General features: G+C 37.3%; 4 protein-coding genes and 6 long non-coding RNA genes across 19 annotated transcripts in view; 6 read left to right on the top strand and 4 right to left on the bottom strand.

Moving 5' to 3' along the window:
* cped1 (cadherin-like and PC-esterase domain containing 1) overlaps positions 1–15,238 on the top strand; it is a 57,521-nt gene extending 42,283 nt beyond the window's left edge. For both annotated transcript variants that reach the window (XM_051891275.1, XM_051891274.1), the window contains exons 15-21: positions 3,832–3,949; positions 5,717–5,853; positions 9,969–10,189; positions 11,231–11,332; positions 11,531–11,618; positions 11,740–11,886; positions 13,664–15,238. In XM_051891275.1, coding sequence (XP_051747235.1) covers positions 3,832–3,949; positions 5,717–5,853; positions 9,969–10,189; positions 11,231–11,332; positions 11,531–11,618; positions 11,740–11,886; positions 13,664–13,903 — 1,053 coding nt within the window. In that variant the 3' untranslated portion in view covers positions 13,904–15,238. The remainder of the gene's footprint in view (positions 1–3,831; positions 3,950–5,716; positions 5,854–9,968; positions 10,190–11,230; positions 11,333–11,530; positions 11,619–11,739; positions 11,887–13,663) is intronic.
* Positions 15,239–15,375: 137 nt separating this feature from the next.
* wnt16 (wingless-type MMTV integration site family, member 16) lies at positions 15,376–26,274 on the top strand. The gene is made up of 4 exons (XM_051891276.1): positions 15,376–16,834; positions 16,998–17,224; positions 20,853–21,139; positions 24,437–26,274. Exons 1-4 carry the CDS (start codon positions 16,743–16,745, stop codon positions 24,899–24,901), a joined length of 1,071 nt encoding a protein of 356 aa, XP_051747236.1. The 5' UTR covers positions 15,376–16,742; the 3' UTR covers positions 24,902–26,274.
* Positions 26,275–31,096: 4,822 nt separating this feature from the next.
* Positions 31,097–87,333, top strand: stab2 (stabilin 2). Of its 4 annotated transcripts, XM_051890749.1 has the most exons (68): positions 31,097–31,262; positions 32,007–32,134; positions 32,394–32,500; positions 35,690–35,775; positions 35,851–35,917; positions 36,006–36,101; positions 36,359–36,481; positions 37,914–38,110; positions 38,220–38,350; positions 38,438–38,571; positions 40,176–40,258; positions 40,343–40,486; positions 40,715–40,858; positions 40,989–41,051; positions 41,398–41,514; positions 41,605–41,658; positions 41,751–41,831; positions 42,221–42,373; positions 43,868–43,927; positions 44,134–44,229; positions 44,344–44,430; positions 44,510–44,621; positions 44,713–44,890; positions 46,135–46,228; positions 46,306–46,464; positions 46,542–46,637; positions 46,734–46,829; positions 47,020–47,067; positions 47,695–47,831; positions 47,927–48,035; positions 48,151–48,228; positions 48,461–48,550; positions 48,643–48,750; positions 48,859–48,990; positions 49,078–49,206; positions 49,288–49,350; positions 49,873–49,968; positions 50,092–50,287; positions 50,371–50,466; positions 50,584–50,629; positions 52,117–52,196; positions 52,293–52,418; positions 52,573–52,649; positions 53,383–53,454; positions 53,745–53,864; positions 53,949–53,993; positions 54,074–54,154; positions 56,271–56,423; positions 56,497–56,637; positions 56,772–56,831; positions 57,016–57,192; positions 57,318–57,407; positions 57,499–57,645; positions 58,060–58,119; positions 58,937–59,060; positions 59,230–59,379; positions 59,462–59,566; positions 59,684–59,791; positions 59,874–60,067; positions 60,165–60,306; positions 61,388–61,521; positions 61,623–61,788; positions 61,878–61,984; positions 62,200–62,316; positions 63,168–63,317; positions 63,408–63,656; positions 63,919–64,032; positions 64,503–65,154. In XM_051890749.1, exons 1-68 carry the CDS (start codon positions 31,176–31,178, stop codon positions 64,560–64,562), a joined length of 7,650 nt encoding a protein of 2,549 aa, XP_051746709.1. In that variant the 5' UTR covers positions 31,097–31,175; the 3' UTR covers positions 64,563–65,154. The 4 variants fall into 4 exon arrangements, with proteins under 4 accessions (XP_051746709.1, XP_051746710.1, XP_051746711.1 ...); XM_051890750.1 differs by lacking the exons at positions 63,168–63,317; positions 63,408–63,656; positions 63,919–64,032; positions 64,503–65,154 and adding an exon at positions 87,009–87,333; XM_051890751.1 differs by lacking the exons at positions 61,388–61,521; positions 61,623–61,788; positions 61,878–61,984; ... (3 more) ...; positions 63,919–64,032; positions 64,503–65,154 and adding exons at positions 84,831–84,964; positions 85,219–85,335; positions 87,009–87,333.
* Positions 53,711–56,218, bottom strand: LOC127510754 (uncharacterized). The gene is made up of 4 exons (XR_007929735.1): positions 55,737–56,218; positions 55,558–55,632; positions 55,351–55,437; positions 53,711–53,855 (listed from the first exon to the last, which is right to left on the bottom strand). It is a non-coding gene; the product is annotated as an uncharacterized LOC127510754 (long non-coding RNA).
* LOC127510758 (uncharacterized) lies at positions 65,829–68,990 on the top strand. 2 transcript variants are annotated; one of them, XR_007929744.1, is made up of 5 exons: positions 65,829–65,901; positions 67,451–67,518; positions 67,721–67,803; positions 67,894–68,048; positions 68,598–68,990. It is a non-coding gene; the product is annotated as an uncharacterized LOC127510758 (long non-coding RNA). The 2 variants fall into 2 exon arrangements; XR_007929743.1 differs by lacking the exon at positions 68,598–68,990 and having other exon boundaries at positions 67,894–68,128.
* LOC127510756 (uncharacterized) lies at positions 69,075–79,544 on the top strand. 3 transcript variants are annotated; one of them, XR_007929737.1, is made up of 9 exons: positions 69,075–69,332; positions 71,618–71,752; positions 72,663–72,744; positions 77,703–77,822; positions 77,898–77,939; positions 78,047–78,119; positions 78,202–78,654; positions 79,253–79,325; positions 79,461–79,544. It is a non-coding gene; the product is annotated as an uncharacterized LOC127510756 (long non-coding RNA). The 3 variants fall into 3 exon arrangements; XR_007929739.1 differs by lacking the exon at positions 72,663–72,744; XR_007929738.1 differs by lacking the exons at positions 77,703–77,822; positions 77,898–77,939.
* Positions 75,547–77,694, bottom strand: LOC127510753 (uncharacterized). Its single transcript, XR_007929734.1, has 2 exons — positions 76,448–77,694; positions 75,547–76,295 (listed from the first exon to the last, which is right to left on the bottom strand). It is a non-coding gene; the product is annotated as an uncharacterized LOC127510753 (long non-coding RNA).
* A 913-nt stretch (positions 87,334–88,246) lies between the features above and the next one.
* Positions 88,247–112,194, top strand: LOC127510755 (uncharacterized). Its single transcript, XR_007929736.1, has 14 exons — positions 88,247–88,317; positions 89,853–89,920; positions 90,124–90,206; positions 90,297–90,451; positions 91,010–91,064; positions 91,225–91,289; positions 91,821–91,927; positions 95,102–95,236; positions 96,226–96,308; positions 98,464–98,559; positions 99,894–100,045; positions 104,586–104,702; positions 110,174–110,282; positions 110,410–112,194. It is a non-coding gene; the product is annotated as an uncharacterized LOC127510755 (long non-coding RNA).
* Positions 91,875–95,083, bottom strand: LOC127510757 (uncharacterized). 3 transcript variants are annotated; one of them, XR_007929742.1, is made up of 3 exons: positions 94,682–95,083; positions 92,227–92,464; positions 91,875–92,143 (listed from the first exon to the last, which is right to left on the bottom strand). It is a non-coding gene; the product is annotated as an uncharacterized LOC127510757 (long non-coding RNA). The 3 variants fall into 3 exon arrangements; XR_007929741.1 differs by having other exon boundaries at positions 94,716–95,082; XR_007929740.1 differs by having other exon boundaries at positions 94,848–95,081.
* On the bottom strand, positions 98,937–115,717 carry ppfibp1a (PPFIA binding protein 1a). The gene is made up of 25 exons (XM_051890753.1): positions 115,588–115,717; positions 110,180–110,261; positions 109,113–109,318; positions 107,967–108,056; positions 107,680–107,793; positions 107,441–107,551; positions 106,695–106,787; positions 106,154–106,271; positions 105,252–105,313; positions 104,902–104,986; positions 103,656–103,738; positions 103,240–103,331; positions 102,930–102,981; positions 102,394–102,553; positions 102,154–102,283; positions 101,928–102,059; positions 101,678–101,828; positions 101,437–101,545; positions 101,177–101,265; positions 100,602–100,721; positions 100,381–100,506; positions 100,121–100,309; positions 99,857–100,015; positions 99,640–99,705; positions 98,937–99,539 (listed from the first exon to the last, which is right to left on the bottom strand). The coding sequence occupies exons 2-25, from the start codon at positions 110,241–110,243 to the stop codon at positions 99,462–99,464; spliced, it is 2,679 nt and encodes an 892-aa protein (XP_051746713.1). The 5' UTR covers positions 110,244–110,261; positions 115,588–115,717; the 3' UTR covers positions 98,937–99,461.
* Between the last annotated feature and the right edge of the window lie 28,462 nt (positions 115,718–144,179).

The raw sequence follows: 144,179 nt of genomic DNA, 5'->3' as shown, positions 1-144,179 counted from the left end.
CCAGTTTAATTACACTTTCGTTTTTGCATTGATTAGTGTTGAAGAAAGCATGCCTCAAATGCATCAGCTTATCTGCCACTTCTAAGTCTCTTTGTTGGTTGGGCACTCTCACACTGACCTGTAATACAACATCTGTCGAATCAAGTTCCCATCTGACAAAATATCATGGTTATTTCACCTTATTTTCAGGCCAAGAGAGGAAAAGGTTATATTTGAGGAGAGCTTTTAAAAGTGTACACTGTCATTTTGATGTCATCTATGCTACTAATGAATAAAATGGCCCCAAAAAAGTCCCAAATTGTTAGATAAACAGTCTAACTTTATTTTATCTTTTTTTTTTCTGTCAAATTTTCATTTTGATTGCCAGTTGTTTTGCTCAATCCAATACAGAGCGACACTTGATCCTACTGGAATGGTTTTACATGTTTGATCCTCGGCAGAAAGCTGCTAATCTCCTGCTTGTAAATTTTTATGTCTTTCATTGCACTACAGCTGAGGGCTTTGTCTCCAATGGCGGCTTATTAAAACATCCCTCTTAAGTATGTGTCCTTCCTCTCAGAGGGCTTAAGACTCTCACTTGAAACAAACTTTTAAAGATACAAGCTAAGCAGAGGGTTCTTGTGGAATCTGAAAGGGTTTGTGAGAGCTGGTAGTAAGGCAGAGACTTGACCGTGTTGGCAGCTGAGAGTACGGTCTGATGTACGGCAATAATCCTGGCTTTTCTATCAGCGCGGCTTATTCACTTTGATCTGCGGAGATTACACTGCCGTTTCTGTTGGTCTCTGCACCCTGTAACCAACACGAATGGCTCAGACAAGCTTTCAGAGCTTAAAGGGATAGTTCACCCAAAAATGAAAATTCTCTCATTAATTGCTCACCCTCATGTCGTTCAAAACCTGTAAGACCTTTGTTAATCTTTGGAACACAAATTAAGATATTTTTGATGAAACCCCTCAGTAGACAGCAATTTAATTACCTCTTTCCAGGCCAAGAAAGGTAGAAAAGACATTGTTAAAATAGTCCATGAATGTAGTATTGGTGTGATGGTGTGATGCTGACTCAGGAGCCGGCCAATACTGAGCCAGAAAAAAATAATATAACATTACATAACATTAATGGGGCATTCACACCCGACGCGACTATTCGCGCGTAGTTGGACGCTTGAACATTTTGAGTTTACTCGCTTCATTCGCGCGTGAAATTCACTTCACAGCAGACGCGAATTCGTGTCATGAGAGGGGCTTCTGCCAGGCGGCTCCAGTCTCGTTTCTGCACACTTCCTCTGAATAAACACATCAACTCGTCAGCGGGAAAGTAGTTGTAAAATACGGCGAATAAGCTCAATTTGCTGGCTTTAGCTAGCTTGTAGTCTCAATATTTGTATATATATAGCTCAAATTGAGTAAAGAGCATTTTTTACAACTTACCAGATTGTCCGACTTCCTCATTCACTTTCTTCCAAGCAAGATCCTTTTTATTCCTGTTTCTATAAAAGTATGAAGATGTATCGTACAGCGACGATGATTTTGTCCTCCATTGTTGCTTCGGATTTCTGCCTCCTCTTGCTATGTCGTAATCACGTCACTTCTAGAGCAAGCTCCTGACGCGGTGCGAATTTTCGCCAAAGTTCAGATTTTTCAACTCGCACGATTTGCGCAAATCATGCGTTACGCGCGTCAAATGCCCGAAATGCTCAATTCGCGCCGCGTCATTCGCACCGCCTCATTCGTGCGAATCGCGCCGCAGGATATCTATTTGCATCTTTGCATTGACTTAACATGTAAATCACTCACGCTTAACGCTTCATTCGCATCTGGTGTGAACGCACCACAAGGTTGAACCACTGCAGTCACATGGACCATTTTAATGTCTTTAGTACCTTTCTGGGCCTGAAAAGTGATAATTAAATTGCTGTAAATAGCTTTCGGATTTCATCGAAAATATCTTAATTTGTGGTCCGAAGAAGAACGAAGGTCTTATGGGTTTCGAACGACATGAAGGTGAATATAATTAAAGGATTAGTTCATTTTAAAATAAAAATTACCCCAAGCTTTACTCATCCTCAAGCCATTCTAGGTGTATATGACTTTCTTCTTTCTGATGAACACATTCGGAGTTATATTAATAAATATCCTGACGCATCCAAGCTTTATAATGGCAGTGAACGGGGCCAACGGGTACGAAGCTCAAGAAAGTGCATCCATCCATCATAAACATATTCCGGGGGGTTAATAAAGGCCTTCTGAATGATGCATTTGTGCAAGAAAAATATCCATATTTAACAAGTTATTCGACTTACAAAGAAAGTGTAATGCCTTTCACAGTTCAAAACACTTACGCTACATCCTACGCCTTCCCTATTCAACTTATAAAAAAAAGCTTAACTGATGTGGATGGAGGCACTTTCTTCAGCTCATACTTGTTGGTGCCATTCACTGGCATTATAAAGCTTGGATGTGTCAGGATATTTATTAATATAACTCAGATTGTGTTCATCAGAAAGAAGAAAGTCATATACACCTAGGATGGCTTGAGGGTGAGTAAAGCTTGGTGTAATTTTCATTTTAAAATGAATAAATCCTTTAATGACAGAATTAAGAATTAACCCTTTAAATGTTCACACACTGAAAAAACATGCACACATGGCAAAATTGTATAGAATAATAAAACCACTAACCCTAAATCTGAAGTATAATTAGTGTCTATAAGATGAATGGTGCACACAAATTTTAATTCAAAGAGTTAGGACTCTCGAAGTATGAAATATCACCAAAGAGTTTCACAGAACCTGCAAAATGACTTAAGAGAATGAATAAATTCTGTGAAATTTCCTTTCATCAACTTTAAATCGTTCTCGTTTTTGTATATTCCCCAGTCCCTCATGTTCCTTTCATCCATACTGGTTTTGTGAAATCCTCATTAACCAGATGCTCTTGATTCATTATTCTCTGGTGATTTAAAGACAGAAGCCAAGCTCTGATCTGAGCTTGAAGAACCTGAGAGTACCTGACCTTGGACGAAACTCTTTATTCCATAATTTTCTTCTCCAAGGAATGGAAAAATGACAGATGAGAGAGATAAAATGAAGGGTTTTTGTTCTTTCATGTTTCTTTGCCCTCCGAATGTGAATTAATTACACGCATTTTCCTTTCCGGAGGGATGCTAACTTTTCGCCGGCTCCGATGCATAAAGCGCTAGGCAGTTTCCGCCAGGCTCAGATGAACCGTCTGATTTATGCTGGGCTGCTCAGAATCAAAAGCCCGCTCGTGTTTGCACGCACACACTGTGTGCAGGTACGAACAAGAAAATCCCTGTTAAGTTGTCTTGTGGCACTTTGTCGAGAACAGCGGCAGGAACTTGGGGAATGTTACGTGGCTTTGAGAAGCCCCTGTGCAAAGTGTTAAGGAAGGGGGCAAGCAAAAGAGTCAACGGAGAGCCGGTCTTCTGAAGTCGAGCCAGACCCGATGGCTCCCGTGAAGGACTTCAGGGGTCGGCGGAGTAGGCTCGCTGCTGTCATTTAGCCTGTTAGGTTTGTTTGACCCTTGACCCATAACAAGGGGCAAGGCCGCAGGGCAGGCGTCAGGCGGCGCGCCTGCTTTAATTTGTCCGTGAGGAACCTCGTGTATGCGGACACATGAAAGCGAAGGGGGAAAGCTAGGGTGAAGAAAGCTATGGAAACTTCACAACAGCTCAATCTTTATCCATCAAAGGGTGATTTTATTGTCTTGAATGCTTAAATTTTTAACACAAGAGTGCAACCAGCATCTCAGAATATCTTTCCAGACTCAAAACTCACCTGTTTCTCTTTCTTTTTCCACTGTATCTGAGCAGGACTGTGGCCTTGTGGTCAGACCAGATCAGCCCTGCGGTTTGGAGCCCATTCCAGGGTTGAGATCTTCAGGAGAGGCCCAGGTCTCACCTCGGCCTTGCCTCTCAGGAGATGAACCTGGTAGGTTTCTTCCAGGTTTTGATCATGGGCTTGTAGTAAAGTATCCGAAATTTGAATACGAAACTTGCTGTAAGATTTACAGTCCTGTTTTTTCATATAAGGTAACTCATAAAGTCAAACTGGTTGTTGCAGATTTTCTGTTTTGTGGACAGATGAAACATTTTCCACCTATTTTTCCTCTGGTGTGAATGACGATGTTGGCCCTAAAACCACATTTCAGTTGCAAAGTAGTTCATCATGTGTTTGGCTATATTAGCACAACGTTCACGGTTTATTAGCCGCTCCACTAGAGGATGGGAAAGGTTTGCTTGTGAACTCAGAGTTTGGTAATTTATGCGTCTGCTTTTACAGTGTGATAATGCACTGATTCATTGCCTGTTTTGAATCATTGCTCAATTATAAGGTTAGGGCCTCAATGCTGACTTTATGGGGGAAAATAATCACTTCATACAGGTTTGAGTGGTTGAGTGAGTTGTCCCTCTTCAGTGAGTGTATGTTCAGCTGCTAGGCCTTTTGGATTTAAAGCCATCAGGTTAGAGTTCAGAGGTTTCAGTCAGTGCTAAAAAGACTATCCTCAGCAGGGTAGTGCATCAAAGACAGCGGGGAACTACTTTAACTAACTGTTTGAGATAGAGTTATAAACTTTGTTTGTGTGTGTGAACCCATATAATTCGTATGGAAGCTTGTTTCCGCCACTAAATAAAAAAATTAAAAAGGTAATTGCGACTTTTTATCTCACAAAGTCAGAATTGCGAGATATAGTCACAATTCTGACTTTTTTCATGCAGTTGTGATTTTTTTTATCACACAATTCTGACTTTATGAAGCAATTATGACTTTTTTTCAGAATTGTGAGATATAAACTCGCAATTCTGACTTTTTTCTCACAATTCTGACTTTATATCATGCAATTCTGACTTAATTAACTTGCAATTGTGAGTTTATATATCGCAGTTCTGAGAACGGAAGTCAGAATTGTTGAATAAAAAGTCGCAATTACCTTTTTTATTTTTATTTCATGGTAGAAACAAGCTTTCATAAAGTCGAAATTCAGAAAAAAACGTCAGTCTTTTTCCCCTCACAATTGGACATAATAACATGCAACTGTGAGTTTATATGTCACAATTCAGAGAAAAAAAGTCAGAATTGCGAGATTTAAACTCACAATTTCTCACAATTCTGACTTTATATCATGCAATTCTGACTTTATATCATGCAATTGTGAGTTTATATCTCGCAATTCTGAGAAAGAAAGTCAGAATTGTTGGATAAAACTTACCTTTTTTATTTTTATTTCATGGCGGAAACAAGCTTCCATAAATTCGAGAATATGAAATGTTAAAGTTAATGTAAAATCACTTCACAAAGATGAAATTCATTTGCACACTTAATGGTATTGAAATTAAATCAAGGTGTATTTATCAAACAACACAGAATGCAGTGGTAATTTCCAAATAAACAACAATGAAATTCTTTGAACTAAATACATTTTATGGATAAAAGGTCCAACGAAAAAGAGAAATTAAAGAGAAAAATATGTGATGTATATAAAATGTACCTAGCACAATGAAGTAATCATGTCTAGCTGCAAAGTTTCCCAACTGATTCAGTGTTTTATGGTGAACTTTTGATATACAGCTGTAGAAGACTTCAAAACTTCACAGAGATTCCCTCCACTGTGAATCATGTGAACAGTGCAATCTGAGTAGATGTTGTCATAGAAATTTAGTACAGTGCACTATAAAGAATTTTTTACGTCTCTATCAGGTCGTTGGGTCGTCCCGTGCCTGAGCTGTTCAGATAACAGGACTTGTGATTGGAGAGAAGTTGCCTGGCAACCTGACAGCTGTTATCACCCCTTGCTGGATCAACCTCAGTTGCAAACTTGCATGATGGACCGGAAGGTGAGGAACCAGGAACCAAAAACAGCATATGACATAACACACATTTTTTCCATAGTAACTTTAACAAACATATTTCTGTGGAAACCATGATATGTTTTTTCAGGATTCTTTTTCAGGATGAATAGAAAGTTCAAAAGAACAGCTTTTATTTGAAATAGAAATCTTTTCTAACATTATAAATCATAAGTCATTTTTGATCAATTAATGATTTCTTAAAAAAAAAAAAAATAAAACTTACTGACCCTAAACTTTTGAACAGAAGTCTAACTGTCCAAATGTGCAACAATATTTTAATGACTCGTTAATGGAAGTTATAAAGAGTTACCAGTACTCAGTTTGAACTTCTCTGCAGTTGATGTTAAAATACATTTCACTGGTTCATCTGCAGCTGGCGGCTTTTCCATATGTGTGCATATACAGTACAGATGAATACATTAATGTGGAAGGCAGGCAGCTCAAATAGCATTGAAGTTCCAGTGGCAGCGAACAGCTGTTGATCAGAGATTAACAGCAGGTGCTGAGCTCACAGCAACCACATGATTCAATTACACTGCTGCTTTTATATATGCACATATAAGTATGCTGTTAATTCCTTTGGAAAGGAGAGAAAAGGATTCTGGAATAGAAAACCATACTCTCTTCTGTTTGCAGCTATATTCTATTTTTTTCTTTTTTTCTTTTTTTTTTTTTTTTACATTTTTTATCTTAATGTGATCTGCACACCTCCTGTGTTGTGGGTTGTTTTTAAATTATTGCCTAAAGCCCAGCAGGAGTTTTCAGAGCTGTGTGCCAAACCTACAGTCTGTTCCTGCTTCAAACACTCCCTCAGCGCTCATCTTCACAGCATGACTCTTTCCACCTTTTCTCGATTTAAGACTCACAAGATCAGATCTGACACAAACAAATGGCCACATTACACAAGGGCCCAAGCTCTCACTACAGACAAACCACAACCTTCTGACTGCGAGCCCATCCAACAGGAAAAGAGTGACTCTTAAGGAAAGATTGTTTCAAATAAAAGAGCTTTAGATTGTCAAGGTCTAGAGTTATACTCATGAATTTGTTTTATGTTCTACACCCCTGTGTGTCATTTGGAGTTCACAGTGTCATTTCAAATTGTATGCTGTTACTTTTCCTGTACAAAACACATTTTTAAAAAATAGTATTTATATTTAAACACACACACACAGTCTATATATATTATTTTTATGTATAATTTATTTTATTTACAGCCCCTGGACACTGTTCACACTGTCAGAAAAAAAGGTACAGTGCTTGTAACTGGGGCAGTACCCTAAGGTACAAAAGTGAAAAGGTACATCTTTGTACCTTCTTACCCCTAAATAGTGCATATTAGTACCTTAAAGGTGAATATTAGTACTTTAAAAGTACATATTAGTACCTTTTTACCTTTGTACCTTAGGGTACTGCCCCAGTGACAAGCACCATACCTTTTTTTGTGACAGTGTTGTTGTATGATTTTTTTTTTTTTTTAAATTCTTTTGTTTTCCACTGGAGGGGAAAAAAATACAGGTTTGGAACAACATGAGTGTATCTTCTGACTTCTTGCTGAAAGTATTAGTCCTTAATCTTGTGAGCATGTCTGCAGACCACAGTGTCAGCCAATGCCCGCTCCCTGAGATCTTGTGATTTAGCCTGGCATTCCTGCCAACTTCATTGCCAAAAGCGCACACACAGATGAACATCCAAGCTTATTAGACTTTTGTGAAGTACTTCATGGCGACTGTGATCTCAGCAGAGCATATTGTAAGTTTACCCTTATAATGACACAATTGTTAATTCATTTCCTCACATTGGTGTTGTCTGCAGTCTGGTGCTCACATGGGACCTTTTAAGTATTTAGAAGGTCATATTTATGTATTTATTTAGCATCCATTGTATAATATTTTGCTTTAGTTCCTTTTTTGACCTTCCTTTCAATGATTTGAAATCTTTGAATTGATAGGATTTATTCCAGTCTTATACTTTAAATATGCAGTATTCATTTTAAAATTTGCTTACTTATACTAGAAGCTTCCTGAAAAAATAAGTTAGTAGTATTTTGGACAAATGTGTTTTATATATGCTTACATGTGATAAAGAGACTAAAATCAGTGGTTTAGAAAAAGCTGTTTCCAGGGGCGGACTGGGGCAAAAAAGTGGCCCTGGACTTTCTTGCACAAAGTGGCCCATCATACCCGGTCCGCAACACACCTCACCATAAAACTCACCAGCTTATTATGCACAGAGCAATTTTTTACACAACTTTTTATAACATAAAAATATAAATGCTATTTATACAGAAAGATAAATGCTATTTTATTATTATTATTGAAATGCTTATCATTAACTTTAATGAATGACTGGCATACTTCTTTATGTCTTTCCTGATGCACATGGCAAATAGTAAATAATTTTGAAAAAAAAAATTCAAATCTCTTTTCAATACAGGGAAGTTTAATATCACTAAAGTTCAATACCTACCATTAAATCAGTCCATACATAATGCTCTAGTACGGACTTAGAATGTAGTGCAGAATGTGGACTGTTTTATGGTGCCTTTCTAGTGGCTATAGTGTTTGTCCTTTCAGGAGCTTGACAACTGTCATTTTATGGAATAGAGCTGCAATTGTGGAAAAGAGTGTAGAAATTCTATATTTATGAAAAATACAGCATATTAGAATGATTTCTGAAGGATCACGTGACTGAGGACTGGAGTAATTATGCTAAAAATTCAGCTTTGATCACAGGAATAAATTACATTTTACAATAAATCCACATAGAAAACAGCTATTTGACTGTATTTTTGATCAAATAAATTCCGCCTTCCTCTTTCAAAAACATTAAAGAAGTCTTATTTCAAACTTTTGATCGCCAGTCTGTAAAATAACTAATTAGAAAATTATATATTTCAGACACTTTCCTAACACGTGACATACTCATTGTGTGACGAATAACGTAAATGTCATTAAAATATAAAAAATCCAAAAAGGTTAGAAGTAGTTTGCATCCCTGGAAATGAATGTCCGTCGTTTAACTGTTTTTTTTTTTATTTTATTTAACAGCTGTATATTGTCTCGTGATGTTCGGCTGCTTATCTTACCTCAGCTCGAATTCTTCAAGTAATAAAAAGTGCCGTGCTGCTCGGTTTCTGTGGACAGTAAATCCTGCCTCCTTTGATTTGATTGGATATCTCAAACATTTTGACATTGATGAGTGCTTTTGGACAGACTGAGTGAGCACACTAAACAGATTAGAGTTTTTTGCCTCAAGTGGGCCGTGCCCGCGCGGACAATTCGTCTGGGCTGACGGAAGGATATAGACTACGTAAATTTACTATAATTCATTCTTCATATATATTTACGTTGCAATCAGTGGGCCGGCCCACATTGTCCAGCGGCCCACCGGGAAAACTCCTGGTACTCCCGATGACCAGTCCGCCCCTGGCTGTTTCATATTACGCAGCGTTGGATGTAATACATTACTAAGTAATTAATTACTGCACTGTAAAAAAATTATTGTTGGTTTAACTTAAAGTAAGTTACCTGGTTGCCTTAAAATTTTGAGTTCATTGAAATTAAGCATTTGAATTAATACAATGAAGGCGATTGATTTAATGAACAGAAACTCAAAATATTATGTTATCTGAACCACATTAATTATCTAAAGGCCCTTTCACACTGAGCGCGACGCGAAAAAGCAAGGCGAATCGCGGAAGAACGGACCCTGGTCAAGACGATATGGAATTTAGAAAAAAGTCATTAGTAATAGTAAGTAATGCAATTCTTTTTAGAGAGAGTAATTATTACAGTAATCTAATTACATGGTTAAAGATGTAATTAGTAGCAAGTAATTATTACTTTTTTAGAGTAACTTACCCAACACTGGGTGGACCGCTCTTGGAGGCGGCCATGTTGAGATCACGTGACCAGCAAAATAATAATTTGGTAACCTCGCTATTATGTTTTGGAAACCTTTTGAACCTTTTAAAACACATAAAGACAGACTTTTAAATGAAGGATTGTGTGTATTGTGCAGCCTAATTTTTGATCTGGGTTTAAGAAACCAGCCCAGGTCTTACAACATCTGACGTATACATGCATGTTTTCCCTCAGGTCCTGTTTATTGGAGACTCCACCAATCGAGGGATGATGTACTACCTGATGGAGAGGGTTAACACCACACTGGAGGACTGGGACAAGGCCCACGACACCATTGTCTACCACAACCTAAACCAGGGCCGAACTATCGTCAGCTACTCCTACTACCCACAATTCTGGCTGCCAAAGTCCCAGAGACCCACCTTCCAAAGAGCTCTGCAGCAGCTTCTAGAAAGGTCTGTGTGTGTATGTGCACGCCGGAGGATGTTTGTATCCAAGTGGCAGTGGATTACACCCATTAAGTTGTGAATGTGCGGGTTTGGTGTCTGTCTAAAGTGGCAAAGGCCTTGTTAACACACTAAATGACTTTGGCAGTGTGTTTGATGGTGGGATGTGGGCTGTATGTGGTTGGGAGGCTGTGTGTCAAATCAGAATATCTCAGCAGGGATGGTAACCACTGCTGGCTCAGCATGCTGTTGATCTCACACAGCTACTGATGTGGGCAGAAGGGTGGGATATGCAGCACAGATGCGATTTCGGGTTTGTGTTTGAGTGTGTTTTAGTGTGCATCTGTTAGGGACATATTTTGGGAGCTGCTTGAATGATCTGACACATTTTGTTTTTGCAAAATGAAATTAATAAGCAGAATTTCATTTTGTTTTAGTGGTAGAAAACGAAGTACATTACTAGGGGTGTAACAGTACATGAACGAATAGAGTCAATCACAGGCGAATCACACTCCAATCTAGAAGGGTGCCTCTGCGGTAATGCAATATTGTTTGCTAACCACCTCAACAGGAAAAAGCGCAGAAGAAGAAGAGATGATCTATGCATAGATATGTTTACGTGTAATCTGTCAACCAGTGTTTCAACCGCGGAAAGGCATCAATAAATCAGCTTGAGAGTAATATCTCACGTAGCATTACATTTACCTCAGGCAAGTCATTAAGTGTCCACAGCATGTTAGTTCACTAGAGAAATTAATGCTAGAGGGTAGCATTTCACTAAATATATTGACTATATTAGCTTATATATTAATTATATTTTATATAACTACTAATCCCCCCACCACCCCGCTGTACCAAACTCGTACCAAACGGTGACTTCAATACCGAGGTACGTACCGAACTGTCATGTTTGTGTACCATTACACCCCTAATATGCACATTTTTTGACTTGGAATTGTGGATCAGTTCTTGGCATGAACTTTTGATTATGTTTTCAGGATGTGGTGTTGATCTTTAACCTCTTCTTTGAAACCACTTCCACCGAGACAGGTCACAACCCCTGGAGAACTCACCTCAGACAGTGCTGGTCGCTGGAGGGGTGCAGTGGTTGAACCTGAACCATTTGAGGACCATTCAACAGGTTTTAAAGAGGTAAACATGTACCAAAACACCACACAAACCCAGCCTGTTTGTTATTAGCTTGACTTGACCACATTTTAATTAACAATGTTCCGATGGCCAATACTTTTCTTCCTTTTTAAGGTTGCTGGTTTTGCTTGGTGTGGTTTACTACCAGTCTGTCTGTGTGGCTTTGAATGTTTAACATCATATCTCTAACTTATCTCCAAGGGAGGGTCTTGAGAACATCATGGTGGTGGTGAAGTCTTTAGGGATGGGTTTCCATCTGCCTGTGGATGGTATTCGCTCCCTTCCACTGGTAAGAACCACTGGAGATCAAGAGATGTCCTTGGATCTGGTCTGTAGGCCAGATATTAATCTTTTTCACTTTATTTATTCATTCATTGACAGTCTTTATCATCTTCATTCATTGGTTCTAGAATGGAGTGCAAGAACTCTATAATGTGAACAAGAATATTCTGGAAAGTGCCAAGCATCTTGGATATGAGGTCATTGACACTCTCAGCATCACTATGGGTCGTTATAAGGAGTTCCTGCAGGGACGATGTGCCTGCCATTTCCATGAGGTAAAAGAAAAAATAGATATACACTACCATTCAAAAGTTTGGGGTAAAAATTAATATTTTTATAATGCAAGAACTCATTAAGAAAGGATACATTTATAATGTTACAAAAAAAAAATATTTAAAATAAATGCTGTTCTTTTGAACTTTCAATTTGTCTAGAATCTTCTTTTTTTTTTAAATCACAGTTTCCAGAAAAATTTAAATAGCAGTAGTTTTCAACATTGGTAATAATTTGAAATGTTTCTTGAGCACCAAATCAGCATATTAGAATGATTTCTGAAAGACACTGAAGACTGGAGTAATGTTATTACTTGTAAGTAAAAAATGCAATTATGCTGATTAAAGACCTACCTCGCATAGTCACTTGTATTAATTTAAAGCCAAAGAACATAACTTATTTTAATAACCATGTTATTGGGTAATAACCAGGGTCTCTGTAAATTTGTGTCTGTAATTGTATTATTATGGATGTAATTTACTGCACAGAAGTCGCATCTAATTGACTTTGTATTTTTTAGATCCACACATACATGTGTGCGAATGAAACAGTTCTACAAATCTCACTCCATTCATATACATGGATATAGATCCTGCTAGAAACACTCTTCCAGTCTTCCAGCCCCATAAATCTTTTAAAAGAGAAGCCATTCCTTTTTTATTTCACTCTAAATGTGATTTGCGGATCAGTTAATGAGTAATTAGAAATTAGGCGGGTTTTTATTAGACAATAAAGTGCAGGTTGGGAACAGATGTATTAGCTCACTTAGTCTGTGAAGTGGCGGTAGAAACGCCAAACCTGCTCACATATGGGACTGATATCACTGCAGAGCGGCCACATCTGACAACAGGCCAGCAGATTTAGACCAGACAGACTTAACGACATATAAAATCAGGGTCTTTCGCTTAAGTTTTAAAGGAGCTGTTGCTTGGTTTTTGATATATTTTTTGTTATTTAGTGCTTAGAGGAAACAAGTTCTTAACCATTAAGTATTTTGTAGAGCAGGGAGCTAATAAGAATTGGCCATTTAAAGAGGATATAAAACTAAAATGGGATAAAGACTAGTTTCCTAATTTAAAAAATGTGTCCCTTGTCAGAGAACAGAGCCACACACACTGATAGATGTATTTGCTTACATGATAAAGATCTCTCAATCCCAGTGTGTAGAGTGCAACAGTTGGGTTATGGAAGTAAAAACTCAATTTTTTCCATAGCAAAACTGATTTTTAACGATACCCTCTAAACCATTAAAGACAGACCTACTATGAGCTTCAAGGTTGTTAACTAATGGTATATGCTTCTGTTAAAGCCGTCAGTTCGCATTATTTCAACTAATTTTTAAAATAATCATGTTTAACAGCTACATTCATGGCGAAAAACTACATTACCCATGATGCTGTACAGAAAATTCCACCAATCAGAGAGTTGTGACAAGCAATTTTTTCTATATATATTCAACAACTTTAAATGAATAGTTTTATATTTCTCCATTTTTAATTTTATTGTTGTTCGCAGTGCTTCATCATCGGATTGTAGTTCTTTCCATCATTAAAGCCATTAAAGGATTAGTTTCATACTGGTTTGGTTCATGGCTTATAACACTTAAACGAAGACTTTTTAAAATCCCTATGGGAAAAATACTACGGCTACCAACGCTGCTAAAAAAAAGTGGGTGGGCACTGTAATATGGCATAGATCATCCATTAGCTCAGATGATTCTGAAGAAATCAAATTTGACCAAGAAATGTGTATTTGAGGATCATTTTACATTGTTTGCAGGTCTATAAGCTTCCATTTCCAACCGCTGCTTCCCAAAGGAATTTGAAAATCTTGAGACTTGGTGGAGAAAGTGGGAACCCAGCCAATGAGCAAATGGGGCCTCAACAGCACGAGGATCCATCGTCTCCACCTGACGTGTCCTACCACGTAAAGGGACCAGTGAACGTGGTGTACTCGGAGATCCTCCTCAGCCGGATATGTGTGAATAATGCCGTCAATGGGACCATTCGCCAACAGTGACAAAAAGACAATTAGCGGCTGGTGACGCTAACCTGTCTGTGTTTTTCAGGTGTGTGTATAATTAGCTGTGAATACATACATATGTGCTCAATGTGTTGAGAAAGGGCTAAACTGTGCACACCGTTTGGTCTGAATCTACCAAACCATATGCTGTATCAAAGTGGTAAACTGGAGGGCAAGTTAGGAAGGTGTCTGTTTGTGCATGTGTGTTTCTGTGTAGAGCGATCCAGATGGAAAAGGGGTGTGGAGGGTTCGATGAGACCCCCTGAAGCCCTGTCAAAATGACTTTGGCAGCTGCGGCTTAAGGGCAGGCAGTGGCTGCAGTGCGACGCTGATGAAAAAACTGTGAGACGGTCGTGCGGCCCCTTCAAACAGCCTTTCAAAAACTTTCCTACAACGCTCATGCAACATTCCCACAATGCTGCTACTGCTGAACCACGGGCTGAAATGCTCCCAATATGTTTTGGGAACGTTTTGCGGCTACTGTGGAGTGCCTTTGATGTCACCCTGCCTCACATTGTCACTTTTGAAGTCTAGCTTTACACCCCCTTTCCTTCACATGCCAGGTTCACAAGTATTTATGAAGTATTTTCTATGCCAAAGGTCTTATGATGTATATTGTATGTTATAGTATTACTGTATTATGTTCCTCACACATATTTCTACATTTATTTTTCTACCAGTGTTTTCCAGTGCCTTTAATAACAGTCCGTGTAAAATGCTATAAATGATGTTTACAAAAAAGAGGATATTTATATTGATGGTTTTGATGGTAAGAATTTTTATATTGTTGCTGGATTTACTCTAAATTGCTGGAATGCATGATGTTTCATTTGTCCATAATTTACGTTAAACAGGAAGTGGTTTGTGGAGAGAAAAATGAGCAGGATTTATTTGAAATATCCCATAAAACGTATCTTACCCCTAGTTACTTGAAGTAAAATGAACCCATGAATCCATGTGTTGAACTGTAAAGATTCCACAGCGTGTGATTTCTCTCTCATTGACATGTCAGAGTTTTAGGGTCAATTTATTACATATGTTTTGAATGTTTATGAAGGGCTGTGCCAAGGTATTTGTCTGGTTGTAGCCTATGCATGAAATGTACGATTCCAGCAATCAACATGAAATGGAACTTAACATCAAAAACAATTAAAAATGTATATTTTCATAATTTAAAACAAATTGGTTCTTGAATTTATCAAATATTTAACTTGATTCTGCCATTTAGGTCATATGTTAGCAGAAAAAATATTTGACATACTGTGTAATGTAGTCCATGCAAACAAAACTTTTGCTGAGAAGGAACCCTCTCTATTAAAATGTATTCAACAAGCCTTTATAGCATTATATTTATGACTATATAATTACATTTCTTTATCAACTTTTTACTTTAGACTGTAATGATTTTATTAATTATCTGAGGCAGATTTTCTCAACTTTTTTGTACCCCCATATAAGATTCAAGTACCTCTTAATCGACACCAAATATGAAATGTGTTGCTTTCGACTCATATACTGGATATCATTATGTCAATCAAAATCATTATTATAAAGTCGCTTATCAATAACTATGGATGAAAACAAAGTAGCACGTCGAAGTAGCAAATATATTCTGTGCGCACTTGCGTTTTCTTAATTGGAAAGTTTAATTAACGCTGTTGTTTAGTTATTTATGTAATCGAAATCTTTCAAAGTACCACAGGTTGGGAATCACTGCTTTAACGTTTCAATCGAAATTACATTAAATAACATTAATCTGTAATCTTTCCAATTCAGCCAAAATAAAGATAAGATAAATGTAAAAGTTTAATAATAATAAAAGCTAGATTATAAATTGGGTTGAGCACTTTTTTTTTTTCTTCAACTGACGCTGCTGGTAACCATAACAACAGTACGTTGTTCAAGCGCTGTCCGTTATGAGCATTTTCAGGCAGTATGTCAATAAAGAGAGATAAGTCGGTAACACTTTTATTATTGCTTATCACAAAAACGTTAGTATAAGTACAGTTACGTTTTTAAGAGTCTTTATCTGTGTTAATAGCGCCAAATTATAAACTGCGTTGCTGGTGAGTGGTGACAAACTAACAGATTGCGCCCGGAAAATACCTTTACACATTTACTAACAATCTGTTACACCTTTAAATTATTAATTTATTGAAGGTATTTCATAATAGTCGACGCTTTTGAAAGGCATTGTAGCTATAATTTGAACACTGTGGGCAGTTAAGTAACGTTAGTATTAAATTAAACATTTCTGCTTTTACATGGTTTTACTTTGTCTAAGCGTCAGGGTTTCTGTTATTCTGCCTTTTATTTTAACCTTGTTTTTAAAAAATATGTTAAATATGCTCAGTTAAATACTAAAGTCCTTTTTATCCTTAACACAGTCCTTTCAATCTCACAAAAAAACCCGAGTGTAGGCTACTTGATTCTCTCTGCCTATCAGTCGCGCTCGCTGTGTGCTCTCTCACCTAACTCCAAGCCAACATCGGGTTGTCCAATCAGTGTTGAGAACGGTCTTATCTTCTGAATATTAATGAATGTTTCCAACCAATCACGATGTGGGAGCGCTGCACATGAGAGTGTTTAGCTGCGCGTTTTCCAACAGCAGCATAAAACTGTTTGTGTCTATTTGAGTTCGCACTGATGGCGAAGGTGACTTGGTGGTGGTGGGACGTTTTAGTTCGTACATGCGACTTAATGGATACATAAAAGGAGCTTGTGAGTTTTAAAAGCGCCGTTTGTGGATTACATACGCTATATATTAGATGTAGTGGACCGGTATGAGTCGTCTTTGTCCTAACGTTCAGTTCGGGACTTGTTAAATGAAGTGGACATGGATAACACCGGTTGTGGAATACATGCAGTTTACCATTTATTCCTTATATGGCTCTCAGTTTGCCCTCTGTGCTCTCAGGGAAGTTGGATGTAAGTATATAAGTGCTATGTTGCTTTTGCTGTCAAATAATGTTTGAATAAAATGTTTGAAAATTGTCTCCTTTTCCTCGGGCCTGGTTATGGCATTTCAATCCAGGCCGACAGGAGAGGAGAACCGCTTCTGATCTTTGTGTCACACTGCTCCGCATCACAGGTGGTTGGGCATCACATCTGTAGGAGTGCCCGAGAAGTTGGGTTGCGCGCATTTGCCCCTGTCGCACAAGCAGAAGGAGCTGTGCGCGCGCAAACCGCACCTTCTACCGAGCGTTAAAGAGGGCGCGCGCCTGGGCATCACCGAGTGCCAAACGCAGTTCAAACACGAACGCTGGAACTGCTCGACCCGACGGGACCCGAAAGTGTTCGGCTACGAGCTCACCAGTGGTATGCAAGCAATGTGTCACATTTAAGTAGACTTAATTTGAATGTTCATGAACTTTTTTATTATTATTATTATTATGCAGTTCATTTTATTAATGCTATAGTTAATGGTATGTAGTTTGACCAGCACATCTAAAAAAGGCCTGCTACAGCTTATCTGGGCAGAGAGGAATTTTTAACATTAAAAAAGTGGCAATAAAAAAACATTACATTAATATAATAATTAATGTACATTAAAAAAGTTAGAAATAGTTGATTTAAACTGAGCAATGACTTTATTACTTATTACTTTGATGTGCAATATTAGTCTCTTAAAACAGGTTATTCGCCTTCAGATATATTAATGATAATATTATGTCTATAAAAGCAGAAAACAATCATTTAAATATATATTATGCACATATGTGGTTATTGGAAACTTCAACAAAAAATAATCAGCATCTTTACTGGTCATAAAAAACACGTTTCTGTAATATATAATGAGAGATCATCACTTTGTATTTGCTTAAAGCATCTGAATGTTTTTTTAATTGACTGTCAATCCTATTTTTTACCACTTAATGATTGATTTGAAATGCTGATTCATGTGTTGATCAGAGATTTGATTCTGGGAACAGCTGTGATGCACATCTGTTTTAGGTTAACTGTCTCTACACTAAATTTACTATGGTCTTCAGCTGGCCCTGAATTTAATGTGTACAGGATTAGAATGATTACAAAACATAGAGTCAACTTGATATGCTAGAATGTGTCTTTCGATTTTTGTGAATTCATTCCTAAGATTTACCCTACCCAAGTTTCTGTCCCAGAGTAGTTCAATTCCAAGCTCTATTCAAGGGTAAATTGAATCGGATGCTTTATACTCTACGTCTGAATTCCTGCAGCCACAACCAGGGTTTATAGGCATCTCACTATTATGTTTAGAAATATGCACTAAATTTACCATCACAAATGCATTTTTTTCTTTTGTCTGTTCTGTTCTATTCTACACTTGTAGGTCTATGTTTAGGTCATCTCTCTTGAAAGTAATAGGAAAATATTTTCTAGAGTAATTCAGACAAAATCTACTTTGCTATGTTAAAACATTATAAACCAAATTTCTTCAGAAATTAGTTATGTTATAAATATTATTGGTAACACTTTACAATAAGTTGACATTATTTAATGTATTAACTAACATGAGCTAACAATGAGCAATACATTTGTTACAGTATTTACTAATCTTTGTTAATAAAAATCCAGCTGTTCATTGTTTGTTTATGTAAGTGCATTAACTAATGTATTCATTATTGTTCATTATTATTTCATGTTAACTAATGAAACCTTAGTGTGTTAGCATTATTATTTTATGTAAGCAATTAAAAATGTGCCTTACAGGAACTGCATGCATAATTTTATGAATACATAACTAGCTTGCTCCCAATTAAAACTTAAGAGGCATAAAGTGATTTTTTTTTATTTTTTTTAAGATCTGAAATTAATTTAGATCTAAAATGATAAAGTTATTGCAAATAACCTTTAATCACAATACAAAACATCAGAGCCTTTACAAAACCAGTTCTTTTCAGTTCAGTAGGCTGTTCAGAATTAGGCAACACTTTATTATAGTTTCCTTGTTGCACATGTAGTTACTTTATTAATAACTGTAAATTAATGCTTAATTACATGCAACTAACCTAAAACCAAACCCTAATCCTAACATTAACCCTATAGTTGTTAATAAACATTAAAGGGTTAGTTCACCCAAAAATGAAAATAATGCCATTTATTACTCACCCTCTTGTCGTTCTACACCCGTAAGACCTTCGTTCATTTTCGGAACACAAATTAAGATGTTTTTGATGAAATCCTCAGTGAGGCCTCTATTGCCAGCAAGTTAATTTACACTTTCAGTGCCCAGAAAGGTACTAAAAACATATTTAAAACAGTTCATGTGAGTACAATGGTTCTACCTTAATATTATAAAGCGATGAGAATACTTTTTGTGCGGCAAAAAAACAAACAAAATAAGGACTTTTCAACTAGGCCTGTCGCGATAGTCGATATATCGACTTATCGCACGATATATGAACATGACCTTGATAATTTTTGGTGCAGCGATATATTGGCCATTATGTTTACACAAATATAAGTGTGCTGCCTCTGTCATCTCATCTGCTCTCCGAGGCGAAAGCGGGGCTCAGGCAGCTCCTTCATACACAGAGAAAAAATGCGCCATTCGAGTCGTTACAGTGTTTTCCTGACAACTACAGACAGTTTGGAAGAATAAGTGCAAATGCACTCAGGTATCGCAATTCACTGGTGCAAATATAAACATGACAGCGTGAAATGGTGCACGCTCACAGCTAGTTTCACACAGGACGCGGCAATCGCGAGTGTCTAGTTTGTTTCATAGGGAATGTGTTTTTGCATTCCACTGCACAGTTTTTCCATGGAAACGTGTTTGTTTGAGTGTTGCACTCGCGTCTTGACGTGGCACCTCGTGCATGACGTGGCACTAAAACGCAGATTAAATTCTCAAATTAAAAGAAATTTTTCAAACACGCCTTTAGAAAAACAGATACCTCAACAGGCCATATCTAACTGCTAAATCTGTCTTTGTTCATATGGACATCTGACAATAGTGTGCACCCTTACTTTACTGAGAAAATAAGGTCAGGGAAAAAACTGTAGATGGAAAATCTCCATATAATGTGCATTTGAAAGTGTTTTTTTCTACTTGTTATTTTGCAGTTTTTGTTAGCAAAGGTTTATTTATTATTTATTCAACATTATTATTTTTTTACGCTTCAATTCCAGTAGCCTAAATATAGTCTAAATATTCTTAAGAGTTAAGTTCATTGTCATTTGAAAGTGTGTAGGCCTACTTGCATTATTATGCTGTTATATTATGATTATGTATTCAGTGGCATAAAATGGTCTTAAAATGACAATAATATTGCATATCGCAATTCTTTCTGGGGCAATATATCGCACAACAAAAAGTAGTTAGGCCTATTTTCAACAATATCTAGTGATGGGCGATTTCAAAACACTGCTTCGAATCTTTTGTTTTGAATCCAAAGTCACGTGATTTCAGCAGTTTGACACGCGATCCGAACCACTGATTCAAAACAAAAGATTCAAAGCAGTGTTTTGAAAATATTAAGGTAGAACCACTGTACTCACATGAACTGTTTTAAATATATTTTTAGTACCTTTCTGGGCACTGAAAGTGTAAATTAACTTGCTGGCAATAGAGGCCTCGCTGAGCCATCGGATTTCATCAAAAATATCTTAATTTGTGTTCCGAAGGTGAACAAAGGTCTTACGGGTGTGGAACAACATGAGGGTGAGTAATTAATGACATAATTTTCATTTTTGGGTGAACTAACCCTTTAATTACACTCTAATAAGGACACCTTAAAATAAAGTGTTACCCAGAATTTTTATAACATCATCTGTTCTCACAATAATAATCTTCAGCCAAACATTTTTGCTCATTTATATAGTGGGATATCAAGTAACATTCCCAGACTCCTCTGCTCTGATACTGCTGCACTGCGTATCTTACATTCCCATATTTTTTGGTTGTTTCAACATTTGTAAGTACTTGTTTGACATCTTGCCTACATTTTTTTTTTTTTTTAAGGGACAAAAGAGACAGCATTTATCTACGCAGTAATGGCTGCCGGGCTGGTTCACGCAGTCACTCGCTCTTGCAGCGCAGGAAATATGACAGAGTGTTCGTGTGATACGAGCCTGTTGGGCACCGGTTCGCCAACAGAGGGCTGGCACTGGGGTGGGTGCTCTGATGACATCGCCTTCGGGACTTTGTTCAGCCGTCGCTTCATCGACAATACGGTAAAGAACACGTCAGCCCGTGGTGAGGACGCCCTGCTCACTATGAATCAGCATAACAGCGAGGCTGGGAGACAGGTGGGTGACACAGAACAAACCTTTCTGATGTGCATTGTTTACTAGTTAGAATTATGTTGAAAGAATGCACAACAATAGTGACTGCTCACTTATTTTTTTCCCTGAATAATCTCCATAGAGATTTCACAAAATACTTTAAACGGATAGTTCACACAAAAATGAAAATTCTGTCATCATTTACTCACCCTCAAGTTGTTCCAAACCTATATGAATTTCATTTCATTTTTGAAGAATGTCAGTAACCAAACAGTTGATGGGCCCCATTGACTTTCATAAAAAAAATTTCCCCTTTCTATGGAAGTAAATGGGGCGCCATCATCTTGTTTGGTTACCCTGATTCTTCAAAATATCTTCTTTTGTGTTCAGCAATAGAAAGAAAGAAATACAGGTTTGGAACATCTTGAGGATGAGAAAATGATGACAGTATTTTCATTTTTGGGTGAACTATCCCTTTAGTAAAGGCTTTAATAAGAAGTCAAGGACTTAAACCAACCAGCTCTGAGAAGAATTATAACATTCCAAACTTTATTTGTAACAAAAACGTATATTAAAATGTAACAAATAGACAAAGGTACAAGACTTTGTACTTAACGTCTTTTATGAAAGCATAAACTAAAATCCCAAGAAGTATTGGAAATGATGTAATCAGTTCACTATGCTTCATGGGAGTGGGGTCGTTGCTGAGATATTTGCCACAATTTCAGTTTCCATCAGGACTTCTTTGATCTCTTTTAATATTTTTAAGTTGAAATCAAACTGACTTGCAGCTTTTACAGATGCATCTGTCATTGCTTTGTCATTTTTCATAAAAAATTGTGGATTTTTAATTCCTTATTAAAAAAAAAAAAAAAAAAAATTACTTATTAATTAAAAATAGGATTTTTAATTCCTAATCGTGGTGGTTGCCCTTCATTGACATACCAGGAAAAAAATTCTTGACTTTCCATTCACATTTTGAGTGACATATGTCAAGTTGAAGCATCAATTTGCATGTGACTGTGCTTGCCTGCTTCAAAAAGACAGCAAAATAACTAGAGAGCTTTCTTAATTCAGTGCTATGTTTCCGTATATAGATGCTAATTCAATCTAATTGGAGAAAATATGAAATGTGTGACAGTGGAGAAAATGTCCACCCTGCCCTATTCACTCAGACAGCATTCTTGCAACATTCATAAAGCATTCAAGCTCTTGTCATCTTACGGCCTCGTTTATAAACACGTCTCATCTCTAAAATTGAATATTGGCAGTCCAACACAAGGTTTTCTCAATTACCCCAAGGTTTTAAGCAAGACGACAAACTTGCATACTGTCTGAACGTATTTACCATTTAAAATATGACAGTTTTCTCCAGCAAATGAATCTTTGACTTGTTCTATCTGACAATGGAAACCATTTCAAAACAACCAAATAAGAACAGAAATAGTAATGGGCTGCTTCAGCTCTGGCAATTTGTCGTTCAAATGAGTTACATCTCCCCACATGTTCTTGATTAATCTAAGAAGCTGATGATTTGCACCAAATTCCACAGCCTTGACTGAAGAACACTTGTAAGTGTTTGGAGACCCTAAACCACAGCTCTGGTTGGAAACCACTGAGGAACGTTTAAGTGAGACAAAATTCCCCTCAAGTTAGCGGAGGGCCCCCATAATCCTTCACCCAAACGAATGCTCCTATTTTATAAAAGTCGTCAGCTCACAAAATACTCCTTCCATTTACATGGTGCAGAACATGAAGGGAAGGAAGGACATAAAAGCTCAATCCGTAAAAATTATATAGCCCTTGGAAATGTGGTTTATAGTGAACCAGGGTTAACTCTCCCAGTGATTTACATTAGTTCCGTGTTTTTGCCTGAAGTCCAGGAAGTCTGTCAAAATAAATTGCAAAAAATGTTGGAATGTTGAAATTGAATCGGTTTACATGTCTGCATGCTTACATTGTCTACAAAAACAAGCTGCTCTCCTAATCTCGACATCTTTTGTCGATCAGATATATAAGTAAGCAAGTAAGTACATTTTATTTATATAGCACATAGCAGAGCTATCCAAAGTGCTGAGGAGAGTGAAGAAACATAAAATAAAAACAGAGTAGTGCCAAACAAGACAGACAATAAAACATTAGTATGATAATATTAAAATGCCAGGGAGTAGAGATATGTTTTTCATTTTTATTTAAAAATGGTAATGGAAGGTGCAAGGCGGATGTCCAGAGGCAGTTGGTTCCATAGACAGGGGGCGGCAATGGAAAAAAGCTCTACCTCCGTTAGTTTTTAGACGGGAATGAGGAATAGATAAAAGAGCCCTGTCTGAAGATCTTAAAAGTCTTGAAGATGACAGAGGAGTAAGAAGATCTTTAAGATAAAATGGAGCTTGATCATTAAGAGCTTTAAAAACAAGCAACAGAATTTTAAACTGAATTCTAAATTGGATCAGGAGCCAATGAATTGAAGCTAAAATTGGGGTGACATGATCATATTTCTTTGTACTGGTCAGCAGCCTTGCAGCTGCATTTTGTAACATCTGGAGGCATGCAAGAGATGACTGAGAAAGACCCAGATACATTGAGTAACAATAGTCTAAATTATTCTTAACAGAATTAATTTGTTTGGATTAACTTAAGTCCAGGATGATACCAAGGTTCCTAACCTGGGAGGAAACTGAGGGAAAATGTTTACCCAGCTCCTTAATGAGACTACTCCTTAATTTTTGGGGACCAAAAACAATTATTTCCGTTTTGACCTCATTAAGTTGGAGAAAGTTATTTGATAACCATTTCTTAGTGTCCCAAATGCATTCCAACAAAGATTGAATGGATTTGCCAGCTTTCAACTGCAGGTACAGCTGTGTATCAACGGCATGAAAATGAAATGAAACATTGTGCTTCTTAATAATATCCCCCAGTGGATGCATATATAATTTAAAAAGAAGCGGACCCAAAATAGAGCCCTGAGGTACTCCACTAATAATAGGAGCAGAAGATGAAAAGAACTTACCTGACTCTACAGAAAAAGACCTGTCTTAAGATATAAACTAAACCACCGTAAAGCCGTACCCTTGATACCGAATAAATGCTCTAAACACCAAATAAGAAAATGATGGTCTTTAGTATTAAAGGCAGCCGTAGGATCAATACGGCATTTTTACCGGCATCAACTGCAAGTAAAATGCCATTGAACACTTGGCATGGCAGACTCTGTGTTATGATGGGCAGGGAAACTAGATTGAAAGGGTTCTAATAACTCTATAAATCTAATTAATCTAATAATAACTATAACGCTCTCCGTATCCTATTCTTCTACAGGCAGTGGCTAAAACAATGTTGACAGACTGCCGCTGTCATGGCGTGTCGGGTTCGTGTGCGGTAAAGACGTGTTGGCGCACAATGGCCGCATTTGAGCGTGTGGGTGCCTATCTGAAGGAACGCTATGAGACCAGCGTTCAGGTGGTGGACCGTTCCAAGCGTAAGGTGCGACGTAAGGACAAAGACCAACGCCACATGCCTATCACCAAAGAGGAGTTAATATTCCTCAACAAATCGCCAAATTATTGCTTGGAGGACAGACGGTTGGGCGTGACTGGGACCAGGGGCCGCAGGTGTAACAGAACTTCAGCAGGGCCGGACGGCTGCAACCTGCTGTGCTGTGGGCGGGGCTACAACACGCATGTGGTACGACATGTAGAGCGCTGCGAGTGTAAGTTCGTCTGGTGCTGTTACGTTCGGTGTCGGCGCTGTGAGACGATGAATGACATGCACACTTGCAAGTAGAGCAACTACTTGGGGAGGGTTGGAAAGATCTCCTGAGACGAGACCTCATGAGAGGAAGTGGACCATACAAACAAGTATGTTGACAAAATATCCATGGCAACCAGCAATCCACAGCGGAAACCAGGGAGAAATGGTATAATCCCCTTTAACTACACATGCGTAACTCTTCCCATGGGCTTCAAATGGGAATCAAGCCATTTTGTATATAATGACTGTGGAATATAATTGGAGCATAAAGGGAATACTGAACTGCAGAGAAAAGTGTAAATAGATGTTTTTTTGGGTTTTTTTTTTTTTTTTTTTTTGGATTTATATTGAGGGCTCCTTCAGTTAAAGTATTAGTTCACTTCAGAATTCAAATTTCCTGAAATTTTTCTCACCCCCATGTCATCCAAGATGTTTATGTCTTTCTTTCTTCAGTCGAAAAGAAATTAAGGTTTTTGAGGAAAACATTCCAGGATTTTTCTCCATATAGTGGACTTTAGTGGCTAACAATGGGTTGGAGGTCCAAATTGCAGTTTCAATGCAGCTTCAAAGGGCTTTACATGATCCCAGATGAGGAATAAAGGTCATTTTCTAAAAAAAAAAAAAAAAAAATATATATATATATATAAATTATCAGGAAATTTGAATTCTGAAGTGAACTAATCCTTTAATGATGATGAATTATAATGGAAATTATGTAGATAATATGCCAAGATATTTTTGATATGTAGGTTCCAAATGAGAATCCCTTAAAAGATGTATTCTGCAATTTTAGCTTTGTTTTCTGCATTTAAATGTACATATTAAATTATGAACAATGGACATATGCGATTACGATTACACCTCGTTTTTGACTCTGAAAAACTTAATTAAAATGAGTTTTTTAGAGACCGTGAACATTCTTTTTGCTTGTGACTATTGATGTTTCTCTATCTGCTCCTTCCATCCTAAACAGATAAACACAAATAATTCCCAAAAGTGTAGATAACCGACTGCAGTTGCAGCTTTACCGATTTACAATTTTAATGAATATTTCAAATGACAAATCATGGTTGTTGACTTTCCAGTTCTTATTTCTTGTGAATGATGTTTGTGTCTCATTCGTTTCCTCTTAAGCTGTAATCCCACACACACATCTCTGAAAGAGTAGATGCTTTGCTAGAAGTAACAGAGTTGTGCCAAATACCATGGCTGCATTCTCTTAAAAGGCCCTTAAATGCTAATGCAAGTGGACCTTTTATGTAGCCACATTCCAAGCAACGGAACGGTGACAATTTACAGCAGCACACGCAGGATATATCAAAGATCTTCTGTCCAGTGACAGAAGGAAAAGTTCCTGTGAGTTCTTGCACATGCTGGCAAATCTATTAAAGTCATTGGAAAATCTCGCTCACGTTGCATTTCGTGATTTCACTCTGAATGCCTGCTTGTTCATTCTCATGTGGTTGTATTTACCGCTGAGTGGAAGTTGCATCAAGCTTTCTTAGAAACTTTTTTTTCTATCTGTGTAAAATCAATTCAGATTATTCTCTACAGTGACTCTCACAAAGACTCTCAACCCAATTCCATCCAATAAACGAATCCCTTTTGGAAATGTTGCCTTTTCTCACATATAGTATGTTCCCCTAGAATATCTTTCATGATCTCTGTAAAAAAATCTCTTCATTCTTCTATCCAAGAGAAAACACATGTTGTTCTCTGTAAGTTCTAGTTACGAATCTTGTCATCACTTTGGTTAATAATTGTTCGCTTTGTGGGCAACACGTTGACCAATCACAGACAGCATCTTGTAGCCCAAATCAAATCCATTGAAATCTTGCATTAATCACTTCAACTCTCCAGGTACATTTTCAGGAGCAGTGCTGAGACCTTCAGCCCTGGAAACTTGGTGGCAACCCATTCTGGAGAGGCGAAAGGAATCCACGTGTACGCATATGTTCTCTCTGACGTAGCTAACAACTCAGGTGGCTGCCAGACTTTCGCTTCTTTCACCCCCCTTTCTCTTTAGTATGTGTTTAATGGTTAAATCATGAGCAAAATGAGATTATTTGTCAAAATAAATCTTCTGTACTTCAATGTTGCCTTTTCAGGTTTTGTTCTGCCATTGCTAATGAGCTGAAACTGTTTCTTAATGTTCTGGAAGTGTAGTTTGGTGAGGACAAAGCAGCTCCACAACTGTTAAAACAAAGACAAATATTTCTGGAGATGAATTTCAGTAATAATTAAATGATATCCGTATACTTTAATATAATTATTCAGCCTTTTTTTACTTAGAGTTTGCTGAGCCCCAGAGGTTTTTGAGGCACGTCCATGCAATATTTTACATTCCTTTAATGTAAGATGAATAGAATTTTTTTCTGAAATTATTCAATTTTTCCGTCTGTGTGTGCTTTTGAGTCGAGACTGAAAGCATGACTGTGGGTGGTGCGACCACATGCACACACGCACAATATGTTTTGGATGCAAGTTTGATCCACGCTGGCCTGAGGAGACCGGGGTCATCGCTCTCTTCCTGATCATCGTTCATCTTTTGTTTCAGTATGTGAATGATCAGTTATGTCCATCCAAGCATAGCATTACATCCAAAGCCAAGAGTCACGCTTTTTTCACTGGCCCATTCCTGCACTCTCTATGAGTGGTGCCATGCTCTGTAAGCCTTCCCAGAAGTCTGTAGGGGCTCGTGGCTGTGTCTGGTCATGTTGGTTAAGGCCTGAGGGGTTTTGGATTGGCAGTACTGTTTTCCTGCCAATAACTGTTGCTTAAATGTTGACAATTCCCACAACAACTGCTGTAGTCAATGTTAAGATTCTACACACGTCCTTGCTCTGCCTTAATTCATTCTGTATGTTTTCTTTGTTTCTTTCTTTCTCACTATATCTCACCATACTGCTATGAAATGATTGTTTAAATCAATTCATTATACAGCCTTTCTGATGATATATGAAATGGGCTAACTTTTCTTGTCTTATATACGTATGGGGGGAATATGAACAGAATGGATGCATCCATCAGTGACATAATGGTATCTGCCTCCATCTGGTGGAGTCCCAGAGTCTTGCCAGAGAAGACCACAAGAGGGAGATGAACTCAAAACATTGACATGTAATCATTATTTCAGCACACACATTCTTAGAAAGTATATCTGTTATAATCAATTCAATTTAACTTTGTTTTGGATTTCTTTAGAATACCGTCTTAAATAGATAAAGCAAAAAGTTGATGAAAACATGCGAAACATGTAAAACAATTATAACGATAAATTTGTCTGTTTTTTTTTTTTTTTTTGGTTATTTTACAAATAAAGTAGCATAATGTGTTTAGTAAGCACATTCATGACGTTGCTCTATAGTTTTACATTAAAATTCTTGTAAAAAATGTTGCCTATTACACATGCTTATATTTTTTAAAGGAGGTAATTTAGTAACTGGCGATCCACAGTATTTTCACTTATTTTCATCACACGCAGATGGTGCTTCATGTTTTTTTCCAGCATCATTTACAAACTGCATAAGATGGTGCCTCCTGGGTATTTTAATTTTCCAAAATATTTTCAGACAGCAGCCGGATTTAAACTGCTTTCGTGTGGGGAAAGTGTCTACTTTTCTGGACCTTGAATGACGGTAATTACGTTGCTTTCTATGGGGGATAAAATAAAATAAAAAAAAAACCTCTTGGATTCTTCAAAAATATCTTAATTTGTGTTCCGAAGATGAACGAAGGTCTTACGGGTTTGGAACGACATGAATGTGAGTAATTCATGACAGAAATTTCATTTTTGGGTGAACTAATCCTTTAAGTTGAGTGAAAGAAGAGAACTAACTTAAGGGGCTGTTGAATGTTAAATATGATTGGTTGACAATTGTGCAATTATAAAAATATACACGTTAAAAATGTCCGCCTTAACATAGTAAAATATGTTCGTGCCTACATATGCTAAAGACACGTTCAAAACACGGCCAGAACGTGCATGGATCCTCTTATTAAAGAAAGTTGTTCAAAATTGCCGCCTTGACACAGACACAAATACGCGTTCTGTTTAAAGACCCCGTTCGCGTTACACAGGCCTATTCTAAGTGTGCCCATTTCCTCCTCAAACACAATTAGACACATTTTGCCACTTAAAACAACACAAGGAATTTGGAAACAACAACAAAATGGAGATCAGAAGGTACTTGCGTTGTACAAGGTTACGTATCATCTCTGTTATATAACCCAAATTTAGCTTTCTATCTTTCTAATAAACCTAGCATTGTGCACTCTCACTATTATTGTTGTTGGCTCGGTAACAAATTGCTTTTGTTCCACTATTGTAAGTAGCTTTGTAAGCGTCTTGGTCAAATATTTCTTTTAGTTAGTAGGCCTACATAAATTGTTACCATATTGTATAGCACATTGTGTTCTTGTGGTCGGGGTGTCAATTACAGTTTTAGGATAAAACCGTGTTAGATTTTTTACAGCTGGTTGGGAGTCCATTCTGGGCAGATTTCATAGAACCGTTTTAAATAGCTATTGGCTGGTACTAGACACAATTAAGTGGGTGTTCATGAAGGTTTTAATTTGTTTTCATAAGCAGGGAAAACAACAAAGCATGAATGCACAGCATTGTATGCACACTCATGATTATAAAACATACTAACCTCTCTATATCCAAATTTATGCATACACACACATGAAGGAATTCCTTACTATGAAAGTTCTGGAACTATGAAAGGAAAGTCATGATGCAGCAAGACATACAGGAAGTGTGTGTGTGTGTGTGACAGGGTATCTTTACCTGACCACTTGGCTTATTTATGAGTGAGGACATCCTGTGATTCTTCTGCCTTCAGCTCTATTTGTTCAGTACATATATACACACACATACACATCAGTTTCATTGCTTCTGGAAATCGACCAGCTTCTTCCCAGCCTTCTACTGTGTCAACTACTATTCAGCAAACATTTGTCGTTTTGTCTTCATAATCGTAAACGTGCCAAAATCATAACTTTTCTCTAGAGCTCTTCTTGCTGAGACCAAGATTTCATTGCCATGTTTCAAAAGTCATTTTCTTGATCAGCATTTTTGTCTGGTTTTCCAGTAAAAATATGTAGACATCTTTTAAATTGGATAGATGTATTCAAAATGAAATATGTGTAAGAAAACTATTTGGCTATTGGCTTTTTTCTCTTTTTTTATCATTAGCCTCACTAAATTTAGCTAGATTATGTTAGAAAAACAATATTCACTATTTAAAACAAACATTAACCATTGAAAATAAACATATATGTTATAATACATACAAAATGAACGTAAGAACCTTGTATGTATGTGCGTCTCTGTGCACCGATAACAGCGTGGCGTGCGATACCGAATTAAATCCTCTTTTGCCTCTTCTAGCGCTGGAATGGTTTTATATCTATTTAATGTGTAAACTAGCAAGACAAAACAGGTGCAAATGATAACCTTTCTCTCTATTGCGGTTAAACTTGCAATTGTTCCGCGAATCACATGCGTCCCGAACCGTGGGGCTTGGTCCGTACGGATCACGGATCAACAACGATCCGTTTAACCACTAATATATATATATATATATATATATATATATATATATATATATATATATATATATATATATATATTGGACACACACACACACACAACACACACAAAATGCAGTCTTAATATCCTATGCAATTTTACTTCACAGGCAAAGTTGCTTACTATAAATTAATATTATTGGTGAAATCTAATAATTTATAGGTAAATAAAAAAAAATACCAAAGAAATCCTCAAAAAACTGCATAAATATATTGAAAATATTTTATTATAATGAATTGATCTAAGATTTCTGGACCCAAAAAAGTGCAATTTTCATGCTTCAGGTCACACCCAGGAGAAAATGCTTTGTAACTTGGAAATGAGGAAAGTATGAAGGTTAAGAATGCGTATATAATTGTTCTGAAAAACAATGAAAAAAACAAAACAAAACAGAAATATGCTTTTTGCAGTGCACTTGTCATCTGAGCACAACATCATGTATAATCTTTCGTCTGTTTAATGTCTTTCTCTGGTGTACAGGTTAATGAAAGTGTAAAGGGTTTATGTGTAATGTGAAACGGATTTAGGTTTGTGTCCGAAATCTTAGGGGAAGGTGTCGCCCTCTGACTCTCATGTTGATGTGGTACAGGAAAGAGAGAGAGAGAGGAATTGTTGAAAAGGCAGAAGGCCAACTTGTGTGGCCACAGTCTGGTGAAGGACCTCAGAGAGCCAGAAAGAAAGAGTGAGAGAGAAATAGAAAGTATTATTGCCATGAAGTTTATCTTAAACTCAATCTGTGGAGGTTTGATCCTACTGCTGTGGACTGAGATCCTCTGGGAGACTGGTGCAACACCGCAGGTGAGATTCACACAAATATTCATGCAGCATGCATATAATATGGGTGTTCATATGTGACATTAGATTGCTTGTAAAAGTCTTAGTGCATTATAAAACATTTTTCAACAAATAGTTTTTAAAAATTAACACGTATTTTGAATAGGAAATTTGCAGTTAGTAGAGAGAGCAGTTTGTTTTGGTCTGCTTCCTGTTGAGCAATTTGTACTGATACATATTTCCAAGGTTAATCAGTAGAAATCTGTCTCAGTTGGGAATATCAGAGCTTGCTTTACTTCCGTTCACTGTTTACATACAGGCCTATATATACAAGGCAGTCTACAAGGATACTTTCTCTATATTTAGTAAGAGAATGTTTACATTTCTGTGGTTGCAGTTGAAAAATGTGGTTAATGTAGTGCTTGAAGATACGTGAATATAAGCAGTTCCTCAGTTTGAAATTCCCTGATTTGACATGTATCGTTTGACATGCCCCGTGGAATGCTGGGTAAAATAATCCTGAGAATGTCATTGGCCAGCTGTAAAGTCATGAACGAATCAGGTAAATCTCCTTGGAAAATCAGTGACAGGTGTTAAGATCCAGCGTGTTTTCCAACTTTATTGTTTTTTTGTTTTTTTTTAAAAACACACAATATGCCATATGAACATTTGCCTTTCTGTAAGAGTCAGCACTGAACACTCTCTTTTTTGCTGTGAAAACTAATACGCTATGTGTGTGTTTGTGTGTGTGTTGGTGTATGTGGTCAGAACCGTTGTGATCAGAACATCCAGGTGGTGACTAAAGGGAAGTGTCATTCCTGCTCGATAACGTTTTTGGTGAATTGTCCCAGTGGCTACACCAAGAAACCACCAGGGAAAAGCACAAATGACTGCAGGTACAGTATATATGTGTTTCAATCATGACAACTGTCGGAGTGAATTATTTAGCCAGCATTTATTGGCATGGGGTGTGGAATGTATATGCTTGATTTTTTATTCTTTACAATACCATACTTTGATATCAGACACAAAAAATGGCATTAACAGCTTTCATGACAAGACTAGGTGTTTCCCTTGTGCATAAACAAAAGGTTATGCTATATAGCATTAATACAGAGCCAATAATTGCACAGTAATCTCTCAATGTGTGTCTAGGTATGAAATCACATCTGGTTTGTCTGTTGCGGGCTGTTCGTATGAGTGCTACAAAGACACGGTGGAACCCCGGTGCTGTCCAGGTTACTGGGGCAATGACTGCATTGGTGAGTTTCAGGCCATTAAAGAAGAATTCTGTGGTTGTTTGTGTAGAACTGTGTTTGAAGTCTGTTCCACAGAAGACCTGTGACGTCAACAACCACTTAAACCAGATAAATGTGGCCCAAAAGCGAATGTTCTTATCTGATTATCTAACACATTTTAAATGGCATTTGGTATTTCCGTCATTCTGTGAGGGAAGATACACTGAGGGAATATTTTGATTGGAAGAGCTGGACAGGAACTTAATGTGACTGCAAATCTGAAACGCAAATAAGGGGAAGCGTGGCTTTTTTTTTTTTTTTTTTTTGGAAAAAGATGTGGAAAAACATAACTATAATATTATCATTCCCAGTTCAAAAAATCCTAAAGGAATGCTAATAGAATTTCTATAATTAATCATTTTTTTTTATGACGATTTTTTAGAATTCTGTCAAAACCAATCCCAAGAGATTGTAATGAGATAATATGACCATTAAAAGTGACCATCCTCTAAAAATAAAATATAAATCCTACTGGATAAACTGAACTTCCAGAAGACATAAACTAGGGAATAGGAATTTTTGTTTATCCAGCAGGATCTTATGTGACTCTTGAAGAATTCTTATTTTATCCCAATAAGATAGGATTGCTTCCTTTAGGATTGCTTCCAAATTATGATAGGAATTCTATTAGCATTCTTTTTGGAATTTTTGACTAGGGATATAAAACCTATATGCATGAATGTGACCTTCTACAGTTGTTGATATTTTGGAGGCACACTTTATCCATTTTTAACATTTTATGTGATTATGAGACCATGACGGTCTTGTTTCTCACAGTTGTTTTTCCTGTGGGAGCTGTACATTCATTACCTTTAAACTGTCATGTGACATATTATTGTGTGTCTTGTCACACACTATGAGAGGAAGTTTTGAGTCGCTGTGGAACAAGGGATTTGTGTACTTCCTTCCCTCTGAGAGGGATATGGCAGATCTGTGCCTCCGTACAGCTGGAATGTGCTGACCAACAGGCTGTGGAGGTCTCATTTCCAGTATTTCCTTTCCCTGTCAGCACTCACATAGATCCCACTATGAGTTCGCTGAGTCAAGCACTTAAGTTAACGTGTGTTGTCTTGGTTTCTTTGGTCTCTTATCAGCAGAACTTCCTGCATTGTTCTTTAAGAGTTAAATGATTTGACCTTTGCGTCTATAAGACGGGTCAGCATTATGTAAAGCTTAGTGAAGCATTATGAGAGGAAATGCATTTTTTTTTTTCCCTGTATCTGATTTCATATTTAACAAATCCAAAACTAGATTGCCCAACAATCTGAATAGCAGAAAGCAACATTTTTCTGGAGATTTATAGTCACTGTTTTGAACCTGTTTATTTGAAGATTGGATCTACCAACACAATCTCATGGCAATTCGTAACTATATTATGTTGGTATGAATTTGTACAATTTCATTTGTTCGTTTTCGTTTGATCTGCTTTCTCTTCAGTAGATTTAGGGTAGGACCTTTATGCTTATTTTATTTCTAAAATCATACATTGATTTCATACAAATTCATACAAAATCGTCACCTTGTAAAATAGTTACATTTTCCTGTGAGATTAGGTTGGATCCACCCACAATTTTCAAAATTTCTGTTAACAAATGGGACTTTTGTAAAGTGTTACCAATTTTTGTTCACAGTAAGTGCAGAAAATGTGAAGAATGTGCAGAAAGTGAGCCTGCTCATGAGTAACTGTCTGCATATGCTGGTTTTTATTTGTGGTTACACGTCTGTGCCCGGTGTGTCTATGTGTGTGTGATTTGCTGGGAAGGATCTGATCCGATGAAGGGATTTTGTCAGGATTATGTGGTCAAACTGACAATGGCGGGAAGGAAAAGAAGAGTGAGGGTCAGTGGAAGAGACGAGGGGCTGTTTGAAGAACAGAGGAACTCTGCTAACTCATATCCTCTCGCAGAGACCCTACCACCCCAAACCCACTGAGCCCAGATCAGTCCTAGAAAACAGAATGATCTCAGATCCGTCTCACTCAAACTGAACACAGAACAGTCATAGCACTGCAAGCAACTGTGAACACTGTGAACAACATTAACAAACAATGAACAATTGTATTTTTATTAACTAACATTAACTTAGGTTAATACTGCTGTAAAAATATACTTCTCATAGTTAGTTCATGTTAACTAATGTTAAAGGCACAATATGTAATTTTTCGCCGCTAGAGGTCGTTTATTCAAAACAGGCGTAGCTTGATGATGCCTTGATTTCGCAGAATTATGGGAGGTGTTGTCTTCATGTCTACAGCCAGTGGAAAAGAATCTGATGAGACTCGGGCAGAAATCCTATTCATGGATGAGCTAATGTATTAAAAATTTATTAACATTACGGTAGTATGAAGCAGGGTGTGGCTGAAAACTGTTGTAGCGGAACGAGGCCGCTTGAGAGATAACTAACGAGAGACATGCGCGACACACGACTCGAGCAGTCGAGCTTTTATTATGCCCCAGACGAGCGCTTCTGTTTTATCATATTAGATACATTTGTTTGTTGAAAGTTGTTGTAATGCTACTCTGTGCGTTCGGCTACTATGAGACACTTGTTGCACACCGCAGTAAGCTAGGTCGATATTAGGCATGGTAAAACATGGTACTTGCGGTAAATCAAGAAAACGAGTTACTTACTGTGTTGAGCTAAATAACAAGATTAGTATTCTGTCGATGAATGTATCCAAATAGTTGCTCACCTGTCTAATAAAACACATAATATATTAAAGCGTCTTTGGTGTTTCCATGGTTTCTACAAAATAAAACCTGAAATCGAGGGTAACGCGAGTATGATGTCATTGATATGGGACGCACGGTCCGTGTCCTGGTTAAAATTGCTTATTACGCTGTATTTAAAAATTCTGGGAAACATTTGGGATAATGTAAGTACACAAGTCAACAAAATGTATAACATTGTTCTAGTGGTTTTTGGATATTTTTCATTAAAAAAAATCTTACATATTGTGCCTTTAACAAATGAGACCTTTTTGACTTATTTCCATGCATTCCCTGGGAATCAAATACATGATCTATGAGTTGTTAATGCCATGCTCAACTGATCAATGTGTGATTGATATCTCCAAGTTGGCCATTTTATCTGATTGAGAGGTATCTTCACTTTAAACGTCATAATTAGAGTCATCATTTATTCTTCCAATAGAGTGTCCAGGATCAGCGTCGAACCCATGCAACAATAATGGAGTCTGCTCTGATGGTATAGGGGGCAATGGGACTTGCACATGCGCAGTAAGTTTCATTTCCTTTTCTTGCTTCGTCTGAATCAAGCACACTGTCATTGAGACTTTTTGGGTGTTTTTGCAGCCAGGGTTTAGAGGAACAGCTTGCGAGGAGTGTAAAGCGAATTTATATGGACCCATGTGCAATAATGGTAAGAAGCCTCTTTTATTCTGTAGAAGGATTAATTCACTTGGTTCTTGTTGGTGTTGAAACTGTGCTCTGACTGAAGTGTTATTCAGTGTGTAGCTGCAAGAATGGCTTATGTGACAGCGGCATGAAAGGCACAGGAGAATGCACATGTCTGTCTGGGTACACTGGCATAGAGTGCGACCGAGGTAAGATCTTGGATCATTATTGTGTATGTATACGATACCCCTGTTGAAAAAAACAGCATATGCTGATTAGGTACATTTTGAAGCATGGCTGCTGGTTTGAGCTGGTTTATCCTTAGTTGGTCATGAGCTGGAGCTTATTACTTAGGACCAGGTTAGGACCAGCACTTGACCAGCTAGCATATGCTGTTTTTTTCAACAGGGACATGTGAGATTGGATATTAAAACAGCATAAATTAATGTATTTTTTTTCTTTTCAGAGCTCCCAGCATGTGCTGCTCTGCGGTGTGGGCCAGATTCCCGTTGTATTGAGGACCTGTCTACAGGGCAGCTTAACTGCAGGTGCAAACCTGGTTATCAAGGTGATGGAGTCCAATGTACATGTGAGTAATGCACAAGCAAACAAAGGTTTGTTAAAGCTAAGCTGACATTTGAAATGAGTCTATATGAGTTATACAACATATAGTTTCAAAAGTTTGGGTCGGAACCCAGACAGCAACATATTGTGGCCCAGATCTGGCCCACATCTGGTACATGTGGACTACATGCGGACCAGATGTGGGCCGGATCACGGCCGACACTATGTTGCTGTCAGGGAAAGATTTTTATAATGTTTTCGAAAGTCTTTTATGCTTACTAAGGCTGCATTTATTTGATCAAAAATAAAGTAAAAACAATACAATTTTGTGAAATATTATTTAAAACAACTTTTTTCTTTTTACTATTTTAATATATTTCAAAATGTAATTTATTCTTGTGTTGGCAAACCTGAATTTTCAGCATCATTACTCCAGTCTTTAGTGTCACATGATCCTTCAGAAATCATTCTGATATGCTGATTTTGGTGCTCAAGAAACATTTCTTATTATTATCATCAAAGTTAAAAACAGTTGTGCTGCTAAATATTTTTGTGGAAACCATGACAAATTTTTTCAGTGGTCTTTGATGAAAAGAACGTTTAAAAGAACAGGATTAATTTGAAATAGACATTTACATTTTACATTTTTACAATGTAAAAGTCTTCACCAGTGTTGGGGAAAGTTACTTTTAAAATTAATGCATTAAAATATTGCTTTACTCCCTAAAAAAGTAACTAATACTTAGTTACTTTCTAAGAAAAAGTTACTTTCTAAGAAAAGTAACTTTCTCACCTGGGCTAGGTTTGCTTGTTTGTTTTTTAATAACAACAAAAAAAGTTCAAATTTTTTTTTTGCAAATGTTAAGGCCCTTTCACACCAAAAGTGAAATGAATAAGCCTCAGGCTCAAGGAAATACATACTTGCACCTAAACGCCTGCTCACATTTAGTCAAGAACTACAATAACTATCATGTTTACACAGCGCACAAAACGCCTCTTCATTTACTCACAATTTCTCTCAACATTGGGACAGGAGAGCTGTCAGTTAATACATGTGAAAACAAGGTAACTTGTGTTACTTATTTGAAAAAGTAACTTTGTTGTAAATTTAAAAAGTAATGTGTTACTTTACTAGTTACTTTACTAGTTACTGATTATGTAACTCAACTTACTTGTAATGCATTACCCCCAACACTGGTCTTCACTGTTACTTTTACATGTACTAAATGCACACACACTAAAGTTTATTTTGTCAACTTTTATTAGTCAACAGACTACTAAAAGCAACAAAACTCTAAAACTCTTTATATTATGCACCAAACTGGCAATAAAAGCTATAAACCATCTCAGGCCAGCATAGAAATGTATACTGTACTGGTTTAATCTGTTAATTTCAGCAGAGGAGGTTTGTAATCTCACAAAATCTATTGTTTTCCTTTGTCACATTGTCTATGCAGCAATTAACCCCTGCTTGAGAGGCGTATGCCATGCAAGCGCAACGTGTGCGCATACTGGGCCGAACCAGCATGTCTGCACGTGTACAGAAGGCTACAGTGGTGACGGCCGTGTCTGCATGCCCATCGACCCCTGCCAGACTAACCTGGGCAACTGCACATCTGGCTCTACGCGCTGTGTGTATGACAGCCCTGGAAAGGTGTGTTTGTGTGTGTTCAAACACTGTAACACACTTATCTGAGCAATTTAAATATACTGATTGCTTTGATTATGGTTTGCCGTCTTCACAATCCTGCTATTTTCCATAGGCTCACTGTGAGTGTTTGGAGGGATTTGAGAAGTTTGTGGAAGGGAAGGGCTGCAGTATAAAAGATATGTGCAAACCAGACTCCTGCCATAAATATGCCACTTGTGCCACAGTGGAACCAGGAACAGTTGAGTAGGTGACAATTTTCAGTTGTTTGAATTTTTATTCACACTGTTTTTCACATATTCAAATCTACGCCTTCAATTCCATACATTTCAGATGCAAGTGCCTTGAAGGTTACCTTGGAAATGGAAAAATATGCTTTGGGAACATAATTCAGCAGTTGCAAGACTTGAATTCAAAACCAGGAGGGGGGTGGAAGGGTCAGCTCTCCAGTGCCATCACACTATTCAGTGAGTGAATTATTAGGTTTTCACCATTTTTAAAGATATTAGGTATATTTGACTTCATGCAGCATTGCGCAGACCAATCATCATCTGACTTAAAGCATGTATGCTGATTAGAAATTTTGTCCGACTTGAGATGTCACTCGTGCCATGTCACTTGGACGTATGCGATCAAAGTATCGCAAAAGAGCAAATGAAGAGTAGTCAGCTGGCTCAGTCAGCACAGCTTCTTCAGAGTAGCTGCATAAGCTCCGATGACAACACAGCTGTTTCACGATTGGCTGTGTTTCATGTTTATTCTGTGTTTTTATAACAGTCAAAACTCTTTTCATGTAATCCTAATGTTATATTGTGTCATGTTTATCGAAATAAAACTGATAAAACATATATACCCCATTTTATTGGTATTTAAATACTAGCATAGGCTTATGTTGAACTCTATTCTTGTATATACATATTTGGGCATTTAAGAAACACTGCATGAATGCCACTGCATTAGATAATAAAATATGAATCAAAGTGGGATTAATCTGGAAGACAGACAGCACAAACACACTGTTTAAGCATCTAATCTGCTTCATCTGTAATAAAGTATGCAAACACCGCATGAGGTAATTGGTAAGTTTTTTGCAACTTTTTTATCTCACAGTTATGACTTTTTCCTCACAATTATGACTTTTTTCTTAGAATTGCATAATATAAACTCGCAATTTTCAGTTATAAAGTCAGAATTGTGTGATATAAACCCGCAAGTATAAATTATAAAAGTATAACCTAAACTTTTTTTCTCACAATTGCGAGTTTATATCTCGCAATTCTGACTTTTTTTTTCTCAGAATTGAGTTTATATCTCTCATTTCTGGCTTTATAACACACAATTGCGAATTATAAAGTCAGAATTGTGAGTTATAAACTCAGAATTGTGAGACATAAACTCACATTTCAGAGAAAAAAAGTCAGAATTGTGAGAATAAAAGTCAGAAATGCAAGTTTATGTGTCGCAATTCTCACTTTATTTCTCTCAAATGTGAGTTTATATCCCAAAATTGTGTTTATAACTCACAATTCTGACTTTATTTCTCAAAATTGTGTTTATATCTCGCAATTGTGAGTTTATATCTCGCAATTCTGAGTTTATAACTCGCAATTCTGAGTTTATAACTCACAATTCTGACTTTATTTCTCGCAATTGTGAGTGTATATCTCGCAATTCTGACTTTATTTCTCGCAATTGCGAGTTTATACAGTATCTCACAAATCTGAGAAAAGAAGTCAGAATTGCGAGATGTAAACACGCAATTGTGGGGGAAAAGTCAGAATTGTGAGATAAAAACTCACAATTACCTTTTTTATTTTTTATTTAGTGGCGCAAACAAGCTTCCATAGTCTCAAGATGCACACCAGTAATTTTTTTTCTAAGGCATGTTTATAAAAGCCACTTAAATATCCTAATTGAACTAAAGCCTACAGTAATTCTGGCATAATCTAAGCCCCGTCTGTGAAACCAGGCCCTATAGTATCAACATTACCTAAAATGTTGCTTGGGATAAATACAAATAGACAAATGAGGTTGACATACAGTATAATGCTAAATTTATTTCTGTTTTTAGATAAAGTCATGTTGTGGCCCCTGACCTCCCTTGGACCGTTTACTGTGTTCGTGCCAGTGAACAAGGCTTTTAAGGGCACATCTGTGAGTTAGACAACACAAACACCCTCATATGACACATCCATCTAATGCATTCAAACACATGCTAAAAGCGTGCTTCTGTTTCAGGTGAGAACCCTGCTGGCTAACGAGATGAGAGCTCGCTATCTTGCTAAGCTGCACATGGTTGCGGGAGAGGTGAACTCTGACTCTCTGAAGAAGGGAATCCTGTTCTATACTCTTACCGGCATGGCTGCCGAATCAATGACAGATGTAGGTGATTGAATGCAGATTGTGTGTGCATGTCCCAGTTGTTTTCAAGGATGTGCAAATGCAAGATACAATCATATCCTGGAATCATCATATCCTGTTTCTTTCCTAAACTGTTTCCTGCTCAGATCTGTTTATGTTTCGCTATGTGTGTGCATGTGTGTGTGTGTGTATTATGATGACAGAGAATCATTAGATTGTGTCTGAAACTGGCAAACTTTTATTATAAAGGCAGAGCAGGTGAAAATCCGTCTCCATGGTAGCCGTAAGAAAGGAACGCTTGTGGAGCCAGACATCGTTGCCTCGAATGGAATAATTCATTTGGTTGATAAGCTGATGGATGCAGTTCCTTCTACTGTAATAAGCGAGAAAGAGGTTTGTGAAGATGAAGGATTTCTTGGAAATTTGTGTTACCTAAATGCCATACACTGATATTACATGCAAATTGGTTGCAAAAAATGCTGTTTTTGTTAGGAGGGCCAATTTGTTTATCTCTTATTTTCAGGAAAACTTGTTGCAGATTCTCTCAAAAAATGGAAAGTTCTCTCAGTTTAAGTCTCTGCTTGAGGTAACAGAGTTTTAAACTCTATTAAACTTTAAGACATTTAACTGTTTTGATAAAAAAAATACAGTAAAAACAGTAATATTGTGAAATATTATTACAATTTAAAATAAGTATTTTCTTTTTTAATCAAATATAATACATTTCCCTTGGTGGCAAAGCTGCATTTTCATAAGCCATTACTCCAATCTTCAGTGTCACATGATCCTTCAGAACATTTCTTATTATTTTCAGTGTTGAAAACAGTTATACTGCTTAATATTTTTGTGAAAACTGTGATACTTTTTTTTTCAGGATTCTTTGTTTTGTTTTTGGTTAAATTTCTGACCCCTTTGTTATTTCTGTTTCTCAGAAAACCAACGTGGCATCAGTTTTAGAAGAAGATGGACCTTATACATTATTTGCTCCAACAAATATAGCCTTTACCTTCCTGAAGCCTGGCTATTTAGACTTTCTTACCTCTGAGGAGGTACAGTGCAAATATATCAGCTTTTTAATTATGTTCTGTCCAGTCACATAACCATCACTTTACATTTTCTTTTCATTTCTCCCAATTTAGGGTAAGACAAAATTACTTGAACTGATGCGCAATCACATAGTGTCCTCTTCTCAGGTTTGTGTGTAGATGTGTGTGAATATATGTTTGTTCAAATCCATTTCTAGATCATCATTGATTAGGTACTGTCTTGTCATATCTATGCACAGCTGAGTGCCAGCTTCATTGTGTCAAACCCTCGTGCTGTGACCATGGCCCACCAGGTCCTGACATTTAATGTGACGACTGCTGTGAGTAATAATCATTCATTAAATTCAGATGAAATAGAAAATATTTGTTTCACATGTGCATTGCTCAGACATACACCCAAATCCACACGTGAATTTAATGAGGTAACATTTCAGCACCATATTTCAGCAAGTTTATTTCAGTGGCCATCAAAAGTGGGATTAATTTGGAAGACAGACAACACAAACACTGTTTAGGCAAAATAAATTTGTTGCAAAATAAAATTGTGCTGTACTATTACTAAAGTTAAGTGTGAATTTGAGAGTAAATTTGAGAGTAAATGACACCATACAGGCACTAAAAATTATGCCACTGAAAATAATGCAATGAAATTCAGACAATTTAATTGTGATTTATTGTATTATAAAACCACTGGTTCTATCACATATAGGGGCAGATCCTGGTCAATGGGGAATCAGTGCTGGAACTGGACGTTGAAGCAAAGAACGGCCGTCTTCATTCACTGGAGGGGCTTCTGATTCCTCCGTCCATAGAGCCCATCCTACCTCACAGGTGTGACACCAAAGAAACCAATATTTATAAGGTAAGCCGTATCTCCACTTGTGTTGACTAATCATAGCTGTTTAGCTGTAGATACAGATACACCTTTCTGTCTTAAAGGTATTTCTATGTCAAAAATCCACCTACTGTCCCAGTTTTATGTTAAAGACAACTACAAATAAACCATTCAAATATTGACTTGCTGTAACGCGGTGGTGCAACCTGAACAATGCCAGAGGGGGGCAGTGCTTAAGAAACCTGTAAGGAAACAACAGAAATTACACACTTCAGGCCCTGTCATACACCCGGCGCAATTCAACGCCACGCATGATGCAAGTGTTTTTGCTAGTTTTTTGCTCATTTTAATGTCCAGCGCCCACGTTGTTTAAATAGCAAATGCAATCACGGCCATCTGTTCGCCCATGGGCGTGCTGGTCTGAAACGAGGTGTGTTTAGGTGCATTGTTAGCGTGTTGCTATTTTGAGGCAACTGAAAACGACTGTGCCATTGACCAACAAAAACCAGCTAAAGTCAATGGTGCAGTATTTTTATTTATTTATTTGTTATTTAAGGGGGGCGTTAGTAATACACGCCTATAGGCAGGTGCACAAGGCGCGAACACTCTGCTTGTTACACACACAGGAACGCGCAGCAGCACACAGACATGCCAAATATGAAAAATAAAAGGATTACAATGTAAAAGATTATTATTGTGTACATAAAGATAAAAATGCCTACATGTCATAATAGATCAGATGTATCAGAATAACCTGTTTGCAGTAATGATGAATGAAATTGGCTAATTATTTGACCAATCGTGGTAATACACGTGTCTTTAAACTGACTTGTCAGGATGAGGATGTCTATATTCCACCATGTAAATAGCAATCTGCCATGGTGCAAGCACACCTGGCTTTTAAAGGGAATGGAAGATGACACTTTGATTGGTTTATTGTATGTTACGCTCAAAACACACCCATGACTCATTAAGAGACTAGGTACAACCCTTTTGGACCATTTTTTCCATTGTTAAACTAGCAAAAGTGAATTCTGACACGCCATAAATGCACCTGCGCCATGTGCATCAGACCATGTGCTTAGATCGTTAAAATAGGGCCCAATATCTTTAAAGTTGTTGTTTGCTTTTTTACATATACAATAGATAGGCCATTCATTTTCAAGAATTGATTGGCTGCACCCGAAATCGCATACTTCCCTACTATATAGTATACGAAAAACATTATGTGACAAGAGTAGTATGTCCGAATTCACAGTATTCATAAAAGAGTAGGCAAAAAGTACCTGGATGACCTACTTCTTCGGTGAGATTCTGAAGTGCGCATACGATGTACAATGACAACATGGTGAATGTAGTATGTCTGAATTACATTTACACTACAAGAACATACTTTTTTAATGGTCGCGAAGCAATTACTTATTCAAATTAAGTACCTACTCAGAGAGTATTGAATTTTATACGCAGCCCTAGTTACCAAACTGACACGAGAGGGTGTGTCTTCTCTTCTGTTTATCACAGGGTCCATGTGTTAGCTGTACGCTTGTCCTCGGATCTACCTGTCCAACTGGTGAATCACTGGTAACCTGTTCAACAATGACCATTAGTGCATGCATAATTTAATACAGTAAAGCTAAAAAATAAGTTAAAAAATAAAACCTTGCTACCTTTTAGTCTCACTAGAGCTTTGTATCTGGCTGGTGTTAAATTGGAGTGAAATTGTACACTGATTTTTTTGTTTTTGTCTCTCCTTTTTTGACTTCTCATACTTCTCATCTTCTTCATAGGGTGCATTCTCCAGAGGCTGTGTGTTCAGAAAGGATTCCTTAGGCATGAGCATACCAACCCTTGGCTGTAAACTCTTCTGCAATGAAACAAAGACTGTGAGTATTTGTTTCTCTATATTCAAACCAGAGCATGTGACATGGTTTGCAACTCCATCTAGTTTTGCTGGTCAATCTGATCCGGTCAAATTAGCCATTATTTGTCTTGACCAGATCCCTCGCTGCTGTAAAGGTTTTTTTGGACCAGACTGTTCCCCATGCCCAGGTGGCTACACCGCCCCCTGTTCCTCTCATGGGAAGGTAAACCCCACGCACATACACTCATACTGTACAGTTCAGCATTTTTCAGGTGTCATAACTGTATTTTCATTTGTTGTAGTGCTCAGACGGCATCGATGGAAATGGCACGTGCCAGTGTGAGCCCAATTTCAAAGGATCACGCTGCCAATACTGTGCAGACTCCAACAAATATGGCCCGTTTTGTGACAAAAGTATGAATTTATTTTATTGCACAGGGATTGGGAATACTCCAGATGTTTAGTAACAACAGTATGTTTTCTTTACGTCCCTCCCTAACACCAGCTTGTGGATGCATACACGGTGTGTGTGATAACCATCCAGAGGCCAGCGGTAAATGTAAGCAGGGTTCCTGTAAAGACGGTTATACTGGAGAGTTCTGTGAGCAGCAGACACAGTCATGCGGGCCCAACCAGCCCTGCCATGCCCACGCCAACTGTGTGTCCAATAATGGAGCGTTCACGTGAGTGTTCTGCGTCCTTCCATGTTTAAAGCCCAGGATACACTGCACGATTTTTGGCTGTCCCAGACGAAAGATTGCCATCGTGAAACAATCGTGTCGATTTCTGTGATCGTGGCTCTTAATCGGTGGTCCTATGTCGTACAGTGAGAGAGGTTCAAAGACGGCCGTTTTCCCGGTCTTGCGACCAAAGATAGCCTACGATAGTTTTCTGACAGTGTCAGAAATTCAGCATGATCAACGCACAGTGTGTTTGCTGCTACGACCTACGTCTACTGACCAGCCAATTAAAATGCGACATGAAATCAAAGCGACATGGCACTGAAACTTAAAACTGCTTACCTCAAGCTCTTTTCCCTTATTCTTTCACCGCTTCTTACATGCATGTCTACATCCATGTCGCACAGTGTGATAAAGTTATGATCTTATAGGATTGCTAAAATCACACAGTGTATCCCGGGCTTAAGAGAGGGACAAAGACAGAAATCACCTGTGCGGCATTTATTTATTAAATTTTATAATTTAGGCATAGAGATTTCAAACTGGGGTTTGGAGACCGTTGGGGTCGAAGGTGGCCAAAATTTCAAATAAAAAAAATATTTAAAAAATGTACAAAAGAAAATGCTTTAGACCGATATTTAGTGTTTTAATATGATATTATTAAGTGCTATACAAATAAATTATTAATAATAATAATAATTATTATTATTATTATGGCCAGATTTAATTATTTAATTTTTAATATTACACTGTTTGTTTGTTTTTTGACTGTCTTTACAGAAAAAAAAAAATTAAAAAAGTAAAAAAGAAAAAGTTGCTTTAGACCAACATTTATTGTGAAAAGTTATACACAAATAAATTTGAATTAAGTATTATCATTATTATTATTATTATGTTCAGATTTAATTATTTCATTTTTAAGATTACACAGTTTTTTACTTTTAAAGAAAAAAAAAACAATATTTAAAAAAATAAAAACAATATATATTTTAATTATTAATAATTAATCTAAATTATTATCATTTCTGTTATTATTATTATGTCCAGACTTAATAATTACTTAATTTTTATTATCACACATTATAAATGAGTCTTACATGTTTTTTTTTTTAATTGTAGGAAGGGAGTCCTTTACTTGGGGACCATATTTAGGGCTTTTTTGCTGCAAAAAAAAAAAAAAAAAAAAGATTTAAGAAAGGAAATGTCAGTGGTATATGGTTTATTATTGTTGCATCGTTTTATTTTAGGTGTGTATGTAAGCCTGGTTACCAAGGGGATGGATACATGTGCATTGAGAGCGATCCGTGCTCTTTACCACATCGCGGAGGCTGCAGCGTCAACGTAAGTCGAATGGATCTGTGTGCTTGTGTATTATGTATCATGTCATGAATGATGTGTTTATTCTTGTTTACTCTCAGGCCAAATGCATAAAGACCGGTCCAGGTACACACACATGCCAGTGTCTGAGTGGGTGGAGGGAGGATGGAGATGGGTGCCAGGCTATCAATAACTGTCTGGATCCAACCAGAGGAGGGTGTCACCCCAATGCTACCTGTATATATGTGGGCCCAGGACAGGTGAGAGTGGTCGTTGTGATTCTCAAACCCCATCTACCTGAATTCATATTATTTTTGATGATTGATATTCTCCCTAGAGCGATTGTGCTTGCAAAAGTGGTTACCATGGAAACGGGAAGCAATGTGAACCTGTCAATCAGTGTGTGGAACAGAAGGGTGGATGCCATTTCCTGGTCAGTGTTTGAACAAATCATCACACACCTGCACACATCTTTACATGCAATGTATGCATGTCAGCTGCATCCTTTCATTTTCCCGTATTCCCATAGGGCACCTGCAAGTTTCTGAGCCCAGGTGGATGGCAGTGTGTGTGTGAGGACGGCTACGATGGTGACGGGGAAATTTGTTATGGCACACTAGCACAGGTACCGTATGTGACTTTGTATGGTATGACTGTGTGTTATTGCTGGATACTTTTTGATGTGGTTATGCAGAGGTCAGGCACAACTAAATGTAAAATTATATGCAATTTTTGAACTGCTAATACTTCAAAACAATATTTATATAACCTAATATCATAAGTAATCTTAAAGTTGTTTCATTTTGTTTTTGTAGGAGGTGTCAACAAACCCAGATCTTCAAGAATTTAACCTCTGGATTGCTGTGAGTTTTAAATTTATTTATTGACTCTTTCTGCAGGTTACATCATACACCAGCAGGTGGCGACAATTGACTCTTTATTAGTGAGTCAATGAATCATTCACTTCGGTGAAAAAACACTGATTGCATCTGAAATTGCATACTCTCTTCCTGAGTTAGGTACTTATATTGAATAAGTACTTCGCTAGTGTTAAAAAAGTATGTTCTATATAGTGTGAATGTGCGTAGTATGAATGTAATCCGTACGTACTACATTTGCCATGTTGTCACTGTCATGTGACCTACCAGTGTCAGTTGTGTCGCTTCAATGCAATTCACAAATCCTCTCCCATGGCCTCATGGGATAGTAAAGTGTCCACCATATGCGGACTTAAGAATCTCGCCGGAAGTAGTAGGTCATCCGAGTACTTTTTGCCTACACTTTTATGTCTATATAGTAGGGAAGTATGTGATTTTGTAGGCAACCACTGATTCATTCAGAACCTAAATGAGTGAGTCATTGAATCATTCACTCCTTCAATTCGTTTAACAACACTGATTCATTCAGTAATGTCAGTTTTTGAAGCAAAAATAGAACAAACATGTATACATGTTGTTTGGGTTCCTAATAAGTTCTGGAATATTCCATAGCGAGCTGATCTTTCTCAACTACTGTCGAAGGCAGAAAATTTCACTCTCTTCGTGCCATTGGCTCAAGCCATAGGGAAACTGAATAAAGATGACAAAGACTTCTGGATGACCCGCAGTAATCTTCCAAGTCTTGTAAAGTAAGTGTGTTCATGCAAACACATCAGCTAATCTGTCAAATTGCAATATCCTTCTTTCACTCCTTTAGTACAACTAGCTGTTTTTTCTCTCACAGAAATCACATAGTTTCTGGGATATTTGCTCTTGGAGATCTTTGTACCTCCCCATCCCCACGACTGGTTTCCCTTTTAAAAAAGACACTTCCTGTTTCCTCAACCAATGAAGTGAGAGGGAAACATCTTATCTTTACCATTACTCCCAGTGGGATTTTGTCTGTCTTTGAACTCTGTTATGACATTTTGTTTATCATTCTGTGTTTTTCTCTCTCTTTTTATTAAGACAACCATTGTTGCAGGAGGAAAAATAACTTTTGGAGATATGGCAGCAAAGAATGGAGTTATACATCTTATTGACAAAGTAAGCCTGTGGAGTCTTTCAGTATTGTTCTCAAGTGCAACTTTGGGTCTTATTTACTACAAATTGCATACAAGTTGTCTAATTATGTTGTCATGCAAAAAGTGTGTGGTTTCTCATTTTTATCCTATATTTAAAATAAAGTGCAAACTTATTAATGAAATGATTTTGTGTGAATATGCACACACAAATACATGCGCGGATTGAAGAAATATGCCACTGTTGTGCTCTCCAGGTGTTGATCCCTGAGCGACAGATGAGTGAAGGTTTACTGGAGGTGTTGAGTCAGAGGACTGATCTCTTTCTCTTTTGCAGCTCTCTCTTGGTGAGTGTCCAGTCTTGTAGGCTTGCCTCTGTATATGGCTTGGACTGTAGTGAATTGTGTTTCTGAATTGTACTTATTTTGCATTTATCCAGAAACACAACCTGACTAAAGAAATGGAGGAGTCTACGGGCTTTACTGTGTTTGCTCCGACAGACAGCGCAATCCAAGAATACCTCAGAAGAACGGGCAAGGAGTCACTGGTATCATACAAACACACAAATATACAAAGCCTTAATGGTTATAAGTGGTATTAAGTATATAGTATCTCATACTTGTGTCATGGATTTTGTGTGTGTGTGTGTTCCTAGGAGTTAAATGTGACCCAGTATCACATTATAATGAATGAGACTCTAAAAGATGGAGATTTGGTGGATGGACTATATAAAGATACTATGCTTGGCTTCTCGTACCAACTGGGAATTTTCCGGCAAGATAAGAAAGTAAGTAATGGCTAAATTATTTAAGTCAACCTAATACAGTAAATCAAATGCTTAGTCATGGATATATCTTGGATTTCTCTGTCATAGTTGCTTGTAAATGAGGCTGAGGTGAACGTGACCGATATAGAAACCAGTAAAGGGGTAATCCACATCGTGTCTGCTGTCCTGAGCATCCCCAACAACCGCTGTGACAGAGCTACCTCCACATTTTTCATGGTGCAATATATCTATTTAACCTGGTCATTTTCTTCTTTATTCTTCAAGGATGCATTTTAAATATCTATGTTGTGTCTGTAGGGCCGCTGCATGGATTGTTTACACCCTACTGAGAACCCTTGCCCTTCAGGAACAAAACGACTGGTGTGTGAACATAAAGTGGTGTCAAATGCTTACGGCAATATTTCATATTAAGAGATGGTCATTTTCAATTTTATACTCAAACTTTAAAAATATCAAATCTCTTATTTTAAAACTGTCTGATATTTATATTGTCTGATATCAGTTTAATTGGCATTTCAGTTTGAGACATTCATACAAACTGATTCTTTACATATTTTGTTTTCTTTCTTTAATAAATGAATTTAATTTGATCAAATTATTCTATTTTATTTGATAAATTTTACAAAGATGTCTATTTTTGAAGCGTTGAGCATTGTAGCCAATCACAGACATATCTGTTGAGCACATGAACACAGTGGCCAATCAGAGGTGATTAAGAATCTGCTCAACAGAGCTCAAAATGCTAGAGGCAAATGCTGGTATCGGCACATTTAAAATTTCAGTACCGACGCTACCGATGTCGGTACTTTGACAACACTAGTGCACTAACTGGGTTGGGTAAAAATAATAATAATAAAAAAATAATTCATTGTTTATTCTCAGATGAAGCCAAAGAGAAGATGCATGTACAGTCGAGTATATCATGAAGAGACACTGCTGATCATTGGATGTAAAGTTCATTGTGAGAAAGTCAACATTGTATGTACATTATACATTAACTTTTCACATTTATTATTGCATATCCACAAGCGGCAGGAGCTTTCTGGAGTTCAGAAAGGAAAAAATGTATATAAATATAAAAGTTTCTCTCTCTATTCGCAGGAAAGAAAGTGTTGTGCAGGGTATTATGGTGTCAACTGCGAGAAGTGTCCGGGGTCAGAAGGTCAGCCCTGCTTTGGCAATGGTGTGTGTGTAGATGGGATCAACGGAACAGGGGTCTGTCAATGCAACCAAGGTTTTAACGGCACTGCATGCGAATCTTGCCAAGCTGGCAAATACGGAATTCATTGTGATCAAGGTATCGTATTAATGTTAAAAGCTCATACTTGCACATACTGCGTACTCTGTGAACAATTATCTCATGCAATATATACTGTTTAGAGTGTAAATGTGTCAACGGACGCTGCAAAGACAATGTGGATGGAGACGGCAGCTGCACCTGTGATCTGGGCTGGAGAGGAATAAACTGTGCCATTGGTATGATTCTCACTTGTCACACTCATGAATTTGCACTTGGATGCTTTTCACCATTAGAGTATATGTAAATATATTGTAATCTGTAAATAAAAATGAAGATGTGTTAACTATTTTCAGCTATTACATCAGATATGTGCAAAGGAAGGTGCCACAGCAGTGCCAAGTAAGTTTGCTTTCAAAATACCCACTATATAATATGGTTATGTTAAAACCATGTTATTTTGAAGTACCTTGGAATAACATGTACAAACCATAGCGTAGGAATAAGTTAATCATTTAGTACTACCATCTGTATTACAGAAATGCCACAGCCCCAAAGCATTCTTGGCATTATAGCATTATATATTATATTTCACTGTTGTTTTACATTATAATTGTAAGAATTCGAAGAAAAATATCACGAAAATAGTCCATACGGGAAAAAAAAAAAAAATCTTAAAAATTGGCATTATTGTGAAATATTTCACTTTAAAATAACTTTTCTATTTGAATATTTTTTAAAATGTAATTTATTCCTGTGAAAACAAAGCTGAATTTTCTTCCAATCATGATCACTTTAGAAATCATTCTAAAATGCTGATATTTCTTATCACAATCATTTACTTGAAATGGGAATCTTTCATGACATTGTAAAAGTCTTTCAGAAAAAATATTGGAATGAAATGTGACCTTAAAAAAAAATTAACAAACAAAAAACAATACTCTACAGATATAAACTTGAGCTTTATTTCTTTTAAAATTGTTTTACCCACTTTCAAGGCCTTAATCAGACATCAAGAGCTTCCTAGGCAAACAGTGGCTGTGTCCGAAATCGCCCCCTATACCCTTAAATAGGGCACTATTTGAGGGGACAGCCATTTGTAGTGGTGTCCGAAACCATAGTGGACAATGTTGAGTGCACTCATTCAATCCCACAATGCACTGCAATAACGAGTGTACAACTGATACACGCTCAGCGGCTAGAGAATACCCATAATGCACTGAGAGTCGCGTGCTGAATGAATTCCCGCGTCTCGCCAGGAGATGGCGCCCGCAGTTGAATCAATCATCAATTCATTTTCCAAACCGCGCTGGTCCAGTATAATATCATACAGGTATAATTTCCTTTTTAATTGATCATTAAATCGTTTAATTAAGGTTAGTACATGCTAGTTTTCATGGCAGAGTTTAACATAAATATTTACTACTGGTGCTGCCAGTTTGCTACATTTTAAATGATTATTAAACAGCAAGCACAAACTATGTGAAATCGGCAGCCCTTTCGGTGCACTCAGTGTCCGAATTCACTCACTCGTTTCATTCACTCCCTCAAGTGGACTATATTAGTGGACTAGTGAATGAGGGTATAGGGGGCGATTTCGAACACAGCTCTTGTCTTTTAGAGGAATCTTTACAATTAGCAACAGGTGTACCTGCTAATTGAGGGAGTGGTTTGAAATTAGTCAAATTGGTAAATAAAACCAATGTATCTAGAAAAAACAGGCGTACACCTGTTGCTAATTTTCCTCATCTACAGCTGGTAGAGCACTTGCTTTTTAATGTTTTATGAAATGATCCCCATATATTTGTGTGACATCCATACATTCTGTGGTCTTTAAATAATACCTTTACATTGAGATTGAGTTGACTTGTGTTTGATGTGTGTTGTAGCTGCTTGCTAAATGTAGTGGACAACACAAATTACTGTAGTTGTGCTGCAGGATTTCAGGGCAATGGCACATATTGTACAGGTAAGCATCTCAGAAATGTTTTAAACACTTAACTGCTGTAGCCAATGATATCAAATGGTGATTTAATATAATATATGGTGGTGTTTCCAACCCAAGCGGCGGATGCATGTGCAGAGAATAATGGTGGCTGCTCGGTCCATGCCGTGTGCAAGCGTACTGTCCCAGGACGGAGAATATGTGTGTGCAACCCAGGTTATGAAGGCGATGGAAAAGTATGCATTTGTAAGTGTGTTTAATACTCAATTTGTAGGGCATGGCCCTCATGACACCACTGTCCTAGGTTTAAATGTCAAGAAAACAATGTACATTGTGAATGTACTGTTGTGCATTTCAAAGAAAGGTAAATAATTGTATTAATGAGTATGTCTTTCTGAAGCCATCAATCCATGCCTGGCTGGTAATAATGGAGAATGCCACATAGATGCTGACTGCATTCATACAGGTCCTAATAAGGTAGGATACTAATATACAGACCATCCACAAAGCCAGCAAACAATCAAATACAATTTAGGTAAATCTCACAAAAACCATGTCCACATTACATTTCACTCAAACACACACAGCTCCACAGTGCTGCAGTTTATTGCGAACACCTGCCTGTAGTTAAAGTAAAGTAATTCCTAAAAGTCTTGATTAGCTGGTTCAAGTGTTCATTGAAAACCTTGAACACAAGACTACAATAAAGATTTTAAATCCACATAAATGCAGCACAACAAATACTACAGTGCTGTATAAATTAAAACAGGAGGGAAATTTACACATTACCTCATGTTGTTCCAAAACAGTATGACTTTCTTCTGTGGAAGACAAGATGATTGAGAAATACCAGGGTTTGGTTACCACAAGAGTGGTTACCAACACTTCAAAATATCTTTTATTCCACAGCGGAAAGAGGGGGAGTAAATGACAAAATGTTCATGTCTGAGGGAAGATAAAATGATTTTATTTAATTCAAAAGTAATGGCTGTACTAATACTACTGTAAAGTTGTAACAAGTTTACATTACCATATTGCTTTAGTGAAGAGAACTGACTAAGTCAGTATAAGTATGAAAGTCGTAAAATTAAAATGACAATTAAGACAATTAAACATTTAATTTTGGAATTAAGTGTGACCTGGACATGAATTTGAAAGACTCACCCTTAGAATAACATTGAATTATTTTTTTTTTGTCCCCCCCCCCCAGTCAGCATGTTACTGCAAACTAGGCTTTTCTGGGAATGGAAAGCAATGTGATGCCATCAACGTCTGTCAGGAGGTACATGCTTTTGATAATTGTATTAAAGTGACTACATTAGTTGTTCTCAACTGGCTTTACTGCACAACCTTAAACCACAGTTGTCATTAAAGTCAGATGATTTAATCCATCATTGGTTACTAAATGTTTAGAATGTCAATGGTTCGACTAGAACAGGCCCAACTTCTACAGTAGTTTCAGAACCCACCAGTTGACAACCCTGTATTACATAAACTTGACGTTGTGGCACTCAGCTCACAGAATAGTATGAAAAACATGGCACAGTGCCTCACAATTACTTGTTTTGTCAGAAAAATGGAGGATGCCACAGGTATGCTCAATGTACCATGACAGGACCTCTGGAGAGGAACTGCACTTGTAGGCTTGGCTTTATTGGAGATGGAGAGACTTGCAAAGGCACCCTGCAGAAGGTTAGAAGTAAAGCAAAATGTAATCAGGCACAAGTGAAACAATACCTTAACAGTGCTTTTTTTTTTTTTTTTTTTATTAAATAGGAGATCCGAAACAGAAATTTGGGAGAATTTTACATGGGACTGGTGGTAAGCCGAATATTAGTCAAAGTTACACAATCTTGTTTAAGATGAAATTGAGATTGTGATTTTTTTTTTTTTTTTAAAAGAGGAATAATGTTCCTGAACTCGGAAGTCGTGGCCCTTTCACAGTCTTTGTACCCAATTCAGATGCTTACAACAAACCTGAGGTAAGACTTTGAGAGTTGCAAGAGTTTGTGAACCCTTTGAAAGTCTGACTTCTGCATTGATTACTCCAGGCTTTCCCAAACACATTCCTGGAGCCTCCCCAACACTGCATGTTTTCCATGTCTCCTTAAACACCTGATTCAGATCAGCTTATTAGTTGAGACTCCAAGACCTGAAATGGGTGTGTCATGGAAAGGAGACATGCAAAATGTGTAGTGTTGGGCAGACTCCAGAAATGTGTTTGGGAACCCCTGGATTACTCAAATGTGGTCTTATTCAAGTCCATTTTTTACACAAACAATCTCACTTAACTTACGCACAAACAGTTGTACACTATTTTGAGGACATTGACAGGGCAGGCTGGAAAGTGTTACAACTTCTCCCAAAGCTAAGTGGAGTCAATTAAGGAAAGGAGATTGGAAATGTGGGTTACCCGGTCCTTTAAAAGTACAAAGTCTGGTTACTGGAAGAATCATACATTGATCATAAATGGTTTCACAGAATCTCTAGATGTCTAGAGGTTGGTGATGCAACAGGACAATGACCCAAAGCACAAGTAAATCAACTAAAGAAATCTGAAAAAGATGTGCGTTTTCCTGAGTCCTGACCTTAAACCAAATTGAGATGTTGTGGCATAACAGTAACCAAAACTCTTGTGGATCTTAAGCTGCTATAAAGAATAAAAAAAAAAAGTCTAGGTTTAAAGGAGATTTACACATCACTAAGTTAGGGGTGTCCAATCCTGCAGAGTTTTGCTCCAACCCTAATTAAACACACTAGAACCAGATAATCAAGGTCTTCAGGATCAAGTTCGCTGGGGCAGGTTGGAGCAAAACTCTGCAGGACTTTGGCTTTTCAGGAGCAGGAATAGACAACCATGACTTTACACTCTGCAACATTCAGTAAAAGAAAGATTGTTTTAACTTAGTTTAGATCAGATAAGTCACATTATGCTTGTCTAATTTTGAGTTAAGTTATCACACCACATTTTATGAGTAATCATTGCAGAAATACAGCTTGTTCTTGCCACTGTAAATGAGACCAATGAGATCATGTGAATGTCAGGAGCTTAACTGACTATTTAAGTATTTACTTAACACTAAAACAACCAAGTGGCTTAAATAGAGCTTAGTGAATTAAGGGGATAGGTACCCACCTTCAAAAAAAAAAAAAAAAAATGTTTCAAATGTTTACTCACCCTCATGTCACACCAAACCTGTATTACTTCTGCAGAGCACAAGATTTTCATGAACTTCAGGAAACAAACATCATTGGAGCCCAATGCCTTCCAATGTATGAAAAAAAGAAAGCTGAGACGTGTCAATCTTTTGTTCCACAAAGGAAAGAACACCCAACAGTTTTGGAACCAGCTATGTGTATTTGAGCCAATTTGGCAAAGACTTACCTAGCAAGAAACTTCTATACAACATCAAGAAGGCCAAAGCTTACCATTAGCAAAGGCAGGATATCACATAGCAAGCTGAAAGATGAAAGAAAAATTACTTCCTACAAAACAATAAAAGGAAAAAATATTTGAGCTTGTTTGGACTCAACATTTTAAAATAAAAAAGAAAATCCACTTACTTTAATAAAGTCCATGAGCCAGAAAACTGTTGACACTGCAGTGAACCATCTTACAGCAAATGCTTGAAGCTGGCTATTTAAATGTTAGTGGTATAAGGTGCATGCAATGTCATTGGCTGACAAATTAATTGCCTATTAGCTCGTTTGCACAGGATGCAAGCTGACTGGTTGACAGATTAAAAGTAGATAACCAATCAGCTTGTGCCATGACTGGCTGGAAGATTATACATCAAGTGTCATGTGATTGAACTTTCATGAAAGTCAGGAAATAAAAACAAAACCTCCAAAGAATGTCCAGAAAAATGAGATTGTCACTGAACCAAACTCAAGAATAGAAAAGGAAAATATGATTGTCATTAAAAAATGTCCCAATGGTCTTAAAAATTCGAAGTTAAGCTAAAAAATGATCTAGACATGTTCTCAACGGCTTTTCTGTGATATCTGTCTCTTAATAAGGGTCATGAATAGTAAGAGGATATAGTGATGTGATAGTGGGTTTCTTTAATGTTACTGATTAGTCCTGCTTTTATTTAGTGGAAGGACACTGGAAAGCGGACGCGTTCTGAAAACGCAGAAATCCTGAGGTATCACATAGTGGCCTGCCGTGCCCTCCTGCCAGAAGATCTCATGCAGCCTCGTAACCTGACCACACTTACTGGTGACATCCTCACCGTTACATACTCAGAGGTACAGTGTACCTGATGCACACTCCGTATGATGACTGCATGTGGTATGTGTTGAACTCATTATTTGTTTCCAGGATACTATATACATCAATAACAAAGCCAAGGTGGTGTTCAGTGATCTGGAAAGTAGCAACGGGATTTTCCATGAGATTGACACTGTCCTAGTGCCTCCCAGTTTCCAGATTCAGAAAGACAGGGAACAAGACAGTACACCGGTATGTCCCCACAGAATAACTCTGACAATATTCATAATTTATTTTATGATTCATGCCATTGGTAATAAAGCAAGCATGCAATTATGAAATAACACTGATAAATTTTATTTTGACGTTTTCCTTTTTTCTGAAAGCATAACCTCTCAGAAGTGGTCAATATCCATGGCTTCAAGACATTCTACAAGCTCATTGAGGTAAAATAAGCAAAAATATATATATTTTTTTTTTTCTACTAAAATGCTCTACACACAACTTGGCTAAAGTACTTATCTTTTTTCTGCTTTTTTTAATATTATATTAAATGAATTGTTTTGTATAAGAACCTCTATTTTTTTAATGAACTCCACCAAAGTTTTATATTACCTTGTTTGTTTAAAGGACACAGATACATTGAAGTTGGTGATGGACCCAGTTCATCAGCCTGTCACCTTGTTCATGCCCACGGACGCTGTAATGGCCGCCCTGGCCCAAGAGCAGAAAGACTTCCTGTATGAGATGCATAACCGTGATCAGCTAGCTGAGTATCTTAGATACCACATCCTGCGTGACACCAAGGTTGGTCTCTATCCAGTGTATTTAGTTTTTTTTGGCAAGGGCATGGTGGTACAATGACAGGAAATTCACTGTTGGCTCCCTAATGCATCATTTTAATGTATTGCAATTTATTGTGTGTCTACTAGTTCCTGCCTGCAGAGCTCATCCATGCCAGCTCTTTAAAAACTGAACAGGGCTCAGATCTGTCAGTGGCCTGCATGGGGGAAGAGCATATAGTAAGTACTTTTTGAGACAAAAAGTTGTTTTATTTTATTTATTTATTTTTTTAATGAACAATGCATCGTGTTATGCGTATTTATCTTTCAGGGGGAGCTTTACGTGAACCATAAAAGCTGTCGGATTGTAAAGAGAAACCTTAATTTCAATGGAGGCATGATTTATGGCATTAACTGTCTGCTGAATCCTCCAAGCCTTGGGGGGCGCTGTGATTATAAGCACACCGTTGATTTCACTGTGAGTCCTAACAAAGTTCAAATTATTTTCACTTGTTACATCTAACAACATTAGCTGTGTTTAACTCCGCTCGCAAACTTCTCTCCCCGCCGCCATTTTGGGCAAGGGACGTTTATTTGGACAGACTTAGGGCATTCCATTTAAACACTGAGTGGGCATTCGTGCAACGTAAGCAATGACATACATCCGAGTGAACGAGACTGGGAAGTTAACGAGGGAAGGGCATAAAAAAATTAATGAATTAAAGGGAACTTAAACGCAGCAAATGTAGCATTGTATGATTTGCATTTTGTGTAGTACGTAGTGTGCAATTTGCATCAATGCTAAAGAAGTCGATCAAATCAATCTACCTCTCTTTGTGGTGTCTTGAAAAAAAATTGTGTAATTTTTTTGTTGTTGTTGTTGTTGTAATAGTTGGCTTGCAGGTATTGTGGTCGTGTTATTGCGGATTGCCCGCTTGGAAGCAAGCTAAAGGTAATTTTCATCTTCATCTGAAGCTAAACCTTACATTATTATATTATGGAGAAAATATGAAGAATGTGTTTGCTATATACTGTATCTAGATGGCTCTTATTGGCTTTAAAATTTTGGATAGATATAGATGTCCTCAAAGCTAAAAGACATCTGGCCCTATCATACACCTGGTGCAATGCAACGCCAGGTGCGACGCAAGTGTTTTTTGCTAGTTTCAGCCCGACGCAGTTATCATTTTCACGTCCTGCACCACGTTGTTTAAATAGCAAATGCATTTGCACCCATGGGCATGCTGGTCTGAAAACAAGGTGTGTTCAGGTGCATTGTTGGCATGTTGCTATTTTGAGGCAACTGAAAATGACTGCGACCAACTGAAACCTGGTCTAAAGTCAATGGCGCAATATACATTTTTTTTTATTTAAAGAGCGCGTTAGTAATATGCGCCTATAGGCGTGCGTACACTCTGCTTATTACACACACAGGGACACAAACATGCCAATTATTAAAAATAATAGAATTACAATGTGGGAGATGAGACTCTGATTGGTTTATTGCACGTTACACCCAAAACACACCCATTACTCATTAAAAGAATAGGGACAACCCTTTTGGACCATTTTTTCCCATTGTTAAAGTAGCAAAAGTGGATTCGGACACGCCCTAAGTGCACTTGAGCATTGCGCTTTAGACCATGCGATTAGATCATTAAAATAGGGCCCATGCACTGTTAAAAAAAAGTTCTACAATAAATAAATAAATAAAATTATTTAGATAATGTTTTTTTTTTAAATCCAATTTAATTGTGCTTTCAATCTAGGCAGAACAAAAGTGTGTCCTTCCAGATTCAATGATGTCTAGGTATTCAGGATGTCAGTCAACATGTACAGTGGTCATATGGAAGCCCAAGTGCTGTTCAGGGTACTATGGCAGGGACTGTCTTGGTAAGCAGTGTCTTACTGTACTATCTCACAACAAACTGTTAACATTTATCCTAATTCAAACTATTGCCATCTCAAAAACCTTGTTATAACTGCGTGTAGACGTTTCCTAGCCACTGTATTTAGAAAAACAGTTATTTTGCTAATTGAAGAACATTATCCTGTTCTCCAGCATGTCCTGGGGGTCCAGGATCCCCTTGCAGTAACCATGGCAAGTGTGACGAGGATCATTTAGGCAATGGCACCTGCACTTGCGATGCTGGATTTACAGGTGTAGCCTGTGAACTGTGTGTGGATGGCCATTTTGGACTGGATTGCAAAGGTAAGCTTTTTTAAAACAATTCTATGTATATGTGTGTGCGTATGTATGTGTATATAGTTGGTTTATTTCCTCTTTTCCTAAGCCTGCAACTGCACAGAACATGGGTCATGTGATGAGGGTCCTAAAGGTACCGGTTCATGTTTTTGTGAAGAGGGCTGGACTGGTCCACAATGTGAGAACAAATTAGGTACAGACCTTCTCATTACTCTTTTTGTTTTTGGGTTATATAACAGACTAGATAAAGACAAGCATTGCTTTATACCTGCAAGTCCAGTTCACTCTGCATGTATTTCTGATGTTTCAGCCGATGTTCCTGTTTGCAATCCGGCTTGCCATGAGAAGGGCGTCTGCATGGAAAATAATACCTGTATCTGTAAACCCTTCTATGAAGGAGATGGTATCACCTGTACAGGTACATACATAAAGATCTCAATAGTAATAGTGATGATAAAACAACAATAGAAACTGTCCACTCACTTCTATCTCTTCTGCAGCGGCCAATATGTGCAAGTACTGGAACGGCGGCTGTTCTAAGGATGCAAAGTGCAGTCAGAAGGGGGAGAAGGTCACCTGCGCGTGTCTCAAAGGTTACTCCGGCGATGGGTTTGTGTGTACACCTGTCGACCCCTGTGCCGATGGTGAAAATAGCGGGTGTCACGAACATGCTATCTGCACCATGACTGGAGCTGTAAGCTTTCTCTTTCATTACAGCTTTTTAAACTGGATATGGTCTTTATACGGGGATTACACATTCATAAGCATATGTAATGTGCGTTGGTCACCAGGGAAAGAGGAAATGCGAGTGTAAAGACAACTACGTCGGCGATGGGATTAATTGCGAAGCAAAAGTGTTGCCAGTCAATCGTTGTCTACAAGATAACGGACAGTGCCATTCTGATGCTCAGTGCACGGACCTGCACTATGAGGGTATGCATTCTTCATATGCACTATTGCCTACTTGTATTTTTATAAAAGTTACTTTATTTTTAATAAAAAAGCTACATTTTCTATTTAAATATACTTTAAAAAGTTATTTATTCCTGTGATGGCAAAGTTTAAATTTCAGCATCAATACTCCAGTGTTCAGTGTCACACAATCTTTTATAAATCATTCTAATATGCTGATTTGGTAACACTAAGAAACATTTCTTAGTGTTATTAATGTTGTTTTTGCTGCTTAATATTTTTGTGTAACCCATGATACACTACCATTCAAGGTAGTTTTTTAATTAACTTAAGTTTTTTTTAAAGAAATGAATACTTTTATTCAACAAGGATGCTTTAAATTGGTCAAAAGTTACAGTAAAGATATTTATAATGTTACAAAAGACTTGTTTCAAATCAAAGATCTCTACAAAATGTATCATTGTTCGTTCAAAAAATATTAAGCAGCAAAAACATTTCAGCATTGATAATAAGAACCATTGTTAATAATTGAACACCAATAATAATTGATAATGAGCACCAAATCAGCACATTAGAATGATTTCTGAATGTATTTAAATTAATTTAATTTACATTTTATTTAAATAATTTATTAATTTATTTTAATTAATTAATTTAATTTATTCATTACGTACAATTAAATGTAATTAAATATGATTTATTTTAAATTTAAAAAATAATTATTTTTAATAAATGGTTTTTCAGTACGGAATGAAATATTTATAATCAACATTTCTCTTGACTTGTGCGCCATATTGGATCTTTTTTTTTTTTCTTACTGAGTTTATCGCAATCAATTGTCATCTTGACAAAGAATACATGCAATGTTGTCTTAGAAATTAGCCAGAACAAAGTATCTTATGTTTGTGGAATAGCCTTAACTGGGTGTGTAGAATTTTTCTAGCCACTCTATTTAGAAAAACAGTTATTTTGCCAGTTGAAGAACATTGCCCTGTTCTCCAGCATGTCCTGGGGTCCAGGATCCCCTTGCAGTAACCATGGCAAGTAGGTAGGCAGCTCACTAGGTTTTGAAACAAAGTTAATGATTTTTTCCTTTGTTTAGATAAAACATTAGGAGTTTTCCATTATCGTTCCTCAAAGGGAATATACAAACTCAACTACACAATGGCGCAGGAGGCCTGCAAAGAGGAAGGAGGAACTATCGCTACCTACACGCAGCTGTCATATGCCCAACAGGTGCCGCTCTTAAAGTAACACAATCATTTTAGGCTGCTGTACCATTAGGGCTCATTGTCTGAATGTTATTGCGTGTCTTTTCTCTTATGTTTGTCCTACAGGCAGGTTATAGCTTGTGCGCAGCAGGCTGGCTTGACAAAGCGAGGGTAGCGTATCCCATGAGCTTCTCTAACCCAAAATGTGGCTTTGGACATGTGGGTATTGTGGACTATGGTATTCGCAATAACCTGAGTGAGACATGGGACACGTTCTGCTATAGAGTGAAAGGTAAAAGTCCTCATGGGATATGTGAAGCTGTTCTATCAGTGTATACAAGCAGTGGCAAGTTTGGGTTTAGACAAGTTTGTGTGTTTCAGATGTGAAGTGTGAGTGTAAAACTGGCTACATTGGTGATGGATACTCCTGTACAGGAAACTTGTTACAGGTTCTCTCAAGCAGACCAACCCTGTCTAACTTCCTGTCTGTGAGTAGAGCTTCAGCTATTGACAGAATTAATCGTTTTGACTCGTCTCTCAGTATGTAAAAACAAACAAAAATTGTGCTGTAATGGACTTACATGGACTTTGGTTTGAAAGCTGAAATGTGTAGTTTGTTTTTTTGTTAAAGCATTGAAATGATTTTATAGGTATGGTGAATCTTCTAGGATATAGATATCTGACTGTTCTGTCTTTTTTTTAGCAAATCCTGAATTATTCAACTTCTGCATCAGGAAAAGTGTTTGTGAATCGTCTAAGTAATATTACTATCCAGTCCACTCTGTTTGTACCTGATAACGATGGCCTCTATAGCAACCAGGTGACTCCCACATCTACCTATTATACTTTTAATTTTTGTTGCCATTTGGTGTAAATTCAAAGTAAAATGTTATTCCACTTACATTCTCACATTAACCCATTGATGCATGACTTGCACTACAGTGGACAGATTTTAAAAACCAGTTTAGCCCATAATTATATTTTATAGAAAAAAAACTTTGTGTGATATCATAAAGACAACTTATTATTGTCAAAATTAAATAATTGGCTTTTATACTGTCACTATATTAAAGCCGAGGCAATTTATTATATTATTGTTAGCTTAAAATCTCAATCATAGGTAGATTATTTGTAGTCTCAGTCATCAGTTTAGAAACAGGCACCTCAACCCCTGTAATGTTATCTTTAACAATTATCTTTAAAATATTTGCTTTATTAAGTTTTCAGCATATATTTCAGCAGCCAATGAGCTGTTCAGCTTTCTAATACTTGGTCAGCATTTGTTGTTGCAGTTTGCAGCGTGCTTTTAGAAACCCTCCACCTTTCCCAGCTCCACCTGTTGTTGTTTTTCTTTCTGCTACGAGTAATTCATGAATGCTATTATATAGCAGCAGCATGTCTTACTTGATTACAGCAGCGTGCAGTGCATGTATTGGCAGTAGCAAGTCCCGTACATGATCTGCAGCAGCAGCATAGCAGATATATTCTGTCAAGACCAAATATATTCACATCGTCATATCCATTACCATGCCAAACACTCAGAGTTGTCATGACAGGAATATTGTAAGTTAACATGAACTTTGACAACACAACACTAAAAATAAACTTTGTACAAAAAATGTTAAATTTCCTGCAGACCCCCTTGGTTAATGTCCCTTATGTGTTCAACAGACTTTGAGCGGCAGAGACATAGAGCACCATCTACTGGATGGGAGAGCTTTAATACTGCAAGCACTTATTAACATCACTCATGTCCGAACACGACTGGGACACAGCCTGACCATCACCAGCGTCCCGGATCTCCAGAACCCTCAAGTAATGGTGAGGATATAAGTTACTTCATTAAGTAATTTGTGTTATGTGGACAAGCTCTCTTTGATCTGCTTGTCGTCACTCTTTTTCCTTCTTTAGACTTCCTCTGGATACATCAATGACCGTTATGTCATAGACTCCGACATTTTTGCATCCAATGGGATCATCCATGTTCTCCAGGGCCCATTGAAAGCACCTCCTCCTCCACCTCCATCCATCCACCCAGGTCATAAGGCTGGGATGGGCATCGGCATCCTGGGGCTCATCATCCTCATTGTAGCAACTGGATTTGTGGGATACAATTTCTACACACATAAAACAAAGCCATTCCAGTTCCACTACTTTAAGGTAATCCTTGTCTATCTTGTTTGTGTTTACATTTATATATTAGGGCTGTCAAAGTTCACTATTTATGGATAAAACAGTTTATTATTTATCATTAATGCATTTATAAATCGAACAACATCCACAAATTGCCAAACCCAATAATTACTGAAATGATTAATTGCAATTAAATATTTTCATTGATTGACAGCCCTATTACATACATGTCCTTTTTGTCTAAATGTGTTGTGCTTATATATAATTATTGTCATTATTATAATGTTAGGAGGAAGAAGGGGATGATGGGAACCCATCAGAATCCAGTCCAAACATCACTAATCCTGTATATGACTCTGAACCTGCCACAAAAGAACAAACTCCAACGGTCACTGACTTAAAGGTAAGTGAAGCAAACACAGAATGTTCCCCTAACATTCCCATATGGTTCCCGTGTTTTTGGGGTCAATATAAGAATGTCCTAGAAACAATCTCTATAGGTTAGAATGTGGCAGGGTTTTTGGTAAAAACTTAAAAGGAATCTACACAAAACATTCTATAATGGTTATTTTAGGTGTAATTTTTCTAACTATAAACTACCCTTCCCAGAACATGCAGAGAGGGTTATTTATTCACTTATTTATTTTTGTAATAACCTAAAGAAGACCTATACATAACGTTCTCTAGTGGTTGTTTTAAGGTTGAAACTAACGTTCCCAGAACATTTTGGGAACCAAAAATTGTTAGCTGGCTATAAGTTTATGATTAATACTGGGAATTTTTATAATGTCTTACAAGACTGTAATCTTTCCTTGAATAAATGTGTTCAAATTGATGTTCATTAAAATGGATCTGTTTTGTCTTTTGTAAAAGAGTGAAGACAAGCATCAAGTGATTTCCAGTGGATCCTACGACCTTCTTCAGGACAGCTGAAATCACAGAGTCAAGCATATGCTGTGTAGTTATTTAAATCTCCAGAAACAAAGCAGTCGGACATTCTAGTGCAGTTCTCTTTGAGAACACGAGAGCACACTGTGAACTCCACGTCACAGTTACGGGACAATGCTAATGTAGACTGAGAAATCAATCTTAATCTACTGAGGTTGTGTATGCATGTTTATTTTTATTTTTTTTGGATGAAAGAGTAATTGAATGTGTAAATGTTTTGTGTTTACCAGCAGTCTCTAAATTCTGTTGTACTACAGGCTTTAATAATGTCCAACATAGAATGTTTTAAATAACTGTCCTGCTCGAAGCACAATTGAAACAAGAAATAAAAAATAAAAAAAGTGAAGGTTCTGAAGTCTTTTAGGGTTTACAATCTTTTACACATTTCACACATGCTTAATTATCCAAAGCATCTTAAAGTACATGCACCTGAAAATCATTTTCTGTAAAAGTAAAATGTTAAGAACTTACATGCTTAAGAGTTTGCCTATGTGAAAAGTTTGTTCACTCTTGACAAAAGTTGTACACTTAAAACTTTTTAAAAATGCATATTACAATAATAAAAATTCTCACAACCGTTGCCTTGTGGAATTTGAACCGGAAACCTTAGAAGAAGGTAAGCGTACATGTTTTAAGAATTGTGTAAAGATTGTCTGTTGAAACCTTGGTCAATACATGATTTGGGATGACACTAATGTGTTTTGACCTCTCCTTTCATGACAATTCCCCCCTCTCTTCTCACATTTTGCTCTCTTCTCTTTCTAAAAATGCTTAGAAGGAGCAAAAGTACAAGTTTAATCTTTGGGCATGTGACTTTGAGTTGAACACAGACATTTTGTCTTACCCCATCAGTTGCGAGCTGATCTGGATCTGGATCTTACTGAAGCTATGCTGTTAGCTGGTCGAGACCTTGACAAAATCACATTTTTGTTTTCAAATATATGAGTTTAAATCTCGATCCTCTCATCTGACTGACCACCTTGGACTTGTCGTTTCATTTAATGAAGATAATAAAGTTATTGACCACAAGAGGGAGCTGACGATCACATATTTGTTACTTGCCTTATACACGTTTAACATAACGAATACTTTTGCTTGAGTATGAACATTTTAACGTATGTGTCGTTTGAAAATTTAGTCCTTGAGCCCATTTGAAGCAATTTTGAGTCTGTTGGTATTACGACTCATGGTAGAAACAGAAGTGCAGTGTATCATCCGCTCCACCAGGCGGCAGAAGCTGGCCTGAGTAGCTTCACTTTAACGCGGATAATTCGGATTCTTTCTTGTCATCAATCTTCAGGTGCCACACACGGTTCATGTCCATGTGAGTCATGAAAACACTACATTTGCGTCTGTGGCGTTCACTTAACACATGTTTAGCGAAAATGTGATGTTTTGAAGACATTAGGCTGTCAGTTAAGCGGGTAGTAAAATGTGGTTTCACCCTCGTTAGCATCCAAACTGTACGTAGCCACGAGTTACAGCAGCAGTTCCTCGATTTGACTTTCTAGGAAATGTTGATTAAAGGCTATTTGTAAACAAGTTCAACACGTAGTGAAATAAATGTCTCAGACATTTATGAAATTATAAATACGAAGCTTTGTAAACATATTCAAGATGAAAATATCAATTTATATATTTGGCAGGCAGAGAACATTTGTCATTGTGCACATGCAAAGTGATCTAAAGTGAGCACAAACGCAAAGACAGTTATATCTTTTAATCTACTTTGTGATGCAGATGAACATGTTTTTTGTTTAATCACTCTAGTAAAGAAAAGCTGGTTTTGGTGGGTGTGTTCACGTGCTGTCAAACAATGTGATAGATTGCAAATCTGGCCAATGAGAGTTGAGAACGGTGGCGCCTCTCGTTCCGGATTGGGTTGTTTTTCTCTAAAGGGCGTGACATAATTTTTAACCAATAGCAGCGCGTTTAACAGGTCGCGACCTTATGTAGCCCCGCCCCTTTCAGCGCTGCGTTCGTTGTCTTTTGACTTCCGGATTGTATTTCCACAGCGATCTATGAATGAATTGTTCGTTTTAAAATCTTCCCGGTCTACTGACATTTAAGTCAAACATTACAATGCCCATGATAACTTTTGTTAACTCTACAATAAGTAAATCCACTTCACCAGCTAATTATTCTTTGACAGCGATGCCATAGAAATATACAGGGCTACCGCAAAAACGGAAGTTCAAATACAAAATTCTAAGATGGCTGCGCGCACGTTTCTGTGGCGCATAAGGTGTTTATCTGATCCAAAAGTGATATCAGCAATCTCAACCAGATATTTGTCTTGTCCGTTTTGTAATGTTTATTTGCACACAAGAGAAAAGCACAATTTGATCAAATATCTACATTTAGGTGAACCATATAATGTGCTTTAAAATCCTGTTTTATAGTTTTCTTGTCACTTGACAACAAATTGGCTTCTTGCATGTTAATTACGCCACACAGACTATGATTTGGTTTGCTACCTTTTTAAAATATTATTACAGATATAAAAGTATAAATCTTATGTCAAATGACCAGCTCTTTAATTTTTCAAGAATTTCAGCTTTTTCCCACCTAAACATTTGTTACTTAAAGCACCACAGGACAAATATAAATGACTTTTAGTTCAGAGAGGTTCATATACAAACAATAATTCAAGTTACTGTTTGTATATGAATATCAACGAGTGTCATGTCATTAAAATGCACAGATGTCAGTCTTTAACTGGTCTTTAACATATATATTGTCTTTTAGTTTTTTGCATCTAAATTATATACATTTATTCAATGTAAGTTGCTTTTTTTATTAAAACTTTACACAAACAATATGGAGTAATGGTTGTGTTTATACATATACTACTGTATGTCTTTCCCTAACAGAAAAAGGGATGTGTTTGGCGTGTACAGTCAGGGACGTGTGGACAGACATTGACTGTAATGATGGACAGGTAAGACTTGTAATGTGTGAATGTGTGTTGTTTGGTGCTAAACAATATTTCTGAAGTATAATATACTCTAATATGACACTGCACAGCTTTAGGAATTGAATTAATGTAGTCAATTGACATTTATTAAAAATTATTTAGACTAACTTTTAAATGAATTTAGGTATAGAAAATAGCATAATGTCTTTATGTCTTTGCCCTACAGAATAAGAGATGTGTTTGGACCGTTACACCCAGAGATGTGTGGACTGACATTTGCTGTAATGATGGTCATCTGCTCGAGGATGGGTAAGGCTTCTTCTTTTTTTCTTTTCTTTTCTTTCTTTCTTTTTTTTTTTTTTTTTTTTTTTTTTACTCAGCTACTTAAATTTTTTCTAGGCAAAAGCATAACCCCTGCTGGACATCGTGCTGGAGCTTAGGGGGGACCCCGTGATCTCCTGCGCCTTCTCCCTCAAACCTCACCTTCATATCGCTGAGATCTGGCTGGGATCGAACCAGCAACCTCTGAACCCATGAGGCAGCACTCTTAACCTGTGAGCCACAGATCTCTTGTCTGAACATATGCAGGAACTTATATTTCACTATGTACCTGTATGATTTTACAATAAACCAGTTAAAGCTTTGACAGACTCTGTTGATTAATTGTTGAGTTGGGACTTGAACCCAAGCCTCCATCGCAGTCTCGGCACCAGAGAACGTGTGTTTAGCCACTCACACCACTGTGGCTTTCACGTTGAAGGTTGGCATTTGGGGCACTTTGTTGGGTTTAATGACAACAATTTATTGTAAACAACAGTGGGGTTTGAACCCATGCCTCTATCGCAGCTTTATCGCCAGAGAACGTGTGTTTAGCCACTTGCGCCACTGTGGCTTTCACGCTGAAGACTGGCGTTTGGGCCATTTTGTTGGTTATGATGACAATAATTTAATGTATGTAATAGTGGGATTTGAACTCAGAGCTCCATGATTACGACACAACACTTTATCCACTGAGCCAGGAGGTCTTTTATGTGAATGAAAAGCAAACAATTATTTGCTGAGCCACTGAGTTTGTAACACTTGTTTCTTTTTATTTTTTTAAGGACATGGGCCAGTTTATTAGTAATGCAGCAGTTTCCTGTGAAGCCCCAAATCAAGGTATTGTATTAATATCACTTCTGTGATAAATGACAAAAGAAGCCTGAATCACCTGACCATTTTTAGCACATTCTATTCATTTTAAATAATTGTTTCTACAGTATATAAGCAATGTCTTAATATTTTTTTGTTGTTTTGTTGTTAAATAACGCTTCATTACAACAAGCTTTGAAACATTTCAGTGATTCGCCGCTAGGTGGCGTTGATCTGGTGAACCACTAACCAGATTCTAATATATGGTTTTAACTGATCTCAGGTCAGTTTTATAATTTAGCTTCAGTTTTAAAGATGAACTTGTCACAAAATAATGGAAAAATAGAGAGGAATAGTTGATTGAAATTGACCCGATTACCCAAATCCTTTCAAAAACACACAAAACAAGCCTTACAAATTAATAAAACAAGACAGATTATACAGATGCTTATGTATTTAATGATTTGTAGATTACATGTAATAGATTACACATTTGCAAAAGGTGTCATGTTTGGACTGTTCTTACTTGCATTTACAAATTTTGACCAGCAGGTGTCTCCGGCATGTGTTGAGTGGAGCGCTTCAAAGAATTTTTCCCACTCACAAGTGTTTGTGTCTTAAAACAGACATTCTCTAACACCTTGAGTTAGAAGAGGTCATGGCCAGTCGTTTTGAGACGTGGCACACCATCGACAGGACACCAGACGGTAAGAACTTCTTGTTTTTGCGGATTATATTTAGGTAAATTAACAACCTTAGTTTAGGTGACTTGTTCAAGTTCATCCAGACATTAATAATCAATCAGAAGGTGATGGGATAAGAAGGGATGAGTACAGACAAGGCTTCATCAGTGAGGACTTAGTGAAGATGACACACTCATCCTCATGTGCATGGACCTCCTCCCATGATTCAGTTCTCCTGCAAACCTGTATTTCTTTATCCTTGTCCAGCGAGTCTCTGCAGAACAAAAGTGGGTGTTTCTAAATTTGATGGTGTTTTCAAACTGGTGGGGGTCTATGAATGAAAATGACACACCTTACCTGACCCCACTCTTAAACACGACCGTCACTGTGACATGAGCAAATCAGGTAACGTGGTTGAAAACACCCCTCCGTTATGGCCTCACCAACGATCTGGTAACTCCCATTACTGTGCTGCAGACTCCTATACTCCAGCACTGCTCATTTTCTCATCATCCGAAATCATTCAGATCATCAACACATATTCAGAGAGCTGCATGAACTGAACTGGATCAGCGAGAGACATAAAATGCGCAGTGCTGTAGCAAACAGTCATTGTAGATCCATTCCAACAGAAGTCATCTAACAGGGGAATAAAAAGATAGGTTATTTACCAAATGTTGCATTAAATGAGTAAAAACAAATGTATATGCCTTCTTTTATTTTTTAAGGACATGGGCCAGTTTATTAGTGATGCAGGACAGTTTTCTATGAAATATTGTTTGTTTTGTAGGACAGAACATTTTTATCATTAGCTTTTTAATTATTCCACCACCACAGTTTTTGTTTATACCCTGCTTGAAGTTCATTTTACTTGTCTACATGGCTAAACAACAGTATTGACAGACAAAAGTATTATTCTCCGTAGAAGTTCATATTTCATGTTTTTAGTGTTAAAATGCTCTCTAAAATAATTCCTTTAAAATGCCAAAAGATTGGTCCTATCTAAATGAATCTGAATGTCTGCTTATAGAGTCCTTTACCTGCAACGGCATTTCACTCAATCAAATTGGAGTAGCAGCAAATGTTTTGGATCAGTTGAATGAATGAGTCACTCACTCACTCGTTTCGTTACTGAATGAAGGTCATTTATCGCCACCTACTGGCGTATCGTCGTATGTACACAATCGCTACCAGCAACAAACTGACCGTTTGTCTGGAACACGCAAACACGGACACGCGGAGTGATACAAACAGTGAAAAGTCCCAACGCTGTTGGACTGAATATCAGTGCTCTCGAAGCTCTAGAACTAACTGCTTTATTATATAATTTATGTGCTGTGTGTAAATGTTTACATTTCAGTGCATTTACAACCGTAGGGGGGCGATTTAAGGAATTAAGGTACATTCACACTGAAATTAATTCTCTACACTACAGGAAAGCGGCATACAGCTTCTAAGATCTACAGGTAAAAACCCTCTTCGCTCATACTGGTGTTTTTATATATTAATGCATATACACTTATTGTCCACAAGAGGGAGCTGACACTGATCTCCTGTGCCTGTTATATTAACAAGTAAAAATACACAATTATACACAATTTATAAGTTTAGTAGTAATATCAGTCATTAGTTTATAGATTATATATGCCGTCATTTTGATACTTTAATGATTGTTCTAAATCTCCTTTGTTCCAAATCACCAATCAAGCTACTATAAATGCTGTTTAAATCTGCTTAAAACACCAACACAGCAACACGCAAACATGGTTCACCAGTGAACAAACATGATTTATATCATATTAAATAACTAAAGACAAATAAACATCAACTTAGATACACACAGATAACATAGATAACCCTACAACAACAAAAGATCTCGTATTATATGTTTACACTCACGTGCCGTTGAGTTCAACACAATTGATCTGTCTTACCGCATCAGTTAATCTGGATCATTTACCCGGATCATTTTAGTGCTAAATTCAGGATGTTTTGCTGCTCAAAACCTCGATAAAATCATAGGTTTTTTTTCTTCTCAAATCTAAGTCCTCTCACCTACGCCTGGCTACCCCAAGTTCTTCATATGATCAACAACAAACACTAATTGGCCACAAGAGGGAGCTGACGATCACTTACTTGACATTATTTAACCTAGCAAATACAGTGTTTTGCCTGAGTATGTAAGTGTAAAATTAGGCTAGAAGTTTTGGAATTGAGTCAGTGACCAAACTTTAAATAACTGGCAAAAGTCTAGGCACTGTAACCCGTAATTTAGAAACTGAGGTGCAGTTTTCCATCCGCTACACTAGGTGGCGTAAGCGGATTCACGTTCAGTCTGACGCACCTTCAGACGCTTGAAAACATTACAACACGTGCGGACTGTTTAAAGTAGCCTACAGATTCTGCAGATGACAGCTCAACGAGAGACTGAACATCACTCAACAGTAAGTGTATTTTTTATTCTTACTCAGTGTATTTCTCTTTGTAAAATAGCCAGTACACAAGAAACTACTATAAACACACAAAAAGTGTTGTTGTTCGACAGTTAAACATGTATGGCAGTCGCATCTTCTGTGGATGTTTATCATCACAAACTTTGTTTACATGCTGTTCTCTTGCTGAACTCACTGACAGAGCTTTAGAAGAACCAGTGAATCAGTAGTTGTTGCGATACCTTTAAAAGCTTTGAACGAATCGCCATTTGATATTGGTCTTATAAAGTAGAATAATAGAATAAAAGTAGGAATGTTTTCTGTCTCTGTTGTTGTTGTAGTCTTACTGAAGGTAATCTACTGAATTGATGTTTATTAATAGAGTCAGTTGGCGTGTGTAGCTTTGATGTTCCTCCTGCTTCATGATTTTGTAGAGCTGCAGTGCTTTTGCGTCTTTTTAGGATTACTGTTGTTTATTGTGTAGGAAAATCTCATTTTAGCTTTAAAACTCTAAATGGACAAATCTTTACAATTCTACTGGACCAACAAACATTTGAATTACTAACATTGCAGTTTGAAGTTTAATATCTGATTTTAACTATTCATTTTTATTTTTATTTTCTTCCATTTTTTTTATTTTACTTTTTTTTTTTTTTTTTTTTTTTTTTTTTTTTTTTTTTTTTTTTTTTTTAAACATGTTCCAAATGGGTTTTCCTTAAATAAAACAAAAGAACTAGCATTAGTGTGAGATGGCAGTGGTCCAGTGGTCAGTGCTCATGGTATGAGAATTAAGCCTGATGCAGGAGGTCTGGGTTCAAGTCTTGCTTCTGCTGCAGCTTTTTCTTTTTAGGCAAAAAAAAATAAAAAATAAAAGCTCTTTTTTTTTCTCTTTGTTGTGCTCCCCCTTTTCTTTCTCTCTCAGGCCCACCTCTTTCCTCCTGGAACAGTCCTAACCTCTCAACCTGACCTTCATCTGTTGCATCGCACCTGTTTTACCGCCCCAGGTATGTTAGCCAGTCAGGCCATGTTTTTCACTGCTCTGTAACCAAGCTTCAGGTCCGTGTTTTTCTTGGCTGTGCAGCCAGTCTGTTTACCACCCCAGAGTACTCAGTCTCATTCTGAGCCTTTGCCGCCACACACCTTGTTTGTTGTACCGCCCCAGGTACTTTGCTGTTGCCACAGCTTTCTGTCTTTCTTAGGTGTGTCCCCACACACCGAGGTGGGATTTGAACCCATGCCTCTATCGCAGCCTTGTCCGCAACCAACGTGTGTTTAGCCACTAGCGCCATCGTGGCTTTCACACTGAGAGGTGCCATTTGGGCCACTTTGTCTGATTTAATGATGGCAATTTAACATAAGCAATAGCGGGAATTGAACTCCGGCCTCCAAGATGAAAGCGTAACACATTAACAGCTGAGCCACTGAGTCTGCAGGGTTGTTTAGTGTTTTGGACAGGGTTTTATTGAGAACTTTGTTTTAAATCATGTAAAACACTAACATTTGTGGGGTTTGAACCTGGACTTTCATGATTGATAAACAAGCAATCATCCAATGAGCTACAGAACCTGTGATATTTAGAGTTAATGTTTTTGATGTTTAGTTTAGCTGCAGCATCAATAACAATTTAACATAAGCAAAAGTGGGATTTGAACTCAGGTCTCCAAGATTAAAACACAGTGCTTTATCTGTTGAGCCACTGAGTCTGCAGAGTTATTAGGTGTTTTGGACGGGGTTTTATTGAGAGTTTTGTTTTAAATAATGAAAAACACTACAATCTGGGGGGATTGAACCTGGACTTTCATGAATGATAGACAAGCAATCATCCACTGAGCCACAGAGCTTCTGATGTTTTGGTTTTGTGTTTTTGATGTTTAGCTGCAGCATCAATAACAATTTAACATAAGCAATAGTGGGAATTGAACTCGGGTCTCCAAGACAAACAGGTAATACTTTAACTGCTGCGCCACTGATTCTGCAGAGTTGTCTGGTGTTTTGGATGGGGTTTTATTGAGAACTTTGTTTTAAATCATGTAAAACATTAGAATTTGTGGGGTTTGAACCTGGACTTTAATGAATGATAGTCAAGCAATCATCCACTGAGCCACAGAGCTTGTATATTTTTGGTATTGGTGTTTTTTTATGTTTAGTTTAGCTGCAGCATCACTAACAATTCAACATAAGCAATAGTGGGATTTGAACTCAGGTCTCCAAGATTAAAACATAATGCATTAACTGCTGAGCCACTGAGTCTGCAGTGTTGTTAGGTGTTTTGGAAAGGGTTTTATTTAGAGCTTTTTTTTAAATGATGAAAAACACTAGCATTGGTGGGGTTTGAACCTGGACTTTCATGAATGATAGCCAAGCAATCACCCACTGATCCACAGAGCATTTGATGTTTTGTGTTTGTGTTTTTTGATGTTTAGTTTAGCTGCAGCATCAATAACAATTTAACATAAGCAATAGTGGGATTTGAACTCCGATCTCCAAGATTAAACTGCAATGTTTTGTCTGTTGAGCCACTGAGTCTGTGGAGTTGTTGAGTGTTTTGGATGGGGTTTTATTGAGAGCCTTGTTTTTAAATAATGAAAATACTAGCATTTGTGGGGTTTGAACCTGGACTTTCATGAATGACAGCCAAGCAATCACCCACTGATCCTTTGATGTTTTGTTTTGTTTTTGTGTTTTTTGATGTTTAGTTTAGCTGCAGCATCAATAACAATTTAACATAAGCAATAGTGGGATTTGAACTCCGATCTCCAAGATTAAACCGCAATGCTTTGTCTGTTGAGCCACTGAGTCTGTCGAGTTGCAAAGCGTTTTGGACGGGGTTTTATTGAGAGCCTTGTTTTTAAATAATGAAAATACTAGCATTTGTGGGGTTTGAACCTGGACTTTCATGAATGACAGCCAAGCAATCACCCACTGATCCACAGAGCTTTTGATGTTTTGTTTTGTTTTTGTGTTTTTTGATGTTTAGTTTAGCATCAATAACAATTTAACATAAGCAATAGTGGGATTTGAACTCCGATCTCCAAGATTAAACTGCAATGCTTTGTCTGTTGAGCCACTGAGTCTATGGAGTTGCAAAGCGTTTTGGACGGGGTTTTATTGAGAGTTTTGTTTTAAATAATGAAAAACACTAAGATCTGTGGGGTTTGAACCTGGACTTTCTTGAATGATAAATAAGTAATCATCCACTGAGCCACAGAGCTTCTGATATTTTATTTTTGTGTTTTTGATGTTTAGTTAGCTACAGCATCAATAACAATTTAACATAAGCAGTAGTGGGATCGAACCCAGATCAAAACACAACACTTTACCTCCTAAGCCACCGAGTCAGTTGATTTAAAAAATGTGTGAAGGGTGTTTTGGATGTGGTTTTATTAATAGCTTTCTTTTAAGAGGAAAATTAATAATTGTGGGATTTGAATCAAGGCTTTAATGAATTCACTGAGCCACTGGTAGTGTGATAGTGTTTTGTGTCTCTTAGATGTTCAGGTTAACTCAAATTCATATTTAAAAACTTTAACATGTTTCTGTCTTCCTCACGTAAACAGATTAAACAGATTTATTGCTTTGTTAAAAGTACATTCAGTGTTTTCTAGAACTACAATATTCTAAACTAGGTGCAAATATCAAATGAGTTTTAACAAAAAGTCATTAGTGGAAATTGTATCAAATAAGCTGTTGTGGTAAAAAGTGGAGGGAAATGTTCCAATCAATTTGTTAACAAACCACAAAGTCAGATATCAGTCATGTGATTAAGCGCATGAAACTAAGATATTGAATCAAACATACAATCATAATTACCATTAAGATCTTTATTAATTTTTCAAGCTCAAACTGACAAACACATAACATCTAAGTAACATTATTCAAATAGTTTTTAATTTAGAAAAAGAGTCCATCACACCTGCCTGGAAGTTTCTAGTGTCCCTGAAGACCTTGATTAGCTGCTTCAGGTGTTTTTAATCAGGTTGGAGCTAAACTCAGGAAAGTGGCTCATCAGGAGCAGGATTAGACAACAGCTTCTCTTTGCACCTACTGCTATTTTTAAATGTTACACTTATTGCCCACAAGGGGGAGGTGACACACTGATCAGATCTCCTGCTTGTGCCTGTTATATTAATCAATAAAAAAAAAATAAAAAACGTTTTAGCTGTTATAGCAATTAGTTTGTAAATTACATATTATGTATGTCAACTGTCATTTTGATACAGGCTTTATTCAAGTATATTTATTTAATCAAATAATCAATAATTGTATGAAGAGTGATCAATCCCTCCGAACAGCCAGTGGGCCATGGTTTAACCTAATTAAAAGTGTTAACATGGTTGTAGATGTGTAGATCAGTTAGGCTGACTTTACAGCCTGTTCCCCCAAACATCTGAGTGGTGAATATATTCCCCTGCTCACTGTCGCCCTCCTCCATCCTAATGTCAGAACTTCAGATAGAGACTCAGATCAGGACGTGGAGTGAGATCCGCTCACTATCCAGAGGCTCCTCAAGGAGGAGATGGTGAATCCATCTGATTACTATAAATGCTGCTTGAATCTGAAAACAAAGACACAACACAAAATCATTGTTTAACTCTGAACAAACATGATAGTACACATCTATCTACATAAACAAAAACAAATTCACATTCACTTTCCCCAACTAAAAGAGTCTTGGAAGATCTTTTGTCATGGATTGTATGTGTTTACCTTTGAGCATGTGCTTTTGAGTTTAACAACAAATTTTACCCCATCAGTTGAGAGCTGATCTGGTTCATTTACTCAAACTGGTAGATCCATGTTTCTCTGCTGGTCGAAGTCCCTGACAAACCCATACATTTGTTGTAAAATACATGAAATGTATGACTGGCCACCTTGTTTGTCGTTTCATTTATGAATGTTGATACTTTTGACCACAAGAGGGAGCCTTTAGCCACTTGCCTTATACACATTTAACACAATAAATAGGGACTTTTGCTTGAGTATGAATATGTTAATGTATGGCTATTTGAAATATAGCCATTGACCAAATCTGAAACAACTTTGAAACTGCATGCATTATAATTCTAACACGACCTGCATTGTAGAAACTGAAGTGCAGTTTTCCACCGCTCCGCTAGGCGGCATAAGCGGCTTCAGGTTCAGTTTGACAGCTTCGGATGCCTGACAACATGACGCTTGTTTTGTTGCAACTACACGTGTAGTAATTGTTAGCTTTGTCAGATTTATGAATAAAAGATTCATAGATGTTCTTCCATTAGAGTGAAAAGACTAAGTTGCAACATCTAACAAACAGACTGGATTTGGGGAAAAAAAAAAGTTTTAATTGCATTTCTTTGACACACACACACACACACACACACACACACACACACACACACACACACACACACACACACACGCACACACATGCACACATGCATAAAACAGTACATAGTACATGGTATTCACTGATATGGTTATAGCATAACAATATCAAGAGTTTGCAGGCAACTTTTCCCTCCCAATAAATTGATGTAACCAAATAGAAAAATGATGAAAACATGAAGCAAATGGTCACATAATAGCCTAGAGTATAAAAGGTACCTGTAAATTATAAATAGTGACTTGGACATGATTTTGAAAGTTTTTCTCTATCTCCATCTCCCAGTCAGCATGTTTTGATAATTGTATTAAAGTGACTACATTAGTTGTTCTCAACTGGCTTTACTGCACAACCTTAAACCACAGTTGTCCTTAAAGTCATATGATTTAATCCATCATTGGTTACTAAATGTTTAGAATGTCAATGGTTTGACTAGAACAGGCCCAACTTCTACATTAATTTCAAAACCCACCAGTTGACAACCTTAATTACAATTACATAATTACAACCTCAATTACATAAACTTGACATTGTGGCACTCAGCTCACAGAATAGTATGAATAACATAGCACAAAGTCACACAATTACTTGTTTTGTCAGAAAAATGGAGAATGCCACAGGTATGCTGAATGTACCATGACAGGACCTCTGGAGAGGAACTGCACTTGTAGGCTTGGCTTTATTGGAGATGGAGAGACTTGCAAAGGCACCCTGCAGAAGGTTAGAAGTAAAGCAAAAAGTAATCAGGCACAAGTGAAACAATACCTTAAATGCTTAACTCATTTTTCTTTTTAGATCCAAAACAGAAATTTAGGAGAATTTTACATGGGACTGGTGGTACGCTGAATTTTAGTCAAATTTATGGAATCTGTTTTTAAACTGAAATTCTGAGATTGTGATTTGTCTGAGGTTTTTTTTTTTTTTTTTTTTTTTTTTTTAAACAGAGGAATAATATTCCTGAAGTCGTGGCCCTTTCACAGTCTTTGTACCCAATTCAGATGCTTACAACAACCTGAGGTAAGACTTTGAGAGTTGCAATACAATGGCAAGAAATTTTGTGAAACCTTTGAAAATCTGACTTCTGCATTGTTTACTCCAGGGGTTCCCAAACACATTCCTGGAGCCTCCCCAACACTGCGGCTGCGTCCGAAACCGCCTACTTCTCTACTATATAGTAGGAGAAAAGCAGTAAGCAAGCGAATAAGTATGTCCGAATCCTTAGTATTCAAAAATGAGTAGGAGAGAATTACCTGGGTGATGTACTAATTCTCGAGAGATTAGGACGTGCGTCTACTTAAAATGTGTCCGAATATGCCTACTTACCTACTATATAGTAGGAGAAAACAGTACGTGAAAGGAGTAGTATGCCCGAAACCTCAGTATTCATAAAAGAGTAGGCGAGAAGTTCCCGGATGGCCTACTGCATCCTGCCCAGATTTTCTGAAGTGTTTATCGATGGATTCTTTTCTATCCCAGCCTTCCCAGGAGGCCATGGGAGAGGATATGTCATAATCAAACACGGAGGAGAAAAGCAACGCGGGTGTTTTCAAATGTGAGTACTGAAAACCAAAAACATGGTTCCTTGTGTTGAAATCGCATTTGTTGAACTACTGAGTAAACTGTTGAAGTGTTAAATGTGTAAAGATGCTAGACAGTATAGTATAGTTGTGATTTTGCTGTAAAAACATGTTTTATTATGTACATCTAACAGGGGAGCTTCAGTAAGCACACTTAACTTAATTTTCCAAAGTGGATTTACATGAATTCTAAACCATATACATCATAAAGTCACTTACTAAATGTTTATTTAACATCTGACAGGAAAATATTCAATAAGTATTGCAGATGATAAGCACATCGCAACATGAAATAGACATCTGAGTGTTGTGTGTGTACTATTATGTAGAATTCACTGTTGTCAACACTGCTTACATTACATGAATGCAAGTAATTAAAAAAACAAAAACAAATGTACAAGTAACTAGACGCAAGTTATCTATTTTATTTGTCCATTAGTACTGTTGATAAATTAAGGAACATTGTGTTGATAAAAAGTGAGTTAACATATCATCAACTTCCTTAACATGTAAATGTAGTATATAGAGCACATAAATCTCAGTGGAAACTTGAATCTTGTCTGGATGTTACAGGGACAGATGAGCACACGTGTGTTTATCTGGTGCAGCGAGTCTGATGAAGGAATTCTGCCATCAAAGGCTTTGAGTGAGTATACTACAGAAATGAATAAAAAATCTATTTAAATCTTAAGTTGTAGTTTATTTTAATTATTGTAATTTTAAACAGAGTTATTACAGCACTTTTCTGATTCTTGATGTCTGTATTTTTGTGGTGGAGCAGGACCTGCAAGGCAAGGTGACAGTGGCATTTGTGGGGGAAAAAAGGGAAAAAGAAACAAGCAGGGATTGAACAGCGTGAAGGCGAGTAAATAATGACTGAACTTATATGTTTGGGTGAACTAACCCTTTATGCCCCCAAATAGAAACTGTATGAAATATATGTATGCATTTATATTATAGTAGTACCTTGAAAAAGTAAACTTTAAGAAATAAGCAGCTTTATTGAGTGTTTGTGCCCAAGACACTAACAAAAACGGATTTACAAAAATCACATTTACATTTATTTAGTTATGCTTTTGGCAGATGCTTTTATCCAAAGGGACTTACAGTGCTTTTATTACAGGGATGATCAATGTGGAGTAACCTGGAGTAAAGTGTCTTGCTCAAGGACACACTGGTGGTGACGGCTATGGAGATTGAACCAGCAACCTCTTTTTTTGCTTTAAATGAAATAAGCCATGAAACAGAATTCTGACATGAGTTGTAAAACATTTTAATCTTTTAAAATGTTTTAGATGTAGTCTTGCTCATGGAGAGCACACGAATACACAGCAGCAGCCAGATTGTCCTGCACATTCAGGAGTCCATCATCATGATCTTCCTCATCCACTGTATCAACGATGTCCCTATTGAGAAGAGCAGCAATGAGGGACATGATGAATGGCAAAGACAGGCAAAGGTGTTCACGGTGGTCAACTGCTTCATCAAAATAAAGCTGCAGAATTGGCACAGCTGTGTCGAGATGGTAGTAGGATGTTGGGTTCACCGCCTGTAAATACCTGATTATTAGAACAATGTTTGAATAAAGCTTTGTTTCATGTGTTGTTGACTTGCATATGTATTTATTTATTGTGATGGTTACTTTTATTCATTCTTTTACTCATTCATGTTCCCTATTGTTGTCAGTAAATAAATTATGATTCTTTTATTAATTCATGCATCAACTCCTTGCTTGACTAAAAATTGAAATGCGTTCACCTTGGTTGGTGTGTGTTCATGTATATCTACGTCATATGACAAATTACATTTTGCTTGTTCTAACATTATCAGTTTATTAAAAAAAAAAAAAAAAAATTATATATATATATATATATATATAAAGTATTGGTCAACATTTATCATTATTATTGTGCGCAAGTGTTGGGGTGTGCTAGCAACACAATTCATTCTCCAACGGTGAGATCTTCAAGCAGCAACAACATCTCCTTTGTGTAGAGATTGCAAACGCTGAGGGAAAAAAAAAAAAAAAAAAAAAAAAAAAAAAACATTCTAGGTTTGGTTGTCGACTTACTGGTGCTATGAAGTGTTAGTGCACCTGACACTCATCTTTTTTATTTATTTATTTTTTTTATTACTGCAGAACTACAAGATCAAGGTAAATACCATGGTTGTATCTTTAACAACGAACAATCATAATGACAATATACAGAAAAAGGCACAATGACAAGGTTAAATATCTGAATAATTCATCATAAGCATCTTTTTTTTTTTTTTTTTTTTTTTTTAAATATAAATATAAGCCTGAGGGATGAAACAACAGTTAAATTCAATTAGAAAGAGGAAAACATAGGATACTTAAGCCACTTTAGCTTGTGGATGAAAATGTTTGCATTTAAAATAGAGAAATTCACAACATATTCAAGAGATCATGATTTTGGGTTTTTATAAAAAAAAAAAAAAAAAAAAAAAAAAATTATATATATCTTTAAGGATAAAACTGGGGGTCACATTAGTAGGGTTAAAAATAAGTTAAATGAACCCCAAATTTTTTGGTTATACTACAAATCACAAAATAAATGGGCAGCTGTTTCTTCAAAACAAAAAAAATGAGCAAGTTTAATCAATCAAGATGTTTACAGAGATGATTTAAAGTGGTTGCGCTTGTGATATCATAGGTCACATGATAACGTCAACATGGCAGATGATATCCGGATCGCATTCATACTCAACGAGATCAGTACCTACTATTTTAGGCTCGTTAAGTACGTACTTATTGAAATTAAGTACCTACTCATTGAGTAGGCGTTTCAGACGCAGCCTGCATGTTTTCCATGTCTCCTTATCAAACACCTGATTCAGATCATCAGCTCATTAGTCGAGACTCCAAGACCTGAAATGGGTGTGTCAGACAAAGGAGACATGCAAAATGTGCAGTGTTGGGGAGGCTCCAGGAATGTGTTTGGGAACCCCTGGATTACTCAAATGTGGTCTTATTTAATTCGTCTTATTCAATTTTTAGACAAAATCTTAATTTACGCACAAACACTTGAGGACATTGACAGAGCAGGCTGGAAAGTTTTACAACTTCTCCAAAAGCTAAGTGGAATCAATTAAGGAGATGAGATTGGAAGTGTGGGTTACCCGGTCCTTTAAATAAGAGCAAACAGCCTGGTTACTGGAAGAATCATACATTAATCACAAATGGTTTCACAGAATCTCTAGATGTTTGGAGAGGTTGGTGATGCAACAGGACAATGACCCAAAGCACAAGTAAATCAACTAAAGAATGTTTGAAAGATGTGTGTTTTCCTGAGTCCTGACCTTAAACCAATTGAGATGTTGTGGCATAAGAGTGTTGAGCTATTTAGAATACCCAGAAATATTGATACAACACTTTCGGGGATCTAAAGCTGCTACAAAAAGAAAAAAAAAGTCAGTCTAGGTTTTGCGGTTTAAAGGAGACTTACACATCATTAAATCAGGGGTGTCCAATCCTGCAGAGTTTTGCTCCAACCTTAATTAAACACTAGAACCAGATAACCAAGGTCTTCAGGATCAAGTTCGCTGGGGCAGGTTGGAGCAAAACTCTGCAGGACTTTGGCTTTTCAGGAGCAGGAATAGACAACCATGACTTTACACTCTGCAACATTCAGTAAGAGAAAGATTGTTTTAACTTAGATCAGATAAGTCAGATTGTGTTTGTCTGAGTTAAATTAACACCTCATTTTAAGAGTATCAATGCAGAAATCCAGATTATTCTTGCCATTTTAAGTGTGAACAATGAGATCATGTTAAGCTTAATTGGGAAAAAAAAAAAAAAAAAAAAGTATATGGCATAACTCATAAGTCAATTTGACTTGCTATGTGTGCTTAGCCACACAACCAAGTGGCTTAAATATAGAACTTAGTGAATTAAAGGAATAGTTACCTACACTTAAAGTTAATCATTTACTCACCTTCATGTCACACCAAACCTGTATGACTTCTGCGAAACAAAAGACTTAAGAACTTTGGGAACCAAACATCATTGGAGCCCAATGACTTCCAGTGTATGAGGAAAAAAGAAAGCTGAGATGTGTCAATCTTTTATTCCATAAAGGAAAGAACACCCAGTTTTGGAACCAGCTATGTGTATTTGAGCCAATTTGGCAAAGACTTACCTAGCAAGAAACTTCTATATAAAACATTAAGGCCAAAGTTTACCATTAGCAAAGGCAAGATATCACATAGCAAGCTGAAAGAGACAAAAGAAAAATTACCTCCTACAAAACAGTAACCGGAAAAAAAAATAACTGAACTTGATTGGATTTAACATTAAAATTGAAAAAGAAAGAAAAAGAAAATCCACTTACTTTAAACAAGTCCATGAGCAAGAAAACTGCTGACACACTGCAGTGAACCATCTTACAGCAAATGACTGAAGCTGGCTATTTAAATGTTAGTGGTATAAGGTGCATGCAGTGTCATTGGCTGACAAATTAATTGCCTATTAGCTCGTTTGCACAGGATGCAAGCTGATTGGTTGACAGATTACAAGTAGATAACCAATCAGCTTGTGCCATGACTGGCTGGAAGATTATACATCAAGTGTCATGTGATTGAACTTTCATGAAAGTCAGGAAATAAAAACAAAACCTCCAAAGAATGTCCAGAAAAATGAGATTGTCACTGAACCAAACTCAAGAATAGAAAAGGAAAATATGATTGTCATTAAAAAATGTGGACCATTAGGACCAAATGTCCTAATGGTCTTAAAAATTCGAAGTTAAGCTAAAAAATGATCTAGACATGTTCTCAACGGCTTTTCTGTGATATCATGACTTTTCTGTCTCTTAATAAGGGTCATGAATAGTAAGAGGATATAGTGATGTGATAGTGGGTTTCTTTAATGTTACTGATTAGTCCTGCTTTTATTTAGTGGAAGGACACTGGAAAGCGGACGCGTTCTGAAAACGCAGAAATCCTGAGGTATCACATAGTGGCCTGCCGTGCCCTCCTGCCAGAAGATCTCATGCAGCCTCGTAACCTGACCACACTTACTGGTGACATCCTCACCGTTACATACTCAGAGGTACAGTGTACCTGATGCACACTCCGTATGATGACTGCATGAGGTATGTGTTGAACTCATTATTTGTTTCCAGGATACTATATACATCAATAACAAAGCCAAGGTGGTGTTCAGTGATCTGGAAAGTAGCAACGGGATTTTCCATGCGATTGACACTGTCCTAGTGCCTCCCAGTTTCCAGATTTAGAAAGACAGGGAACAAGACAGTACACCGGTATGTCCCCACAGAATAACTCTGACAATATTCATAATTTATTTTATGATTCATGCCACTGGTAATAAAGCAAGCATGCAATTATTAAATAACACTGATAGATTTTCCTTTTTTCTGAAAGCATAACCTCTCAGAAGTGGTCAATATCCATGGCTTCAAGACATTCTACAAGCTCATTGAGGTAAAATGAGCAAAAATATCATTTTTTTTCTACTAAAATGCTCTACACACAAAACTTGGCTAAAGTACTTATCTTTTTTACTTATCTTTTTTCTCCACCAAAGTTTTATATTACCTTGTTTGTTTAAAGGACACAGATACATTGAAGTTGGTGATGGACCCAGTTCATCAGCCTGTCACCTTGTTCATGCCCACGGACGCTGTAATGGCCGCCCTGGCCCAAGAGCAGAAAGACTTCCTGTATGAGATGCATAACTGTGATCAGCTAGCTGAGTATCTTAGATACCACATCCTGCGTGACACTAAGGTTGGTCTCTATCCAGTGTATTTAATTTTTTTGGCAAGGGCATGGTGGTACAATGACAGGAAATTCACTGTTGGCTCCCTAATGCTTCATTTTAATGTATTGCAATTGATTGTGTGTCTACTAGTTCCTGCCTGCAGAGCTCATCCATGCCAGCTCTTTAAAAACTGAACAGGGCTCAGATCTGTCAGTGGCCTGCATGGGGGAAGAGCATATAGTAAGTACTTTTTGAGACAAAAAGATATTTTATTTTATTTTATTTTTTTAATTAACCGTGCATCGTGTTATGCATATTTATCTTATGTTTGAGGAATATCCTTAACTGGGTATGTAGTCTTTTTTGTTTTTTGAGACAAAGTTAATGATTTTTTCCTTTGTTTAGATAAAACATTAGGAGTTTTCCATTATCGTTCCTCAAAGGGAATATACAAACTCAACTACACAATGGCGCAGGAGGCCTGCAAAGAGGAAGGAGGAACTATCGCTACCTACACGCAGCTGTCATATGCCCAGCAGGTGCCGCTCTTAAAGTAACACAATCATTTTAGGTTGTGAGTAGAGCTTCAGCTATTGACAGAATTAATCATTTTGACTCGTCTCTCAGTATGTAAAAACAAACAAAAATTGTGCTGTAATGGACTTACATGGACTTTGGTTTGAAAGCAGAAATGTGTAGTTTGTTTTTTTGTTAAAGCATTGAAATGATTTATTTATAGGCATGGTGAATCTTCTAGGATATAGATATCTGACTGTTCTGTCTTTTTTTTTAGCAAATCCTGAATTATTCAACTTCTGCATCAGGAAAAGAGTTTGTGAATCATCTAAGTAATATTACTATCCAGTCCACTCTGTTTGTACCTGATAACGATGGCCTCTATAGCAACCAGGTGACTCCCACATCTACCTATTATACTTTTAATTTTTGTTGCCATTTGGTGTAAATTCAAAGTAAAATGTTATTCCACTTACATTCTCACATTAACCCATTGATGCATGACTTGCACTACAGTGGACAGATTTTAAAAACCAGTTTAGCCCATAATTATATTTTATAGAAAAAAAACTTTGTGTGATATTATAAAGACAACTTATTATTGTCAAAATTAAATAATTGCCTTTTATACTGTCACTATATTAAAGCCGAGGCAATTTATTATATTATTGTTAGCTTAAAATCTCAATCATAGGTAGAATATTTGTTGTCTTAGTCATCAGTTTAGAAACAGGCACCTCAACCCCTGTAATGTTATCTTTAACAATTATCTTTAAAATATTTGCTTTATTAAGTTTTCAGCATATAACCCCATAATTGTTTTATAGAGAAAAACATTAGGTATAAAATTATAAATACAAAATATTATTGTCATAATTATATAATTGGCTTAGATATTTTCACAATATTAAAGCCAAAGCAATTTATTAAAATATCTTTAAAATAGTTGCTTTGTATTAAGTTTACATTACAGTTAGAGTAATGTTAGTTTTTTAATATTTTTGAACGAATACAGTAAAAACTGTAATATTGTGAAATATAATTATAATTTAAATTATAATTAATAATAAATAATAATCATAATTTTCTATTATGCCGATTTTGCACTCAAAAAAATATTTCTCACTATTATCAGTGTTATCAAAACTGTTGTGCTCCTTAATATTTTTTTGAAAGTCATTTTTTTTTTTTTTTGGTCAGGATTCTTTGAACACAGAGATCAAAAGAACATTTTATTTAAAATTTTTGTAACAATGTAAAAGTCTGTCACTTTAAGGTCAGGTTACTGTCAAGTTTAAAATCAGAAATTGAATGCATCCTCGCCGAATAAGTCCTAATTTCTTTAAAATAAAATTGTACAGACTCAAAACTTTTGAACAGTTGTGTACATATAAAAAGAAACGTTTTAATATTAATTCATATTTATTTGTAAAGCACTTTTCACAATAAATATCATCCTAAAGCTGCATTTTAATGTTAAAAATGTTTAACATTAATCACTTTTTTTTTTTTACAAAGTTCTGTCATGAAACTCTAGATGGCACAGGCTGATAGTTCCTTAACTCTGCAAGCAGATTTCTTTCTCTATAGGGCACAGCTGATTGGCTCCTGCTGTATTAGCAGCCAATGAGCTCGCTGTTCAGCTTTCAAATACTTGGTCAGCATTGGCTGTTACAGTTTGCAGCGTGCTTTTAGAAACCCTCCACCCTCCCTAGCTCCACCTGTATAGATCTGCTACAGGTAATTCATGAATGCTATTATATAGCAGCAGCATGTCTTACTTGCTTACAGCAGCGTGTCGTGTATGTATTGGCAGTAGCAAGTCCTGTACTTTCTCTGCAGCAGCAGCAGCGTAGCAGATCTATTCTGTCAAGACAAAACATAATCACATATGTCATATCCATTACCATGCCAAACACTCAAGAGTTGTCATGACAGAAATATTGTAAGTTAACATGAACTTTGACAACACAACACTAAAAATAAACTTTGTACAAAAAATATAATGTAAACAGTCCTTAATTTTCTGCAGACCCCCTTGGTTATTGTCCCTTATGTGTTCAACAGACTTTGAGCAGCAGAGATGGGAGAGCTTTAATACTGCAAGCCCTTATTAACATCACTCATGTCCGAACACGACTGGGACACAGCCTGACCATCACCAGCGTCCCGGATCTCCAGAACCCTAAAGTAATCATCATTGGGGTTGTGTATGCATGTTTATTTTTTTGGATGAGAGAGTAATTGAATGTGTAAATGTTTTTAACTTGTTTACCAGCAGTCTCTAAATTCTGTTGTACTACAGGCATTAATAATGCCCAACATAGAATGTTTTAAATAACTGTCCTGCTCAAAGCACAATTGAAACAAGAAATAAAAGAAAAAGTGTGAAGGTTCTGTCTATTTACTATTTGCATAAGTCTTGTAGGGTTTACAATCTTTTACACATTTCACACATGCTTAATTATTCAAAGCATCTTAAAGTACATGCACCTGAAAATCATTTCTGTAAAAGTAAAATGTTAAGAACCTGCATGCTTAAGAGTTTGCCTATGTGAAAAGTTTGTTCACTCTTGACAAAAGTTGTACACTTAAAACTTTTTAAAAATGCATATTACAATAATAAAAATTCTCACAACCATTGCCTTTTGGAATTTGAACCAGAAACCTTAGAAGAAGGTAAGCGTACATGTTTTAAGAATTGTGTAAAGATTGAAACCTTGGTCAATACATGATTTGGGATGACACTAATGTGTTTTGACCTCTCCTTTCATGACAATTCCCCCCTCTCTTCTCACATTTTGCTCTCTTCTCTTTCTAAAAATGCTTAGAAGGAGCAAAAGTACAAGTTTAATCTTTGGGCATGTGACTTTGATTTGAACACAGACATTTTGTCTTACCCCATCAATTGCGAGCTGATCTGGATCATTTACTGAAGCTATGCTGTTAGCTGGTCGAGACCTTGACAAAATCACATTTTTGTTTTCAAATATATGAATTTAAATCTCGATCCTCTCATCTGACTGACCACCTTGGACTTGTCGTTTCATTTAATAAAGATAATAAAGATATTGACCACAAGAGGGAGCTGACGATCACATATTTGTTACTTGCTTTATACACGTTTAACATAACGAATACTTTTGCTTGAGTATGAACATTTTAATGTATGTGTCGTTTTGGAATTTAGTCCTTGAGCCCATTTGAAGCAATTTTGAGTCTGTTGGCATTACGACTCATGGTAGAAACAGAAGTGCAGTTTATCATCCGCTCCACCAGGCGGCAGAAGCTGGCTTGAGTAGCTTCACTTTAACGCAGATAATTCGGATTCCTTCTTGTCATCAATCTTCAGGTGCCACACACGGTTCATGTCCATGTGAGTCATGAAAACACTACATTTGCGGCTGTGGCGTTCACATAACACATGTTTATCGAAAATGTGATGTTTTGAAGACATTGGTGTGTCAGTTAATCGGGTAGTAAAATGTGGTTTCACCCTCGTTAGCATCCAAACCGTGTGTACGTAGCCACGAGTTACAGCAGTTCCTCGATTTGACTTTATAGGCTATTTGTAAACAAGTTCAACACGTAGTGGAAGAAATTATGGCTCAAACATTTATGAAATTATAAATACGAAGCTTTGTAAACATATTCAAGATGAAAATATCAATTTATATACTTGACAGGCAGAGAACATTTGTCATTGTGCACATGTAAAGTGAGCACAAAACGCAAAGACAGTTATACATTTTAATCTACTTCGTGATGCAGATGAACATGTTTTTTGTTTAATCACTCTAGTAAAGAAAAGCTAGTTTTGGTGGGTGTGTTCACGTGCTGTCAAACAATGTGATAGATTTCAAATCTGGCCAATGAGAGTTGAGAACGGTGGCGCCTCTCGTTCCGGATTGGTTTGTTTTTCTCTAAAGGGCGTGACATAATTTTTAACCAATAGCAGCGCTTTTAACAGGTCGCGACCTTATGTAGCCCTGCCCCTTTTCGGCGCTGCGCTTGTTGTGTTTTGACTTCCGGATTGTATTTCCACAGCGATCTATGAATGAACTGTTCGTTTTAAAATCTTCCCGGTCTACTGACATTTAAGTCAAACATTACAATGCCCATGATAACTTTTGTTAACTCTACAATAAGTAAATCCACTTCACCAGCTAATTATTCTTTGACAGCGATGCCATAGAAATATACAGGGCTACCGCAAAAACGGAAGTTCAAATACAAAATTCTAAGATGGCTGCGCGCACGTTTCTGTGGCGCATAAGGTGTTTATCTGATCCAAAAGTGATATCAGCAATCTCAACCAGATATTTATCTTGTCCGTTTTGTAATGTTTATTTGCACACACGAGAAAAGCACAATTTGATCAAATATCTACATTTAGGTGAACCATATAATGTGCTTTAAAATCCTGTTTCATAGTTTTCTTGTCACTTGACAACAAATTGGCTTCTTGCATGTTAATTACGCCACACAGACTATGATTTGGTTTGCTACCTTTTTAAAATATTATTACAGATATAAAAGTATAAATCTTATGTCAAATGACCAGCGCTTTAATTTTTCAAGAATTTCAGCTTTTTCCCACCTAAACATTTGTTACTTAAAGCACCACAGGACAAATATAAATGACTTTTAGTTCAAAGAGGTTCATATACAAACAATAATTCAAGTTATTGTTTGTATATGAATATCAACGAGTGTCATGTCATTAAAATGCACAGATGTCAGTCTTTAACTGGTCTTTAACATATATATTGTCTTTTAGTTTTTTTGCATCTAAATTATATACATTTATTCAATGTAAATTGCTTTTCTTACAAAAAAAAAAAAAAAAAAAACTTGACATAAACTATATGGAGTAATGTTTGTGTTTATTCTTGTGTGTGTCCCTAACAGAAAAAGGGATGTGTTTGGCGTGTACAGTCAGGGACGTGTGGACAGACATTGACTGTAATGATGAACAGGTAAGACTTGTAATGTGTGAATGTGGGTTGTTTGGTGCTAAACAATATTTCTGAAGTATAATATACTCTTAATATGACACTGCACAGCTTTAGGAATTTAATTTATGTAGTCAATTAACATTTATTAAGCATTATTTAGACTAGCTTTTAAATGAATTTAGGTATAGAAAATAGCATAATGTCTTTATGTCTTTGCCCTACAGAATAAGAGATGTGTTTGGACCATTACACCCAGAGATGTGTGGATTGACTTTCACTGTAATGATGGACATCTGCTCGTGGATGGGTAAGGCTTCTTCTTTTTTCTTTTTTTTTTCTTTCTTTTTTTTTTTTTTTTTTTTTTTTTTTTTTACTCAGCTGCTTAAATTTTTTCCAGGCAAAAGCATAACCCCTGCTGGACATCGTGCTGGAGCTTAGGGGGGACCCCGTGATCTCCTGCGCCTTCTCCCTCAAACCTCACCTTCATATCGCTGAGATCTGGCTGGGATCGAACCAGCAACCTCTGAACCCGTGAGGCAGCGCTCTTAACCTGTGAGCCACAGATCTCTTGTCTGAACATATGCAGGAACTTATATTTCACTATTTACCTGTATGATTTTACAATAAACCAGTTAAAGCTTTGACAGACTCTCTGTTGATTAATCGTTGAGTTGGGACTTGAACCCAAGCCTCCATCGCAGTCTCGGCACCAGAGAACGTGTGTTTAGCCACTCGCACCACTGTGGCTTTCACGTTGAAGGTTGGCATTTGGGGCACTTTGTTGGGTTTAATGACAACAATTTAATGTAAACAACAGCAGGGTTTGAACCCATGCCTCTATCGCAGCTTTATCGCCAGAGAACGTGTGTTTAGCCACTTGCGCCACTGTGGCTTTCACACTGAAAACTGGCGTTTGGGCCATTTTGTTGGTTATAATGACAATGATTTAATGTATGTAATAGTGGGATTTGAACTCAGAGCTCCATGATTACAACACAACACTTTATCCACTGAGCTACTGAGTCTGGAAGTTTTTTACATGAATGAAAAGCAAACAATTATTTGCTGAGCCACTGCGTTTGTAACACTTGTTTCTTTTTATTTTTTAAGGACATGGGCCAGTTTATTAGTGATGCAGCAGTTTCCAGTGAAGCCCCGAATCAAGGTTTGTATTGTATTAATATCACTTCTGTGATAAATGACAAAAGATGCCTGAATCACCTGATCATTTTTAGCACATTCTATTCATTTTAAATAATTGTTTCTACAGTATATTAGCAATGTCTTAATGTTTTTTAATGTTTGTTTGTTTGTTTTATTTATAGGAAAGTAGAGCACAGATGGGAAAGCAAGGGAGTGTGATCAAGACCAGATTCAAACTGCTGAGACAGTATGTAGTGTGTGTGCTTTATTAAGCTTTTATGGATATTTTGTTTAAATCACTGGTTCAAATTGTGTATCAAGCTGGCTAAGTCATGTGATATCAGCTAAATAAGGCTTCATTACAAGCTTTGAAACATTTCAGTGATTCACCGCTAGGTGGCGTTGATTTGGTGAACCACTAACCAGATTCTAATATATGGTTTTAACTGATCTCAGGTCAGTTTTAATGACAAACTTGTGTGTGTATAATGGAAAAATAGAGAGGAATAGTTGATTGAAATTGACCTGATTAACCAAATCCTTTCGAAAACACACAAAACAAGCCTTACAAATTAATAAAACAAGACAGATTATACAGACGCTTATGTATTTAATGATTTGTAGATTACATGTAATAGGATACATTTGCAAAAGGTGTCATGTTTGGACTGTTCTTACTTGCATTTACACATTTTGACCAGCAGGTGTCTCCGGCATGTGTTGAGTGGAGCGCTTCAAAGAATTTTTCCCACTCACAAATGTTTGTGTCTTAAAACAGACATTCTCCAACACCTTGAGTTAGAAGAGGTCATGGCCAATCGTTTTGAGACGTGGCACACCATCGACAGGACACCAGAACTTCTTGTTTTTGCGGATTATATTTAGGTAAATTAACAACCTTAGTTTAGGTGACTTGTTCAAGTTCATCCAGACATTAATAATCAATCAGAAGGTGATGGGATAAGAAGGGATGAGTACAGACAAGGCTTCATCAGTGAGGACTTAGTGAAGATGACACACTCATCCTCATGTGCATGGACCTCCTCCCATGATTCAGTTCTCCTGCAAACCTGTATTTCTTTATCCTTGTCCAGCGAGTCTCTGCAGAACAAAAGTGGGTGTTTCTAAATTTGATGGTGTTTTCAAACTGGTGGGGGTCTATGAATGAAAATGACACACCTTACCTGACCCCACTCTTAAACACAACCGTCACCGTGACGTGAGCAAATCAGGTAATGCGGTCGAAAACACCCCTCCGTTATGGCCTCTCCAGCACTGCTCATTTTTGTCTCCCTCGTCATCCGATTCAGATCATCAACACGTGTTCAGAGAGCTGCATGAACTGAACTGGATCAGCGAGAGACATAAAATGCGCAGTGCTGTAGCAAACAGTCATTGTAGAACCATTCCAACAGAAGTCATCTAACAGGGGAAAAATATAGGTTATTTACCAAATGTTGCATTAAAGGTACAATATGTAAGAATTTTGCAGTAAAATATCCAAAAACCACTTGGCCAGTGTTATATATTTTGTTCACCCGAGTACATACAATATCCCAAATATTTCCAACTATTTGTAAATCGTGAGAAAATTGCAATTTTAACCAAGGCTCTGGGATGTGTGAGGAGTCGCCTGTCAATTGCGTCATACCCGCGTTACCCTCGGTTTCCGGTTTTATTTTGTACAAACCATTCAAACACCAAAGACGCTTTAATACATTACATGTTTTAATAGACAAGGGAACAACTGTTTGGATACATTTATAGACAGAAAACTAATTATTGTTATATAGCTCAACACGTTTAGTCTTATTGTTTAAATCTAATTTTCTTGATTTTTCTCGAGTACCATGCTTTACCATGCCTCAGAGAAAAACACTATTTTGTGAAGTAGCTAACATAGCATATGCAGCTTTATTTTTAGTAACAGTAATACAGAATTTTCTCCATCATACAATACGTTTTAAAATTAATTGCATGCCATTTATCAGACACAAGCCATACAGCATTTAATATGATATTCTAAAATCGATCTATCTTACTGCAGTGTGCAACAAGTGTCTCACAGCAGCCGCCGAGTGAACGCACAGAGTAACGTTATAACATCATTTTCAACACACTCAAATGTATCTAATATGATAACCAGCGCTGTGTTACCTCATACTCATGACGGGAAAAGCGGAAGCAGCGCTGGCGACTGTGGCATAATAAAAGTTCCACTGCTCGCAAGGCGTTTTGTGTTCGTCTCTCATTAACAATCGGTCCAGCGGCCTCGTTTAGCTCCCACAACACACGGTCCTGCTCTGCTTCATACTACAGTAACGATAATAATCGCATCCATGAAGATGATTTCTTCCCGAGTCCTATCCCGATTCTTTTCAACCGGCTGTGATGTAAAGACCTCATGTCCCAAGATTCCGCGCTCAAACTTGCCTTCATCAAGCTACACCTTTATTTTGAATAGGCCTCTAGCGGACAGAAAATTTTACATATTGCACCTTTAAATGAGTAAAAACAAATGTATATGCCTTATATATTATATAGGACAGATAATTTATCATTAGCTTTTTAATTATTCCACCACCACAATTTTTGTTTATACCCTGCTTGAAGTTCATATTACTTGTCTACATGGCTAAACAACAGTATTGACAGACAAAAAGTATTATTCCCTGCAGAAGTTCATATTTCATGTTTTTAGTGTTAAAATGCTCTCTAAAATAATTCCTTTAAAATGTCAAAAGATTGGTCCTATCTAAATGAATCTGAATGTCTGCTTATAGAGTCCTTTACCTGCAACGGCATTTCACTCAATCAAATCAATGTTTTGGATCAGTTGAATGAATGAATCACTCACTCGTTTCGTTACTGAAGGTCATTTATCGCCACCTACTGGCGTATCGGTGTAACCTGCAGAAAGAGTCGATGTACACAATCGCTACCAGCAACAAACTGACCGTCTGTCTGGAACACGCAAACACAGACACGCGGAGTGATACAAACAGTGAAAAGTCCCAACGCTGTTGGACTGAATATCAGTGCTCTCGAAGCTCTAGAACTAACTGCTTTATTATATAATTTATCTGCTGTGTGTAAATGTATACAGTTCAGTGCATTTGCAACCTTAGTGGGGCGATTTAAGGAATTAAGGTACATTCACACTGAAATTAATTCTCTACACTACAGGAAAGCGGCATACAGCTAAGATCTACAGGTAAAAACCCTCTTTGCTCATACTGGTGTTTTTATATATTAATGCATATACACTTATTGTCCACAAGAGGGAGCTGACACTGATCTCCTGTGCCTGTTATATTAACAAGTAAAAAGACACAATTATACACAATTTATAAGTTTATTAGTAATATCATTCATTAGTTTATAGATTATATATGCCGTCATTTTGATACTTTAATGATTGTTCTAAATCTCCTTTGTTCCAAATCACCAATCAAGCTACTATAAATGCTGTTTAAATCTGCTTAAAACACCAACACAGCAACACGCAAACATTGTTTAACAGCGAACAAACATGATTTATATCATATTAAATAACTAAAGGCAAATAAACATCAACTTAGATTCACATAGATAACCCCACAACAACAAAAAGATCTCGTATCGTATGTTTACACTCACGTGCCGTTGAGTTCAACACAATTATCTGCCTTACCGCATCGATTGATCTGGACCTTTTACCCGAAACTGCTAAATGTACGTTGTTTTGCTGCTCAAGGCCTCGATAAAAATAAAATAGATTTGATTTAAAATATATTAAATTCAAATCAAATCTAAGTCCTCTCACCTACGCCTGGCTACCCCAAGTTCTTCATATGATCAACAACAAACACTAATTGGCCACAAGAGGGAGCTGACGATCACTTACTTGACATTATTTAACCTAGCAAATACAGTGTTTTGCCTGAGTATTTGAGTGTAAAATTAGGCTAGAAGTTTTGGAATTGAGTCAGTGACCAAACTTTAAATAACTGGCAAAAGTCTAGGCACTGTAACCCGTAATTTAGAAACTGAGGTGCAGTTTTCCATCCGCTACACTAGGTGGCGTAAGCGGATTCACGTTCAGTCTGACGCACCTTCAGACGCTTGAAAACATTACAACACGTGCGGACTGTTTAAAGTAGCCTACAGATTCTGCAGATGACAGCTCAACGAGAGACTGAACATCACTCAACAGTAAGTGTCTTTTTTATTCTTACTCAGTGTATTTCTCTTTGTAAAATAGCCAGTACACAAGAAACTACTATAACAACACCAAAAGTGTTGTTTGACAGCTAAACATGTATGTCAGTCGCATCTTCTGTGGATGTTTATCATCACAAACTTTGTTTACATGCTGTTCTCTTGCTGAACTCACTGACAGAGCTTTAGAAAAATCAGTGAATCAGTAGTTGTTGCGATACTTTGGCGTGTGTAGCTTTCCTGCTGCTTCATGGTTTTGTAGAGCTGCAGTGCTTTTGCTTCTAATGAAAACTATCATATACAGTCTAAGGCTGGGATCAATCCATGTGCAGGAAACCTGCCTTTTTAGGATTACTGTTGTTTATTGTGTAGGAAAATCTCATTTTAGCTTTAAAACTCTAAATGGACAAATCTTTACAATTCTACTGGACCAACAAACATTTGAATTACTAACATTGCAGTTTGTATGATTAATGATGAACCACCGCTAGCTCAACACCCTCAGTTTATCCAGCTCTACTGGCGTATATCATTGTGTCAGTAATGTCATTGCATTATTAATTTTATTTGGACACTAAGTTTTGAAATTCTGATTTTGATCAATTATATTTTCATGTGTTTTCTAGTCGCTTTTATCAGATTTTAATTATTAATAATATTTTAAATGTTCTTTTTATTGTTTGTTTTAATAATAATTCTGATTTTAATAAACATTTTAGACACTTTTTAGATATTATTATTTAAGATCTGATCTTAATTATTAATTTTTATTTTTTTATTTTTTATGTATTTTATTTTATTTATTTATTTATTTTTATTTTTTTTATTAAATGTGTGCTTATGGGTTTTCCTTAAATAAAACAAAAGAACTAACGTTAGTGTGAGGTGGCAGTGGTCCAGTGGTCAGTGCTCATGGTATGAGAACCAAGCCTGATGCAGGAGGTCTGGGAGGTCTCTTTTTCTTTCCTCCTTTTCTTTCTCAGGCCCACCTCTCTTTCCTTCTGGAACACTCCAACCTCTCAACCTGACCTTCATCTGTTGCATCGCACCTGTTTTACCGCCCCAGGTATGTTAGCCAGTCAGGCTATGTTTTTCACCGCTCTGTAACCAAGCTTCAGGTCCGCGTTTTTCTTGGCTGTGTAGCCAGTCTGTTTACCGCCCCAGAGTACTCAGTCTCATTCTGAGCCTTTGCCGCCACGCACCTTGTTTGTTGTACCGCCCCAGGTACTTTGCTGTTGCCACAGCTTTCTGTCTTTCTTAGGTGTGTCCCCACACACCGAGGTGGGATTTGAACCCATGCCTCTATCGTAGCTTTGTCCGCAACCAACGTGTGTTTAGCCACTAGCGCCATCGTGGCTTTCACACTGAGAGGTGCCATTTGGGCCACTTTGTCTGATTTAATGATGGCAATTTAACATAAGCAATAGTGGGAATTGAACTCCGGCCTCCAAGACTAAAGTGTAACGCATTAACAGTTGAGCCACTGAGTCTGCAGGGTTGTTGGGTGTTTTGGACAGGGTTTTATTGAGAACTTTGTTTTAAATCATGTAAAACACTAACATTTGTGGGGTTTGAACCTGGACTTTCATGAATGATAGACAAGCAATCATCCACTGAGCCACAGAACCTGTGATATTTAGAGTTTAGGTTTTTGATGTTTAGTTTAGCTGCAGCATCAATAACAATTTAACATAAGCAATAGTGGGAATTGAACTCGGGTCTCCAAGATAAACAGGTAACACTTTAACTGCTGCGCCACTGATTCTACGGAGTTGTCTGGTGTTTTGGATGGGGTTTTATTGAGAACTTTGTTTTAAATCATGTAAAACATTAGAATTTGTGGGGTTTGAACCTGGACTTTAAACGATCATCCACTGAGCCACAGAGCTTGTGTGTTTTTGGTATTGGTGTTTTTTTATGTTTAGTTTTGCTGCAGCATCAATAACAATTCAACATAAGTAATAGTGGGATTTGAACTCGGGTCTCCAAGATTAAAACACAATGCTTTGCTTGGTGAGCCACTGAGTCTGTGGAGTTATTCAGTGTTTTGGACGGGGTTTTATTGAGAGCCTTATTTTAAATAATGAAAAACATTCACTCTGAAGGCTGGTGTTTTAGCCACTTTGTTGGTTATAATGACAATAATGTAATGTATGCAATAGTGGGGTTTGAACCCATGCCTCTATCGCAGCTTTATCAGCAGAGAACGTGTTTAGCCACTTGCGCCACTGTGACGTTCATGCTGAACACTGGCGTTTGTCACACTTTGTTGGTTATCATGACAATAATTTAATGTATGCAATAGTGGGGTTTGAACCCATGCCTCTATTGCAGCTTTATCAGCAAATAACGTGTTTAGCCACTAGCACCACTGTGGCTTTCATGCTGAAGGCTGGCATTTGGGACACTTTGTTGGTTATAATGAAAGATTTTAATGTACGCAATGATGAGATTTGAACTCAGGAGTCCATAGTTACAACAGAATGCTTTATCCACTGAGCCACTGAATCTATGGAGCAAGAGAATGTGTTGGATGGAGTTTTAATGATAGCTTTGTTATGGTATGCTAAGATAAACTTAAGCTGTTGTAGGATTTGAACCAAAACTTTCATTTGTAAAAGGCGAACATTTATACTCTAACCCAGTGTTTCTAAACCCTGTACCTGGAAGCACAATAACTACACATTTTTGAACTCTTCCTAAGCAAACACATCTGATTCAACTCATCAGCTCGTTAGAAGAGACTCCAAAACAGGGGTGTCCAATCCTGCTCCTGGAGGGCCACTGTCCTGCAAAGTTTAGCTCCAACCCCACACCTGAGCCAGCTAATCAAGGTCTTACTAGGCATACTAGAAACTTCCAGGCAGGTGTGTTGAGGCAAGCTGGAGCTAAACTCTGCAGGAACAGTGGCCCTCCAGGACCGAGTTTGGACACCCCTGCTCCAAAACCTGAAATGAATGGGTCAGATAAGGGAGACATCCAAAATGTGTACTGTTGGTATGCCTCTAGTAACAGGGCTGGGAAACACTGCTCTAACTAGTTAATAAGGTTTTGTTTTTTTCTTGTTGTTTATCAGCCTAACAATATATAGGTTAAAGAAGATTAATCTCCTAATAATTTAATCTACGTGTACATGGAATAAATTTCTATTCTGCATAAAATTAATTGAAAAGCCAGAGATGGCGATGCTATTTTAAACATGTTAACATTTTTTTTTTCAGGTCTGCATTGCCGTGACCCTACAGTGGGAAAAATGGTTTGAAGAATGGATTGATGGATGAATGTCTCTCCTACATCCTGGCTTAACTCTTAGACGGGTATCACTGTTAACAGTTTCACGTTTTCCGTTCTACCCCACATATGATAACATTAGGCGGCACATGTAAAACACTTAAGCCGCTAAGCCTGAAACTTGTTTTTGTACGTTTTCTGCCTTTCACATGGAACTTTTAGAGACTAGGGAATTTGAACCAAGGCTTTTATGTATGACAAGTGTTTTTTTTCTTTTTTTTTTTAAGATTCTCTCAGATTTTTTTTTTATTTCACCTTTTTTTCCAGGTTTAGGAACTTGAATCGTTTAATTTCTGGCACATAATCTGTGTAAATGGCAGGATGGTGAGCAAGTACTCACCATAGATAATATTCTTCCATTTGAGTGAAAAGACTTGCAACATCTAACAAACAAGAGACTGGATTTGGAAAAAAAAAAGTTTTAATTGAATTTCTTTGACACACACATACACACACACACACACACACACGCATAAAACAGTACATAGTACATGGTGTTCACTGATATGGTTATAGCATAACAATATCAAGAGTTTGCAGGCAAAATAAACAACATTTCCCTCCCAATAAATTGATGTAACCAAATAGGAAAATGATGAAAACATGCAGCAAATGGTCACATAATAGCCTAGAGTATAAAAGACAATAAAAATCTTTAAGAACTAACAGCTGATTTTATATGTAGTCTTTGGTTTTAGCTGGGTGAAACGCTTATAAATACTGTCTGAGTTATGGTATATACTGCAGATCCTAGATGAATAAATAACATTCCATTGACTTGATATACTACTGCATTTATGGTGTAATTTAATGCGAGTGGAGCTTATCGCTTTCATTGCGAAATCACAGTGTCTTGCTGGGGGGTTTCAACTTGTTGGGAAATTTCACAGCTACAGACTTAAGTGATGATTGTCATGTTCAAACATTCTTAGTCTTCATCGTTAGTGCTGGTTTCAGGTGAACGGGAGGATGCTTCCCTGAAGAATTTATCTTCTTTTAGCATACTCTGGAGAACACAAGACATGAGTGTTAGGTGAAACCGAAGAAAGGACAAGAAAGACCACAGCAGATACAGTACAGCTGGAATAATAAAGTGATTGTCTTACAGTCAGGTTGTTGATTCCCTCCGAGAAGGCGCCAATCTGTTGCACTGTGCCCTCGGAGTCCTCCATCTGCACAGAGATACACAACGTCATTTAAATAATAGCAACAAAATCCAACCATGACCAGATAAGATCTTAAAGACTGCCAATAAAAAATAGATTTGGACTATGATTAGCAGTTTTATTTGCATTGCATCCTGGTAAGTGGAATTGCCTATACCTGCTCCAGCTGATCAAAGCTGTCCTCATATATGCAGGGGCCTTTATGGAAACTGCTGCTCTGAGGCATCTGCACATCCATGGGGCAAACGTACTCTTCGGTCTCCTCCTGTCGCTTCCGCCTCAATGTCCCGAAACCTCCAAATGACAGACGTCTTGGCTAAAAGGAGGAGAGGATGGAAAAGGACAGGTAAAACATCTATATTTAATGTTGTATTCCATATATAAGAGATGTTCAGTGGCAACCTCGCTTACGGTTACTTGCCTTAACTTTGGCTGTGGCCGTGAGGACGGCATAATCTGGGTTTTCGAGATAATCCTGTTTCAGCCTTTGTGCCTCTGAGCCAATCAGAAGATGGAAGTGGGTCGCAAGGTGACGTCTCAGCAGTGTCTTATTTGGTGGGATGTTAAGAAGCAGAGCCATTGTCTCAACATTGAAGCGAGGCTCTAAAACCTGAGAAATGTAAGTATAAAAAAATAAGTAAAAAGAAACTTCCTGCATGTTTACTTCCTCACTGTATGTACCATTAGGCCCCCGTGGACTCCGCTTCCTCTCAGGTTGGGTGCGTACTCTGCCAGATCCACCGAACGAAGCCACTCCATCACTCTGTGATTGGTCCACTGACAGATTTCTGCTGGTGTGGCATTATTCTAGTCAAAAGGAAATAAATAGAGCAAAAGTCTAAGTCATATTCTAAGTGAATGGAACTAAGTGTGCATGGCAACATGATGTCAGGGTGTGCTACCTCTGTTGGTCGGCGACGGAGACAGTTGGGGTCATAGCTGTTGATGCGTAGCACCTGGATGGCCCTCTTAATACTGAGATGGTGAAGCACACTGCCCACTTTCAGACCCAGCAGGTCATCCTAACCAAAGACACGTTGAGAACCTTAAAATTGTGGTTTCCACAAGAATATTAAACAGTGAAAACTTTTCAACATTGATAAGCAGAAGAAAAAGAAGAAATGTTTCTCAAGCATCAAATCACCATATTAGAATGATTCTGATGTTTCTGATCATGTGACACTGAAGACTGGAGTAATGGCTACTAAAATTCAGCTTTGTCATCACAGGAATAAAATAAATTAAAATATATAAACTAAATGTAATATATAAAATACTTAAATAGAAAACTTTCACAAATATTTTTCATATTTCACAGTATTACTGTATTTATCATCAAATAAATGTAGCCTTGCTGAGCATAAATTGTTAATTAATAAAATTATAAAAAAAATGTTTCCAAACATATATAAAAAGACACACACACACACACATATATACATAATTTATTTTCTTTTTCTTTTTTTTTGACACCTACCACAGTCATATAGTGAAGCATGCGCCCATCCACTCTTCCCTCATCAAACTGAGATTTATACTGAGGCAGGCCGATGTCATCCAGCCATCCTTTGAAATTACAATAATAATATTAGCACTCGCACACTGTAATAAAATGTTAGTTGGTGCTTCACTAATACTAGATCCATCAGTCCTAAATAACATTTGTAATCAACTGCATTCACAGACATCTGGCTTAATCTTTTTAGTTAAAACAAATGACTGATTGTTGTTACTTACGAGTAACCCAGTTGTAGTCCAGTTTACCCATGGCATCTTCCTCTGAGCCCAGTGACTGAAGAGCCAGTTGCAGTTTCTTTCTGTGTAGAGGATGTCTGATGGCCAGTTCCTGAAGCACAGAGACAAATATCATACAACACACAGCCAACACATAACCCAAAAAGTTACATATAAATTGACAAAAAAAAAAAAAAAAAAAAGGTCAAGCACTATATGTGCAAATTTAAAAATGTCAGGAGACCTTTTCCAAATCATGCTGAGATGCCTTCAGTAAGGTCTGTCCAGAGCTGATCCATTGCTGAGCTTGATTTATATACAAGCCCAGTCCCTGTTCCTGCAGCCACTCGCACACCTGCTCTTTACTCCAGCGTGAAAATGGGCTGTCCTGCTCGCTGAGAGAGACATCAACAATACATGTTACCCTGCCTCTAAACAAATGGGGCAAAAACAAACAAACAAATAACTTCCTTAAACAAACAAACTGTATGTACTTGTTATTGCTTCGCTGCAGATCACGTGACCACCCCAGCCTGGGTCCCGCTGTAGCTCGGACTCCACCTCTTCTAAACTCTGACTCTGGAGAATCATCCAGGTCAGAGGACGTGGACTGGCTTCTCTTCATCCTGATGCAGCATGTGCATAAGAGTTAATATCTTCATCTTAATAATCAGTGCAGCTTATTGTTACTTAGCATATTAACAAAGACGTTACAAAGACCTTCCAAGTAACTTCATGAGCCCCTTTGATTTCTTCTTCCCTTCAGGAGAGAGTGTCTCTAACGCTTTAGGCTTCTGTGTTTGCGCTCCGGCCAAATCCAAGTGCTCCGTCCCCTTACGCTCTCCTTCAACTGCCAATAATTCATTAATAGGGTTAATCTTACACAAAATAGTGCAAAGAAAGGTGCATACTTCACCTCACAAGTTATTACAATTCTTCAAGTAAAACTTTGTAACTCACCCAGACTGGGGGCGCTGCTCGTCATCTTGTTTCCTCTGATCTTGAAAAAGCCACGTCCAAAAGAGGAACGTGTTTTTTTAGAGCCAAAACTCTCACTCCCCCCTGAGCTGGGCTGAGTCGGGGAGACAGATGGAGAGCCTCCATTTTTACTGGCTTCATCCTAAAACATTACAAGCAAAAGTTTGAAGCTCTTGGTTAAGATGTTGCACTTTTTGCATTGGCAAATGTCTGCCTCTAAAAACCTCCTAAGTGACTGTTCTAATTATAAACAAATTAGATGCTTAGTAATCAGCATCGTTCATAAAAAGTGTTCAGTGCAGCCATGTGGCCCATTTATTTTAAATATGTTTTTGTCAGGCTCACAATGATCACGATGATGTGCACTTTGCTTATGTCGTGTATGCTGAGATGCTGTAGGGACCTGTACCTGTAGGGGGCCCCATGAGGACAGTGACGCTTTTGTGTGCAAAATAGAGTTTTAAACAACAGGTGGCGCCAGAAAATATTTCATCATTTCTCATAGATTAAGTCAGTACCTCATTATTGCTTGTCAAAGGAGACCTTTCAGGCTGCTGTACTGCAGAGACACTGAAAAAGCAAAATGGAAAAAATAAATCTGTTACAAACATTAATAATAATTAATTTAATACAAATACAAAAATAAATAAAATAAGAATAGGGTACAAAGCGGTATCCCGTTACTTTTTGAATAAAGGCACCAATTCTTCCTGAAGATCTCATGATATGTTAGAGATATGATGACTTTTATAGGATATATTTTTTTTATTTTAAAAATTGTTTGAATCAACACTTTGAATAAAAGATGCCTATAGTAAGTAAACAGACCTGTCTGTGGGTCTCTGTGCTTGGGGTCCGAGTGCGGTCACTTTGGTGAGGTCCACTTCAGGGAGCAGCTCTGAACATGGGATGAGCTGAGGCTGTGTGAGAGAAAACAACACTGATGCATGTGAAAGTACAAGAGAACAGCAGTGAGGAGAATATCAGTGAAGTATTTTCCCTGAGGAGTCAAATTTCAATGAACAACACAAGCAGTGACTGCTTTGAAATGACCTGAAATCACAGGATGCTGCTCCCAAACAAAAACAACAGACGTTCCCCGCCAAAAAAAATGGTTATGGTTAAATTGTTTTTCTCTGTCAGACCATCACAATGAAAGTACTGCAAGGAGGGGGTCTAAAAGGAAGTCTGAGGAACATCCTGTGATCATAACCGTTTGTGTGTGTGTGTAAGACCCTTCATACTTCATCAGTTTCCTCTGTGCCTCCTGTGGAGACTGTCTCGGTGTCACACAGCCCCTCTCTTGTGTCTTCTTCGCTGGGTTTGTCTGGGAAAACAGCACAAGTCATGAGACGGGATAAATCAGCCAAGCTATTAGATTGAGATGCCGACAAAAGCTTTCTGGGAAATATTCTGGAGATCTAAATAATCTTTTGCCTAAATGTGATAAAGACTCCAGGAAAAGTAGACATGATTGATACAAACAAAGCGATTTCACATCACTAGCTCTGTGGTTCTCAACCAGGGGGCCTCAAGATGACTTAAAATTCAAGATATTTCTTACTCTTTGGTGTTTTTTTTTTTTTTTTTTTAAATGAATACACATCTTTCTAGTTATGCCAAGCGCTAAAATTTTTTATTGGATAGAAATTGTGAGGAGGGGATGGGGGGTTGGGGGCTTTAAATATTGTGTGGACAATGGGGGTTCCTTGAAGTCAACAATGTTGAGATCCACTGCTATAGATGAATTCGGACTCTGTCAACAAGCAGTTTTTTTAATGACAATGGCTGAGAAGCCCTGTATAATGACACTTTAAAGGGATAGTTCACCCAAAAATGAAAATTTGATGTTTATCTGCTGGATGTTTATGCAGCATCCTTGCGCATCCGGTTGGTGAGGTGTGAAAACGCGTTCTGATGACGGAAGTGATCTCTCGCGCTTATACTTCAATGAGTGCGAGACATCACTTCCGTTGTCAGAGCGCGTTCAGACCTCACCAACCGGATGCGCAAGGCAGTTGGACATAGTGGTGTTTTAGAGGTGAAAAACTATATAAATACTGTTCGGTTTCTCGCACAAACCGATCGTTTTGTGTCTTAGGACATCAATGTGTCGTCACGAGTCGCAGGGTTTAATTTAGATTTGTCTGTGCATGTTTTTTTGACTCTTATAGATGGAGTTACCATTGACGTGCATTATACGACTGACAGACTGCAACGGTTGGAGTTAAAAATCATCATTTGTGTTCTACTGAAGAAACAAAGTCACCTACATCTTGGATGCGCTGGGGGTAAGCAGATAAACATCAAATTTTCATTTTTGGGTGAACTATCCCTTTAAACACTTTAAAGGTCATTTCAAAAGAAATACACTGTACACTATTACTGACATCAAGTAACTTGTAAGTGGTAATGGGTGATTTTACATTATAGCAGAAGAAAATAATGTATAATCAAAAGAAAGACATAACTGAGCTGTGGAAACCTCACCTTTCGATACCTGCACAGACATCACCATATCCTGAACTTTCTTGTAACGGATCAGAGACTGGTGCAGCTCTTTTATCTTAAGATCCTAAAAAGATTCAGATTAAAACAACATGGAATTTAATATCAAATGTTTCAAAATTCTATTAATATTACACATAAACAATATATCCATTAATATTAAATGATAGTGTATATAAAATCTCCTACTTCTACATACATACATCCATGCAAAGACTGCTTAATTGGAAAGATCGTGGAGATGGTTTAATTAGAAATGAAGTAATCTGTGTGCTGGCAGGTGGTTGATGTGACTGTCACAGCAAAATAGCAGGACATCATATTGTTTATACCTTCTCTTCATTAGCTGCCTTCAACGACTCAACAGCACTCCTCATTCTCTGCACCTCCATTTCTGAACACACACAAAAACAACTCCACAAATAACATATTAAAGCATTCAACATGCTAAACATTTCAGAACAAGACTGAAGCCTTTGACAACATTATTATGTCTCTGGAGCCACTAAGATAAATACCCCAGAAACTGCAGAGTTGTTATACCCATCCTGCTGGAAGTAAAGATGATTTGCAGCGTAAAATAAATACTGCAAGACAATAGAAGCAAATCCAGCAAAGCACAGTTATAAGAGCAGGAGAGCCTGCAGCCAAAATCAGGTCACCATCAATCAAATTGCATGTCTAGACATGTGTAATACAAACCTACATACTTGATACATTCCAACACGTTTTTTTTCGTACAATGTGCCAGGATAGTTTCTCCTTTATCACACTAAAATGTTTTTGTTCCTGTGTCATCCATTTAAAGTGCATAGCCTCAGCTGCAAATGGATTTATTAGCTGTAAAATGTGTCTGTGCAGGGCTCCCTTTGGATAGCGTATACAGTGGGCTCCAAAAGTCTGAGACTGTTTTGGTCATGTGACTTTTTTTTTTTTTTGCACATCCACTATGTCCATCAGCAGGTCAAAATAATGGTTATGAATACAAAATCATGAACAGAGACACTAAACAAAATGTTGATCATTGGATTTGATTCATATCGATGTCAATTTAGCACAGAATATATATGTATCCAAAAGAAAGTGAATTACTCATACTGGTGGACTCTTGCCTGTATATGGAGATTATAATATCTTATTTCACATTCAGGTTTAAATTTGATTTTGAATCCACTCTAGTTACATTTTACATGAACATTGTTGTTGACATATTAGCAGTATGTTCGTATCGTACCTTTTTCTCTGCTTTGTGACTGTTCTGTGTTTGGGCTTTCTGGGATGGCCTGGTCCTGAAGTCTTCTAAGTGCCTGCTCTCTGTCCTCCAACTGCTTTTGTAGTGATATCAGCTCCTCCTGACCAAAATTAACACATTTAATTCAAGAACTAAATATAAGCTCACTACGTAGTACATACCAAACCCATATTGACTTGATTTAAAATGCAGCACAGAGAAGTGCATTAACAAGAAAACAATAGGTAACTATAATGTAGTGTGAACAAATGCCATTTTAAAGTATCTAATGAGGCAGAAAAAAAAAATCTAGAGAAAGACATGATTTTATACGAATCTGTCCAGCTATGTAAATTTGTCCAGCTTTGAGCATGAGGATAAAGTTCATTAGCTTGACACATTCCAGTAGTGTGTAGGGTTAGGGTGAACTACACAAAGATTTCTTTTTGTGGTTAAGTGATTCATGGACAAGTGCTTGCTGTTACACTTCAGTGCTGTTAATCTTATGTTGTGTAATTATCACCTGACCATGAGGCACTCTTACTTTGGTAGAGTTAAGGCTGCTCTCATATTCTTGTCTCTCATTCTCCATAGAAGTCATCTTGAGGTGCATGTCTTTCACATCTTGGTAAAGACCCTGAAGAGACAGACCATGTTTCTATAAGTCAAAGAGTCAAGAAGAGTTTTGCATACAAACCGACAGGCTAAAAGACTTGCAGTGCTAAATACTTTGAGTTTTGTTTGAATGATAGACAAAAAACAAAACAAAAAAAAAAACAAGGACCCTAACAAAGTGAGAAAAAAAAAAAGACACTGAAACTGAGACCTTCAAGTATACTTAAAAAGAAAACTATATTTTCATCTAACATGGAGGAAACCTAGCCCATTCTTTTGGTCCACCATGGATTTCTGGTTTCTGAAACAGAAACTCCCTTCTGGGCTCATGCAAGTGAGAGAAAGCTGAATGGGACCAGTGTAGTCTGGACTCAAACGAGCAAAAAAGCTTTATAACAGGAAATGGCTCTAGCACTTAAGAGTTTCACTCTCACCCTGAAGCTGAAGTCTTAAACAGCAATGAATGCCACTATGGAAACCACAGGGTGGTCAAACCATAATAGCCAGGTTTAATTTCATTAAATGTTCAAGTTGTCAGTACAGTTCATTCTGTTCTGCATTGAGAGCATTTTTAAGGTTCTAATTAATTACTGGAGACTGTAATTTATTAGGCTTGTGGGACTCTGCAGCCTATGAAATTTCATAGTGGCGAAGGTACAAATGTGTGCTCATTACCTCACTTTCTCTGCAATCCCCTTCTGCAGCGGCTAGTTTTAGTTTCAGACTTGATATCTCAGTCAGCAGTTCCAGTTTTTCCGTCTCTAAAGCACTCCTGCTAAGCAGCTCCTACACAATACAAGTTAGATATTAATTTTCTGGGAAATGTATTCCTTTAATACTGACCACCCCTACAACAATATGGCTTAAATGGTGTGCACTTTTGTTATTGGACATAAGATTATAAAACAACACACCTGCTGTAATAACTCTTCTGTAGCATTCAGTTTCATGCGGTGTTCCTCAAGGCTCGAGTCTAGGTCCCTTATCTTTTCTCCTTGAACTTCCACCTGGTCAGTCAGAACACTTACCTGATGAATAAGAGTGCATATTTATTGAGTTTGTGTGATGCGTGACATTTAGAAACTAAAATGGCTGTATTCAGACTGACAGCCAAAAGGAAAGCAGCAGTGCACAACTTCAAATCCGACAAGAAAATCCCATACAGTCCATAAAGTCTCTCAACTTGGTTTTGACAACACACCTGGAGCACTAGACATTCTTTGTCGCTTTCCAAGCGAGAGAGTCGCTCCTGGTAGACCAAATCCCCTGCTACAGATCCATGGCCATTGGTCTGGAAACATAAATGCTTAGAGTGTTAGACAGTTTTATTCTACATAAAACATACATGGAGACGCAAATAGGCACACCAGATTTGCTGGTAGTCTGAATGTGGTGTGCATCCTTGAATTGAAATAAAAACGCAGTGAAATGAACTGAAATGACCTAAAATGACGTTATACAGGCAAATGCCAGTGGGACCTGGAAAAGAAATCACATGCTGCCATCTGTGAGTCATGTGGGGTTCATACAGATGATACTCTGCTATATGAGATGCATGTGAAAGGTTTTCACATTGCAAGATTTTGAAGCCCAGGAGTGGAAATTTTGTAAAGCAAGCAGCTTCAGGTTGAATATGGAAAAATGGGCTGGGGAGCTGAAATGTGCTTAATCCAGATGAATCATGGCTGGAGTAAAGGACGGAAAATGCAAAGGGAGAAAAACGTCAGACGAATACATTTTATTTATATTATATACATATATATATATATAAAAAAGAAAAAAAAAGTGATTGGTCTTGTTCTTTTCATAGCAAGTTTTTGCATCAAACAGGTAACAGTTTATAAAACTATTGCCAAAATTGCAATGCTTATTCTTTAAAAAAAAAAAAAAAAAAAAAAAAGTATTTTAGGCCATCTCATGTGGATGCAAATAAAAAGACTCGCAACAGATCAATGAAACCTTCAGGCTGAGAAATCAGCACTGACTTTGTACCACACAGGTTATCTCTGGGTCAGGTTATATAAATGAGTCCACATTTATTCAAATTAGTTATGATAGGAGGAATAAGATTAACAATAAAATATATGTAGAGTCTTCAATATTCAGGTCAGGTCACAGTAGCTAAGAGACAGATTTGTTTGACAGATATATATATATATATATATATATATATATATATATATATATATATATATGTATATATATATACACACACACACACACACACACACAATACATGATTTTGTTTTTCACTTAAAAAAAAAAAAAAAAAACATAACTGTTTAGGCCTATTTTTTGTAGTAGCACCTAGCAGTTGTATTTTTAACTAAATCTGAGGGAAACCCACCAATTGGCTTTGCAGCCACTCCATCAGACCCTCAGCAGTGGTTTCGGAAACCTGACTACGCAGACTCTCCTTTTCCTGGGGATCCATAAGGTCCAAAGCAACCCTCAGGTCTTCCAAAAGATGTAGCACCCGAAGGCTGCCCAGGAATGGTGAAGTTGGTGACTGACAATCAAACAGGCCATTGGTGTAGTTCATGGCCTTAGAACCTGAGGCAAGTGCAAGAATGAGGATCAGTGAGGGGATTTAGGGATTTTTTTTTCAAATTCTAAAGTAACATCACCGGTCCTAACCGCATGTCATGATGTTAAACCTACGGTATTAGCACAGTACTGGATGAAGATTATCAGTGATTAATGACTGAAATTTCATTGGTTCATCACACAGAGCTATTGTTAGACTATTATTAGACTGTATGAGTGTATTCAACCAATCAATCAAGTAGAAAAACATTACATGTAAAACCAGGCGGAAAAAACTAAAAATGAGGGCAAGTAAATCACTGAAATTATTTAACTTCAAATGTAATTCACTTTTAAATCTATTTTTCTGTAGCCACTTTTAGCACTTTCCAAAATAAAACAAAACACAGGTTGGATGACTGTGACCGCACAACTCGGATGGCTTATCGTCAGATGATGTAAACACTGGGACGTCCACTGCCATAATTATAGAGTGAATGGAAAAGCATAACCTTCAAGAGACTCTTGCTCCAAGCAAAGACATTCATTTTTTTTCTCTGATGTGTCCCTGATGTTCCCAGAGATGGACAGTATTGTGGTCGCATACCGAATAAGCATTAGATTTCATCAGTGCTGAAATAGTGGAAAAAGCTTGTAACGTAGCTTAGTACGCATTCTCTCAGCTCTTACAAATCTGCAGAAACACTCACAGTGCAGATTCATTCCCTTCGTGGGTTTATGTGCATTGTTCTTAAAAATTCCTTCAATTTCTCTGTCTATTTCTTATATACATGATCACACAGATGATGACTGTGTAAATCTGCAAATAATACACATAAGAAAGAATCATTTTTGTGCAAAGTATTTTTTCCATTTATTTAGTTGTACCTGCAATGATGCCATCCATCTGCTCCAGAGCGGCTGCCAACATTTCACTGGCATCACACATCATGATCACCTTTTTTGAAACCTGCAAATGAGACATTCAAAGGTAAGCAAGAATATGACTCTTCAAGTGGCGTTAGTGGTGCAGAAATTTTATATATATGCTTTCCATCTATCTGATGTTCTCTCTCCTCCCTGGCACTAATATGAGGCGTTTCTGTCTTACTACACAGAATGGGAGGGCTCGTGTGTAGGATAATGGCACAATTCTCCCAGGACTTTTCTGCACTCCGTTGGAATGCTCGGAATTCCAGACCTTCAAAACAAAGTCCCACAGGCTTCATGTCATGCTGGTGCCATTGGCTTACAGTTCAAGAGAAGCTTCCCTACTCCACCCAAGAGGTTGGACTCCTGAATGAATCCTGGAATTGCCATTTCAAAATGAATTTATATTAGCAAGGTGAATTAAATCTAATAGATGGATATGCCTCACTTAAGATTAATCTAAAGATTTGTAGCAACAAATGTCAAAACATGCATGTGTAAACAAGTACTAAATCATACAATCCTTGAGGTATGTAGGATAGTGTTTTTGTTATCTAAAACTACTCAGTCATTTGCATTAATTGAAATACAGCGAAAATAAAATATAAATATGAGACAAAAACTTGGAGAGAAAAAAAAAAAAAAAACTAAAACTAAGTTGGAAATGTTGCCTTATCAACTAAACTGAAATAAAATAAGCTGAAGTACTAAAATTAATGAAATAAAAAATTAAATCTAAATAGAGAGAAATGTGTGTGTGTATATATAATATACACACACACATAAAACAAATAATGGCATAAAAATAGGTGAATTTCAGGCTTATAGGACAAGGGATGTGAAAACGGATTACAGGGGTCTTAAATTTTTTTACATTTAATTAGTTGCATTACATTTTTCTTGTGGAAGAGAACTCGAAAAACAGAGAGATGCAATGCAATGGCCAAAGATGTACTAATTCTAAATGTGTATGAATGTTATAACAGTGCTTTAAATGGGAATTAACAACACATATATAAATATATATTATATATACATTATATTATATATATATATATATATATATATATATATATATATATATATAAAAAAAAAATCAGAAAACTCTTCAACCACTAGTAAACCATGCTGACCCATCCCTATACAGGACACTACTGGTCACAATTACAAGCCAAAACAGTGGGGGTAAAATACTCCAAAAATTGCCCTTTTAATTGTGTTACTGACTGGGCAAGAGAGCTGCAAATCTCAATCACTACACACAGAAGTCTTTGTTTGTCTGTTTACCACCGACCCCCAGAGAAAGAGAACAGATACAAGCTACATTCTCATTCTAACATGAATCTATTCAGTTATGCACTTATCTGATCAACGAGGACTGCAGAAAGGGCAAGACCGGCCCACGTCACTCACAGTTTTTATGTAGCAAGACGAGTGGGCCAGGGCTTTGTTTATGGATATCAGATTTTGTTAAGTCAATGAGTACTTTGTATACAATGCTTGTTCAAAAATACACCATATAGCGAGTAGCTTTTTTCTAACCAGAGTTGTTTTAGAGCCTACATGACCAAGTCAAGCTTCTGACCACAAAACAACAACTAAATCCTCACCGAAACTTTATTAATCACTATGAAAAAGTGCTAAAATAACTTATGATCTACTGGATTTGAACTGACATCCAGACCCATTACCACCTGTGGAAACACTGGCCAAAGTGAAGGACTTGAAATCCACGGCTTTTCAAGTTACTTTTGGCTAACGGAAAACATTCTCCACATCCCTGGAGGGAAAAGGAGCCGTATTTAGTCAGCTGCCTGCATCACTTCCTATGGGGAAGCCCTGGACTTCTGGCAGCTTCTCCAAACAGTTCAAGGAGAAACTCTAAAAACTGAGTATTTGCTTTTGTAATTACAGGGATGTAATTTGGCTAGTTTAAGAATACACAATAAGAATTCAATGCTACATGAGACCCAGATGCTTTGTATAATATTTTTACCTACATTTATTTTAGGTGTCTTCTTTACCTTCTCTGCATTCACATTCTGACCCAAGTATGACCACACATATTGTGTTTCCACCTCCGATGAGAACCAGCTCCATTCTGTTCAGCTCATGGATATTTTGAAAGCTTGGACGGAAAATCATATGGATAAAAGCGAGCCCCTCATAATAGTGTGGAGTGATCTTTGGCTCCAAACAAACTTTTGAACAATACTTTCCAGTAGTGAACGTAGCAGATTTGAATCAGGCACAAATGGAGTGAGGAATTACATTTCCATACGGAAAGAAGGGGGAAAAAACAGTCTTAATTGGCCATGGTACTAAATGTTTTGTTTCAGCTTCTTAACAGATCGGGGTTCACCACTCTCAACAAGGCCCTATACGAGTACCATGCACCAATCGCTTCATTACCCAGATGACCAGCTCCATCGAGACCCTAAAACTCCCCCTTCTCCCAGATTCCTGAAAAACTCCTCCAGATGTGCGCTCCCTCTTACATACCTTCACAATCAGTGCTTCCTCTAAACATAGATATCGTACAGCCCGCCCTCAGGCCAAATCAGTGTCAAGCTCCTCGCACAGATTAATTTACATGTTTTGCTAGTAAATCAGCAGACCACATTTTCCCTTAAAGGGCTGTTAACCAAAGCACTGTAGGAGGGACGTATTGATTGGCTCAGTGCCCAGACAGGCCTACGAGTACAAAGGTAGAAGTCGTTTTTTATTTATTTACATACTCTGACGTTAGCCAGATGTGGAGATACGGGATGGAGCGGGGGTAGCCTGAAAGAAAAACAACCCACTGCCCGTGCCGTTATCCAGGCTGAGCCTCGTCCTAAATACACCAACCCCTCAGACGGGTTGTGCTACTGAACTACACAAACACACAGATGTGACACATATGCGGCCTTCAGCATTAAAAAAGCGCCTAGTGCCGAGATCCCATTCGCTACTAATCATTCGACTGGATGTGGGAGTTCCTATGCTTTGAGTTCCTGAATGAAAGCAAAATCATAATACCATCTCTTATCACTTGGTTTGATAAAGTGCTTCAAAGGGAAAAGGAATGTTAGCAGCATCCCTCTTAAAGAGAAGTGAGCTGTCGGCTGATGAAGACCAGACTCCTCACTCACCGTACATCAGTGTTTACCAACCATTTATGTCTTATCCAACCCACAGTCCCATCAGTAAAGCCCTTAATCAACTATACAGAAATGCATTCTTATTCACTTTATTAGCATATTAATAATATTATTAAAGGGTTAGTTCACCCAAAAATGAAAATTCTGTCATTAATTTCTCACCCTCATGTTGTTCCACACCCATAAGACCTTCGTTCATCTTCGGAACACAAATTAAGGTATTTTTGATAAAATCCGATGGCTCAGTGAGGCCTCCATTGCCAGCAAGATAATTAACACTTTCAGATGCCCAGAAAGCTACTAAAGACGTATTTAAAACAGTTCATGTGACTACAGTGGTTCAACCTTAATGTTATGAAGCAACAAGAATACTTTTTGTGCACCAAAAAAACAAAATAACGACTTTATTCAACAATATCTAGTGATGGGCGATTTCAAAACACTGCTTCATGAAGCTTCGAAGCTTTATGAATCTTTTGTTTCGAATCAGTGGTTCAGAGCGCGTATCAAACTGCCAAAGTCACGTGATTTCAGTAAACGAGGCTTCGTTACTTCATAAGTGTTTTGAAATTTCAATGGTTCACCACTGGGGGGCGTGACTTTGGCAGTTTGATACATGCTCCGAATCACTGATTCGAAACAAAAGATTCGTAAAGCTTCAAAGCCTCATGAAACAGTGTTTTGAAATCGCCCATCACTAGATATTGTTGAATAAAGTCGTTATTTTGTTTTTTTGGTGCACAAAAAGTATTCTTGTCACTTCATAACATTAAGGTTGAACCACTGTAGTCACATGAACTGTTTTAAATAGGTCTTTAGTAGCTTTCTGGGCATCTGTAAGTGTTAATTATCTTGCTGGCAATGGAGGCCTCACTGAGCCATCAGATTTTATCAAAAATATCTTAATTTGTGTTCCGAAGATGAATGAAGGTCTTACGGGTGTGAAACGACATGAGGGTAAATGACAGAATAAATGACAGAATTTTTTGGGTGAACTAACCCTTTAAACATCGATACTGGGGGTTAAAAAACTTGTCCACATACACACACACACATTTATAAAACATGTTATATGAATAAAAACATCCCAAAAAAATCTAGTTTGAATCTATTGTATGTTTAACAAAGCAAAAGCAGCAAAAAAAGTTATTTTATTGTTAATTTCACACACTGCCTCTGTGACCCTAAAAATTTTAAGATTTTGGAGAAGTGATCATGATGGCCAACAAAGCTTTTCTTTCAATCACTCACAACCAAGTATTATCAAGATTTCAAACATTACAAATGGCTTTGATTTTGACATTTTGTAGCTGGTCTGTCTTTTGTTCACATGAATAAAAGGAAACGTGTGGAGGACAAGATAGGAAACATCTGACCCACACTTTAAGCCTGCATGGGAGCAATTTGGGGTCTTATATTTGAAGAATTAAAAAAAAAAGCCCCTGATGTCATAGCTGACCTTTTTCCACTGTGAAAGGCCACAGTTCCACCCTGAAAGTTACAGTAAACACAGGATATACATACACACTCCAGGTTTAGAGTATTTACAGTACCACTCAGGGTAAGCGCTTTACTTTACAGTGCAAACCAAGAGTCACACCCACAAGCAAATTCTGCTCTGTAAATGAATGTCTACATTCACAGGTTTTTAAAAAAGTTCCTCTGGCTCATGTCCTTCACTCTCAGAAAATAAATAAATAAATAAAAATGTAGCTTGTCACTGGGGCAGTACCCTTAAAAGGACATCTTTGTAGCTTAGTTACCCCTAAAAGGTTAAGAGTAGTAGCTTAAGGTATATATTCCTACTTTAAGGTAATTTTAGGGGTAAAAGGGTACAAATATGGGGTACTGCCCCAGTGACAAGCTGTTGTACCTATAAAGGTACAATTTTTACACATTTTTTTCTGAGTGATAGCATTTCCTCACAAAAAGGGGAAGATCTCTAGTGACCAGTACGCATCAGTACGGTCTGCAATAGGTAAACAGACAGTAAAATAAAAATGTGGAGTTTTGCGCAAAAGCATTTATAAAATAACTGCATTTAAAATGTTTGCAATGCATAAGTAGCTAAGGAAAAAGAAGATAAAGAGTGCGTTAACAAAAGCAAGCCTTAAAAAACGTAATTCTAACAATCTTAAAAAGAGCAAACGACTCTCAGGTGCGACACAGATAAAGTGCATTATTATTTTTTAATCGCTTTTTCAGATATCATTAATGACTTACCTTCTAATGTAACGAGGGTCCTAAAGTTATTTGAAATTATAAACTTTCTTCAGCAGATGTACGTGTCCGAAATCAACAGATATCCCCCAGCGTCCCTCATATTAAACTGTTCAAATGAGATGGACGCGTCTCCTCAGAAAGCAGAAGTGGAACTTTCGGACTTGACTTTAGAGTTGTGCGCTCGAGTGCGCATGCGCCTGTCCAACCAATCGCAACCATAAAACGAGCCAAAATTGTTAATTACCTCCAAAGAAAACAAGTAGCCTATGAGCTCTCGACAAAAAAGGGGAACGCCGCCCTCTGGTGGATATTGAATGAGTTGATAAATGTTTACCTTTTCAATAACAATATGTCTGAAATATTATAGTGTATAATACACTGCCACAACATGAATTTCTTTTTTTCAAATACTTCACACTAGATGGCAGGCAAATGCAAGCTTTTTACAGTTGAAGTTTGATAAAACAGCTGTTTCTTTCTTTATTTCTGACTTAAATTTTTAACTTTACACACATGTGACTGTTATTGTAATACACTGAAACCATTATTTAGCCTACTGTATGATAATTTAATAATTAAATAGATTTTTGTATTTAATGGATACATGTTATAACTTGGATGCTCCAGGGTGCAAAAACATGACCTTCCGTCACCACTGTTCAAATATTGCTCTTCCCGGACAGACCCATGGTTTTAGGATCTAGAGATTTGATGTTCTCTCTTTACAGTCATTGGAAAAAAAAAAAAAAAGCACAAGTGAAATTACTTTCACTAACCTGTAATATCTTGGTCTGTTTTCTCTGGCTTTTGGATCAAGGCACTTCAGTGTCCATGGCAACCAGGCTCAGAGGGAATCATTTTTAGTCCTTGTACCTCAATGGCACAAACATCGCACTTATTTAGCCCACAGGGGCAAGAGTTTGTACCCTGTCTGGGTCAAGTTGTCACTTTCAGAACAGGAGAAAATGCACTTTAAGAGCAAAAAGCAAATTAATCTAATACAGGTCCCATATCTTAGTATTCAAAGTAACTTCTCATAAATCCCATGTGAATCCCAGCAATTTTGTGTAGGCAGAGGTATTGCTGAATTTAGCCAAAGCGAATAGAAGCAGATACCCAACAAATAGTATTCAAAATCCTCAATAACAAAAAAAAGAGGCATTTCAAATCCATCTCTGAATGAAACCAGTGACTCAGAGAACACAGGGGACTCTCGTTACAGCAAGCATCCCACATCAAAACTGGAATATAAAGGGCTTTTTATGTAATCATCTTTCCATTTAGGTGTCACAGTCACAGATATGACCTTTGTTTATTTCATTCACTGTGTCACAGACACATCATGTTAATTAACGGGAAGGAAACCAGCGATCTCTTTCTCACCTGGGCAACTGCATGGTAGCACTCACCTCAATGCATGTAAGAATGTCATTTTCCTAGAAATAGAACATTTGTCCAATGCCCGTGATTAAAAATATACGCACAAACATCCAGGCAGTGGGAATGAAGAATGTGTGCAGAAGTCAAGTGCATTTAAAGCAACAACTCATTTATTCGTACAAAATCAGCTATTAATAACAACTTATTTATTTATTTTATTATTATGTTAAATTAAATTCTTCAGTGCTGCTCATACATGATTCTGGCAGTGAGAATGAAGAATGTTCAAAAATCAAGTATACTGAAAGCAACAACAACTTTATTTAATTTTATTGTTCATTTTAATGGTCCCCTTTTTTTTTTTTTTTTTTTTTACAGACCTTCCTTAAAGGGTTAGTTCACCAAAAAATGAAAAAATCTGTCAGACTCCAAATCCGTAAGACTTTCATTCATCTTTGAAGCACAAATGAAGATATTTTTAATGAAATCTGAGAGACAACTACCACTTTGATGCTTCAAAAAGTTCATAAAGAGATCATAATCCATATGAATCAAGCAGTTTAGTCTGAATTTTCTGAAGAGACATGATCTCTTTATATGATGAACAGATTAAATTTAGGCCTTTATTCACAATTTCACATATAAACATTCATCAACTCACACATCAGTTGTGGTAAACAGAAGCTCAAGCATGTTTGTTTGACGTGCGAGAAATGTTACGCAGCACGTTTGAGCTTCTGGAAGAACCAGTGAGGTTTGTTCTTATGCATCAAGCAAGTACAGTTGAGCTTATATTCGCTGATCAATGTTTATATGTGATTAAAAGCCTAATATGTTCATCATATAAGGCGATCGAGTCTCTTCAGAAAAATTGGACTAAAGCACTCAATTCATATGGATTAGTTTTACAATCTCTTTATGAAGCATCAAGTGGTAGTTGCGTGGACTGTCAATGGAGGGACAGAAATCTCTCCAATTTCATTTAAAACATCTTCATCTGTGTTTTGAAGATGAACGAACGTCTTGCGGGTTTGGAACGACATGTAACTGATGACAATTTTTTTCATTTTTTGGTGAACTAACCCTTTAATAATAATTCACAAAGACATGAATAAATGCCAGATTTCTTCATCAGGAGGTGCATTAAAAGTTCCTATCAAAACCTGTATGACTTTCTTTATTATGTGGAACACAAAAGATGATATAAAAATGTTGTTTTGCACCTCTGTGGAGTTCTTTGTATGGACAAAAATAGTTCTTCAGAATATCTCCTTTTGTGTTCCACAGAAGAAAGAAAGTTTGGAACGTCATGAGGTGATTAGGTGATATATTGCAAACAATCGCAGAATGTGCTTTTGTGGGTGAACTGTCCCTTTAAAACCTTAGCAAAAGAAAAAGAAAGAAGTCTACAAATAGCCTTCAATAGTATGGAAGACCCTGTGACATTCAGTAATTATCTGTGGATGCTGGGAGCCAGTAACAAGGAGCCCATGGATCAGCAGGGGAATCTCCATAGGGGAGGCACTTAGTGACACCTATAGTAAAGAAATGGCCATAAAGTCAGATGAATGAGTTGGATCTTGGGCTCCATAAGAGAAACACAGTTAGATTGCTTACTTAGAATCAAGCTTCTTTATATCCCAGAGGTTTCCAGTTCCATTATTTATTCATGGTCCTGCACACTTTTGTTTTTCCTCTCTAAATACTCACTTGAAAGAACTTCAAATGCAGTAGAAAGTTCATAGAAAACAGATTGTTTTTAGAGTTTAAAATAAGCTCACACCGAAGCAATGACGTTATTTACTCATCAATGTTATTTGTTTGTCGTGAGCGTGTTGGAGATGGAATAATAATGGCTGTGAAGTTAATGGTCATTCAGTGTAGTTTTTAGACTTGTTCCAGCTCTGAATGACTCAAGTAGTGACTCATGCATGGTCTCGTTTGCACAGGACTTTCACCATGGCAAATGTTAAAGCCTCAATATCTTTTTTAGCATTGGATTGGAATATATTTACTCACTTTATATGTGAATAAAAGCCTTAATTCAATCTGTTCATCATATAAAGCAATCGTGTCTTTTCAGAAAATTTGGACTAAACCACTCAATTCATATGGATTCATTTTACGATCTTTTTATGAACTTTTTAAAGCTTCAAAGTGTCAGTTGCGTAGCTGTCCATGGAGAGACAGAAAGCTCTCAGATTTCATCAAAAAGATCTTAATCTGTGTTTTCGAAGATGAATGAAAGTCTTACGGGTTTGGAACGACATGAGGGTGAGTAATTAATGACAGAATTTTCATTTTTGGGTGAACTAACCCTTTAAGCTAAACTACTGAATTTACTGTCAATTAATCAAGCAAGATGTTTGAGCTCTTTGCAACTTTCACAAAGTAACCCAACATAATGGCAGATATATTCAGTCCCTCTATTTTCATATTTAACTTTTTGGAGCTATGTCAAGCTAACAATAATGATATTGCACATCCTGTTCTAAGAGGTCACCACTGACCAAAATGTAAGCTGAAGGATATTGGCAAAGCGGATATTGTTTGGATAATGAAATTGAGAAGCTAATCTCTTAATGCTACATGTGTGTACCCTTTCGTCTTACTGACGATAGCGAGATAGAAGTGTCCTTGTACAGTACATGAAAAAGCCTTTTATTCTGGGTGCACATAGAACACCTAGCAACAAATATACCAGACACAGTTGGCTGTTGCTAACAATAACAAACACACACTGAAAACACGAGAACATTTATGTTTATAATTATCAATTGCTAAGGTTTAAAAGAAAGATCTATCTATCTATCTATCTCGGTCTATCTGTCTGTCTGTCTATGCATTTTTATATAAACTCAACCTAAAACATGTATGAATTTAAAAACTAAAAATGAAATGTGTTAATAAAAATGCGCATGTGAATTTTCCTCAAAAAATGGTATGCTTTCTTAGTGATAAGAAATGGCACCATTTCTTTAGTGTCTTTGGTGCAAATTCCTCTTTACAATTTTTTTTTCTTCATATTCTTTGTTCACAAGTCTCTTTGACTTCTTTTGCTCAAAACTGCATAATACATTTGTGATAATAATGATTTGTCCTTTGAAATAAATGAGGTCGACAGACAGTCTTCTCAGACAGTCTACCGTCTCCTCTGCTCCGCTACTCTGTGTAATTACATAATTTCTGATGATGTGAAAGAATAAAGAATAAAACTGTCTACATACTTATGGAACATCAAGCTGCAGGGCTGGTGAGATTGATAAGTTTGGTTCTTTATTCATTATTCACTTTAATAACTTTCAATCTGTTTGTCTTGAAGTCAAACTGTAATTAAGTAACGACATTCTAAAGAGAAACTCAATAAATTAAATGCATGAAATATAATCTGTCCCTGGAGCTTTTAAACACAATATGCTGCCAACAAGACAACTCACTTATCTGCTTAATTGCCACATTAAAAACAAGTAAAAAAGAAAGGTACACACAATTGTAAAGCATTGACGCATTAATTAATTCAAGTCGCTTTCATGTAAATGAAAGGGATTCAATATCTTTGGCGTTTGTTGGATCTGCATCTGCAGGGAGTATTCATGTCGTCTGGATGGGGCTAAACTAAATCACTCCTCATTTTCATTCAGCCTGAGTTAAGCAAACTGACAGATCTGTATGATAAATGTAATTATGCTTATAGAAGGACTCGCATTAGACCACCTGTTCCAATATCATATCACTCACTAGTTCAGTTGTCCAGCACTCCAACAAATGACATTCTGATAGAAGCTGTAAATCATACTGTGTAAGTGGCTGAAGAGCTGAGGGGAATTTCACGTGGGCATGAGCTCAGATTTGTTAAAGTCAAATGAAATCAAAATTCTTTTTTTTTATGGAACATTGAAGCATTTATTATAAATGATCCCTGCACATAATTTTCATTTTAATTCATGTGCCCTCGTAAACTTTCATTAAAATAACTTCCCCTCCCCATCTCTTCTCTGGTGACTCCAAACTAAATGCCTTCTAACATTTGAATGAGTTACGGTACCCTGCTGATGATTCGTACTCAAATTTCTTACTTTGAATGGCAGGATTAATTACTGTATCCGTAAAAACAGAGCAGCTTTGAATTCTAGTATCAGCCTGGAAGCAGGCGATATGGGGGCTCAATTTGATAAGAAATAGACATGATAATGATTTTCTGCAGAGAGTGTTTGTAAAGCCTAATCCTATTTAGACATCCCATATCCTCCTGAAGAAAACAATGTGAACAAAAAAACAACATCTGACATGAGGCTCCTGTGGAAACCGCAGTCGATTATGTAACAGTGCTGGACGTCTTTGAAAGAAGCTCAGGTGCTGGTGGGGGGTACGGCAAGGAGTTGATTGCCTGTCAGTATTACATAATTCTTTTAACCAAGATCATTATATCCGGCTCAAATGCTCATTTGAAGTTGTGTCAACATATCAGCCACCTTGAAGGTTAACAGTTACATAATGATGGTTCTGGCTCACCTGTAAAGGCCACAGATCCAGCTCGCTGCCGCATGCATATGAGCCAAAAGCACTGAACTCACTGAACCATTACATTTCTACCGTCTATAAGGCTTGGGCACAATCCCAAGATTAAATATATAATAATCCCACAGACTCAACAAACCTATCAACAAAAGGCCAATGTAAAAGTATTCAATGCAGTTATGCAACAATCATGAAACTCTACAAGGTGCAGATTGACAGGTCCTTTACATGCAGTCTGCAAGCAATCACATCATTACCGCATGGCACAAGCTGATTGGCCTCTGCCGATCCTGAAGCCAATGAGATTGCTTGATCAACATTTAAATAGTCTGGTTCATTGTTTGCTGTAAGCTAGTCGCTAGTTCCTCTGAAATCCTCCACCTCCCCCAGCTCCACCTGCCTAGATCTGCTACGGGATTCATGTATGTCTATTTATGCAGCAGCAGCATATCTTACATGCTCACAGTAGTGGGTCTGTGTATCTATTAGCAGTAGCAAATTCCATAACATTTTGTGTAAAAATTAGAAGTAAAATACACAAAAAATATTATAAATACAAAGTTCTGCCATGAAACACTAGATGGCACAGGCTGATAGGTCCTTAATTCAATATGCTTGCAATCACATCAATCTATATAGGGCGCAGCTGATTGGTTCTTGCTGTATCAGTAGCCAATGATCTTGCTGCTCAACCTTCGAATACTTGGTCAGCATTTGCAGCATGCTTTCAGAAACCTGCCACCTTCCCTTGCTCCACCTGTATAGATCTGAGACAGGTAATTCATGTATGCTATTTTGTACAGCAGCAGCATGTCTTACTTGCTCACAGCAGTGTGTTGTGTATGAACTGGCAGTAGCAAGTCCCATACATGATCTGCAGCAGCAGCAGCAGCAGCGTAGCAGATCTATTCCGCCAAGACCAAACATCAACATTGTCATATTCATTACCATGCCAAACACTCAGAGAGTTGTCATAACAGTTTTACATGATAATGTGACTTTAGGCATCACGTAATTTTAATGCACAGTATGAAAAATGGAATTACATATTGAGTTTTGCTAAAGATTCCATTAGTGTTAATAGACAATTACGTTAAATATTAACTTTCCAATACTGATCAATTTTCAATATCAACTGATACCAATCAATTTAAAAAAAAACAAAAAAAAACACACACTGATATTGGCTGATAATCAGTATACTTCCAATATATTGTGCAGGCTTGTTGACAACTGCCATTAAAAATAAAGAGTAGCTTTAATTATCTTAGCTGATGAGCAATGCTCAATAACTGAAGATCCTGAAAGGTATGTTTATCCTGGGGGAAAAAAACATTCTGTGAAATGTACTGCAACACTTATAAGGGGCAATTTGCATGTTCAAGGTTAGGATTTGATTATCCAGATTTAAAAGGCAACTCTGCAGGAAATTGGTTTGCTTTGAAGCACAATTGAGTATTTATGCTTTGAATAAAAAACATCAAATTTGTGATTTTGTGATGAAGCAGAAAGGATGACCAGTACACCCAAAAGCATTTTAAACCATGCTTAAGGCTTGTGTCACATGAAAATTGATTTATCATTCAACATAAACCATCACTTTGCAAAATTTATATTTTTAATAAATATGTATCTCTAGAACTACCCATATATGGTTGATCCTCAACCAGCTGATAGTACTCAAACGATGAGATGTACTTGTAAGGGTAAGCAAGTACTTGTAATCTCAAAGTCAACCATACCACAAGACAAGACTGTTGTCTAGCGGGAAAAGGTCATCCATGTGCACACTCGTCAGCGGCTATGCTAATATTGTGCCAAATGCTTTGAGGTCTTACCCAACAAGAACTTCATAAAGGTCAGGCTATGTCTAGACATCCTCAGCATTTCGTCTTCTTAACCAAATGCCAAAAAACAAACTAATTTTGATAATAATTGTGACAACATCAAAACATACAAATAAAAAAGGAAGATGAAAATCGAATTACTCTTTGATCATGTAAAGCATCTTCACAGTGCAGATAGTCTTTCTGAGCTCAGAGCAGTTTCATAAATCCAAAATGATATCATTTTTTCGATACAAAATAAAAACAAAATGCTATTCTAATCTTCTGGGAAATAAAATAATAAAAACAAAAATATAGATAGATAGATAGATGAATGAATGAATGAACGAATCAATGAATCAATCAATCAATCAAACCACTGATTCATTATCTAAATTGCTTAAAGGTTTGTCAAGCATTGCCTTTAGTTTATACTGTAGCAAAAATATGTAGTAATGCATACACAGCACTAGCTGAAACTAATGCCAGGGTATACTTTCCTACAGTGATCATCAAGTGGAAAAAGTCACTCATTTCCCAAGCAAATGTTCAAGGTTTAAGCACTTACATCTGCATATGCACACAAAGAACCACACTTGATTGAAAAGCAGTCACAGAAGGCATGAAGTGCTTTTGTTCCTTGTGTTACTGAAAATGATAATGACTTCCACCCTCAGTCTGTCTGCCATAAAGTCTGAACCATAAATCCGTTTGAAGAATATGCTATTGACCTTTGAATGAACTTCATAATTTGACCTAATGGCAAGTTGAAATCTTAAGTGTCTCTCAGTATACTTGATTGTGGAAGAAGGAGTGTGTAATAATTCAGATTGTATTCTTGGTATATTTGCGTTGTTGGTAAATACTGTATTTGCAAAGGTCAAGCTGCTGCTTCATTTCAGGATGCAAGCATTCATTTCTGTTTGGGTAAAGTGGCAGACTTCTATTTCTTTTTGATGAAAAATACTTTCTTCTATTCCAGATAAATGCTAATGAGATCACTCTTTATTTGAGCATCCCAATCACTCAGACACAGCAACACTGGCTCAGCCAATGGTGTGTGTTTATGGACGGGATTATCCGTTTGGTCGACGTTGTGTCTTTGCCTATGCAAATGGCTGTGAAATTACACAATTTAATTTGATTATATTATTAAAGTACACTCTAAAAATGGTGGGTTAAAAACAATCCAAGTTGGGTTGAAAATGGACAAACCCAGTTTTATTTAACCCAACTATTGTTTAAAAATTACTATATGGCTGGCTTAAAATGAACCCAAAATAGGTTGGAAATTAAAAATCAGACACATAATTAATAGAGGCAACAATAATAATAACCAATTTAATAAACGTTTATTGTTTAATTATTATTCATAAAACTTATTAATAGATGTTCAATTATTAAACAAATGTTAATTTCCAACATACTTTGGGTTAATTTTAGCAAGCAATACAGTAATTTTTAAACAATAGTTGAGTTAAATAAAACTACCCAGCAGGTTGGGTCAAACATTTAACTTTTATCTAAAAAATACTTTCAGAACTGTGTATATTTTGTAGCCTTTACAACTTTTACGTTTCATAACTCCAATTAGGTTTTGTAACTAATTATTAATAATGTTGTTTTTGCAGCACGCACCATGTCAACCACTGAAAATGGTGTCCTCATAATAAATATGGGCATATGGTGGAACACCATTTTGCAAACTGTTTTTCACAGAGGATAACAAACCCCAGCTTTTTGAAGTAAACAATATATTTCAAGGCCATTAGAAAGACTTTATTAGCTCCGCATCGTGCAAGCTGTCCTCCGTTTATGAGGAGAGAGAGCATACAGTGACTGCGCCACTTTGAAACCTTTTCAATATCCCTTCTGGCCCGACTGTCCTTCATTACTCTCAGAAAGACACTCAAAACGACAGACACCAGGACAAATAGATAAGTGCATACACATATCTGTTTTTTTTTTCCCCTGTTCTTTCTAGTAATGATCTCTTTTCCCTTTTTTTTGTTCTTTGTAATCTCTTGCCTGATCTAAGTTCCCTAACAGACACACACACACACTTTCCACACCCATCCTTGGGTGTTTTATTCTTTTTTACACTTGGTTTCATGTTTGAAAGGTTGCAAAGTATGAATTTTGGCAACTTAGTCCATAAAGCCCTCATTTCACACTCTCACACTTTTCTCCTATCTTCCGTGTGAGCGAACAGCTCTAACGAGGAAGGTACCATGCTAAGTGCACATTCACAGAACCATTCATGACCTACTGTGTGTCCAGCACCAGCTACAGATAAATCCTGGCAAGACACCTAAACCTGCTGAGTCTTAACATATCCCAAGGGCAGAGATGGATGTCCGCTTTTGGTTTTCTAAAGGCTTTTGATGTACAGTTGTGGCCAGAAATATTGGCACTCTTGCATTTTTATCAAAGAATGCAGTTCGACAAGAGCAGTTGGAGGAAGGAAACCATTAAAATCTAAGAGAAAAAAGTACAGTTTTCAAAAGAAGAATGGGCCAGTGGTAGTTGAGAGGTTTAGGTTAAAATAGAGTGGTGGAACTCTACGGATTTTTGTAGGCCACAACCCAAAAGCGAGTTAGCATTTTAGCACTTCCGTTTCTATCGTCCCAAAGTCAATGGGTTTTTTGAATGTGTTTTTGGTTAAATGGCTGAAATAATGTCCATGGTTAACACAAGCTCAAGATACTTTCACGTTTTACTCCTCAGCATAAAATACATCAGTATTAACCTACCCATGATTTTTTTAAACTGTTACATGTCTTGAAAATGACAGTTGCTAACAAGTGGCCACATTAAACGTCATCGCGCTGAACAGGTAAAATCTATGTACATTTCTGTATATTTATATTTCCTATATGCTTGTAGATTTTCATTCAGGCCTGCCTTAAACATGCATATAAATGCAAAGACAAATAAAGAGAAAACAGTAATTAAATGCTAATATAGAAGCCCAGTTTGGCCTGTCCAGATGTTACTCTGCTGGATGTAAGATTTAAGCGCTCAGATCCATCTTGGAGGTCACTTCCAAAAATCTAATCAGACTATTACATCATGAAACTAAGAAAAAAAGCAAGACTGTTTACCCATCATATTTGGTCACCTCAGGAAAACACACAATTATCTAAGACAAATTGTTTAGACATCAGCAATATCAGCAAGAAAAAAACTTGTATCTAGAAATTACAGTTGTCACATCAGAGTAGTTTAAACACTGAAAGTATATTATCCTGTCACATGTTGTATCATTACACAGAGTCTCATCTGCCCCCTGCTTCCCTAGTGTTGACATTGTAATGTAGATCTCAGCTGCCATAATGGGATTCACAGACAGATACGCATATGAGAACTAGTCTGCAATTAACATCTGACCTCAATCAGCTCTAATAGGTCTGAAGGCTGAACTGCAGCTATGCAACAGCAACAGAGCAGCTCAATGACCAATTAAAACAAAAGTAAAATCCCATTACTGGAGTTACAGAGGTCCGAAGGGCACAATCCCTGCTCCCACTGACCTGCAAAGGCCAGAATTGGCATCTCTGTGGTATAAAAGTGAATATATATTGGTGACGAACATGATGCAGGGCAACAACTCGCTGAGTGATAGCCTATAGAATGCAGTTATATGCCCCTAAAAATCAACATATCAGGGCCAAAATGCCTATGTATTATTTTTTATCATATGGTATCGTTAAGCAATATCACACAAGCACGATATCACACCACTCTGTTTTTGTTCAGAATAGCACGAGTGCAAATGTGACATTGATTTTATACAACAGTTCAATAAATATGAAGTTTTATATTGTGTTGTATTTTAGACACAATAGTTTTGTTATTAAAAATATTACCTGTAAAGCCACAGCCGAACTGTTGTGCGTCTCTGAGAAACACACAGCATTGTTTCGTTTCTGAATGAATCCACGTTTTGAGCGAATCAATTGGGTGAACCAATGATTCATTGGCCAATTCATAAAGAGAGCCACTTCATTCCTGAATTACTTCATTCCTGAATGAATCAGCCATTTCAATGAATCGAATGAATGAATGATTCAATGACTTACTCGCTTACACAGTTACTGCCACCTACTGGCAGTTTTAGTTTCTTACTTAGAGTATAACTTCATTAAAAAAAATAAATAAATAATTATTTCATATTTTGGGGATGTTTATTTAAATTTACTCATCCTCATGTCATTTCAAACCTGTATGACTTTCTTTCTTTTGCGGAACATAAAAGTAGATCTTTTGAAGAATGTTGGTAACCAAACTGTTTTGGTCTATAAATACATTTCAATACCAATTCAGATGCAGCCTCTGAAAAAAAAAAAAAAAAAAAAAAAAAAACATGGCTGCTGTAGCCAAAACGTTTATGCATAATAAATTCTATGTTGAATCAAATAAAATATTTATTTATAAAGCTATTTTTGTAATGTCTATTTGATGCTTTTCTCATTTAACACAATAATGGCTTATCTTTTGGGGGTAATTTCTCAGCCAACTTTGATGTGCGATTAATTTTAGATTAATTAATCTGCACATCATGTAATGCAGTAAAATCAGAATGCATTGTCCCCTATATGCCGCAAAAACATCTCTGCCATCTCTAGTGCCACAATCGGATGGGTGTTTGTCAAGTAATCAGGAAGTGCTGAGGGAGAGGCAGCCAATCATGGAAGGGCTCTGAGAGGAATCATAGGTTATCCGCAAGACGGTCTCAGCAGTGTGAATTGATTTAAGGGTGGACTGGAGGTTAATTAAAAAGGCGAGACAAGGGCAGAGAGAGGAGAAAGAAGGAAGATGTCTGTGTGTGTATTTGTGTGACTGACATTATGCTGGCAGGACTATCTGACCGGTTGGCAGTGAGCAGCGTACAAACAGCCCAACAAAATATTTGCCTATGCCCATCCTCTGATTTTTTCAAGGCAGAATATTTGGATTGAAAACTCTGCTGTAAAAAGTGCTTTGATTTTATTTATTAATTTGTATAGCCTAGGGACAGTATAAAACCATAAATAAATAATGAAATAAAAAAAACTGTTACACCCCTACTATTAAGCATACCTTTTTTCTTTTTAAACCAAACATGTTATACATTAGCTTGTTCCATGAAAGAATGAACTTTTACACAGATCTTAAAATGTGAGGGAAGTTAGAATGAAAGGTTTCTAAGCACCAAGAGCCAAACAAAATATTATTAGATACAGAAAAATTTCCCTAATACCCGAAGCATTTTGTTAGATGACTTAAGACGGACCTGAATCATTAGCATGCGCTTATTTCATGCTGTTTTAATGAGTTTCAACAAATGAACTGAAAAAATGTCTTAATACCATAAAACTCATAATGTATTCTTGTTCAAATGCTGCTTTTTCGAACACTTTGTGCCATCACCAGTTTAAGAAACAAAGCACACATTGTTCAGTGCCACTAAATGATGACAATGTGGGGCCAAGAACACAAGCTTAAGCTCACCTGTTGAGAATTTGATCTTGGTTTGAATGGCCTTCTGCCATCTTGCCTTGTGCAGTGTGTTGTAACAGTTTATATCATGTTGTGTGCACGGGCATTGATTTCAGCTGATGGGATCAATTGAATGAAGCCACTGCCACTTTGTCTTCATTGCAGGAGACCCAGAGGGACAGCTGTGTTTGTGTGTTACTCTACACTAGGAGCTGGCATTCCCTTTTCCAGCATGTCAGTCAAGCTGAATGTCAACATCTGAATGCGGACGTCTCGTGGTTATTGACTCGGGTATCCTGAGCACACCGGAGCATAACCTCAGACTTCGATACTTATTACCTGTCAGCCAGCGGCTGCTTTCTTTTTCTATGCTTGATTTCGTTTCACTCGGCCCCTGCGGTCAGCAACTAGACTTCTTTCTCCATTCGTCTTTGTTTTCTTCTGCCACTGAACTCTCTGTAGGGTCACTGGATTTGTAAGCTATCTCAGTGCTGAGAGTCTAACGCTACTGGTTAACAGTGAGAGCTTTTAAGCCAAAATATGGCAATTAAAGTGCAAATGTGCTGCCAAGAGGAATGCTTTTTTTTAAATTGTGGATTTCAAATAAATCTTTGCAGAAAAACATGAATATGAATATTCATATTCAGAGAATAAAGCGGTTTTCTTTCAAACAAATATCCATGATTTAATGATTCCCATGTTTTAAAGTGAAGTGAAACTGGCTTGTAGCAAACGAGGTTAAGCAAGGCTAACTCTAGCCACCAATGAAAACACGAGACAAAACAAGACCCCAATGATGTCAAAAGCATCAAAGCATGTCAAAAGGTATTATGCCGCTTTCCACTTCGCATTTTCTGTAACCCATGCCGCCGACCCTGTCTCTGTCAATCTCGCCGGCGGTGGAGCGCTGGCATGTTTCTTCCTGCTGTGCTTGATCATGATGGCAGACCGCTTATGCAACCCATGATGCACGGCCACGCTGCTGCTGCTGTCAGCCAGGGAATCAATTTGCCTGGTGTTTCTGCTAACTAGCCCATCACCTCTGTGCTACTGCAGTCCTTTTGTGTTCAATTAAAAAAAAGGAGCCTTTTTTGGCTCCTTTTATTTAGATTCAGACTTGTTGTTAAAGATTGTTGTGCAGGTGTATCTGATTTGCTAACCCCAGACATTTCGATTCTCTTGAACTGTTTGACACATATTTTGTGTGAAAGAGTCACCACAGGCATTAAAGTGTCACCAATCGATCTGGGCAGACCCTGCAGGGCAATGGCATAGATTTGGCCAACTGCTTCCTGACTGACTCAAAGCAGGTGAGAGACGCACGCAGCAGGTGAGCAAGAGCGTTGCAGGACCAAACACGCAAATAGAAGTCCTCGTCTGAGTTTAGGAACCTTGTTCATGACATTTCTTTGACCCCAGGCTGAGTATTACTGGCCGTGGTGACCTTTACTTTGTGGTCTGAAGGATAAGATTTTCATCTTTCATTATGTGACAGCTCCCCGGTGAGATTTAAACCTCTTTTGTCGGAAAAGGAACATGCAGTGTCTGCCCTTTACATGTACTCTATATTTGCATAGAACTTGTATCTCGCTAAGCTCCTTGAATAATCAGAAAATCACTGCTTTTTTCCCACTTCAAAAAGTTTTACTTCTAAAAAATGTAGTAATACTTTTGACCAATATGTAAAAAAAAGAAAAAAAAGATGTACACTCACTTGAGACGAAACCTTGAGTCATCAGTAGCTTTCATTCAATACCCGCATTTGGTGGCCGCCATTTTGAGATCACATACTAAAACAAACAAACAAACAAACAAACAAAAATGTTCCTGAATTATTGTCTTTTAATCACAACAGTAACTCATCCTTGATAAGAGAAAAAAAAGATGCCTTAAATGTAAAAAGATTACGTCTAAAAGTGCGGTTGTCAAACATCATTCCGTAGATTTTTTCAATTTTTTGAAATAAAGCTGAAAGAAAATAAAATATAATTATTACATGAAACATTGCCTTGGCAGCTAACTGAAATATATATATATATATATATATATATATATATATATATATATATATATATATATATAAACACTTAATAAAAATGACAAAAGCATGTTAAATTTCTAAAATTAAAATGAAAACTCAAAATATATAAATAAACTGAAAATATTAACAAATACTGTAACACTGTAAAACTAAAAATAGAATACTCAAAACATTTGAGGAAACGTGTTACCTCAAAACATTTAAGTAAACTAACCAATTTTTTTTTTAAGTTAGTAGAACTTAAAAGTTTTTGTGCCAAGTGGGGCAGGGCCAAGAGCCGTGTAAGCGGAGCAAAGCCAGTGTGGTGCACAGGTGTCTCTCATTAACAATCATGTCACCGGCATCCCTTCGCTCCAATAGATCCCAAGCCTCGCCCAACTCATCATAATGTTAATTACATACAGTTAATTTACATAAACATCACATTCAGATCTTGGTTAAAGGTTAGATAGCAAATAACACATGCTATTATAACTATCAAAGAGACTGTCATTATATACTTGCATGCATATAATCAAACACATACAGTATATGTGGTCTTAAAAGTTTTGTAGCCCATCCTTAACTTAACCACAGGCTCTACTCTTCACCACAATGGAAAACCCTACAAAACTAACATAACAGAACTCCCTGTAAATCCCAACATAACATGCTGGGAATTAGAAATCTGCTGCAACTCAACTCAATCATATTAAGTACAGCTTACTACAATGAAATTTTGAGTTCATGCAACTTTTTTTCTATTAAGTACAATGAACTTTCATTATTATTTGAGCGAAATAAACTCATTCATTTAATTAATTTCACTGTTCAGTTTTACAGGAATAACTGATGACAGGCCGTTGAATTTTTGAAAAATAATGCACACCTGGGGTGGTTATGCATTATTTTTTAACAGACCTTGAAGTACTGCATAGCTGTGCATTTACTGGAAAGTAACAGAACACCTTTGAACATTCGTCAACCAAACAGAAGTAAGCATTCAACAGGAATGATAGTATACAAAAAGGTTACGCTTTTTTTTACAATAGTCCACTACTAATTCAAAGTAACTTTGCAACTACATGTCAACTAACTCTCATTAGAGCATTAGTAGACTGTTAGGTTAGGGTTTGGGTTAGTAGAATAAGTTGACATGTACTTGCAAACTTATTCATAGTCAGTAGAATGTCTGTTGAGGGACCATCAAAATAAAGTGTTAGGGATGTTAAGCAGACAGTCTACTAATACTCTAATGACTGCTAGTTGTACATGTAGTTTCAAAGTTATCTATAGAAGAATATCTAAAGTGGACTATCGAAATAAAGTGTTACCCACAAAAATACTAAAATAACAGTTCTTCAGGTCAAATCATGATTCAGCCAGCATATTGAGGATTACAATTTTTCCCATTCATTTTTTTTACTGTGGTATTTCTCCTCCCCCCCAGTGGAGACGTCTGTTTCACATGATCTTGAAACAATACACAGATGATCTGCATGATTCACCCGGTGTGCCGGCACTATTCACAGTCCTGTTCTATTATTTATGTCCGTGTTCCGGAGTATTCGGCGCTCAAGGGGAGAAATCAATTAACCTTTAGGGTGATAGGAGAGACACCGCCCAGCTTGAGAAATGGAAATGAATCCAAAGGTTAGAGGGGTGAAACCCCCTGGCACAGTTACCTTCATGCTATTCGTTTGCGATACATCTGTGTGACAAAAATAAAATTAGTATCACAAATCATGCCACTCGCTAATTTGTATAATTGCTTTAGCTGTGCTTCATCTACATTGCAACACATCATTTGAAAAACTTGTTTCTTTTGGTTTCGATGTTAATGTGCAATATGTTTTCTTGTAGGAACAGAAGCTTCATGCATATTGTTCCTGAACTAGACATAAGGCAGCTTGTAAAGTAAATATCTTGCAGCTCAAAAACACATTGAAAAGAGGCCATTTTCTGCTTGGCTGTAATGAATAACATCTGGCTATGGGTCACTGCCACTGTTTTGAATATTAGAGGGTAGCCAAAAGCCAGGACAAAGACTGCAGAATGTAGGTTGATGCAGGAAGTATGCAAAAGCAGTTTTGATCCAATAATGAGAGGAACTCAGGAGGAGGCTGGCTGATGGAGAGAAAAACTCTGCTAGACTTGGCATAATAACAAAGAAAGTAGAATATGACCAAGTTAAACACAAGCCAAATGAAAAGAGCCAGTGATTGAATTCACCCGTGAATTAATTATACAATGGCCCTCACAACTACACAATCAGGGAAACGCAGAAAAACAACTTGTCTATGGGGCAGCACCCTCACAGGTACACCTTTGTACCTTATCTACCTCTAAAGGATTCATATTAGTAACCTAAGGGTGCATTTTAGTATTACCATAGTACTAATATGCAACCTTTAGGGGTAGATAAGGTACAAGTATTTGAGAATACCGCTCTAGGGACAAGTTGTTGTACACCTAAAAGTATATTTTTTTCTGAGCCTGGAATAAAATGCAGAGCTATACTAATTTGATGTTTTATAAAGCTCAGTTTTTTTTTAAAGTCTGATATATTTAAAGAACAAAAATATGAAAGACAGAGTAGTTGACCAAGAACATCAAAACAAGCTCAAGTTACACTTTGAAACAGTACTATTTTTTAAAAAACATAATATAATAAATAATAATGAAGCGCTTTACCATTTTACCATGTTGTCGATTAATTGGATCGTGGAGTGCAGTGCGATTATTTCATTGTAAAAATGGTTGGGGAAACACTGCTCTATTGTTTGAGAATTTACAACTGTCAGGGTTCATAAGTTTCATTGTGTTTTGCAGTGAGTCTGATTATTGATTTCATTCACCTGTTCTGTCAATCTTCTCATTAATTCTCCTTGTTATTTAAGCCTAGTGTTTCCTGTGTTCATTGTTTGGTGTCGTCTATGTTTGTGTGTGGTTGTGTTCATCCGAGTTCCCTATTGGATTTATTATTAAAGACTGTTCTATTCCTTGATCTCCTGCGTTGTACGATTTGTGCAACCATTACGTGACAGAACACCGAACCAAAACAGAAGTTAATTTTGCTGTGTTTTTTTTTTTTTTTTTAAATTTTTTCCCTCCCTCTCAGTCACCATGGATCTTCCTGCTGTTCAGTTGTTTTGCCTGGAGCAGGAAGACCGCCCGCTGGAAGACCGGGACTCTGTGTATTTTACATCACCAGCCTGAGAGAGCGGTCCAAGGCACGCCTTCCAGTGAATGGTCCAAAAGAGGATTTCACCACATTTGTGGAGTGGGTGCTGGTGAACAAATATTCACCATTTACCATCAGCCCAGCAGAGGATGACGTCATCACCAGCCCCACTCCAGCACTGCCAAAGACCAGCCAACCACCACCAGCGAGTGACTTGACGGATATGTTGCACGAGCACACCGAAGACCGTGGAGACTGACTTCCTGCAATGCACGAGCCTGAACCTGAGGAGACGACAGGAGAGGACATTACCCCGGAGCCTGAACTCTTTACAGAGTCTGACCAGTTGCGTGAGCCAGCAACACTGTGGATCACTGAGGGAGTGTTAGTGGAGATTGACGGCTTGGAGGACAGCCCCGCCAACAGCCCCGCCGCGCTGTGTGAGTATGATTTGGCCTCTGGAGGATATTCTGACAAACTAAAGGACTTGTTTGAGGAGAATTTAATGGACTAGGAAATTATTCCTAGTCTCCCCTGTATCTCCAGTGTTTCCATCGCCTCCTGTGTCTCCAGAATACCTGCCCAGCCTCCCTCTCCCACCTCCTCAATCAGCCAGTTCCTCAGCTCCGCCTCCGCTGATGTCCTTCAGCCCCTCTGCAGCTCCCAAATGTGTTGAAGATCTGCCCCGTGTCTTCAGGCCATCAGCTCCATTCAGCACAGAGGATCCCCTGGTTCCACCTCTAGCCTCTGGGCCCATCGCTCCACCTTGGCCTGTCAACACTTTGGCTCTGCCTTGGCTCCTCCCTCCCTCGGCTCCACTGGAAACCATCGGCCATACGGCTCCATCGGGCTCCCTCGTCGCTCTGGCTCCACCTTGATTGGACATCGTCCTGCCTGTGCCTTTGGCTCCGTCTGGCTCCGTCTTCCCCACAGCTCCACCTTCATCCCCAGTCCCACCGGCTCTGCCTTTGTCCTCTAGATATTTGGCTCCAACTCGGCCGCTCGTCGCCGCTGCTCCACCTTGGTCTCCAGGACCATCAGTGTTGCATGGGCTTATCGGCTCATCGGTTCCATCTGTGTCTCCTTCAATGGTGGCGTCATCTTCGTCAGTCACCCCCATGGGTGTCATCTCCACCATGGCTCCTCACAATCCCACAACTTCGACTCTGCCCTGGGGCCTCGTCCTGGCTGGTCTCAGGACCACCATCTGGCTCCTCCTGCTCCTGGCTTCCCCTTGGCTCCTCCCACCCTCCCACCCAAGTTCAGACTTACTCTTTGAACTTGGTTTTGTTTTGCCCCTCTCAAGTTCCACACCCTCCTCCTGAGCCCGTACTGTCAGGGTTCCTATGTTTCATTGTGTATTTCCCAGTGTCTAATTATTGATTTCATTCACCTGTTCTGTCAATTGTTTCATTAGTTCTCCTTGTTATTTAAGCCTAGTGTTTCCTGTGTTCTATGTTTGTATGTGGTTATATTCTCCTGAGTTTCCTATTGGATTTATTATTAAAGACTGTTCTATTCCTTGATCTCCCACGTCGTGCGATTTGTGCAACCATTATGTGACAACAACCAAACTAATTGTTGTGTTTTTTTGTTTGTGTGTTTGTTTTTTTGCCTGAAAATGTGCATGTTACTTTTTTAAATAAATGCCAGAGTTTGATATTTTGTTATCCAATCCAATGACATTCATGCATTTTTAAGTGTGGTTTAAGTGGCTTAAAAAAATGGAGCATTCTTTAAACTGTATGTAAAAGCTTCACTTTGGAATGTATTTACATATTTTAAACATAACATGGCACTTTTGAACAACAAATGGCTCAAGAACTCTATACCTGTTATCCAGCTAGTCCCATACAGGTTTATTCTGTCTCACTATGGCCTTAAGTGTGTGCTCAGTAGCTCTTGACATTATATCGGATTTGAGAGGGTAATCACACTGTGGATAAATCAGACAACTTTTTGGCACTGCTAAAATAAAGATTTGATGCATTGAGTGGAGGTATCTATGGGCAAGAACACTAGAGCACTCTCTCTTGATTTATTTTTAGCTGTATTTCCCCTCTGACCATAATGCTTTGCACTTCAGCCAAATGAGATGGCCAAAGGACTGCTCTTAACCACATAATTTATAATTTGATTCCCAGCTTAATGAGAACAGATAGTGTCTGGGTCTTCACATTACTAGTAGCACACTGACAGAATTAATAAATGCAATAGGTATCCTATGAAGGCGTTAAGAACGTGATTAGCACTGTGACAGTTAGACAGATCCCAACTTCTTAGGTTAAGCTGCTGCAAACATATCGCTATGGTCACATGATTTCTTAACCGCTGCTTTCTCACCACTGTTATTTTTGTTGTGTGTTTATTTTGTTATTGAGAGGAATAAGCGCAGCACATATTTACATATTCATGTCAACGTTGCTCTCAGCATTGTGGAATGGACGGCATTGGGATGTTCGTTAACAGTATGTCGCTGCAAAGGTATTTCCAACTTCTATTTACTTCTCAGAAAAGTACAAAAAAAACTTTGCCGTGAGTTTATCAGGGCCACTGAATCAGTCTATTGTACGTTACGTGTACAGGAGTGCAAGCACAAGCAATAAATTGCTGGCTGCAGTTCATTTAGGGGCCACTGGTTTTGCTAATAACAAGGATTTTTGAATTCTACATATAGCCCCTTTAAAGAGCTTGAATGAAAGGATATTGTCATAAGATCATTTCACAAAAGCACCAATTTCATACTTCTGAAAGCCCCTCCAAAAAGTTGGACACTGGTAAAACATCTATTATAATATAATGAAAAATATGTAATTTAGATGCTTTTGACATAGTTTTTCAGCAGAATACATGGCTACTTTTGAATGAATGTCAATGGAGAAAATGCTTTTTGGGCTCAGATGTAGTTATGACATGCACAGTCTAACCAGGTCATCCTAACCAGCAAAACTTTGATCTCTTGGTCTACCCTGGATAAGGTCCATAATATGTTAACAACTTAAAGTTACTAAATTTTTGGCAGATATCTGACAAATAGGAGGCTATTCATTATCTTTTGCACAACACTGAGTATTATCTAAAAATAAAAGATAAAAAAATAAAAAAAATAAAAATGGAATTTAGTGTCAACCCAGGCACTGTAATATGTGCACATAATACAAATATTCACATTCAAGCTGTGAAACCAGGTCAGTTCTAATAAACATAGTCTTATTATAATGCATTGGCTTAGAGCATAGAACAATTCTCTGACTCACAATCTTTGCCATTTTAAGCATGTTTCATGACCTAAATATGATTACTGCGTTATCCGTTGGAGCAATTCATCAACAAGACATCCTTAGAGGGGATGAGGATGAGAAACAAGAGCTCATGAAATTCAAACTAAATCATCATAATGATTCACAGTACTGGTCCGAAGCTCAGAAAACCCAGACTGCCTTTTTAAAAAGACTAGCAGGTGGACTCTGTGAAAAAACAAAATCACTCAGTCCTGTCTACAAATAAATATTGTTATGCCTATTCAATTGTATAGTAACAAGGTTTGTTGTGGGTTTTAACACATTACACTGAGTGTCAAGCTCTCGAGTATCCTCTAATCCACTAAACAGTCCAATTAAAGCAGTGAGAACCTCACTGTCTCTAGAGGAAAGAGAGCAAACGCACCATGCTAAGTCTTTTTTGGAGCAGCTATCAGGGGCCATTATTGATGTCATGCTGGCTGCCTTTTTCATGTTTGCAATCCTCAGTCGACACACACTTTTGCTGTTGCTCAGAATGCTCTCCTAATGCAGAAACTCCCCCTTGCCGGAGGTAAAGTTAGGACTTCCATCGTATCAGTTTCTAATCAGTTCTCACAGCAGGCTCTTTTCACCAGTCCCAATTCAAATCGCATTCATGCAGAGACGTTACATAGAATGCTTTTAACTTTTATAAGAGGAAATGATGAAGTCTCTCCTGTGCATATCATGATACATCACTTAAAGTACCGTATTTGCTTTTTATCTCTCTGTTTTCACTAGAAACCGCTTACGTGTAGCCTATAATGTAGCACACTTTGATTAAAGAGATTAAGGAAATGCAAGAAACAAGGCACCAAAAGAGTAGTGTTAAAAGTTCAGAATAAGCTAAGTTTTAAGTCAAATATGCGTATGAACGTAGGAGACCAGCTATACAAGCTCATCCAAAAACGTTTCACCTTCTGTTTGTGTATTAAAGTTGTACTAAACATGTATAGAACAAAGACATTTGACCTAAAGAGGATAAAAACATCACATATACATTTTTTGGCTGAATTCAAAGATCACAAATGCTTCTGAAGTAATTTTGCATGCATAAAGAGTCTGCCAGTGTGACAATTTTTTGTATTGTTCTTTTGTATTGTAATATCTGCAAAATATGCAAGTCCAAGTCAAGTCTCAAGTCTTTGAGATCTAAGTCCAAGTCAAGTCTCAAGTCTTTGGAGTCCAAGTCCAAGTCAAGTCTTAATTCTTTGGGTTCCAAGTCCATGTAAAGTCTCAAGTCTTTGGGGTCCAATTGTCCAAGTCAAGTATCAAGTCTTTGAGGTCCAAGTCAAGTCTCAAGCCTTTGGAGTCCAAGTCCAAGTCATGTCTCAAGTCTTTGAGGTCCGAGTCCAAGTCCAAGTTTAGTCTCAAGTCTTTGGAGTCCAAGTCCAAGTCAAGTTTCAAGTCTTTGAGGTCCAAATCAAGTCTCAAGCCTTTGGAGTCCAAGTCCAAGTCAAGTCTCAAGTCTTTGAGGTCCGAGTCCAAGTCCAAGTTTAGTCTCAAGTCTCTGGAGTCCAAGTCCAAGTCAAGTCTCAAGTCTTTGAGGTCCAAGTCAAGTCTCAAGCCTTTGGAGTCCAAGTCCAAGTAAAGTCTCAAGTCTTTGGGGTCCAATTGTCCAAGTCAAGTCTCAAGTCTTTGTTCTATTTTAGCAGTAGTTCTTTTATCTACTGTAATTAACAACAGTGTTTTGAAATATCAAAACTGATTACTTCTACATCTAAATTGTCTAATAAAGCAGGCAAAGTATTACTTAAATCATTAATTAAAAAAGTAATAAACAATCAAAAACTAATACTTTCAAACTATATATACTGTATATGTTTTATGATTGTGGTTGCTATTATGATGATGATGAATATGTTTGGGTTTTGGTTTTCTTTACTGTAGTGTACAACAACAACAACAAAAAAAAAATCACAAAAAGCTGTAGCCTTTCTCCTTCTGCTTTCTTTCAGAACGGTTATGTTCCTAGTGTATCTCTTATGCTTTACTGTATCTGTATGTGCTGTTTCTGCATGAACACAGTGTTTCTGTCTGTGGCAGCAGAAACAGTGTTCTCATGCTGTGTTCACAATAGCAGCACCAAGGTGGAGCACAGACTGAGAACGTCCTGTCCTAGACGTTTTCTGACTGACATTGTCTGTAAATTGAAAGCCTGGTCCATTTATCTCCTGTCACCAAAAACCTTTATATCTGACTGGACGTGAGTCCAGAGAAAAAACGACAGCTGGATACACTGACTGTGGGATCAATATTAGATCCAGATTTTATTTCATATTACATTCTGTCTGAGTGAGGATTCAGAACATTACCTGAACTGTTGGTCCATTCTGAAATGTACCTATAATTTTATTGTATTGATTTTGTGCTGTTGTGCCACTGACTTGGTAGTGATGTTATTTTGGTGACCCCTGCCATCCAGATGACAAACATCCGTCTAGCCATCGATCAACACGACAGCTTATATGACATTTATACTGTGAACCAATAGATATAATATCATGTTTTAATGCACACGTCCAGTCAGAGGTGTGGGCACAATTTTGTAGACTAATGTTAATTTTTAATGAAAACTGAACTGAACTGAATGTTAATTTTTTAAAAATGGACAAAACTGGACTGGATAGTTTTTATAACATTACTATTATTCTAAAACGTAATGGTATATACATAATAGTAATAATAGAAATAGTGTGGATGTGTTACATTAAAATGTAAATATCCTCTTTACAATAAGATTATGTAATTAAATTAAACATTACATTTTTACATGAAGATGTCAATAAAGACTATTTTATTTCCCATGCACTAAGATATCCACAAAAAGCAAACAAACATAAAAACAAGTCTTAAAGAAATGTGCATTTAAATGCAACCAGCTACACTGTTTATTCACTCTTTCTCAGCTTGTTTCCCCCCCCCCCCCAGGAATCCATCTCAGTGGGAACATGTGTCCAGATAAACCTGAGCGAGCAAACAGATAAAAGTTAAACAGGAGACCACAAAAGTCTATACCTTGATAACAGGCTCTGCACACCTTTGGTCTCCAAAGTATTCAAAAGTGTCTCACTGCCAGGTGTGACAGGGCAGCTAGAAGGAAAAGGTCTGATAACATCGACACGGACCCAAAAGGGCAGTGAGCACATAAAGAGCTGCGGTAAAACATGTACAGCTGCTGCCAGTGGTTATTCTGGTCACAGATCACCTGCAGAGCAGCAGTGCAACACATTACATGCATACAAAGAGAAAGGCTTAGTGTTTGCTATTGCATTTAATGACAAGAGCTCACTGAATGCTGTTATTTTTAGATCAATAGTGTCATCTTTTACCTATTTTCCTATTTTAGTGACTCCCATAAACTACTTAAAGATTATTAAGATGAATACCTGTTGAATATTCAATATCAATTTCTTAAACTTGTGTGGAAAGCAGTGTTTCCAAAGGATGTGCAGTAGAACAATACGATTGGAACGTCTATAATTCATGATCTGTTCATTACGATCTGTTCATTCTGTTCTGTTCATTCACAGAACACCATTCACTCCTGTCCAGTGATCTTATATAAGACCTTATATAACCCAGTGTGTACCTGATTACATAAGGTGTAGAGATAACTTTTAAACATTCTCAGAACCACCATAAATAACATGCACACCTCTGTCACAGACCTGCTCTCACAATCCTCTATTGAAGGGAAGTGTTTGGGCTGCTTAACTTCTATGAATCGACTCTCTTAGTGGTTGTGGTGGTGGGTTGGTATCAGTGCAGGATGTATCAAAATATCTTTCAGTATTTCACCCCCGTAAACCGACGCTGAGTGAAGGTTTTATGTGGCATGGATTTGTTAGTCATGACTTACACTGTAAAAGCAATTCAGCCCTCTGATATACAATCATGTTTGACCAAGTGCCTCACTGGTGAATGTTTCAGATGAATGCTTCTGTCAGATATCTTTCTGAGAGCTTAATTCATAGAATTTAAAAAGTCTTGAAAAGTACTTGGCCATTTACTCAACACTTGAAAATGTGTTGATGTCATTACTTTATATAACAAAATATAAAACCAAGCGCCCTGTACTTTAAAGAAAGACAACACAAGCAAACTTTTCAACAGAACATTTCAAGAAAATAAATATTTTTGGTTAATTCGCTAAAACGAAAGACCTGTAGTTCAAAATTAGGACAAAAGGTATTTAGACATTTTCTGGTATTCAAATGTTAGAGGAACATCCATAGTTCAATCAATCAATCAATCAAACTTTATTTATAGAGCACTTTAAAACAACCGAAGTAGACCAAAGTGCTGTCCAGAAGAATATATAAACATAAAATACTCAACTCATACAAGACATAAAATACAAATAAAACAAATTAAGAAACAAATGTCAAAATCAAGTGTCAAAGGCCAAAGAGAAAAGGTAGGTTTTAAGAAGCGACTTGAAAGTAGACAATGAATTGTTGAGAATGAAGAGCTGATGTAATGAGCTACACCGGAAGGAAATTCAAAACGCAGATTCATTATTGAACGAAACAAGTTACTTTCTTTATTAGCGAGTCATTGAATCATTCAGTCAACCAATTACTTCAAAAACACTGATTCATTTAGGAGTTGCTAGTGGTTAATTAGTTACTCAGAAGCAGTGTTGGGGGTAACGCATTACAAGTAACGCGAGTTACGTAATTAGATTATTTTTTTCAAGTAACTAGTATAAAGTATTGCATTACTTTTAAATTTACAAGAAAATATCTGAGTTACTTTTTCAAATAAGTAATGCAAGCTACTTTGTTTTCCCATTTATTGACTGACAGCTCTCCTGTCCCCAAGTTGAGAGAAATCGTGAGTAAGTGTGTAATTGTGTGTAATCATGATGGTTATTATAGTTCTAGACTAAATGTGAGCATACATTTTACTCATTTCACTTGCACAAAAACAGATTCAGTATTCCTCAAAATCAATAAAAACAGTGAAATGCAAACTCTGAATGTTACGCAAAGCCACAATAATGAAATGTTATATAACACAAATATACTATATGTATTTAATCTCACATTCTTAACCGATGTCTTTGCTACTGAACTTCTATGAACGAATTCAACCATACTAAGAAGCAAAAATGACTCTAGATAAAAATCACATTTGTGTTTCATAATTTTGTTTTTATTACTTAAGTAAGAGTGTTGAACTTTCTTCTCCTGTATCCTATTCTTCTGCAATCCTGAATGGCAGCACATCTGAAAGGTTTGTTTGAGCTGTGTCCTCGACTATACAGGTGTGAATTTGCATTTCAAACAAGCAAGCAAGCAAGCAAACAAACAAGCAAGCGCAGCCCAGATGAGTAAAAGTAATGCAAACGTAATGCATTACTTTTCAAAAAAAATAACTAAGTAATGCAATTAGTTACTTTTTTAGGGAGTAACGCAATATTGTAATGCAATACTTTTAAAAGTAACTTTCCTCAACAATGCTCAGAACTAACTTCTTGTTTATTGGACTGAAAACAAATGGCATGCTCACAGTCATGCTGTTTTTCAGAATATATATAGAGTTGGTAAGGCTTATTAAAGTCTATATAATGAAAATGTACATTTATGCTGATAATGAGGCACAAGACCTACAAGGACACGCTGTGGCTTAGAGTAACTGGCATTACTCTTCAATCAAGATGAAGTTGTTACTCTTGATTAGCTTTCTTAAAAATCAGATACTGAGAGAATAATAACTACACTTGAAGGCAACTTTGGAGACTTTTAAGAATGCTTTGTCATCTGTAAGATATTCAAGAATTGTAAAGCCTGTTTCATACAGAACTGGCCCTGAGAATGATTTAATATTCTCTGATTTATTACTGAGTCATATGAGAACACTTTACAGAGAAGCATGTGAGAATGCAGATAAACAATCAAATCTACAAGCTGTTTCTCCTGCATAATAAATATGGTGATGTTTGCCTTCAAGTCAAAGATCTGGACAGCATGTTGTAAGGATGAGGGTTTAATCTCTCACTGACTGAGGGGGATGAGCGAGTCGCTGGAGAGTTACTGCTCACAGACATCTTTTTTTTCCATCTTGTTGTCTTTAAGCTTCAAGCTATGCCACTCCATGGAGGTCTCACCTTGCAACTGGCCAGCCACATTAATAGCTGATTTAAATAAAAGCTGCAAATGGCCAATTTCCCTGTTCCTTCTGTAAACATTTCTGTTAACCTATCAGATGCAGTGCAGGGTGTTTGTTGGTAGTTTAATGCGGCGTGGAGGGCTCGTCCACATCCATTAAGCACACGTGTGGCTGGACTGCTCATGCTGAGACACTCCTTTCCGTCTCTGTCCACCGCATTGTACAAAAAGCCGGTGGCGGAGATTAGCGGTGGACGCTCGGTCTAATTGGAGTTTAATTATAGCCCAGCTAGGCGGTAGGGAAGACCTCCACCGGCAGTCCCCAACCAGTATTGACTGGCGACGGGGTTGCCTTGGCAACGGGGCAATCAAAGAGCAAGGCTGATGAATGGTGAACGTCTGTTTCAGAGTAAAGCTGTGGTCCAAAGCATTCTTGCATGGGGATATTCACACACACATGCACATATGTTAAGCCTTGAATGTGTTTTGGGAAACTTATTGACAACATCACTATATGGGTCAATTTTTTTACTTTTTAAAACACCGATAAGGATATCTTCAGATTTAATACCTATGCCAAAACACACTCATAACTGACTTTACAGAGATGGATCATACTCATTGTTGGCATACTGTTAATACAGAGTAACACATCTGTTTCTTTTCACAAATTTCCAAAATAGATGTTGAGAACATAATGACTCTAAAAAGCATCTTATTGTCATTATAATCACATATTGTTAGAAAAATCAAGATATTCTGTCAGATATCAACTACTAAACAACC

Source organism: Ctenopharyngodon idella, chromosome 4 (genome assembly GCF_019924925.1).
Source record: "Ctenopharyngodon idella isolate HZGC_01 chromosome 4, HZGC01, whole genome shotgun sequence".
NCBI classification, from domain to species: domain Eukaryota; kingdom Metazoa; phylum Chordata; class Actinopteri; order Cypriniformes; family Xenocyprididae; genus Ctenopharyngodon; species Ctenopharyngodon idella.
This window is presented reverse-complemented; position numbering and strand designations above follow the sequence as displayed.

Coding starts and splice junctions, on each gene's coding strand:
- stab2 (XM_051890749.1), top strand. CDS start 31,176: ATGAAGTTTATCTTAAACTCAATCTGTGGAGGTTTGATCCTACTGCTG. Junction 40,859..40,988: donor CTGTAATAAGCGAGAAAGAG/GTTTGTGAAGAT, acceptor TCTTATTTTCAG/GAAAACTTGTTGCAGATTCT. Junction 59,567..59,683: donor ACAATGTGAGAACAAATTAG/GTACAGACCTTC, acceptor CTGATGTTTCAG/CCGATGTTCCTGTTTGCAAT.
- ppfibp1a (XM_051890753.1), bottom strand. CDS start 110,243: ATGATGTGTGATGCCAGTGAAATGTTGGCAGCCGCTCTGGAGCAGATG. Junction 105,314..106,153: donor GTCACAAAGCAGAGAAAAAG/GTACGATACGAA, acceptor GTGTGTGTTCAG/AAATGGAGGTGCAGAGAATG. Junction 103,739..104,901: donor GTCTGTGCAGGTATCGAAAG/GTGAGGTTTCCA, acceptor CTGTTTTCCCAG/ACAAACCCAGCGAAGAAGAC.
- wnt16 (XM_051891276.1), top strand. CDS start 16,743: ATGGATAACACCGGTTGTGGAATACATGCAGTTTACCATTTATTCCTT. Junction 16,835..16,997: donor TGCTCTCAGGGAAGTTGGAT/GTAAGTATATAA, acceptor TCCGCATCACAG/GTGGTTGGGCATCACATCTG. Junction 17,225..20,852: donor CGGCTACGAGCTCACCAGTG/GTATGCAAGCAA, acceptor TTTTTTTTTAAG/GGACAAAAGAGACAGCATTT.